Source organism: Tenrec ecaudatus, chromosome 11, assembly GCF_050624435.1.
Source record: "Tenrec ecaudatus isolate mTenEca1 chromosome 11, mTenEca1.hap1, whole genome shotgun sequence".
Taxonomy (NCBI): Eukaryota; Metazoa; Chordata; class Mammalia; order Afrosoricida; family Tenrecidae; genus Tenrec; species Tenrec ecaudatus.
In genome coordinates, this window is record NC_134540.1 from 95,798,568 (window position 1) to 95,942,746 (window position 144,179).

Below are 144,179 nucleotides of genomic sequence, written 5' to 3' on the forward strand. Positions count from 1 at the left end.
TGTATCCACTTATCTTCTCAATGATCTTCCTCTTTTTCATCCCCCCTCTATCTTGCCAAGCATGATGTCCTTTTTCCAGGGATGGGTCTTTCCTGATAAGGTGTCCAAAATATGTAAGACAAACTCTCATCATCCTCCCTTCTAAGATGCATTCTGGCTGTACTTCTTCCAAGAGAGATTGGCTTGTTCTTTTGGCAGTCCACAGTTCTTTCAATATTCTTGTCCAGCCCCATAATTCAAAAGCACATATTCTTTTTCAGGCTTCCTTATTCATTGTTCAACTTTTATACATATATGTGACGATGCCTTGGCTTGGGTCAGGCACACTTTAGTGAAATATCCCAGTGTGATAGTTTCCCTTCTCCTTTCTTGCTCCCTGGTGATTGGACCAGCATGCTGTTGCTTCAACTAGTTCTCTGCCTCAACCTGTGTGCTACCCTACCTATGGATAGCCAACCATGGGTCATATCGCTAGAGCTTGAGGTTCCTTAGAGATCTGCTTCACCATGCTGCTGGTGCTGGTGCGTGCATTGCTTGAGCTTTAAGGTGGTGGATCCATCCTGTGCCATGCTTGAGTTCGAGTTCCCATCAGGGCCTGCTTTGCTAAGCTCCTAAACTCCTGACTCTTGCTAACCCACCCTCTTGTCTGCTGCCTGTGGGCAGACCCAGCCTGCCTTGCCTGAGGGAAGACTCTGCTGCCTGCTTTCTTGACCTTGGACCCAAAAGCCCAAGTGAGTTGAAGGACTTCCAGTACATTAACTGTTCCATGAAAGTGAGGTGAACTGAGCCCTCTATACTGCAGTGTGCACTAAATAGCCATTATATTCCATCTGGTTGTATAAATCTATGTATCTATCTATGCAGCTATCTATCTATCTACCTATCTTATCTAATTATAAGTTCCCTGATTTTGTTTCTCTAGAGAACCCCACTTAACACATCTAGCTTTTCAATACTTCAAAGAGGTCTTGTTCAGCAGATTACCCATTGTGATGTATCTTTTCATCTTTTGACTGCCCCATGAGCATTGATTGTGAGCAAATAGTTAGAGAAGCTGATTTATATGAAAAAGATTTTAGTATTAGGATTAGAGGAAGACTGATTAACAGCCATTGATGTGCAGATAACACAACCCTTTTTCCTGAAATGAAGGAGGACTTGATGCACTTATGAATATCAGGTGATAAAGATCAGGTGGCCGACTTCATCAGCTGTTGAAACATCTCAGTTGGTATTCCATCAATTCCTGGAGTCTTTATTTTTTTTGTTTTTGCTAATCAGGCAGAGTGTGTTGACAAACTCCCTTCAAGCCCAAAACCAAACTCAATGCCATCTAGTCACTTGGACTTCTTCCTTCGGTACCATTGGTTTTTGATCATAAGCTACTTGTTGAAATGGTTGACTGCCACCCAGTTCTTTTCTGTACAGTGACTGTGTGTTCTTTCCACCTTCTTTGGATGCTTCCTGCATCACTCAGTAGAATCTTTCAATATTGAAACAACTCTAGGCTTGATTTTTTTCTTTAGTTCTTTCAGTTTAAAATAAGTTAAGCATTTTCTTCCCTTTTGGTTTTCTAACTCTAGGTCTTTGCACATTTAATTATGATATTTTTCTTTGTCTTCTCAGGCTACCATTTGAAATTTTCTGTTCAGCTCTTTATCATTTTTTTCCATTGGCTTTAGCTACTCTATGATGAATAACAATTTCAAAGTCTTTTTTGACTTGCACTTTGTTTTTATTCTTTCTTTTCTGTTTTTTTTGTTGACATTTTGCTTTCTTCATATATGATGTTCTTGATGTCATCCTACAGTTTATCAGGCCTCCTTTCATTAGTGTTCCATTTATCAAATTAGTTTTTAAGATATTCTCAAAATTCAGGTGGGATATATTCAATATAATATTTTGTCTCTTATGGGCTTATTATAATTTTTTTAGCTTCATCTTGAACTTACATATGAGCAATTTATGGTTTGTTCCACTGTCGGCCCCAGCCTCGTTTTAGCTGCTGGTGTTGAGCTTCTCCATTGTCTCTTTCCACAGATGCAATCGATTTGATTTCAGTGTATTTCATCTGAAGAAGTTTATGTGTATAGTTGCCATTTGTGTTGTATTTGCAATGTTCCAGTCATTGGTCTTCAAAATCCTATCATGTCATCTCCAGCTTTGTGGCTTTCACCAGAGTCGTATTCTCCAACTACTGTTCCTTCCTCTGTTTCCAGCTTGTGCATTCCAATCAACAGTCATTATCAATGCATCTTGGTTGCATGTGTGATCAATTTCAAACTGAAGAAGTTGGTGAAAGTCTTTAATTCAGCATTAGGTTTAGTGGTTGGTGTATAAATTTGAGCGAGTCGTATTACTTAAAGTTGTGTCTTGCATGTGGAAAGATAACGTCCTGTCACAGATATCACACACAACCTGTCATGTGGTTGGCCTGCTAACTACAAGGCCACAAAGTCAGCAGTGCGAAACCACCAGCCGCTCTTCGGAAGAAAGATGAGGCTTTCTGCTCCCATGAAGAGTTAGTCTCAGGAACCCACAGGGGCAGTTTGACTTTGCACGATAAGGGCACTCTAAGTTGGAATCACCTCAAAGGCCTGTGAGAGTTTTTTCAGTATCTGACAATATTCCACTGCTATCCATAAGGTTTTCCAGGACCCAGTTCCTCGGAAGCGGACAGCCTGTTCCTTCTTTGATAGTTGGTTCTTTATTTGGAAGCTTTGCTGACACTTATCCCCTTTGAGTCACCCTGCTGGTATTTAAAATAACAGTGACAGAACTTTCAACACCACACAAGCCATCCCAGCATAAGTAGCTAATAGACAAGTGGTGAGGGACTAATAATTTGGTGGTTGGTTATATAAATATGGACAGAACTAATAATTTGGTGGCTGGTTATATAAATTTGGACATTGTAGGGGAAATGGGAGCAGAAATGTATTTGGGGGCAGGCATCCACCTTCAGGTGTTATTCAGAACCATGAGCCTGGAAAAAAATGTTCTTAAGGAATGATGGTAAACAGAGGTGATAAGTAGGCCCAAGGTCAAAGGAGAATCCTTAAGCCTAGGAAGGAAGGTAAACAGAGGTGATAAGAAGGCTCAGTGTCAAAGAAGAATGCCTCTGAATAACCACTGAGGTGGGAGAGAGCATGGTGCCCTGAAACTGAGGGAGGGGGGCGGTTTTAGAAAGAAATGATCTTTTCTATCAAATCTGCTGAAAACTCATCCCAAACCCTCTACCACAGAATTAATTTTGACTTATAGCAACTATAGCGAACAAAGTTGAATTGCCCCTGTGGGTTGCTGAGTCTATAAATCTTTACAGGAGCAAAAAGCCTCATCTTTTCATAGCAGTATGACTGGTGAGTTCGAACTACTGACCCTGAGCTTAATAACCCAATGTGCAATGCACTATGACAACAAGGCTCCCCCGGAGTAAAAATCAAAATTAGACATTGCCATGGGGTTCCTAAAGCTGGAGATCATAGGCAAAACTGACAAAGGCTATTATTCTTCAGGGGTAGAGTTCACATTAAAAGAGTAGAAGACAGAATGGAGTGGGGGGGGGGGGAATAGCAACAGTGATTATAGACAGGTGTTTGGAGAAGTAGAACCAACTAGCTTCGCTATTTGGAGGTTGGCTTTGGGTTTGTTTTTTTTTATGGGAGCTACTTCATCATGTTTGTACACTGGTGGCATAACCAAAGATTAAAATATGGTGGGGGGGGGTGCAAGATAGATGGAAGAAGAGGAAAAAAATATAAGAGGATACAATATAGACCCAACTCAGAATTAGGCTTTGACTCAATTCTGCATAAAGCAACAACAGCCCCTGCCTTTCCAATCAGATCCATGTATCTATCTCTCTAGCCTTGGGCTAAGTCCACCTCATTCTAATTCTAGAAATCTGTGAACGTTTTGAAGTCTGACACAACAAGGGACATCTTGCTAACATTATTTTTAATCCTTATTCAAAAGTTTTGCCTTGAATATTTTAGCACATAATTTCTTTCCAGCTGACCCTAAGTTTAGTATCTTAGTTGAATTTCCTTTGAAGTGATAATACATTCATATTGTTCAAAATTTGACTGTTAAAAATGGCATACAAAGAAAAGTCTTCATTTTACGCATGTCCCCCATACCTTTATTTCCCCCCCATTTAACAAAAACAATGCTATTATTTCCAAAAGGTCTCACAACCCTGCAATAACAGCGACCCGTGAGTAGATGCCCACCACTCATGTGCAGGTTTGCCATACTGTGATGGCTTATGCCTTGCTGCCATGCTGGTAGCTATGCCACCAATGTTTTAAATGCCAGCACCTTCACCAATGGTGGACAAGTCTCACCAGAGTTTCCAGACTAAGTGCAAAGTAGGAAGAAGGAAGAGACTTTCCACTTCTGGGGGATCCACCACTGAAAACCTGATGAATAACAGCACATCATTGTCAGATATAGTGCCAAGAATGACCCCCTGGTGTTGATAAGCCCTTAAAATAGTCCTGAGGAAGAGCTGCCTCTTCCACATATACATGGATGCAGCACAACCCTTGAGACCCTCTTTGTCTGAGAGGCATGACCACAATGAGAAGACACATCTTACACATTAATACAGGAACATGGACTGTACAAAATATTATTCTAGAGAAATTGGACGTCATCAAAAATGAAATGGAACACATATAGATCAATATTCTACGCATTGGTGAACTGAAATGGACTGGTATTGGCCATTTTGAGCCAGACAATCATATGGTTTACTGAGTCAGGAATGACAAATTCAAGAGGAAAGGCAATGTTTTCATCATCAAAAAATTTTTTCAATATCCATTTTAAAATAAAATACTGTCAAGGATAGAATAAAAGCTATTTGCCTATAAAGATGGCTAGTCAATGCAATTATTATTCATGTGTACATGCCAACCACTAAAGCAAATGATGAAGACATTGTGGAATTCTACCAATTTTTCCAATCTGAAATCGATGAAACATGCAACCAAGATGCATTGCTAATTAATGGCTATTGAAATGCAAAAGTTGGAAACAGAAGAAACATTAGTAGTTGTAAAATGGGGCCGTGGTAATAGAAATAAAGCTGGAAACTGTACAATAGTATTTTGTGAGACCAAGGACCCCTTCACTGCACAGACATTCTTTTCAAAAGCATGAACAGCAAGTACACACACCCAGATGGAATCCACTGGGATCAAAATGATTACCTCTGTAGGAAGAGGTGAAGAAGAAGTTCAATATCAATAGCCAAATTAAGGCCAGGGGCTGACTTTACAACAGATCAATTGCTGAGTTGCTCATTGGAGCTGAAGAAAATTAAAACAAGTCCATGAGAGCCAGACTATTGCTTTCAATATATTCACTTGAATTTAAAAACATCTAATGAATATATTTGATGCATAGGACACTAACGACCAAAGACCCGACAAGTTGTAGGTGACATCACAAATATCATAAATGAAAAAAGCAAAATGTTATGAAAAAGACGGGAAAAGAAAAACCAACATGGATATCAGAAGAGACTCCGTACCTTGCTCTTGAATGTAGAGTAGCTAAAGCAAATGGAAGAAGCTTAACAGAAAGCTTAATTAAAAGAGCTTAACAGAAAATGTCAAAGGGCAGCTTGAGAAGACAAAGCAAAACATTATAAGGTGACATGAAAGACCTACAAGAGCATTCAACTGTGTGAATCATAACAAACTATGGAGAACACTGAGAAGAATGGGAATTCCAGAGCACTTCATTGTGTTCCTGTGGAACCCACACAGACCAACGGGCACTCCTTCTAAAAAACAAGGGAACCTTGCATAGTTCAGTCAGAAAAGTTATGTGCCAGGTCATAACTTTTCAGCATATTTATTCAGCCCACATGCTGGACTATAAGAAGCCAAATGTGGCACCAGGATTGGACAACCTGTGATCTGCAAATGACAAAATCTTGCTGAAAGTCAAGAAGCCTTGAGGCACTTGCTGAAGATCACAGGCTGCAGCCTTCCATATGAATGGCAACTCAATGTAAAGGGAAAAAAAGTCCTCATGACTGGACAAACAGACAACGTCATGATAAATAGCAACAAAAATAAGTTGTCAAAGACTTAATTTTCCCGGGAGCCACCACGCATGCTCATGACAGCAGCAGTCCAGAATTTCATGGCACATGACACTGAGCAGGGCTATTGCATGAGACCTCATGTTAAGGGGCAAAGTGGAGGACTAATCTCTGCCTGACCTCAGCCTTGGTATCTTCAGACAGCTCATGTGCATGTGGAAGCTGAACAATGAGTCAGCCAAACTGGTGAAAGCACCATAGTCTGCCACAGATTAAGATTTGAACAAAAAATCTGTCTCAGAAGAAGTACAGCTAGAATGGTCCTCAGAACTGAGGATGGCGAGTTTCCCGCAGGTGATCTATACATGTGAGCTGGAGAGACCAGCCCCTGGGAAAGGCCACCATACTTGATAAAGTCAAAGCTTAGTGAAAAAGAGGAAGACTCTCTAGGAAATATATCGACACACTGGCTACAGAAACTGGCCTCAACGAGCCTCAAATAGAACAAGGTGGTGAAGACGGGACAGGACGTTGTCCTGTTGGACCTGGGGCCATGATCAGTTGGCGCCTGCTCCAGGGCAGCTGACAGCACATGAAGAGACTGTGTCCACCACTCTTTAGGTCTGGAAATGCATCCACCCCCATGGCATCTTTCATGAGAGAAAGAAAAATTGAGATCATATGCTATGAAGACCCACTGCCATTGAGTCCGTTTGGACTCTCAGCAACCCATAGGACAGAAGACAACCGTTCCCAAAGGTTTCTGAGACTATAACTCTTCACGGGAGCAGTTGGTGGGTTAGAACCAAAGACATCTGGTGAGCAGCCCAGAACTCAACACTCTGTGCCACCAGGATCCTTTACTTCATCTCCTATATAAGTTAGAATTTCAGATAAACATTGAGGTTTTTTAAGTACAGCTAGGTCCCATGCAATAATGGAGATGTAATTTTTCATTGTGACAAAGTGTGTTAAGTGTTGAGCTGCTAAGGTAGACAGTTCAAACCCAACAGATGCACCGTAAAAGATAAGGCTGTCTATACCTGTAAAGATTTAAAGTCTCAGCAAAACTTAAGGAAGAATTCTACTCTGTCCTACCAGTCACTACCAGTCACTATGAGTTGGAATGTACTCTATGGCAATGATTTGGGCTTTGATGCTTTATTATTGTTTTGCTGAAATTGAAATTTAACAGGGTATTCTGTGTTTTCTCTGGGTAAGCCTATATGCATTTAAATGTCTGGAATAGTCAAGAAACCATGGATCAAAACACAACCTTGATATATTTTAGCTTAATTTTAATTTAGCTATCATTTAGCAACAGTTCTTACTTTGGTGGGCAGGAGGAGGGGAAGGGAATTTTACTATGCATGGTACCACCCAAATCAAATTTGCAGCATCTAGCAATTTATTAAGGACAGTCTACAGAGCAGATTGTTTCTTCACCAGGCTTTCTTCATGGAACAGACATATCCCTATAAATAGTTCATCAAAGGCACCTCGAATATCTGCAAATCTGAGAGGGTATCCCCCCCGCACGCGTGCGCATGTGCGTACACACACACACACACACACACACACACACACACACACAAAGCAGAAAAAGCTCCGCTGGGTGAAGCTTTCGCAGTATGCATTTTTCCAACTCGCAGTATGCATTTTCGCCATTCACTCTGAGTTAGCACATCCAGTGTCATTGCCTTGGAAGGTTCTCTCTGGTCACAGTGAATTTTGTAAAAGCAGTTTTGCTCAAACCTCATTTTTTGTGATGGTCGATTTAGAAGAGCAGCATGTGGCTGTGAAATTTTCTTTCCTGCTCAGGAAAAATGCCATACAAACTGTTGTGATACTGGACACAGCTTACAAGGACAAGGCTATGGGAAAAACTCAAGTGTTTGAGTAGTTTCCTCATTTCAAAAAAGGTAAAATGTCGATTCATGGCAAACATTGTTCTGGACATCTGTCAACTTCCGCAATGGATGAAAATGTCAACTAAATTTGTGCACTGGTGCTTGAAGACCTACGATGGGCCATTGAAAAGGTGGAGAAGTGATCTGGACTATCTTGGAGCTCGGTTCAGCAAATTTTAACAGAAGATTTGGGAATGAGAAAGGTCGCTGTGAAATTTGTGCCTCGGGATCTGACTGATCAGGAAAAAGAGTGTGGAGTGGAAACATGCCAAGCTTTGAAAGAACAGCTCCAACGTAACCCAGACTATTTTTTCCAAGTTCATTACTGATGAGGAAACATGGTACTATTCTTATGACCCTGAAAGCAAACATCAATCAAGCCAGTGGAAGATGCCATAGTCACCTCACCCCCCAAAAAGCTCATCAAGTGAAATCAAATATCAAGACAGTTCTTCTTGGATGCCTATTTAGACAGAATTTCAAAATGTGAATTCTTTGGAAGGTGAGCAAACAAAAGCTATTTTCTTTGTGTGTGTGTGTGTGTGTGTATGTGTTTCAAAAAGTCCATGGTACAGTCCATTATCTTTTAATTCCATTTCCGTGCACTTTTTAAGTCCACTCATGTATATGCATAAATGTAATACTTTATTATTTGATCTCCCTTCTAACCCATTTTAAAGTTGTTTCAGAAAAAAAAAAAGAGGACCTGATGCAAAGGGCTTAAGTGGAGAGCAAATGCTTTGAGAATGATTGGGGCAGGTAATGTATGGATGTGCTTTATACAATTGATGTATGTATATGTATGGCTTGTGATAAGAGTTGTATGAGTCCCTAATAAAATGTAAAAAAAGAAAAGAGGAGGGAAAAAAAGAAAATGATTAGGGCAAAGAATGTATAGATGTGCTTTATACAACTGATGTATGTATATGTATGGACTGTGATAAGAGTTGTATGAGCCCCTAATAAATTGTTTTAAAAAATAAATAATTTTTTTAAAAAGTTGTGTCAGTTTTTAATATTTTCTGCTTTCTTTTTAATTGATGTCATTCTCTGCTTTGTTTTGTAATTGTTGTTGAGTTTATGTTTGCTTTCTGTATGTTTTTTTTTATTTTTGCTTTCTGTATGTTTTGTACAAGTTTCTGCATATGAAGTTCAGGATAGGTAAAGCTATAGTGAGGAGGAAAACGTTCTGAAATCATTGTGGTGATGAGCGCACAACTCTTCTTAATAGGATTGAACAATAAATTGTATGCCATGTGAATTATATGCCAATAAAACTTTTTAAAAGTGATCATTTAACAAAATTAAAAGGAAGAAAAGGGAAAGATGGTACATGTGTCTTCTTATTTGGATCATGGGTTACACTAATGTTGACTCTCAGTCTGCTCATGGTTTCTCACTTAGACAGGAATACCACTTTGAACTTGTGTGTGAATTAGCTCCACTTCCGTAATAGCTAGCATATATCCCTGGATTGAAAAGCCCCCTTTAAAGGGGCCACTCACCGGAGTGCTTGGGAGAGACAAGTAGAGAAGACCAAAGGCATAAATCTGACTTGAACAGTTAAGACTTCGTCCCGAGATCCCCCTATGAGTCATGCTGTACTTGATCTGGTTTCCAAAATGTTATTTATATTTGGTTTGTGTTGTTTCATTTTGTTTTTGGTTATTCATATTAGGATATATCTCAAGGTGTTATGTCATGGGAGGTCACCCTCTTGAAGTTGTGTTATATGATTTTCGTTTATCAGTATATGAAACCCAGGATTGATGAGCTTATAAAGAAAGCAAGTGGAAAGAGGGTACAGTGGTGGTGGTGGTGGGATAAAAGGGAGACGATGTCAAGGAGTCCAGATAGAAAAAGAATGTCTGGAAACTGATTGTGGTAGCAATTGCACAATTCTACTTGGCATGACTGAACTGTGGGATGATGTGATATATCTATTAAATCCAAATTAATAAAAAAGATACAGAAAAAATTTGTCAAAGAGAATTTCACACACACATACAAATCCCCTTGGTATGTGTTTCTCTGTAATAATATTTCTCAAAGAAAATGTGACTGGTTGTTATTATATGTAATAACATAACAAGACAAAGACCAGCAAGGCATCATGAAACCACAATAGTTTCCACCAGGTGTAAAACTTCAAGTTTTTTTTTCCCTTTTTCTTTTACTTTTTAATTATATAAAGTTTCAGATATGCAAAACAGCTTTAGAGGGACATAAGGAGCACCCATATATCTACTATTCAGATGCAATTCTTGTTAAAATCTTGCCATATTTGACTCATTCTGTTATAAAATCTGTAATTGCTCACTACAAAAGTCCATCATTAAACATAGCAAGTGCATAAATAAAAACCAAGGACATTGTTTTATATCATTATAATAATCACCTAACAAAATTTAAATTTTTTTCAGTATTATGCAGTATTCAATTAATATTTACATGTCCTCAACTATCCCCTAAGAGTCTGTGTTAGTCCAGGTTGACTAGAGAAACAAATCCAAGGACACTCATATGTGTGTCAGAGCTTTCTATTAGAGAGCAATTGTATATTGAAAAAACATCCCAGCCCAGTTCACATCAAGTCCTTAAGTCTGATAATAGTCCATATATCTGATTCTAGTACATTCTTTCCTCCTCAAGGTCATGCAGCATATGCAATGATGCTGAATGCAGGAAGATCACAGGCCAGTAGTTGGAAAGTCTCATGGATCAAATGCCTGTGGAAGCATCTCAGCACTGGCATGAGTCTCCACGTGACTTCTCCAGCTCTCAATTTGTGGTTCCTCCACAGGAAGGTTAAGTCTAGAGAGAGTGTGGCCCACCATCTCCAAGGAGAAAGAGAGAATGTTCCCAGACTCCTCATGAGAAGGCCACACCCACAAAGAGGCATCATCAGGCTGTGACCTGATTGACAGGCTGGACTCCTCCCCTTTACGCTATTAAGTTGACATGAAATTATGTAACTTATCTAGAAAAGTCTGTCTAAACTCTTTGTTGTTGTTGTTGTTATTGAACAGATAAAGTACAGAAGATGTTGGCTATAAGTAACCAGAGATCCATATTAGAATGCTTCAAACAATATATAAATGTACCCTCCTACATTATAAGAAACTAAGGGACAAGGGAGCCTACATGCTGGCAATTCGGTGACTTGGCAATATAATCAAATCAGTTTCTTTCTTTCTTCTCTGCCTTCTCCAGCATGTGAGCTTTTATATTCATGCTCAGCCTGTTCTAGATGGTTGCAAGATGGCTGCACTACTTCTAAGCATCATAACTTCCCAGTTAAAACATTGTAACAGCTCTTGCTTTATCCCTTTTTCAGTGTAAGCAAACTTTTCTCAGGCACCTCCTAGAATTCCTCTCACATTTCATTAGCCAATGTTTAGTCACATGCCCACTCCTTATCCAAATGTTGGCAAAATAAATAAAACACAATGATTGTCTTCCGCAGTTATTATTTACTTCTCTGGGGGTGGGGCACCAAAAGCAAACTCACTGCCTTTGACTGGATTCTGACTCAGAGCACCCCTGTAGGACAGGGTAGAACAGCCCCTGTGGGTTTCCATGACTGTCAGTCTTTATGGGAGTAGAGAGTCCGCCTTAAAGTCACTATCAAATATCAATGATCTGTGCCAAGAAAGTGAAACAGAAAACTCTGGAATAGGTGGTCAAATATATTGTTACATCTAATCTTGTCCACAAATCCTCGCATTTTTGTCAGTTCTGTATGCCATTTCGGTATTATTTTTGCCTCCAGATTTTAATATGAGCGTTATCATTGGAATATTGATAAGCATTGCAGAGCAAAAATGGAGAATAGAGGGCTCCAATTCCTATGCTACAGTGATCAAATGTTGCTTGCCTATATTGTGAGGACTGTATTGAAACTGTCCAATATAGGACTCTTTTGAATCATAGGCATAGATCTGCAAACAAACAAACAAAATATAGTCTTAAAGGCATAAAATAGAAATGAAAAGAGGGCACGCAAACCAAATGACATCGAATCATGTGAATGAACAAAATGAAGCCCCAAGACAAGGATCCAAGGGTAAATTGTTTCTTTAGAAGTAGCTGGTAGAAAAGTAGAAAAGCAAGAAAAAGCACTGACTAAGTAGTGTATTATCAAGCGTCCTATCAGTTTAATACTGCAGGGGAGACTCTGGTCAACATACCAAGGGACTATCCACGCCCCAAATTGAGGGAGTTGGAGTAAGGATAATTAAATTAAGGAAGGGCATGCTTGTAGAACAGAGAAATTCCCCCTGAGGGAGAGAGGGTGCATGCTAATGTGCAAAAGAAAAATTCAGAACTGGTTGGGTGAGTCTGGACAAGTGCAATGAGTCCAGACCATTGTTTGGTGTTACTGAGTTGGTTCCAATTTTCAGTGACCTTTGCACAACAGAATGAAGTACTGCCGTGTGCTGCACCATCCTCAGAGTCTGTGCTCTGTGTGAGTCCATTGTTTCAGCCACTGTGTCAATCCACCTCAGTGAGCTTTTTCCCTCTTCTCCACTGAACCTCCACTTTTCCCAAGCATGATATCCTTCTCGAGAAACTGTTCCTTCCTGATAATATGTCCAAAGTACATGAGAGGAAATCTCACCTTCTTCACTTATAAGGAATATTCTGTTTCTTCCTTTCTTTCCTTTTTAATTTGATTTTCAAAAATTTTTGTTTCCTCCTTTCAATGCATATTTGTTCATTGTTCTGGCTGCCCGTGGCATGTATAAAATTCTTAACAAACACCATAATTCAACGGCCTCCCTTCTTCAGTGTTGCTCATGCATTGCTCAGCTGAGTCTAGATTATGGAGATTACTTTATGTCAGATTGAAAAACTGAGATTCAAAGTGGTAGAAGTTCAGGCACTACTGATGGCTTTAAAAATGAGGAATGGTCTCTGGGGCATGGATACTGAGTGGGAAGGTGTACCAACAAGAGCCAAGAGTGGAATTCACCTTCTGAACCCAAGATTCCTGTGCAGTGAACCTCCTGGATCCAGCTGACAGCTACAACACCAGAGGAATAGCAGAGCAGCCAAGAGCCAGAGCACGGAACAGCGTGATGGACCTCCCAACTCACGTAGAATGGATGCTACTGTGCAAGAGACTGGCTTGCGGATTGGGGTGCCTCTAGGCACTCCGTTCCGGGAGCTGGGTTTCCTGGTCCCTGGAACTTGAGCTGAATGCCTTAACCTTGAGGCTGACAGCAGGGTGGAATGCCCCCTTGGGCATCTATTTGCAGATCAGAAGGAACTCTGTAACACGCCATGATAAACAACTGGCAACCCTGAGCATTCCTCACTGGCGTTACAACTTGCTACCAATAAAAAAATCATTGAATCATGAACACTGTCTATGAGTTCTGTGGCCATTATAATGGACGTGAGAACCCAGAAAAACAAAATAGCATTAATTAAGGCTACGCACCAGCCACAATACTCCATGCCGCAATCTGCCCGGGATTCTTGGGGGCACCAAGCCCCGCCCCAGGTTTCTAGCTCTTGGCTAATACTCTGAAGCTGTGTTGTAAGTGGTAGGGCAAGACCCCTAGGAGTCGATACGGGTCTGCTTTGGCTTGGTAGTATGCTTGCGTGTGGAAATGGGACATGGAATCGCACGTTTTACACCACCATTACAGGTAGAAAAGGAGCCTCGGTGGTGTAGTGGTTAGGAGGTGGGCTGTTAACCTCAAGGTCAGCTTTCGGAAACCTCCGGCCAGTCATTGGGAGAAAGACGAGCCTCTCAACTCCCCTGAAAAGTTAGTCTCAGAAACTCACAGGGCAGTTCCACCCTATTCTACAGGGCCGTCACGAGTTGGAATCCACTTTTTGGTCCTGAGTTTGGTTTTGAGTTTATTACAGGTAGAGGGAGAGACCAGGAAGAAAGAGACGCGTTTATATTTTGGTTCCTTTAACAGCACTGTGCTTTTCTCTTGCTTTTAAAGGAAGTATCATGTTTTCATTTTGCACTGAGCTCTGCAAATGATGTAGGCCTGTGCTGGACTGGACTGACCACTTACTGAGGCGTAACGGAGTGATGACACAAGACTGTTCCAAGTTTCCATGGCTGATGACGGGGGTGAGGATGGAAGATTCCAGCAAAATCCAAATGTTCTGGAGATAAGATAGATGTGGGCTCAAGAGTCAGGATACCTGGGCTCCAGTACCCCTCCTATTATTTAGCAGCTGAGTGTGACTTTCCTAGACAGAGGACCTTTACCTCGTGTCCCAGTTTCCTTTGCCTAAAATGGAGAAAAATCAAGGATAAGTGTTTCTCCTACAGTGCCACTGACTGGAGAGATTAGATATTCAGTGGGTTAAAGACCACTGCCACCCATAGTCCCCCCCCCCCAAACTAAATCCATTGTCATCTATTCAATTCCAATTTCCAAGTGAGCACATCTTTCACAGGGCAGATGCCTTCATCTCTCCCCCTTGGCGTAGCTGGTGTGGTTTAATTGCTGACCTTACAGTTAGCAGCCCAACACTTAACTCGCCAAACGACCAATTGTCAAGCACAAGCCATTTGCACTCCCCAGGTACCTTCTCTGCTACAAAGATCCATGGGAAATTCTGGGCTTAGTACCTGCCACTTGGTAGGTACTCGCGATGCCATCTCAACTAGCAACATCTGCCTCTGTATTTGGAGTCAAGTTCCCAATAGGTCTGATGTAGAGTTTTTTGGCAATATAGTTAACAGATTATATTTCTTTGATTAGGTCACACTCTCCTCTCCCTTTGCCCTTTCATATCCTGTTTTCTATTTTGAAAACTACATCAACTTTGCTTCAGATAATTCCTGACTTTAGGCCCTGGGCTATTAGCAGTGATGAAGATGCACTTGAGCAGGACCCTAAAGAGATATCTAAAAAAAAAAAAAATCAAAGAATATATAGGTTTGGCAGAGACTATTTGTACATGTGATTTTGCCTCTGAAAGGAGTCCTGGTGGCATAGTGGTTATGCATTGGGCTGCTAATTATAAGGTTAGCAGTTTGAAACCACCAGCCACTTCAACGGAGAAAAACAGGATTTTCTACTGCCATAAAGAGTTACAGTCTTGGAAACTCACAGGGGCAGGGCTACCTTGTCCTGTCCTACAGGTTCACTATGAGTAGGAATTGATTTAATGACAGTGAGTTTGGTTTTATTTGCCTTTAATGCAAATATATTCATGAATGTGACAGATCATTAAAAGGCTAATGTGGTAGTTACATAATCTGGGTTAATTTGAGACTATTAAGAGTGAAGGGGTGGAGTCTATCAATCAGGTCGCAGTTTGATGACCTCATCTGGAGGAGCTATGGAGATAAATAGCTTGCTGGAGGAGAGACACATAAACTCTCCCTGTGAGACTTTCCTGTTGATAAGCCACATGGGGCTACACTGATGGCAGTCGGAGCCTTGGAGCTGGAGGAGTCATGTGGAGATCCACTACAGTGCTAAGATGCTTCCACCGCCATTGGCTCCACAAGACTTTCCTCCCACCAACCTGTGATTTTCCTGCACCCAGCATCATTTCATGTGTTGCTTGAGTATGAAGAGTAATTTATAGACTGATATTGGACATATGGGCTAATATCCAACTTATAGCCTTGATCTGGACTGGTCTTGGATGTTTTCTTAATATACAATTACTCTTTTATATAAAGCTCTTTCTTATACACATAAGTGTCTATGTATTTCCTTCTCTAGTCTACCCGGACTATCACAGGTAAAGTTAAGATGATTTCTTAGATCTTACTAAGCATCTTGAGGGAATAAATGACTGGGCCTTGGGCCTCAGAGCCTTGAAGACTCCAAGGACAATTGGCATAGCATGATGTCCAAAGACAGTACACAGGAGCGCCCTTCATAGTAATTGGAAGAATCAGACTTGAAGGGTTGACATTAGATTAGTCCATGCTTCCTTCTGCCCTAGACCATCAACGAGACATAACGACTTCCTCTCTGATGTGTCAGCTCTTAAATGTAAACTAGAATCGCGAATATTTTGATTGGTGAGAGGCTAGGAACAGAGGATAAATTCAAAGTTCCGCAACGTGCACTCTGCACCTTTCATTTTACAATTGAGCCAAGTGAGGGCTGGAGGAAGTGCAGTACCTTCAGAACCAGACACCGAGAGCATCTTCCAACTAGAATTCAGTTCCCTTTCCCTTATAGGTTGTATAACTCACTGCCGTTGAGTCGATTCTGATTCATGGTGACCCAATAAGACACAGTAGGGGAGCGGTTCTCAACCTTTCTCATGCAGTGACCCTTTCATACAGTTCCTCATGTTGTGGTGACCCACCCCCCCAAAACATAAAATTACTTTTGTTGCTACTTCATAACTCTAATTTTGCTACTGTTATGAATCGGGCGGCCCCTGTGAAAGGGTCATTTTACCCCCAAAGGAGTTCCGACCCACAGGTTGAGAACGGCTGCAGTTGGAGAAAAGGGGGGGGGCGGGGAGAAAGACACAGTAGAACTGCCTGGTTGTGGGTCTCCAAGACTGTAACTCTTTAGGAGTAGAGAACTCCGTTTCTCCTGGGGAGTGGCCAATGGTTTTGATGGCTGACCTTGTGGTTAGCAGTGCAACGTGTAACCCACAACACTACCGGGTCTGGAAAATATGAATCTTGAAGGGACTGTGATTAGTCTTCTGCCTACCCACACATTCTTTTACACTTCTCCCACCAAGATGTGGATTGTACATCTACACCTGCTGAACCGGAGCTCACTTTGGACATGGAGGATGCTAACTTTGGTGATCAGCACATGGATGCAACACAGCTACCCACAGTGGGTAAGAAGAGGCTATCTGTAGCTTCTGGCACAATTTCTTGGGCCACTGGAGTTCCAAGCACCATGCAGCTGCCAATGAGGGAGCCAACATCACAGGAAGAGAGGCCACGAGTCCTTGAAACAACTGATATATCTGCGTGAGGGCCCAGTCAACAGCCACCACCAACTGCCAGACACAAGTGTAAGAATGCCTTTCCCCTGTCCGCCCCCTCATTTGCATCAAGCGCCTCATTCTTCTGTTGTCACGTTGTCCCAGTGAGGCCCCAGACACTAGGTAGCAGAGGCAAGTCATTGCCAAGGTGTCCTGTCAGAATTGACCCACAGAACCTTTGAACATGATAAAAGTGACTGTTTTATGCCACATAGCAAGAGGAACCGGAAAAATATTTGGTCCTGCAGCTGTTGAAAACAAAATAGACAAGAGCAAAAACAAACAAACAACTCCCCTCATTCTCATGTCCATTCTGACTCACAGTGACCTGATAGTACACAGGAGAGCTGTCCCTGTGGACCTCAAGGCTGTACCCCTTCACAGGAGCACAGACTCTCCCCTAGAGTGGCAGGTGGGAGCGGCAGCACAGCGGTACACCGCCAGGGCTCCTACAGATTGCGGGCAGGGTTAATGTGTGAAAAGTTATTCCTTATCCATTTCTTCTTTACCCGAGGTCAACTAAAGCTAAGATACTGTATTTGATTTGAGAAGAGAAATGAAGCCTAGTTCTGAATTTTAACCTTCTGCAGCACAAAATCTTTGACTAGCAAACATGACAATCCCGAGATGTTTTGCTTTAGGTTTTGTTTTTTTCCTTTTTGAGAATGTCACAAGCTTTTCAGGTGATACTACGTACTTGGTTAGTAGAGCAGTCCCAAGCAAATTATAAAGCGCAGGCAGTTTTCTATAGAAACAAATGGAAAGATACATCTGTACTTTAAGAGTTGTGGAAAAGAAAAGCAATCAAGAAAACGTGCAGCTCTGATGTTTTGTTAATATTCTTAAAACAGGTAAACAGCAAGGGTTTGTGTGGGTTTGATGTGTTCTCAGCAGTCACAGAACCTGCCTGCTCACAATTCACCAGGACGGAGCCACATTCAGAAGCACCCCAAACCAGAGGTCTTTCATTCAGGACCCTAAACAGAGATCAAATTAATAGGCTGCAGTGATGAGCAGGAGGGATCATTTGTAGGGCTAGGCCTTGTGCCATTTCTTTTATAAGCTGATTAAATACTGATGAACTGTGAAGCTGTGCTAACTTAAGGGGAACCGCTTGGCTGGGAGTGAAAGATCAGGACTGAAACTTATCTAGCCTGCTCCAGGCAACAAAGGCCTGGTGATCTACTCATTCAAAGACTCCCACCACGACCCAGTCAATTGCTACTCAGAGCACGCCTCTTCGGTTAGGCTTCTAAGACTGGAAGTCTTCGCAAGAGCAAACAGCCGCGTCTTTCTCCCCTGCATTTAAGCCACTCGCCAGTGCTGAGCGGCCGATTGCTAAGTCCACGGTACCATAAATACAAATGCACAATATGCTCATGTTCTACACACTGTTCTTTACCACTTTCTTTTTATCACTCAATAATCATAAATATGCTCTCATAAATATAAGCCTCTTGGCAGGTGGGTTTAAACCACACCTTTACGTTAGCAGCTGAGTCCTTAGCGACCTGCACCACCTGAGCTCCTTCGAGCGCATATATTCAGATTAATGCATGTATGTCTGTACTGTAGTATATTTGTGCATGTAACATAAATTACTTCTCTTTTAATATTTTGACTTTTCAATTATTAAGTGAGGTGTAGAACTTGTTGCCATGATTTTCCTCAGTTCGGTTTCTTGTCTGAATTGCTCGTTTGGAGCCTTTGCTCACTTTCTTCGTGTTGGCTTTTTCTCATTGGTTCGGAGGAGCTCCTGGTATACCAGAGGCATTAATGCTTTACCTGCTAAACATTGCAAATATCTTCCCTAGAGAGTTGTTTTTTATTTAGTAGTCCAGTATGTTACCCTATTCATTTATATCAGTGTTTTAAAAATGTCTAGTTGATGGAATACTATGATAGTTAGGAATTCTGCCAACTAGACACTCCTGGATGGGCATAGGAGTAGAGCCAACCTATCAATTGGGTGGCAGCCTGATGACACCTCCTGGGAGTCGTACGTAAGACTTTTTCTATGAGTCCCAACAGAGTCAAACTCTCTTTGATGCTTCATTTTCTGCCTGAGATGGATCCTGAGTCTGGTTCCTCTCTAGCTGGCTGCATTGCCTGTTGATTACAGAAGTCATGAGTGGACTACCAACAGTGGATTCATGTGGCAGACTGTGGACCTCAGTCTCCAACAGCCTGTGCACCCTGCTGTTTCCACTTTGTCATCCTGCTTCCTATTCAGCAGAAGTCTGATTTGAAACGGACTGGATTTATTGGTACTAGGTATGAATTTCTTGACACAAATTTCTTTCTATAGACAACACATGCCTCACTGATTTTGCTTCGCTAGAGAACCAGCCCAACACAATACAACTATGTGGGATGCTTGTCAAAATTGGAGAATCTGGTGTCCCAGCACTATATGAAATATGGCTGGAACATTTAAGATTCAATATCTTCAGGCTTTTTTACTGAATTCAATGAACAATTTTATGCATATGGATCTTCAGGGCTCTCTGCCCTCCGCAAGTAGTAATTTGCTTGCTTTGGAATGGGAATCGATATAGAACTTGTTGAAACATCTAGAAATTTTCCTTTCCTTGGTTAGGGAATGAGATTCTGTTTATCTAGGAACACTTCCCTGCCCAGACTTTACTATTTATATAACTCTTCTCAAGTTATTTAACCACTATGGACCTCAACATCCGTAATTCTAAAATGGGGATAATAGTAGTGCTCAATTCAGAGCACTGTAATAAAAATTAAGCAGCTAATACATTTAATAGTCATTATGAGTTGGACTAGACCAGTGAGTTTGGGTATAAGAAATGCCAAGCATTTAGCAGTGACTGACAAGCACATTGAACCCCATATTAAGCCTTACATCATTTATGAAAATCTACAGAACACAGTCTCTTCTATAAGTCAGTATTTTCTATAAGTCTCATAACCACTTTAAAAAGTATGTATAAGTCAAGGAGACTAGGCCCAGAGAAGCAATTGATCTGCAAGGTGTCTCTGAATCAAGTTACGGTTGTACAAGGAAGACCACTCTTAGCAAATAATGTTACCAATGGATTCATTTTTTTTAAATCACTGTCATCAAATAAATCCCGACTCATAGTGACCCAATAGGGTAAAGTAGACCTTTCCTTGTGGGTTCCTGAGTCTGTAAGTCTTTATTGGAGCCAACAGCCTCATCTTGAGGCCATGAAAAGGCTGGTGTGTTCCACTGCTGATCTTGTAGTTAGCAGTTCGGTGAGTAACCCACAATGCCACCAGGGCTTTGCAGCCAATTGATAACAAAGAATGATTTAGCTCGCATGCAAACATGGTCGATTCCTCCGTGAATTCTACCCAAACCCCAAAAGGTAATCATCCAAAATGGGGAGTCCCTGCTTACTGCATCTCAGGCTTCAGCCCGCGCACGCGGCCAGAGCTGAGCACGCCCGTAACCCCGCCCATTCCCTCCGACAACAATCGTCAGGGGGCGGGGCTCACGCGTCGGCACGTTCGCGCAAAGCATTGTGGGGAGAGCTACCGGCGCAGCCATAGCTGCCATTTTAGGGAAGTCTTGCGCTGCGGCCTTCTTTTTCGAGGTGGCCTTCGTGGCATTTGTCGAGCTCGGACAACGGTAAAAAGCCATCTGGCTGGTCGCTTCTCTCCCTCTGGTTTCGAGAGGGCGGTCGGTCCACGCTCGGGGGCTGAGGCGAGGGCAGCCGGGGGCCTTTGTAGAGCGAAGCCCGCGGCTGGGCACAGCATCGGCTGGAAGGATGGGCCGGTCTCGGAGCCGGAGTTCGTCCCGCTCCAAACACACCAAGAGCAGCAAACACAACAAGAAGCGCAGCCGGTCGCGGTCCCGAGACAAGGAACGAGTCCGGAAGCGTTCCAAATCCCGGGAAAGCAAACGGAACCGGCGGCGGGAGTCGCGGTCCCGCTCGCGCTCCACCAACACGGCCGTGTCTCGGCGCGAGCGGGACCGGGAGCGCGCGTCGTCGCCGCCCGACCGCATCGACATCTTCGGGCGCACGGTGAGCAAGCGGAGCAGTCTGGACGAGAAGCAGAAACGAGAGGAGGAGGAGAAGAAAGCGGAGTTTGAGCGGCAGCGAAAAATGTGAGTCCTCGCGCCGGCCGGGGGCGGGGAGCCGGCCTGGAGGGGGGCGCGGGGCCGAGCCGGGGCAGGTGGCGGGGTGCTGCGGGCTTGACCCGGTCCCGGGTTCGCTGGGGAGGGACGTGGTGAGCCTGGAGCGGGATGGCTGCCGGGCTAAGCGATTTTGGCGCGCGGGAGGAGAAGCGAGCAGGAAGTGCAAGGGGTGGAGCCGTGAGTGTGGTCGGAGCCTCGCGGGGGGGGGGGGGGGGGCCGGAATGGTAAAGGCAGGCCGGAGGCAGCCTCAACATGCGCTTTATGTGCGCTGGCAGGCCCGACTGGAAATAGGAATATTAGAAAGGACTTAAACGCTGGGAGTCCCGGGTGACCACCTGCATTCTTATACTGAAGTATACATTTGGGGCCGGGCTTCATTACTTTTGGGAGTGAAACATTACAATGTAACCTAACAGTTAACACACCCCAAAGAAAAGTATTAACATTTGTTCTTGGTGTCCTAAGGTGTGGAGGTTGCTCTTGAGCTTACCCGTTATCTCCCTAACATTTAAAATAAAAATGCACCTACATACAGTACGATGACCTTTGACACTTCGTGTCACACACACACACACACACACACACACAACCAGAAGGCCAATCAAAACGGAGCTCCTTACCACTTTTGCTTAATGTTTCTCCCTAGCAAATTTCTGTGCAATCCTGTTCTTTGTTTCTTCCTCTTAGAACTCTGACACTTGCTTGTCTTTTTTGGTTTTATGTAGGAAAATTAGGATTGCAGTAAGGCTCTGGTTTGGGTAAAAAAAAAAATCATTTATCTCTGGAGAAAAGTTAACTTTAAAGCATCTAGAAATCAGATGTAGGTGGTCCCAAACAGGTGAACTTTTGGTTTTGCAATAATGGGTTTTGTTGTGTACTTTTAACACGTTCATAACTCTTGCACCATAAACATCTATAGCCAACCAACACTTTCAGCCGCCTCAGGTCCTTGAGAGGCACAGTCCCACTTCCTGGTACTGCTTCATCCCAATCCTACACCAAAGGCCCTTTGGGACTCGCACACCATGTTAATGTATCAGACACCTATTTAAAACTCACACGGAGCCTTCCATTGTTTAAGAGGAGCCCTCTGCCTTTGGTAGTGAGCAGGTCAACAGTTGGAAACCAATGAGGGCTTCTACTCCAGTAGAGTTAGAAGTGTTGGAAACCCACAGGGTCAGGTCTACCCTGCCCTATATTCTTGCCATGAGTCAGATGCAGTGGTCCTGGGTTTTCTGTTGCTGAAAATACATGGTAACAATAATTCAAAACCATACATAATTATGTCATCAAAGGGTTAAAAACATGGTACCCCAGTGCTCTGGAGACTCATCTCCAAAAGGTGAGATTGAAAAGTAAAGTAAGGCAAATATGTTCGCTCTTCCAATTTAATCAGCCAAACTTGTTCATGTCCCTGTGTGTTTTTAGAAACTTCTTGAGACATGAAAGTTACAGATATTAGGGGTTTTCTCTAAACAAACTTAACATGTGTTGAATTTTCTAGAAGTTTACGTTTTTCTGCAATTGAATTTATATTATGTAGATGTCCAGCATACATTTAAAAGAAACGTAATTGGGATAGAGGACTAGAATAATACTAAAAAAATAAACTGGAGCTATTTTTTGTGCCTGACATTCCCAGGTTTTAAAATATTTGTAACTCTTTCATGTTTCTTGTATTTTTTGCAACTGTATATGAAAATAAGTACAATAAGCTTTGTTGTACCTAAAGATAAGCATTTGTAACAAATTGAAGGCTTGTAACAACTATTGGTCACCAGCTTTCCAACAGCATGTGGGAATTTCATGTCTCATGACATTTTGGTGATTCTCACATTTTGAACTTGCCCATAATATGATTGCACACGTAATAGACTACAGTGTAGTGCAAGCATAGCTTTTTTTATGCCTTGGAAAGAAGCATAAAAAAACTCAATGTGCCTCCATCATGGCAATCTTTGCTTTATTGTGGTTGTCTGACAGCCTACCTGAACGATCATCATTGTCAAGGTATGTCTCTGTAATTGTTTCACAGTAAACCTTGATTATAGAACCCAGCTTTTTGGTGCGGAACAAGACACTCAACTGTAAAAATGTAGCTTTCAAATAAATATCAACAGACATGCATTTTAAAATTACCTAACTTCTTGAGGAAGACCTTTGATAAGATGCATTGATAGAGTGGCTACCTTGGTGGGCGCAGACAGGGCCACAAGGAAGAGACGAGGCAGTCAGGGTGCAGTGTAGCACCGATGAAACACACAACCTTTCTCTAGTTCTTTTATTACCCTCCCACTACCATGACCCCAATGCTATCTTACAAATACATCTAGACCAGAACATGTACACTGGTACAGATAAGAGCCCGCAACACAGGGGATCCAGAGCAGATAAACCCCTCAGGACCAATAAGGGAGCAGTGAAGGGGAAGGGAGTAAGGGGAACCGATGGCAATGATTGACGTGTGGCCCCTTCCAGGGAGATGGACAGCAGAAAAGTGAGTGAAACGGGACAGCGGTTGGTGTAAGACATGAAAAAAATTCTTTGTCAATTACCAAGGGGACATTGGGGGAGAGGAGCTGGTGCCAGGGGCTCAGGTAGAAAGAAAATGTTTTGAAAAAAGATGATGACAATAGATGTACTTGACACAATGGATATATGTATGGATGGTTTGTGATAAGAGCTGTAAGAGCCTCCAATAAAATAAAATAAAAATTGTGAGGGTGGCCCTGGACTGGATAGTGTTTTGTTCTTTTGTGCATCGGGTGGCTTTGAGTCCGGCACCTAACTACAGTAACAGTTTATCTCTAAGATAACCGTTCCTAGTAAAAGCAGCAGATATATCCAACTCTACCTTTCACCGGGGAAGCCATGAACGGGGAAACTGGTAAGCAACGGACAATTAGAAGCATTTAGCACGTTACACATGGACTGCATGGAAGAAATCCAGGAAAGAAATGATGGGAACTAGAAAAACATACAGTTCCAATGTGAGAGAAGAGGCAAAATGCCATGAGCATTTATGTTTGGGAAAGAGCTAACAGCCACTTATAAACTGAATTCTTGTTACTGAACATTCCTCATTACTTATAATGCTTTGGATTAATTGGGAAGAGGAAAAGACTGGCTCTGGAGCCATGGAAATTGGGGAACAAAGTTGTTTGTTTTCTTATTGGTTCATTCACTTAAGTAGTATTGATAAAAATTAAGCCAATGAATATTAGTAAGCATTCAATAAGTGCAATGAAGGTGCTAGCTTGTGTTAACTAATAAACAGATATTTGGCCTCTTGGGTTGATTGGCATACCAAACAAAACTTGCTGACATAAGTCCATTACAACTCCTTGTAACCCTGTAGGAATAATGTAAAACTGCTTATTTGGGTTTCTTAGACCAGAAATCTTTATAGAAACACACTGGCTCAGCTTTCTCCCTCAAGAGTGACAGGCGTATGGGTTTGAACCTGTGATTAACAGCCTGACACTTACTCCAATGTGCCACAGTGCTTCTTATTGACTGGTTTGGCATAAATCCCAAACCGAACTCCCTGCCGTTGAGTCAATTCTGACTCTTAGGGCAGAACGAGTCCAAGACTGTAATTCTCTATGGGAGTAGAAAGCCCCATCTTTCTCTTGAGGAGTGACTGGTGGTTTTGATCTGCTGTCCTTGCGCTTAGTAGCCAATGTGTAACCTCTATGCTGCCAGGGCTCCATCATAAGACATAACCAGGTGGGCAATAACGCAGTGTCAAGTTCAGCATCAGTGATAAGTGATTATACAACTGGCTGGGAAAATGGCTTAGTGGTTCTAAGGAGTAAGTGGAGCTTATAAGAATATGAGACTGTCAGGCCAGGTGTCCGGCTGTTATTCAGTCTGTTCTGACTCAAGTCACCCAGTATAGAGAGGGTTTTGAAGCTGTAAATCTTTGAGGGTACAAACAGCGTCATTTTCTCCCGAGGAACCTATACTGTATTACCTAGAGGGGTTTGAACCCCCAACTTTGTGATTGGCAGTAGTCCAGTGCTTACTTGACAGCATCTCTAAGGCTCATTAGGCTAGATATAGGAGAATAGTTGTGAACTAATAACCTCTCCCCTTTAGCTATACCAGAATAAAGGTAAGGAGAGAAAGTAATGTTGAAGTGGTATGATCAGGTTGGCTGGCACATACAATTCTAAACTACAAAAGTTATACTGTGACTGGAGATGTAACTACAAACTGAAGGCTGCCTCAGCTTTCTCACATGGAATTGCTGGGTGGGTTTGATCCCTGACATTGCAGTTAGTAACCCAGTGCCTGATCCACAGTGCCGCCAGGGCTCTCTACTGTGCTGTACAGAGTAGGGAAGCAAGGAAACTAGTGAGGGTACTTGTGGAATTGGGGCGTGTGGTATTTGAGAAACATTGTATGTGGGCCATTAAGGCAAAGAAGGCTTTATTACTGACTCATACTTAGAGTGTGACTGTTAGTGTGGAATTCATAAGGATTCTACCACCTGGGAAACTACTCTGAAAGGCAGTGAATAGATGGGATCACTATGAATGATTCTTAGAAGAGTAGTAGTACTCAATGTGGGAAAAGAGAGCTTTTAGGAGCAGATTCAATACATGGAACTACATTACTTTTGTAGGTTTGTGTCTTGAGACAGAACTCTAGGACATACACTTTACATTATAATGAAAAAATATATAAATTTAAAAATAATTTTGTAGTTAAATCTTTTATCTCCTACATTTGTCCTGGAGAAGCAATTTCGGTTAATATAATGCTTAAGACCATTAGCTTTTGAAGTCTGCATAGTTTTAGAGTCAGCTCAGCAATATGTACTGAGCTTGAGCCAGTTTTCTCATTAAAATGAGTCCCATTACATGGGACTGTAGTGGGATTTTAAGCCGGGCATGATACAATCTTGGCACAGTATTTGATAATTGGTGGCATAGTAGGCTATGTGTTGTGTTGCTAACTACAAGGTCAATAGTTCAAAACCACTAATTGCTCTGCAGTTGAAAGATTTAGCCTTTCTAGTAAAGCCTTAACAGTTTCAGGAGCCTACAGGGGCTGTTCTACCCTGACCATAGAGTCGCTGCAAGTCAGAATCAACTTGATGGCAGGGAGAAAGGAAAAAGCCCTGTGCGAGAGCACGGATGAAGGCGCAATGATACAGCATATGACTTTGCACTGGAAGCCCAGTGGAGGGTTGGAACCCACCAGTGGCTTCATGGGAGAAAAGACCTGGCCCCCCAAAAGACCTGATTCTGCAGATCCTGCAAAAACTGTAGCCTCAGAAACCCTGTGGAACAAGTATACTGTGTTTTGTAGCATCTCTGTTGGGTGGAATATGAGCGCACACAGCAACAATACTATGTAATAAAGAGGTTTTTCAATATTGACAGTTGCTTCATACAGAGTCATAGTCTCACTTAGCAGTAGTGTAGTACTTCACCCTTGCAGTTTTGTTTTAGTAGTTAGTTTTTTAAGTTATTACTGCTATGTCACTAAAGATGCCCGCGAGTGTGGAGAAAATTACCTAGTGTTATATCAGAGTCTAGTATTAAACCATTTTCATCGAAAACGTGAAGATTTTCAATTAACCCTTTCAACACTTGTCAGATTCATGGCAGGGACTAGATTGCGCAAGGACAAGATTCAAGAAATAAAAGCATCCTGAGGGTGGCGCCTATTACAGTTTTAAAGACTGGAGAGCAAGCTGCATTGAGTGGTTTATCTTTTGTAAGAAAATAACGACCTGAAGATTTTATTTTTTTTAAGACTTCAGTGCATATTTCAGCAATATGCTTAACAGTTGCTTTGGTAGTGGTTATGCATTGGGCTGTAGTTAGCTGCAGCGCTTGTAGTTTGAAACCAACAACCACTCTGTTAGTCTGGGTAGACTAGAGAAACAAATCCAGAGACACCCGGGTATAAGAGAGAGTTTTATATAAAGGATAATTGAGCATTGAGAAAACAGCCCACTCCAGATTTCAAGTCCATAAGTCCGATATTAGCCCATATGTCTGATACCAATTTATAAAGTCCTCTTCAGACTCTCAAAACACATGCAATGATGCTGAATGTACATCACAGGCCAGTGGGTAGAAAGTCTTTGGATCCAGTGGCACTGGAAACATCTCAGCGCTGGGAGGGGTCTCTGCATGGCTTCTCCAGCTTCAGAAGTCTGGTTGCATCAGGGTGAGTCCATGTGTCTTGTCAGCTGCTATGTCTCCCAGGGTGTGAGCAGTCTCCTACCTCCAAGGAGGAAATACCAATTTTTTCCAGAATTCTCAGGAGAAGGCCATACCCCCACACAAGCCTCATTGGCTATGAGCCAACTGACAGACTAGACTCCACCTCTTCACTCATAATCCTCTCAAATTGACAATTATATAACTACCCCACACTCCAATGGAAAAAGGCTGCGCTTTCTAACTGTAGAGTTAGAGTTTTGGAAACTCCCAGGAACTGTTCTATGTTGTCTAACAGGGCAGCTATTAGTCTGCATTGACTCTGGCAGTGAGTTTGAGGTTTTTGGCAATAGATTATCGGTAAAGATGGACTCCAATTTCTCTTGGCCTTCAGAATATAAGTGCCTTTGGTCAGGAGGATGGCTTGCAGAGTGGGTTGTCCTTAGGGAACTTTTTAGCACTTGCTCTCCTGAGCAGGGTGGCGCGTGGGGCTGCACATGCAAGAGGCTTGAGAGGCATGCCTGTTACATGGTTGAAAAGCACTGCAGGTCTGTACCGTTAGTGTTTTCTGACCCTGACTTACTGTGATGTTTGCATCCCCAATACTCAACTGCTGCAGAGTTAATTCCAAGTCATTTTTAACACTGTAGGACTGAGTAGAACTGCCCTATGGTATTCTTTTTTTCCCCCCAAATCAAAAATAGTGTTATTAATTCTGGTGTCTCCGAAGCACGAGGAAAAAGAAGAAAGAAAAGACCAAAAAAGAAGAAATGAAACGACCCTCCCCACTTTTGGAAAGCCTAATCTTTGTCCCTCATAGCATCTAGGGATTTCAAATTGTTGACCTTGTGGTTAGCAACCCAACACATAACCACTGTGCCAGCAAGGTTCCTTAACTTCCCTTTTGAGATTATATAATCATGGGTATTGTCTGTGTGGTCATTGCTGTGTCATGAGAGGGGTGCCATTAGTGCCAGAACAGGTTAAAGAAGGTTGCAGGATGTCTGACCTTTCTGCTTCATAGGATCATCCTTGGGACAGGTAGAGTTTGATTCTCTATCTTATAGCCACAGAAGGGCATGCATGACCTCCACACCACTTTCGTACATTAAGTAAGCATGTGCTGATCAATTTGCTCAAAAAGAGTTGCCTTAAGCCTCCTGTTTATTAAAAACACTGTCTATGATTCACAGTGAAGTAGGCCTTTGGTACATGTCAACAAGACTGCATTGCAATTTGACTCCCCATGGCTCTTCTGGGAACAAAGGAAGATACATCACTTTCAGTGCAACACTACAAAGCCAGTTCTGATTGTTTTCATTTTTTAGTTGAGCCTGGAATTTTCCACCTGCCTCCATCCACTATGAAACTCAGGGCTTGTAGTTAGAATTGGTTCCATTGCCTATGCTACCGGTCATCTGAGCTCTTATGTTTCGGTGTTGATCTGTTGACCGTAAAGACACGGAGCTGATACCATGAGGATCTAGTTTTTGCTGTAAGTGATAAACTTTGGATTTATTTAGACTTGTGTCATTACTGACCAAATCATAGAGAAGTGTGGCCCTGCTAGTCATTATTGCTGTTGAAACAGCTTTTGAATGTAAAATGTTTTTGTACTAAAGTAGACTTCTAATATATCTTCGCATGCCATCAGCCAAACAGTCTGCATGTTTCATCAATTACATAACAGTTTTATATTTAAAATGTTCATTAGACCTGTAGTTTAATTTTCAGTGTAATTTCTGCTTGATTCTATTCTTGTTATTAAGGGTATCTGATCTCTTAACAGCTCCATAAGTAAAGGTTACTATAGATTAAAGACTTACTAAAGAGATTCTAGTACAATATTTGATTGGCAGTGTGGAGGCAAAGGGGCATAGAAGAAATTTAGGCTTTCATCCATTTTTCTTTTTAAATAAAAATGTTTGGGGGGGGGGCAATTGTTAAGAAACAGCCAATAGAATGGACACGGAAACTATCTAAGACCTGAAGAAAAACAGACTTGTTTTGAGTAGCAGTTCTAGAAATGTAGAAACTGAAGTGAATAAAAGGTTGACATGATCTTGTGGTTGACGTCTCTGAATCAGTAGCAGGAGTTGAGAGTAAAAGCACTTGTGGAAATTGGATCAGCTCCCTTAACACCCCCCCCCCCAAATAAATAAAAGAGTTGAACTGAAATGCATAGGGAGAGTGATGAGAGGTTACTTAAAAACCATACCAATATGTTACTTAATAACTATAACCAAACCCACTTCCCACAAGTCAATTGCAACCTGTTTTGCACCTGCTAGATATAATAGAACTGTTCCCTGGGGTTTACAGTCTTGAAATCTTCTGTCCTGTATGAATTGAAATGGACTTAATGGCAGTGGGTAGCTTTATTTTGTTTCCAATATGTACTAATAGCTATCAAAGGCATATACTATTACAAGGGTTTCCACTATACCATCAAAAATTTTCAGCACAGAATTTAATTTTGACTGTTGGTGTATAAGATTTATATATTACACTAATCAAGTTAAAACAATAGCACTACACTGAATTTTTAACAACATCTTCATCCAGTTTCTCAACCTGTAGGAGGTTTTAATTGAAAATCAATTGTGAAAAGGTCAAGTAGAGTAGAAGAGGTATAAAGTTCAAAACCTAAATGAGTTGGTATACATCTTAACCAAAAGCAGTCTGAATCTCTCCAAATCTATGCTTGCTCTGTGATTGCTTTAGAGGAAGAAGAAAACGGGATTTAGCCAGTCTGGATTGCTGTTATTTAATTATCCCTGATAGCGCTAAACTCAACCCTTGGATCGAGTGGATTGACAAATCAAGGCCATATATTTTTAATAGCCTGTCCTCTTATAAAATTTAAGAATTGAACTATTTGTGTATACCTTCTTTGGGAAGGGTTGCCATTTTTTATTGATCATTTTATTGGGGGGGCTCTTAACAGATGTTAAAACAATCCATAAATCAGTTACATCACGCGAACTTGTACAGATGCTGCCATCATTTTCAAGACATTCTTTCTACTTGAGCCCCTTGATATCAGTTCTTCTTTATTCCTCCCCCACCCTACCTCAATCATGAACCCTTAATGAAATATATATATTATATCTTAGACTATATGATGTGTCACTTCATCCACAGTCTCAGCCCCATTGAGGGGGGGATTATACATCCATTATTGTTATGAGTCCCCCCCCTTCCCGTACCCACATGGAATCATTACTCCCATTACTGTTTCTGAAGGGTATCCTGGATTCTGTATGTAAAGCTCTTATCTGTACCAATCAGTGTACCTAAGTTGGTCTAGCAGGATTTGTGAGGTTGCATTGGGACCATGAGAGTAGGGGATAGGGAGCATTAAAAAGCTAGAGGAATATTGTGTTTCGTAGGTGCTACATTGCACCCTGGACGAGTTGTCCCTTCCCTGTCCCTTTTGTGGGGAAGTTTCTAATTTTCAACAGATTGGCTTTGGGTCTCCATTCCACCACTTTCCTTCATAACAATATGATTATTTTTGATGTACTGAGACCCGATCCTGTCAACACTTCCTGATCACACAGGCTGGTGTGCTTCCATGTGGGCTTTGTTGCTTCCCTGCTAGATCAGTGTCTGCTTGTTTAACTTCAAGCCTTTAAGACCCCAGACGGTATATCTTTTTAATAACTGGGGACCATCAGCCTTTTTCACATTTGCTTATTATATCATTCTTTTAAAATATATATTTATACACCATTTTTGTTTTTCGAAATTGAGAGAAAAAAGGAACCATGATTTTATGTTCACTTGGATTTCTATGAGGAGCCCTGGTATCACCATGGGTTAAGTAGGCTGCTAACTACAAGGTCAGCAGTTCTAAACCACCAGGTGTTCCATCAGAGAAAAATGGGGTTACACCCATAAAGAGTTACTCTAGAAAACCTACAGGGGCAGGTCTGTCCTGCCTTATAACATTTCTATGAGTCAGAATCTACTAGGTGGTAATACGTTTGGTTTGGTGTGATACTGAATTTCTATGTTTGACTTGAATCACTATCTTGGTGGGACAGTGTTGGTATCTGTTCCTTAAAGTTACATAAAAATCAATTCTAGAATCACTTAAATAGATAAACAATGGTTTTGACAGGCTCAGTGATTTTATAAACTTAAAAGTAGTTATTTAAAATCTGAGATTTTGTACACTGTAACTAAGTTCTTTTTTTCAACTTTGTTTGCTAGTCGGCAGCAGGAAATCGAAGAAAAGCTCATCGAGGAAGAGACAGCACGAAGAGTGGAAGAATTGGTGGCTAAGAGGGTGGAGGAAGAACTAGAGAAAAGAAAGGATGAAATTGAGCGAGAAGTTCTCCGAAGGGTTGAGGAAGCAAAGCGCATCATGGAAAAGCAGTTGCTCGAAGAACTCGAGCGACAGAGACAAGCTGAGCTTGCAGCACAAAAAGCTAGAGAGGTAACGCTCGGTCGTTTGGAAAGTAGAGACAGTCCATGGCAAAACTTTCAGTGTCGGGTTGTGCCTCCTGCTCAGTTCAGAACGAGATGGAATACAGACTATCTAATTCCTTTCTCATCTAAACTTACATTGCTGCGAAAGTTAATTTTTTAGCCTATTCAGAAGTGCTGACTGATGCTTAAAAGTCATTTTCATAAAACATTCAAGGAACACTTTTTGATTTAATGGAACTGGCCTACATATTTTGAGAAGTGTTTGAAACTTTTGCCATGGCTGCAGGATTTACATATCTTTTTTGGGAGGGTGTGGGGAGACAGGGAGTGGTCAAGGGGAAAAGTTAAAAATCCACCTGTGGTTTTGTATTCTTTTCTGTTTATCACTCTTCTTACCTAGACTGTGAGAGGCTCTTTGCCTTCAGTCAGATTAAAAAGAGCAGGGCCTAACATTGAGTGACAGCACCTGCTTTTGACAAATAGGTTTTCTTCTTTTTTTTTTTTCTTTCATCCCTCATCTCCTTCCCTAAATCCTGCTTCAACACAATGGACTAATTCCAGCATTCTGACCATAAGGCCCTCTTATTTTTCTAACGTGTTTGCAAAAATCTTTTTAGGAAAAATGTCCAGATTATTCATCCACTTTTTAGTACCTACTAACAACTCCTTTTTTTCTCTAGAGAGTTATGAAGGAACAGGTTGTCCTTGTCTGGAGTCAAGCTAAACACATGATTGTTTTATCAGCAGCTGGAGCAGAAGTTGAAAATGTCTTTCTGTGAGACAGTAATTTGCTACTGAAGCATTCTGGCTTATTTGCACTGATTACTCCAGGATCCTAAAACTTTGCTGAAAGTCACTGAAACACTCAAGGCAAAGTATTTTACAGCATTGAGTGTCCCTCAGTATAGTTTGCATTAGTGAATATGAATTCTATTGGTGTGTGCCATAGGTAATCCTATAGTTACATGGTTTGAACCTAACTGCTTTGACAAAAAAAATATGACTCATTGTCATTTTTAATCTTGGCATTATTGTGGACAAGTTGACATAATGTTAAATCTCTTTGCTTTACAGTAAGCTTACTTTCTAAAATGCATTTTCTTTGTGCTGTCTTTAGCTTTACATGTGTATGTTTATAGTGAATTTCACAGGCTCTGTAAAATTGAACGTATGAAATTTTTATTTGTGTCAGTGCTTTTCAAAATGAAGATATTTTTGGAGTAACGGTGCTGTCTTGTAGCGAGTTATTAATCATAGTAAGATTTTTTTCTCTTCATTTGCTTTTTATTTCATATTAACAATTTTTTTTATTTTTACACGGACACAACCCTCTGACAGTCTTCCCAAATACTAAAATTATTTGAATATGTATGCTGTGATCTGAACACTGCCCAAACCATCAAGCAATCTTCATATAAGTTTGCATTATAAGACCTCATTAAATCCTCCAAGGAAAAAAAATACAGAAATTTATTTCCTGACCATGCGTCCCCTGGATTCCTGAATTTCAGTTCAGACTGTAGGTGACAATATAAGCTGCCTTAGAAATTGTCAACATCTGAATGTTAAGTCCATTTTCCCCATGGAATAAGCCCTTAGTTCCATGAAGTATGGATTACCATTTGTATTTTTCACTAACAGTAAATGTATTTTTCTTATTAATTGTTTGCCTTAGGAATGATGAATTACATTTTTTGTTCCTTCTTACCATAAACATCTGCATTCCTCAGCTCAGCCTTCCTTGTATGTTGTTTCTTTATAAATGGTTGAGCTGCTGATGCAGGTATTGCCAAGCTAACAGTACAAATCATTTTAAAGAGGAAGCTGGCGCGTATGGCAGCCGAGGAGCACACTCTGCAGGACACTGGACAAGACAGTAAATATTCAACTTTTAATGCTGATTAAAGGAGTATAGGTAAAGAATACGTAGGTATACATAATTGGTGAGACAAATATTCACTTTATTTATATTTTATGTATTTTTTTAATTTGGTAAATACTATCCAGTTTTGTAGTTGTCCTTGTTGATTTGTGTGATGTTAAAGTATTAGTAATAATTGCCAGGAAACTATCATTAGGGAGGGTTTAGTTGGTTGCTGTTTGGACTGGGAGGGGTGATTTAAATTTAGTGCTAGAAACCAATTTTAGTGGCTGCACAGTTTATCGTTTGTCAGACAGAGGTAGCTGTAAAGCTACCCTGTAAATCAGATCAAAAAAGCTCAGAGGAAGATTAGTAAATATGAATCAATAAAAATAAACATTTTGTTGTTCTAACATCTTAACATGTCCTCCCCTTTAGGAGGAAGAACGTGCAAAACGTGAGGAGCTAGAGCGAATACTGGAAGAGAATAACCGAAAAATTGCAGAAGCACAAGCCAAACTGGTAAGTTTAAAGTTAAAAAGGATGTTCTGCCTCCTAGTTTCTTTTTCATACTGATTTTGTTCTCTATCGTTTGACTTTCAGGGTACTGTAGGTTAGGTGTTGGGGTGTTAACTTGACATTGGTTCAAGCATATTAGGCTGTTGCTCAGAAAACGGTGAGGCAGTCTGCTCCCTCGGAGATGTGCAGTCGTTGAGTCCTAGATAGGGTCACTATCAATCGGAATGGACTAAACCCTGGCTGTAGGTTGTTTTGGCGGGGCTGGGGGCTGATTAGAGGGTTTCGGGGAGTGTAGAAGTAGTTGAGCTTGGGGGGGGGGGCCTGATACAGAGGGCTTAAGTGGAGAGCAAATGCTTTGAAAATGATGAGGGCAAAGAATGTACGGATGTGCTTTATGCCATTGATGTATGTATATGTATGGATTGTGATAAGAGTTGTATGAGCCCCTAATAAAATGTTAAAAAAAAACAAAACCCAAAAAAACGTTCCAGTCTCAGAAACGTACCAGGGGAGCTCTGCCCTGCCCTATTGGTTGACTGACTAGTGGCAGTGAGTTTGAGGATTGGTTGATTTAGCTGTAGGCAGCATTTCACATTAGCTACCTTGTTAGCAACCACAAAGTAGAAAAAGTACCGGTAACCACGAGATAGGAAAAAAATACTTTTTTTTTTTTGAAGCCCCAGTTCTTGAGAAGATGATTCTGACTTGTGCGTATTTGTGTGTGGTATGCTTTGTGGGTCTTTTGTTGGCTGGCTTTTGGAAATAAACCTTTCTTTTGAGACATAGCTTATTTTGGTAAAATGCAGAATGACTTGGAATGTTGGTGATAAGCCTGTAAATAAAATATAATATGGGGTAGAGTGATAGTTTATTATAAAATTTAAAATAACATGTCAGGGAAGAACAGTTCATTTTTAATAAGCTTTTTGTAGTATTAATAACTTCCTTTGAAAACACATGAAAAGTACACGTCCTAAGTCTTTAATATCTCTGTACATACATAATCAACTTTTAATTTAAAGTATTGGTAGTGGGAATGCCAAATGTTTCATACAGATCCTTTTTCTCCCCGGAAAGTCAAGGTGCCACCCTTTGTAGCCAAGCATGTAGTCGTTTGTTCCACACATGAACTTCCATTTCATCTTTTTAATGCTGAGATTGTTTTCTCCTAACTCTTGCAAAATAAGGGGGATTTGCAATGTTTGGCATGTACCTGTCAACAGTTTGAGGGCAAAATATTTTTAGAAAAGTTATTGTATAAGACAATGTGTACCACATTCTTAAGTTTAAAACAAACCAAACCTTCATTCTGCATTTGAGATAACTATTTTCATATCTTAGCTCTTTTCTGTTCTTTAAAAATAAATTTTAAAATACATTGTAGTAAACTGGAAAATGGACTCCAGAAAATAAGTCGGCCCTAGTTACTGTCATCGTGTCCATTCCGATTCGAGGATTCCATCGGACAGGATAAAATTGTACCTGTGGGTTTCTGAGACTGTTAGTCTTTACAGGAGCACAGTAGTGTTTTCAGACTGCTGATCTTGAGGCTAGCAGCCAATGTGTAACTCACTACACCACCAGGCATCTTTGTGCTACTATATATGAGTCTTTGATTTAATTAAGGATTTTGAGTTAGGGTGTTCTGGATTATCCTCCTGGCAATTTGACTTTGGTCCACTGGCTTCCGGAATAAATTTCTCTTGTTTTGAGTCATGCAGTTGTGCTGGTTTGTTAAAGTAGCCCCAGGAATCAGAGAAGACTTTGACATCAGGAAAAGGGTGCTACTTTGGCAAATTCAGTGAGAACTGGCTTTGGCATTCAGGAATGGGTAGGGCCTGAAAGAATTTTTTTTAATATTTAATATTTCATTTACTTACCATATATGTTCATATAAGCAGGATTTTTCAGCACAAAAAATGTGCTGAAAAACTGAGGTTCGGCTTATACACGGGTCAGTGGTACCACATCGAGGTGTAACATCTCGCTGGGACCCCCTGAGGTAACGGGATGAGTGCCATTATCTCACAGGTGATTGCCATTTTTCTGCTGTTCATTCAAAGCCCCGTTGACACTGCATGGCTTTGAATGTTTGTTTACTCACATCTAACCAATCAGAGTCATCCTATGACGTATATCTTTGAATTAGCCTTTTAAAGACCATGTGGGAAGGATGGGGCATGAATGGATGTCCTCTGGTCGAGCCCTTCTAACAAAAGGAGGACATCTCATGAAGACCTGACATAGAGTTAATAGCAAAATGGGTTCGAGATGCATGGGAAGACATTCCAGAAGACATGGTGTGAGGTGCCTTCCAGAAATGTAGTATTCGTTATTAGTAATGCTGTGGATGGCAGTGAAGACTGTGCTTTGTGTGAAAGTGACAGCAGTGATGGTGATGACAGCGTCTATGATGACCTCACACCAGCTGAAGCTCTGCATTGGGATACGGGTGAGGAATCCAGTTTTGAAGGATTTTAACTCTACATTTTAGCTTCGTTGCTGATTGAGTTCAGGGAATAGTACTCTTAAGGTATCATTGTTGATACCTTATTGTTTTTTTTTGAACCTATTTTCCACTTACTGTGCTGGTTTACTAGTGTTAAATGGCTAGTTGTCCTTTTATTTATGTTTTTATTTAAAATTAATATTTAAATACATTACTCCACTGATGTCTCAATTTTTAGTAATTTTATTTTCATTTGTTTTGATTATTGAGACTCACCAATAGCTTCTGCATTTTCCACCCTAGACTTACTCAAGTCAATCAGTTTTTCTGGTTTCCCAGGTAATAATTAGGTATCTTGGGTCGGCCTATATTCAAGTATATATGGTATATTTAAAATTTTAGGCTTCATTAATCCATAATTCACTGGGTTAGACATATTAAAAACTTGTGCAATCATCACCACAATTAATTTTACAATAGTTTCTTCTTTCTTGTACTCATTAGCTTCCCATTTCCCCAAGCCTGGTGCTAGAAACATTTTAAGACACATGATAAAAAATAACTTATATTTCTGCTATTATGAATGCTGAAGGTGTTTTCATCAAGTTCTCAGGAAAATAAATAGGCTGATGGACATTGGGGGAAAGTTTTATATTAGAAAACTTAACCAATGGTGTCTTGCAAGAGATTTTTAGGTGTTAAATATTTCATTTTGCTATTTATTATAAAATAGAGTGAAATGACAAATTGAGGAATACACTGTTAGATGAACAAAATGATCATTTGATAGGGGAAATGTCAGTCTCTCTAACCAAGATGGCTAACACTGGAAGGTTTCCTGCTATGAACGTTAGTTGGCTCTGTAAGAAAGACTGCTGAACAAACAGCTTTGACACAAGTGCTGATAGGCTGCACACATCACTCTAAGATTCCCTCTGCCAGCTCAACAAAAGCCAGGACTAAAGATGAGATTACCCAGGGAAGATTTTATCCAATGCTGTGAATTTCCATAACATCCCCCACTTGAGAGACCTATGAGGCTTTTGTGCCAGAAATACTGCCAGCTTGAACTAAAATGAACAGGACAAAAGGAAGGCTGGCGATTTTTTACACACACAGAAGTGGAGATAATGTAAATACAGTAAGGAGAAGGAGAGATACTGGCTTTGAAGGGTGGTGTGGCCATAGATAAACAGAAGAGAACTGGAGCCTACCAGAATCTGGAAGAGGCAAGGAACTGACTCTTCATGAAAACCTCCGGAGGGAATGCAACTCAATTAGAACTTTGATTTTGGCCAAGTGGTTCTGATTTGTGACTTTTGACTTTGAATGTGCTTACTAGGTATTTTAATTTGAAATGAAGTGATCGGAGAGGTTAAAGGTTTTCAGAAGTGTGATAGATTTGGTCCTAAGACTTCATGTGTATTCAGGGCAATGATTTAAAAAATTACTTTCTGGACCATCAGCAATTTGTGTAGGGTGGCTCAAAGGATGGAGACTAGAAGTGAGCCCGCCAAAAGATGATGACTTGAATTAGTAAGGCAGCATTAGAAAGAAAGGAAGAACTGATATAAACGAGATGAGCGATAGATGTGTGGAGGGAGGAAGAAGAGACTTCTCGTATGGAAGAAACTTTCATAACATAAACAGTCAGATGTCATCAACCATTTGAGTAACATTTTGACTGAAAAAGGAAACGAAGTAGAGTGAAACTGGTGAACATTGGCAACACAACAGGAGTCGTTTTTCCCTGGCCTCACACATTTTCTACCTTTGTCTTCACTATTCGTCTACTGCTTATTTTAGTAGTTAATATTTTCTATTGCTCCTTCAAATATTTAGAAAATAACTAAATTTTCCATCTCTAACCAGCCTTACACCTATTCCGGCTTTCACAGACTACTGTTTCCAACAGCACACTAAGAGGACTATTTACTGTAACCAGATAGTAGCACTTAGAGCAGGAATACAAGGGCAGTTCAACATAAGGAAATCAATGGAATACAAAAAGCAGAGAGGGGAGACAACTACAGTCATCTCTATTCCAGCACCCTTATCATTAAAACACTTTAAAAACTAGAGGTAGAAGGAAATTCCTCCTCAAGAGATAGATTAGCCAATTGCTCTTAACAGTGGTGCCAAGTACATTTAATGAAGGGAAGAATAGACTGCTAAGCCATTGGTCCTGGGACGGCTTGATCTCTACATGTGAAAGAGTAAATTTAGATCCCTACCCCACACTCATGTTGTTGGGTGCCATCAAGTTGGTTACAACTCATGTAACTGTTTACAACAGAACGAAAGACTTCCTCGTCCTGCACCAAATGCAAAATTATTCTTAGTTTGAGCCCATTGTGACCACTGTCAGTCCATCCTCCTTGAGGGCTTTCCTCTTTTTTCGTTGCCCACTTTACCAAGGAATGTTCTCTCCTGAGAGCATCTTAATTATGTGAGACAAAGTCTCACCCTCCTTGCTTCAGCAGAGCATTCTGGTTATATTTCTTCCAAGATGGTTTGGTTTGTTCTTTTGGCATCCATGGCACTTTAAATATCTTAGCCAGCACCATAATTCAAAACGAGGCCCCATTGAAGCTGAAGAAAATTTAAGTCCACAAAAGCCAAAACAGGACATTGAGTATATCCCCACTCATACCACACGAAAAAATAAAAACGGATCTGTGACTTAAAAAAGATTACTCATTCACTTTAGCTGCCATTGAGTCAATTGTGATAGGGTAGAATTGTCCCGTGGATTTCTGAGACTAACTTTAAGAGGTGAAATCATGAAACTTACACAAGTCGGTAAGTTTTTATGACATTGGATATGGCACGGGATTCTTAGACACAATAACAAAACATAAACGCAAAATGAAATGAATTGGAATTTATCACAGTTAGAAGCCTGTTATGTCAAAGGACAATATCAAGGAAATAAAAAGAATTTACAGCATGAGGGGAAACATTCGTTAATCATGTCTGATAAGGGTTTAATATTCAGAATACATTAAAACCAGAAAATTTTAAATGAGCGTAAGACCTAAATAAAGTCGCTAAAGAAAGAAGGCATACAAATGGGTATGGGTCTGAAATAGGGTAGGATCATCAACCATTAGTAAAGTACAAACCAAAATTACATTGAGATAGCACATCCCATTGTGGGTGGAATAGTAACAATTATTATGAAAGCATAAGTGAAAAATAACTAGGTCAGTATATGAAGAAATTGAAACTGGTGCATTGATTGTATGAGTATAAAGTAATGTAGCTGTTGAGGAATACTGTTGAACTTAAAAGCGTGAAGCATGTAGGTGCCGCATTGTTGGTAGCTCCCATCAAGGAGGACCCCCCTCCCCCCCCCCCGCTCATGCCTGCCCAATCAGATAAATGAAATATCCAGCTTTTATTTCACCTCCATAATTGAATAGGGAACAAAGCATTGTGCTCCTGAACATTAATGGACTCTTCTTGTTTTCAGAAGGAGGACTTTCTTCCTACTTAGTTCACCTTAATCTGCAACTGCTTCACGCTCGCCTTAAATTGAGCATACGGAGCATTCCTGGAATCAAATGTCTCAGCAGAAAGCAAAAATTCTGTCACTAAACTCATGAGATTGGTCATTTCATTCCTACATGATGCCCCAAATAAGTGAAAATTGACTTAGAGATCTAACCGTAATATACATGGCTATATGAAGAGATTTCCAGAAGTGCTTGGAAAAATGCGAGTGTCTTTTAATTTATTTTTTCCATGGTCTTTGTCAAGCTCTTCATTATTATTCACAGTAATTAAAAGGTAAAAACATTCCAAGTGCCTATCAACAGATAAATTTGATGCATACATATAGTGGAATATTACTCAACTGTGTAAAAGCATCAAGTTCTACAGACCTCAATATGGATGAACATTGAAAAGCTTAAGCCAGACAAGAACTCATATTGTGAGATTCTACTGAAATAAGATGCAACAAGCACATTCATAGGACAGAACAGATGAAAAGTGACCAAAGTCTGGATGGGGGAAGTAATGGGGAACAATGCAAACAATGTCTCTGAGATAATAGGAACACGTTGAAAGTGGTGGTAATTGCATGGCCTCTGTGAATGTAATTCGTACCATTCAAATTACACTTAAAATGGTTGGCTCAGATGGTAATATTTTTGTATTTTGCCACAATCAATTTGGGTGGTAGTGTTGAATACAAAACAAAAGAGCCAGGTTCTAAGTGAAAGAGAAATTTTAGGGCTTAGGAAGATTTTGAAAACCTTTTTTGAAATATGTAGTGTGGGATTTGCTTAGGTTTTAGACCATGAATGATAAAACCCTGAAGGTTTACATTCCTTTAGCATTACAGAGCAGTCTTTCCAAAGTTCTGGAAGGCAGTGGTTTTTGAACTGTGTAATACGGAATTTCAGGAGATACAAGTTTTAAGGCCATCTTGAAGATTATAACAGTAATAAAATAAACAGGTAGAGGAAAAATGTGTTGGGTGTAGAGCTTGTGGATATGTTCTGAATTCTCTATTTGGTAGCTAAAGATAACAGATAAGAAGTAACTAAGGGACAAAATAACGATGTATAAATTACCAAGGGCATATGAGGGAGGGGGGAATGGGGAAGGAGGGGGGAAAAAAAGAGGACCTGATGCAAGGGGCTTAAGTGGAGAGCAAATGCCTTGAGAATGATTGGGGCAGGGAATGTATGGATGTGCTTTATACAATTGATGTATGTATATGTATGGATTGTGGTAAGAGTTGTATGAGTCCCTAATAAAATGTAAAAGAAGAAAAGAGAAAAAAAATGATTAGGGCAAAGACTGTACAGATGTGCTTTATACAATTGATGTATGTATATGTATGAACTGTGAAAAGAATTGTATCAGCCCCAATAAATTGTTAAAATAAATAAATAAATTTAAAAAAATAAATAAATAAAGATAAAACAACAAAAAAAAGTAACTAAGGATGCGACAAAACAAATTGCCACAGGGAGTGGTAAAGATTTTATTTCATAATTTTTTAAACAATGTGCATGAAGAACTTAAAATTTCATTGATGCTGTTTGTTAAAGGTTGGGTCTACTTTTCTGTCATTTCTTTTTAAATACTTATTCATTGTTTTTCAAAAGTAGAAAATCATTATTTGAGTTACTAAGATGAGCCAAGGAGCTAAAATTACAAAAGTTAGTATTTGTCTCGCAAATTTAAAATTACATAAATCCAAATTTCTTCTCTTGGGTAGTTGTGTAGATTCCCTTTTTTTATTCCGGTCATTTTTATGACCGTTCCAAATGTCAGGTATTCCTATCACTGCGTAGTTTTGTAAAATTCAAGTGCATTCCAAATAGAGGGGATTAGTAGGTTTCAGTATTGTTACTAGCGAAAGGATCTGATGGTGTTGTGGCTTAAACATTGGACTAACCTGTAAAGTGGGTGGTTCAGACTTACCAGCCATTCCACAAGAAGTGATCTGCTCCTGTGAAGATGTGTGGTCTTGAAAAACCTTATGTAGGGTTGCCCTGAGTTGTAATCTACTCAGTAAATAGATTTTAAAGGAAGCAGCAGGTCTTCAAAAGGAGGCTAAGGTGTAGAAAAATACCTAGCAAGTAAAGACTGACTTGTGTTGGGCTAGTCTTTTGTTGATGTTTTCCCAAGATTTAATTACAGAATGTTTACACATGATTTAAAGCTGTATTGAAATATAAGGCTGTATTTCCATTTGCTCCGTTCATTTTTGTAAAGCAGCTCTTTGTTTACTATGTGTAGTGGGCGCTATGCAGGAAGCACTATGTTCAACACTATTGTGCATTAGTCTCAGAAAAATTACAGCTTCACTTCACAAATGAACACTTTGGTATTTTCTGTCCGTGATGGAAGTGCCCTCCTTTTGTAAGTCATGCTAGATGTGATAAACTTTAACCAGCTTTGTATTTTAAGACTGTTTTGGACTTTGGCACAAACATTTAAAGACAAAAGATATTAGGGTCTTCCAACAACTCATGGAAAAATGTACTTTCACTTTTTCCAAACTTTTTGGTGTGCCCTATGTGTAAGCAGTAGTGAGCACTAAATTTTGCTTTGGGCTCCCATCTCTTTCCTACTAATTAAGGGTTTAGGAAAAGGGAGTGAAGTTTGTCATTAAGTGGGTTTTTAATGTAAGCTTGCTCTACTACTAAAGGAGATGTTTCTTTTCCTGTGTATTTTAGGATATTTTTTTCCTGGAGCAGCCTTTTTCCTTTTCATACCCCCCTTCCCTTTCCTCTGAGCCTCAGTGCCCAATCTGGCTCCTTTTGTTTTTCTATAAACATGAATACCTTTAATAACCCCGGTGTCTTTTCTAAAATAGCCTTTCTGGGTTTGATTTGCAAGGATGGAAGGAGAGATAAAGGGAAGTGACCACCGCAGTTTTTTTTAACACAGCATTTTCTTGGGATACTCTATCTTTTAAAGAATTTTTCTTTTGTCTAGTGAAAACCTTATTTTTTAACCTTAAAAATACTGGTTTTATTCTTTGATATGGGGCTGGTTTTTTTTTTTTTTTAATAAAACAGTAACCTTTATTTTCCCGGTTTTAACCTCCATTTTAAAATATATTAAGTTAAGCTCTTTTGTTTGCTTTTCTCAGTTTTAAATACATATATATTTGGACAGGTATAGGTAATATATATCCTTAACTCTTCTTTATTTATACAGAATAGTAGGCATGATATTTGGCACTATGCTTTTGTTGTTTAACAGAATAACTTGGAGATTCCATTTCAGTATCTACAGAGTTTTTGATTGCTTTTGCCTTTTTTGGTTGTTTGTAATTTTCCTAGTTAGGTAGTATTCTCTTTTGTAAATAGTCCTAATTAAAAAAAAAACTATCTGATATTGGTAGTTACCCCCCCCCCCGTCTCGTTTATATAAATGCTGTGCAATAAATAGTGCTAAAATTATTATTTAGAAGAATTTTACTAATTTGCCATTCAACTAGCAATATATGAGTGTATCTTTCCTCTCAAACTTGTCAGGGCTTCTATCAGTCTGACAGATAAAAATAGTGTCTCTGTGATTTTTATTAGATTTATTTTAAGAACTAAAGTTATAAAGTTCTATTTTATAATAAGTCTTCCACGTTGTTCCCCAACGTTCGACTGAGTTAGAAATGTGACTTGGTTGTTTAAATTGCTAACAGCTTCCCGTCAAATGATTCCATACCAGTACATGTTAAGTCATTGTTATGTCTTCGCTTTGGTTGTTCATACTAAGCTTTTACCTCCCAAGCGTGTGATTGTTTTTAAAGACTGAAGTTGTTGAATACAAAGGAGCTCTATCAGGAGTTCTAGTGGCATGGAGTAGATTACATGTTGAGCTACCAACTGCACAGTTAGTGTTGCAACGAGGTTTTCTACTCCTGTAAAGATTTACAGCCCTGGGGACCACAGGGGCAGTTATATTTTGTCTTACAGGGTCACTATGATTCAGAATTGATTGATAGCAGTGAGTTAAAGCTTCTGACATAAATTAAAGATGATTAGAAGAAAACAATCCTTCCTGTTGTCGTTAGCCGTGTCTTAAGACGCGTTACAGTGGATTTTTGTATACAGTGTAGCAGTAGGTGGAAAGAATACTGTGAACAAAGGAATGAAAACACTGTGTTTGAGACTGGTCGTAACAAAACTAGCACCAGATTGTAGAATGTTATCAATAGCATGCTAAATTATGACATTAAGCTGTGCATTTTGAAAATGATAAACTTTTGAACATTTTGAGATCAGGAGAGAGCATTGTGTAGACAGGATTAGTTTAGTAGCGTTTTGTAGGATAGGCTAAAGGAAAAAAAGACTAAACAAGGAAACGGTTTCAGGCCTGCCAGAGTTGTATGGCTTTGAACTGGTATGTATGGTGGCAGTAGAAATGGAAAAGAAACTAGATCATGAGAACAAACAGAAAGGAAGAATTTTTAAAACTTGGAAACTGTTTGAAAAGGTGAGGGAGGAGAGGTATGTGGCAGCAAAGTTAAGCTCTGGAAGGTAGGTGGCAGGTAAAAGAACCACAGGTGAAACTGGGCTAGATGTTAGTTTTGATAACTGCAAGGTTGGCAGTATCACCAACTGCTTCTTGGGAGAAAGTAGAGAGCTGGCCTGCTCCTGGAAAAATATAGTCTTGGAAACCCCATGTAAGCTCCCTGAGTTGGGAATCTACTCAGTGGTTATGGGTAGGGAAGATAGGCAGGAGATACGGGACAGTCAGCTTCAATAGAGAAGACAACTTTGTAAAACCCTGTGGAGTAGTTAGTTACACTTGGTTCTAAAGGTTTGGTAGAAGATTGGAATCAATTCAAAGGCAAGGGAATTTTGTTATTTGTTTAGCTTTAAGGGCAAAACGAAAAAGGCCAATAGGTTGGAAGTATGAATACTGAACATCATACTGTCCGTAAGGAAGCAGACTGCATCTTTCTAATTTGGAACAGCTTTTGGCTTCAAACTTTAAACTTGGTCGATAGTTTAGTGTTTTAAGCCACCGTTCTACCAGGAATATATAGAGCCAAAATATCCAAATCTGACTCTTACCCTCCACACACACACCTTTTTTTTTTTTATCCCAGTCGTCCTTCAAATTCCCACTACTTTTAATTGTGATCTTAATTTTCTTTGACTCATTGATAATGGATTTGCCCCTTTACTTATTACCTTAAGCTTTTTAATCTAGCCCCCCCCCCCAATGATGTTTTAGAATTGTTTAGGGGGTATAAAAGAAACCTCAAAGATCATTAATATATGGAAAACATTTATTAAGTTTTAAACAGTACAAAGATAGATCCAGCAGATGAGGGGAACTGTTAGCAAGAGGTAACAATGGCAACCAAAGGTTTACAGAGACTCAAGACTGACATAAGACGCGGGAGGACAAAGGAACCTATCACAGGAGCTTGCTGGTGGCAGATCAAGTACATCATAATTGCAGCAGGATTACAGAAAAGGGAAATAGGACCGTGATTTGGGGCACAAGCCTTAGGCTAAACAGAACATCTCAAAGTAATCAGGGCATGGCTCTTGACATGCAACCCTAGTCTCCGTCCAGGACCCACCTAGGCAAGCAAGCTTGTGTGGAAAGAAGGACACTGCCCTCCCTGGGCTGGTTAGGGGGAGTGACAGTAGTCCTCTGTTTTCCAGTGCACTCTGCCTGAGTACGGACTGCTCACATTCCCAGGTAATAGTCAAAAGAAACAGTCACATCCCCCAATTTATGACACCCATTGCCAAATTGAGAATATGGGCATGATCTTTGGAAGATTCTAAGGGGAAAACAGATTTGAGAAGGGAAAGGATTAGCTCCTAAGAATGGCCTGACTATTCTAGTGTGTACCTGTAGTGAATGTATGGAGAGGAAGTTGGTTGGTTGCTTGAGGTTGAAATCGTGGAAGGTCCTGGAAAAGTTGATGGTATTGGCGGTCATTTGAAATAAATAGCATGCCAAAAATGCTTCCGAATTTTTCTATGCATTGGGAAAGAGGTTTCTAGTGTTGCTTGTTTATGCAAGGAGGCTCCAAAAGTTATTGGAAAGGGGGGGTTAGAAGATAATGGACTTTTTCCCATGAGCTTTTGAATCCATATATTGGCCTTAGTGTATTTCAGATCTTTATAATGTTGCTAGGCTTATGACTGACAGTGTGTTCTCTTGATAATACTCAAGTTACTAGATAAAAATAGATAATTGAACCAAGTTATACTGATAAAAAGATAAATTTTTAGATTTTCTGGTTTTGAAATCTATAAATCCTTTTACTCATTTTCATGAATAACCCAGTGAAAAGAAAGAAAGACCTAATGCAGGAAATGTGTAGGGCCTCTAAAAATAAATGCTTCTGGTCTAATTCCCTCAAATGGCTGTTTTTCTTCTGTTTACTTTTTAACCTTTGGCAAATTTTTAAAAAATGCTATATTGTATGTTCACATTTTGATTATAATAAATTACTACCTGATTTCCAAAATATTACTAGTCTAAAACAGAATTCATAGAAAGTTCTAATTTTTACTTTTATCTTTTAGGCTGAAGAACAGTTGAGAATTGTTGAAGAACAAAGAAAGATTCATGAGGAAAGGATGAAACTAGAACAAGAGCGACAACGTCAACAAAAGGAAGAACAAAAAATTATCCTGGGCAAGGGGAAGTCCAGGCCCAAACTGTCCTTCTCATTGAAAACCCAGGATTAAATTGAAAACTGAACTTTTTATGCCCACCCACTCCCCCCCCACACCCAAAAAAAACCCAGAAAAACTTTGTATGGTAGCTTCATGTTGAAGTGTTTTTTTTCCTTTTCTTTTTTTTTTGTTATTTTAATTTGGAAAATATGGAAAATTAGCTTGTTCTAATAGGGGCTATGCTCTGCAATTCCTTTTATTCCCTTTAACTTCCATTAAGTCAAATCCTTATCAGATCATTGACTTCTAAAAAGTGATATATTTTCACACTTTAGAGTCCTGTATTAGTGGTCTGAAGAACAGATCACTTTATATAAACTGGATGGTCTGATAAGGTTTACTGACTCACTGACTTCAGAGTTATACTCTGTTTATTACACCGTATGCTGGTTTTGCTGACTTTTTTTTTTTTAATATTTATTTTTTTAAAAAAGGAAAAGTTGGTAATTGTGATAGAAAATCCCCAGGGTACTACTGGACTTGTGTAGTCTATTGTTAAACCAGTGTCCTTATGATACTGTTGCTCTTGATGTTCCTGATACAGGTAAGGAAACAATTGGTCAACTCCAACACAGAATATATATGCAGTTCAGTATTGTCTCTGTTCAATTTGTTTTTATTTCATTTACAAATCAAACCAGCATTCCCCATTGTGTAAATAAATGATTTTGCTGAATAAAGTAAAGTCTTAAATTCATATGTTTTAAGCAATTTTTTTTAAGTTCTGTGAAGACTTAGGGGGTGGTTTATATTTTGATGATTAACAATTTAGAAATCTTTAGAATTATGCTAGAATTCCTCTTCTCGTTTATACTTTTAACATAGGGTTTATATGTACATTGACTATAAATGTGAATTAAAATTTAATGACTATTTTTACAAATACTGACTTTATGATGATAGAATAAATAAGACATCAGTATTACCTTCAAAATAGACTAAGAGCACCCAGGAAACAAGACAAAACATTTCAGTTCTCAAACCTGTGCCTCAGTTTTAGGATATAAGAATTAACATCTTCAATTATGTTTAAGAAAGACTGGGAAATTGCCTCTAAAATTATGTGGGTTTTAGGTTATTTTCAAACTGAGCCATAAGGTGGGGGGAACCTCGAACTCTTCAAAAGCTGAGAATAGTCAAATCACCATCAGTTTAGTGTACTTGCAAGTTCATTTTGGGGGCAGAATTGTTTAAAATTTTTACAAGGGTGTTTTTTTTTTTGCATGTGGTGTTTTATGGATGGATTTTTCTTCCATTTATACGCTAGAATCAGCTTAATTTATCCCTTTCATGTATCTAAAAATACTGGTATTAAAACATTATTTGAGAAAAGGATGTGGTTATAAAAGTACTACTTGAGATGTATCAATGTGTCTTCAAAGAAAATGTTACCCAATATTTTTGAGAAAGTTTGGGTGATGAGTCTTTAAGATTGCAAACAAGTTAATGAGATGACAATGGGTAGGTTTTTTGTGTGGATGCATGCGAAGAAGAATGCTATTGCTCTGGTTCTGAGCTCTCTGAGTCTTCACGTGGTGAGGAATAAAAACACTTAAGTATCTTTAAAGATAGAATTTTAAATAAGCATGAACTGTAGTGAGACTGACTTTTAGTAAACATGGTATCCTAAAACATTCATAATAATTTAGAGACTATATAGGTTGTTTCTAAGTTTTTAATTTTTAAATATGTTATCTCTATTCATATAGTTTTTTTCAATGTAACTTCTTTCAGTACTCACACATTGTTAAGTTCTATTTTCATGTTTTAGGAAATGTTTATTTTAATATTGTGTTGCTAAACGTATTTTCTAAACATTGTATCTAAAAAAAGTATCTTGGACTTTAAAAATACTGGAAATCAGTTTATGTGTGCCTTTTACTTAAAAAGATTTTTTTTTCCACATATGATGTGAAATCACAGTAAGTTGCTTAGTGACATTGTGGTAATCCTTGATGTTGAAGATTCTCATCAGATACTGAAATGTTCCTGTGCTTGCTGACCAAATACTAATCTCTGCCAGGTTACAGGAAAGAGGATGTAATTGTTAATGAAATAATATACACCTGGTCTTTTCTGTGCTGCAACAATGTAGTTATTTGTTCCATTTGTTTCCACTGCCTTTATGTACGTATTATAAAAGTTCAATTTATATCTCTATTTACCAGTTCAGCTGTTCCATAATTTATTAAATATGCCCTGAGTCATACTTTGTTTTCTTAGATTCTTAAATTCATTATAGAATTCTAATAACTGTTTATTTTTATTACAGTATTTAAAATATGTAGTCATTGCCATTTATATTGTGGAGTTTTCAGGATTATCAATTGTATAAACTAAACCTTTAAATTAGCTTGGTGTGAGGACTCGTTCATGCTTGCAACTATTAAGAAAGGTTGAGATTTATTACTTAATTTCATGAAGATGTTAAAAATAAAGCCCTCTCCTTAGTTAACTACTTAGCCATTTAGTTTTGTTACTATATGTCTATAGCTTTATGTTGCCACCTTTTGTAGAAATTCCTGTGGCAAATAAACAGAATTCTAAAGTCAAGCATATAATTCTGAATAAATGGACTACCTATAATTTCTGATGCCTCACTATTAAAGATTCAGTTGGTCACGTAACATTTTCAGAAGCTCTTAACTAGAGCTTCTACTTAGCTTGAGTAATTATCTTTACACCTAAAACCACTTGCCTGTTTCTGCTTTTACTGACCATGAAAAATTCTAAAGACCTGCTATCTTTGTCAGATTCGCAGTGTTCCCGCACCCACACGGGTCTTGTGTACCTAAGTACTAATGTGCTCTTTGTGGTCGCAAAGGGAAACCAAACCAGTTGGCACAGAGTCTGCTCCAGCTTGGGGTGACCACATGTTTTTCAAAGTTGACCTCCGTAGAGTTCTCAGGGGTCATCTTTTTGCAGGCCACCTGAGACATCTCTGGGTGAATTCCAGTGCTTACCCATTTGTGCCACCCAAAGGGTTCCAGTAAGCAGGCTTTCATCCAGAATTGGTCCTGAAGCCCAATCCATAAATGCCGCTTGTCATTTGTTGAAAAGGTGATTTGATTGCATTCCCTGCGAACACTAGCTAAAGGAGAGGTCGGCAACAAGACAGTACAGGACTGCAATGTAAATGTGACACTGTGTGAACTTGCTTGACCCTGGCCCGTTACTGTATTTTACAACGTAATCAGAGTGCTTGCTTGCTTTCCCCCTCTGCACCAAATTCAGTTATACCCTGTGTACGTACACATCGGATCTCTAAACATTTCACCAAAGGTCACGTTTGAACAGCTGATTGCTTTTACCAAACCACCAGTACAGATCAAGACATGGGGATTCTGCTTATATTTTGTTGTGGACCATAAATCCAGTGAATTAAAATGTAATGCCTTCTTCCATTGACCCAGTGGTTTCACAACCACTTGAGGGTGTATAGTGTAACTATATTTTCCAAATTGGTACACTTAGCAACCTGAGTTTTTATTGGGCAGAATAGAATGTGTTCTCTCTAAATTTGGGTGATAATCTTTTTTTCCAGACAATAAAGATAAAATAAAGAAACAAAGGTGTAGGTAATTGCAGTTGGTTCTCAGGAGGTGTAAATGGGTAGAAAGTGACTATAGACCCACCATATGAGATTGTTAACTTCCTTCACCACCATCTAGGGGATCCCTTTAAAGAATTTTTGTAGAACAGTTAGCACTCTTAGCTATTTTAATTTTCTTATTGATTTCATTTCTATCTCCTTTCCATAAAGTGAGAGTCGTGTTAGGTTACAGTATTAGAATTAATAAGATAAAAATCAAAATAATTGCGCACAAACCACTGTTGCGTTCTTTGCTTCTGACTCAAAGTACGCAACAGTGGTTTGTGTGCAATTATCTGTTAACCCACTATTAAACTAAAAAATGAATTAGTTGTCATGAGTAGACATCTACTCGGTGATCCTATACTAAAGTAAAAGTGTGCCTGTAAGTCTCTGAACCTGACCCTATTGCAGGCCCAGAAGGCTTCATTTTCCCTCTCTGATGGAGCAGCTCGTGGTTTTGAACTGTTGACCTTGCACTTAACCTGGGCGAATGCAAAATTCACTATGCCACCAGGCTTCCTTGTCCTGGAACGCTCAGGGCTAGGTACAGCACCATCCACAACAGTTATATATAGCCCATTGTTTTCACCGCCCCTCCACTTGATGTCCTCCAGGAACTGGTCTCTCCTGACAGCAAGCCCAAGTGGTTGAGACAAGGTTTGCCATCCTTGCTTCTAATGAGCCTTCTGGTTGTACTTCAAGATAGATTTGTTCTTTTAACAGTCCATGTCACTTTCAAATGCACCTATTTTTCTTTGGTCTTCCTTATTCAATGGCCACCTTTTGCACTTGAGGGGATATAAAATACCATGGCTTGTGTCGGATGTATCTTAGTCCTCAAAAGTCACATCCTTGCTTTCCAGTATTACAAAGGTCTTGTGCAGCAGATTTACTTCATACAACCTATCTTGGTCTCAACTGCTGCCACCATGAACAATGCAGATCCAAGCAAAACCAAATCCTCGACAACTTCAATCTTTTCTCCAATTATCATGTTACCCATTGATCTAGTTGTAAGGATTTTGACTTTATTGAGTTGTAATTCATACTGAAGAGTGCAGTCATTAATTTTCATGAACTAATGCTTCAAGTCCTCACTTTAACAAGCAAGATTGTGTATCTGCATATTGGAGGGTGTTAATAAGCCTTCCTCCCGCTCTGGCTCTGCCGCAGCCTTCATAGATCCCAGCTTCTCCGATTACACCACCAGGGCTCCTAAACAGTGCACTCGTCATTTTATCTCCACCCTCTCCATTATAACACAGAACGGGATGACAAATTTAATCTTGCAAAACCACTTGGTTTGCAAATAAGACAGCCATGTGCAATTGGACCTAGTGCTGCATTTCCACTATGTGACGCTTTTGCATCCAGTAATATAAAAAGTGTAAGATAGAGCTAGATTTAAATGACCAGTGGAAAATATGCTGTCCAAAAGGAAAAGAACGAATTGTCAACGAAACTTCTGTTACAAGAAAATAGATTCAGACCGCAAGCCTGATAGAACAAACCTTTTCTATCAAAATCTTACGTATTAGGCTCCAATGGAAGATATTTTGATGTATAACCTGAATTTTAAAGCAGATAAATGATGAAGGGGTGTTGCAAAGTTGATTTTAAGAAAAGGCTTTATTTTACTTTTGGTTGAAAGGTTTTCCCTTTAGAAATAAGTTGGGCAAAATGTTATTTACCAAAGAGTTCTAACTTCTGTGATTTCCATTAAATCATTACAAGTTTGGGAAGCAGAAGGACACAATAGTAGAAAAGACAGCCACATAGAAGATGTATCTGACAACAATCATGAAATTGCAGTAGTCTTCAATTTACATGATTTTTTACGACCAACATAGAATGTTTCTGTGTTCAAGAAGTGTATAAGAAACTATTAACTATAAATTCCAAAGACCAAAACATGCTTAGGATTCCAAAGGGAGTAGAATAATCTAGGTGCATTTCCTTGGACAAAATTCATTGCCCTGTTTTTAAAAACGAATTGCCCAATTATTTATATTCACTACCCCATTGTAACCATATCTTTTGTAATCAATGACACCTGAAATTCCCAATCTTTTTATTTGACATTTAGAAATTTGTTCTTAACAGTAAACAAAATTTCTGCTGAAATAAAATCGTTTTTAGTGGGCTGAAATCGGTCCTGGTAAAATGACAGATTTTCAAAAACAAGTTTCTCCTAGACTTTTGCATTTAAAGTCCACATTCAGGAAGTATTAAGTGGATGTGACTGCTGCTTCCTCTGGGGGCTGCTTCAAAGCATGTGCTTTAAATAGACTGCATTGCCAATAAATGTATGCAACAACTGGCATAATATATGTAGACTAATGCCTTTCGTTATCCAAACTAATACCAAAACAGCAGTGGAAATTTAAGTTGGTTGATAATGCTTCTCACATAGTCCTTATGTTTAGTTGGTCTGTCATTCCCTATTTATTGAATGTAATCATATTCACACACTAAATTGTGCAATAGGAAATTAGGATTCGTCTGGGTCAAATACACTTTTTTAAAGGAAGCGATTTTAAAAATGTACACTTAAAATTTTTTCTCAAGGTATAATGTTTTGGATGTGAGGATATCTAATTTAGAGAGAACGATCATTTTGGAAGCCACTGCTATTTTGAGACAATGCAAATTTCCTTTATTTCCTCTACTTGAAGGAGGATGTAGCGAACTAAAAGGTCACAAGTTACACAAAATACATTAGCTAAATGGGAGATTCTGGTTGTATTGAGATATTCAGTTTTAGTTCCTTCAAAAGATCATTAAAGCAAGTTAGATTTCAAACGAATTCCTTAAATATATTTTTAAGCTTATTCAAAATGACTTTTTTCTATTTAAATAACCTCCCGCCCTTCCTGGCTTTTTAGAAGTTTTTTCTGACTGTGAAGCAGCATATAGTCTGAGCCTTTTTTTTTTCATTCTTCAAATTGAAAGCTGCTCTGAAATGGTGATTATGGAAAAAATAAAGTTTTCTCTTAAAGGTGTATTTGGAAAAATATGAGTATATGCCTTAAGTACCTTAAATAGTGTTTTCAAATTTAACACCACAGTCTATATTTTTAAACTTGAAATCTGCATTATGTCCAAAATACGAATACTTAAAAAACAACCTGAAAGCTTTAAAGATTATTTTTTAAAAAAATAAGTCGAAAGATAACAAGTATCTTAACGAGATGTTTCGCCATATGTACTTACCCTTTTAAATTTAGTTTAATCAATAATTTGGTTGACTAACGAAGAAATGCAATTGGTAAGAATCCCGTCCGGTTTGTTGTGTTTGAAACAGGAATCCTGGCGTGGGCTGCTGGATTTTTACAAAGCAGGTTGAGGGAGTACCAACACATTTTCTTCTGTTTACTTTTTTTCAGGCTGTGAATTTACAGTTTCACTGTGCTTATTTCAACCATATTCTCCCTACTGTAGGCTTTTTTTTTTTTTAAGTACCATTTGTACTTTCTGATCTGATTAGATACCACAATCCTCCTTCCGGGTATTGTGCTCTCAAGATACAGAGAAGTACTATTGGTCGCTAGTGGGCGCTGTGGATCCGTAGAAAAATCATTGCTTTGAGGTTCGTCAAGCAGTTTGCTGAACAGAATCAAAGTAATAAAGAATTTCCTGCTTCCTCTTCATTTGTGTCTTTTAGGAATTAGAAATAAGGCTATGCATCGACCTCTATATCCCACATGTGTCTGTATCACTTTCTAAATTCCCGGTCACCTTTAGGTACGCGTGAGCTTCCCATGGAAGCTAATTATGGAGAAAGCCTAGACTACACGTGCTTGCTCAGTGGGGTTTTCTCTGGGCGGGGGGAAGTGTGTGGAATGTGGAACGGATGGGGGAAAAAAGCGCCCACCAGGAAAGTGTGGAGAGGAGAAAGTGGCACGAAATCTGACAGTAGGAATGGTGACGATATTCACACACAAGTTGAGAGCCCCTAATTATCTGCTGCAAATTGCGTCGCCTAGTCCTTTTGAAGTCGCTTTGCATTTCCAGGCCCTATTGACTTAGGTAGGCTCCCCGAGCTGATTGTTTTGTAACAAAATACATTTTGAAACCCATCATTAAGAGGCATCGTGAGAAACAGCAAAGGGAGCCAAGGAACTTGTTGGGTGTGGATGCGTGTGGGAGGGGCGAGGAAGGGTGTGTAAAAGTCTTGAACACAGAATGACCATAAACAAACAAAAAAAAACCAATCGTCAAGAAAATGAAAGAGTAAACCCACTGCAAACGTTGCAAGTCTCGCCCTCTAACTTGTGTGGAGTGCTGACGTCAGAACTTTCGCCGGGGGTTAAGAACCGAGGGACGCAATGTGGGGAGGGGCCCTCGCTGAGAGCAAGGGAGCGCTGCGGAACGGCTGGAGAGGGATCGCCTGGCCTTTCATTGTCCTTTCCTACGCCCCACTCCGAGTCGCTCCTCTGCCGAAACGCCTTCCCCAGCAGCGTCTCCAAGATGACGGAGCAGAAGACAATTCTCCGCCGCTCTGGGTGAGCCCTTGTTAGTGAGTTGGTGCCCAGAGAATACACACAGTACGGAGACTTTCCTGCACTGCGCTCAGCACTACCAAGTCCGGTTCCCGGGACTCGGCGCTGGGGGGCGGGGACTTACCTGTCAGACGGCCGCCCCGCCTCGCCGCGATCGAATGTCGGCGGCGGGAGGCGGCTGACGGACAGGCCGGTCTGCCAACCAGAGCGCGGTTTCCGCCAGGGTGGCCAATGGGCTGGGCGTCGAGGGGCGGGGACATACGTTTATATCGCTCTGACAGCGCGCCGGCGGCGCTGACTTTCCTTGCTCGGAGACGCGAGGCGGCGCCGGGAGCCGGCCGGAGCGGAGCCTGTGGTGCGCCCAGCCCCTCGGGTCGGGGCGCACACTCCCCGCACACACAAAGACACGCACACGCGTCCCGGCGGCCCCGCAGCCAGCAGCCCGGAAAGTGGCGGCAGCATCCAGCCCACGTCGGAGAGCAGGGACCCGAGCTTCGCTTCCCCCCCCCCCCGGTATTCGTGGGCTGAGAGCGAGGGGCGCAGGTTCCTGAGGAGCAGCAAGAATTAAAGAAGATTCCTACGCGCTCCCCCTCAGCGCCGGCGCCTCCTTCCTGAGGACTGGAAGATGGCATCGCGCCGACGCGGCTCCCGTGGACTCGGGGTGCTGCCCGCCCCTCTGGATCTATAGTCCGACGCTACCCTTCTCCGGGGCGGAACGCCCGCCCAGCCGAAGCCGCGTCCCGCGCCGCCGGCCACCCTCTTCGCCTCCCACCGGGCTCGTGCGTCCTCCTCTTGCCTTTTGTTTTTAAACCCCAGCGCGCCTTCTCCTCCGCTCGCCCGCCAGCGCGCCCGCCGTGGATACGTCCGGCACCCTGGATTCGTACGAGAGTCCGGCGACCGCCTTGCTTGCGGCGCGGCGATCGGGAGCCCGGAGCCCGCCGCGACGCCGCGCACCGAGCCTCGGCCTCGCGCCTTGAGAAGCCCCGGGAGGGCGAGCGCGTCGCAAGGATCCAGTGAGCTCTTGGAAGCAGGCTGGGCACGCCGATCGCACTCCCCGTCGCTCCGGATTCTTGGGGTTTTGCTCCCTCTTTTTTTGCCGGGGAGGATTGGGGATCCCGGGCCCACGCACCGCCCCTCCGAGGTCCGGAGGTCGCGCGGAGCTGGGAGTGGTGTGACCATGGCCGTGAGGAGGGACTCCGTGTGGAAGTACTGCTGGGGAGTTTTGATGGTTTTATGCAGAACTGCGATCTCCAGATCGATAGTTTTAGAACCTATCTATTGGAATTCCTCCAACTCCAAGTAAGTTGCGTCCGCGATCCGCCCCCCAAACCCGGCCGAGCTCCCTCGGTCCCCTCGCGTCCCAGCCCCGGCTGCGGCGCGCCGCTGGGAGGGAAGCGGAGCAGCGGGGCGCGCCTGCCCGCCGCGGGCTGCGCGCAGCCGAAAAAGGTTTGGGGTGATTTTGTGTGGTCGGGGGCTCGGCCCGTTCCCCGCACCACCCACCCCCGCAGCTCGCCGCCACATTTCACTAGGTGGAGACACCTCGCTTAGCTTTGGAACCCGAGCGCCGGCCAGAAAGGGTGTTCTCCCCCCCCCCCCCCCAGCACTCCTCAGCGCTAAAAGCCTCTGGTGGATCGGGTGTCGCGTCCCGGAAGGTCTCCGGTGGCGATACCTGACCCTCGGGGGATAGGGGGGGTGGGTTCCGAGGGCGAAAAGCAGGGGCGCAAATGGGCCGAGCCAGAGCGGAGGGGCTGGCGGGCCCTGGCGCTGGGGTGGGCGGGTAAGAAAGGCGGAGGTGTTGCCATTTGGAGAAACGCACGCGACCGCGCGGTCCCCGGGCGTCGCGGGGCGGGTGGCGGGAGTGGCGAGGGGGCCGTCTCCCCGGGCTGCCGCGCGGGCAGCGCCCGGTCCCCCGTGCGTCCGGTACCCCAGCGCGGCGCCGCCTGCCGAGGGCGCACCGGCAGCCGGCCGTCGAGAGAGAACGGGGGCGGCCTGCCCTCGCCTCGCCCTCCTGCATCCCCTGCCCCGGAGGCGCGCGGAGGAGGGCGCTTTCTCCGAGACAGACCCCTGGCGCGATGACCTTTTCTTCCTTCACGTCTAAGCCAGTGGTTCCCGATCTCGTTGGGTGGAGATTGCAGGCTTGGTGTCAAGGACGCACTGCTAACGCTTTGAGTACTATCCAGTAAACAAGGGCTCCCGAAGCCTTAGCCTTGGGGGAAACTGGGCAGGAATTCGACTAGTGGGATCCAACGTTGTATTTATTAAAGCCGGAAGAAAGGCTAGTCTGGCGGAGAGTAACTTTCCGTTTGGGCCAAGAAAGGAAATTCAGAATGCAGACAATGCTATACGCCCCTTAATATAAAGAGATCATACTCGTAATTTATCATCTGTGCAGGTAGGGCTAGATGTTACCTCATTCTCAGAATTCGCGTCGAATTACATTTCAAAAGAGCTGGCGTGTTAGCCGCAGGAAACTTGGGCAAAGTATGGCGGCATCGGCTGCTCCTGGAAGCGCATTTGATACTAGAAGCAAGACCAATGGCCTTAGTGAATGAAGTTGGGTATGGATTTGGGAGCAGAGGTGGCGGGTTGCTTTAGAAGCCACCCTCTATGGTAGACACTCCTTTTGAAAGTGGAGATTGAAAACTCGCCAAATTATTAGCCCAGAAGTCCCCATCAAAAAGGCGAGCCACAGTCAAAGTAGTCAACCTGAGTAAACAATTTCTCGCACGTTGCCTCAGATGGCGCTTCCACACACAGTCCTTAGAAGTTACTTAATGCAACCTCCTTCTAAGCAGCAAGAGCAGTGTGGGGTTTTTTGTTTGTTTGTTTGTTTGCTTGTTTGTTTTCTTTTAAGTCAGATGTTATGTTTGCTGAGCGTGGTTACCAAATTGTGAGTCACCTAGTGCCAGGCACCAAGCTCTGGCCCTGCACGCCAGAGCGGGCCCCGCCATACGGTGTGCAGGAGACACAGACGGGGAGCCAGGACCTGGATGCGGAGCGAGGCCCAGGCCAGTGCGCTCTTTATTCCTACAGAGGTCACTCTTCCATGCGCTGTGTTCGCGCCGCCAAACTTCCCCTTCCTTCTCCCCCGCCCTCCACCTCCTTTACCTTCCCGTCTTAGGCTTCCCTGTTTGCTCTACTTTTCACTTTCACTGGTGGGGGGGGCTCTCTCGGGGCGCTTTTTATCTTTCAAGATTCGATATTTATATTTAACACGAATGAAAAGGAATTCTCATTAACCCTTTCGTATCATTAAGACTCCAGTCTCCGTGTTTCTGGAGAATTAGAAATACTGACTTCTGAGGGGGAAAGGTTAGAGCAACGTTGATTTCAGCTTATTATTTAGAAGTCACTCGTTTTGTACTTGTTTTTCTTGAGGGGTGCGATGAAAGCTGATGTTTACTTGCCATCCTAATTATTAAAATTAGGGGTTCTCTCCCCCTCCATCCCCTTCCCTGGTGCTGTGGCCCTGGACGGATAGACCTACTAGAGGCCTGTGTTTGGGAGACACCTTACTCCCTGCACCGCTGCTGCTGCTGGTGTGATTGCTCCAGCCCGCAAGAGTAGAATTTATTTTTAAAATCTCACTCTAATGGCTTTGCCTGGAGGACTCTGGATAATTTGTCCCTGGAAAAGGTCTGTTTCACGAAGTATGTAGCTGCATGTACCTTGAGAAATGAGAAATTGTCTTCCTGGAGGAATGATATGAAAGAGCCTTTTTCTAAGTTTGGTGCCAGGGGGCTGATTGATTTGTGGAAGTTGCTTACTTATGGACCAGGGGAAAGTTTCCCTCAGTCAAGATGATGTTGCAGGAAGGTTACCAAATGCACTGAAGTTTCATGTCAGGTCGGAGGAGCCGGAGAACAATTCATTTGTAATGAAGCAACCCCCAGTAATTAGATTTGTTTCTTTTGGAGCTCAGCTTTTTTAGCAGGTGGTCCACATAGGGAGCTGGTTGAATACAGGGTTCAGAAAAGCCTTTGTAAATTCACCAGCTCCACAAAGACTTTAATCACACTGTCTTCTGCTTCCATCCCTGAGAGTTTATGGAATAATCAAAAGGCTTCTATACTAAGACATTAGCAACTGTCCTCCTAGATTATTCACCTGGCATCCATAGTGTCACGGGAGTTAAGTCCGTTATAGCCATTAGATTAGTTAAGCTTTGTCTTTTCTTGTTGTCGTTAATTCAGGACAGACTAGCAAACTCTCGCTTCTGTTTCTAAACATTTCAGTAGAATATTTTTCCTCCCCAGGCATGATTTTTTTAAAAGTCTAAATATTTGGCCCTTAGTTTTATATTAATCTCACCCAAAGTGAGTAAACCCATATCGAGATGGGTTTCTCAGATGAATGATACAGATTTTATTGAAAATTTCAGTGAGGGGTTAATTTTCTTAGATAGGGAAGGCTGCATTTCCCTACACATCACACACTAGTTAGTTAACAAAGCATTTTCCCTTCCCCATTTAATTTTCCCCTCCATAATACTGAGTTCCTGCTATTGATTGATCCAAAAGAATGGCTGAGTAATATCCAGATAACCTATCATACAGGGGCTGCACAACCGACAGGCTCTGAATAAATACGGACCTGTCGCGAGATTGATAAAATAAACTACAATGGATAGCCCTGTTTAAACAGTCCATTCAATAACGTATATAAGCCAGCCTGCCTGCCATTGTGTCTGAAATTCTTATTTTTGTAGGTAAACAAATGCACATTCACCACTGATTGAATAGCCCCTTGAACTCTGCTCCACAGTTTGCGTTTGGGTTAATCTTGTCGGTTTTCATAGAGAGAGAGAAAAGGAACAAAGCGCCAGGGGTGGGCTTGCTAGTGCTCTCACATCCACATTCCTCACGTTTTGTCAGGATGATAAACTGTAGGTAATGCACTGCCGTCCTTTCACAGGACAACTGAGCCAGCCAGAGCACAAAGAGGGAACCCAAGGGGTAGGTATCTCTCCACAGACTCAGTAGCCTTCTTGGAGACTGGAATTGATTTGGGAACCAGGTGTCATGTAGGGGCTGCACTTTTCAGCCTCTCCAATCACTGCTGCGGGCCTCAGAAGCTGGGAGCTAGAGGTTAAGACTATTTGTTAAGCACTTGGTTCTGAATCTTTTGACAAAGCAGAGCTGTTGACACTTGTCGGGCTGGTGGGGAGAAATGCAAATGAGTCTAGCCATCCCAAACGTTTCTGACTCCTTGGCTCTATTTAGGACGAGGACAGGTGAGTGAGCCTCATTTAGGCCCCAGACCAGCTGTGAAAGCTGCACGCTGGAAGAGCCCACTGAAGAATCATTGGTATGTTATTTTAGGGTAGTTATTTCTAAACCTCTTATCTGTGAACTTTAATGAGGTACATCCTCTGCTTTGTGGATCAGTATGATAAGTACCCTCAGAGCAACATAGCAGCAGAAGGCCCCCCCATTCCTCCACCTTGCCCTACACAGACGCTGCCAGCGCTTCAGGGTGACGCATGGCTTAGAGTGCCATCTCCCAGGAAGTGCCCGCGGTCACCTAGTGGGAGACTATTTGAGGTCCTCGCATCACTGCAGTGATGCGTCATACAAATGGGAGTGGCACGGAGAAGGGAATACAGAATGTGGCCCCTGATCCCACTTTAAAAAAAAAAGGCTCTGGCTCTTCCATTACCATTTTATGAAAACTTTAGTCTTTAAAATATTTAATTGCAAATTAGGAAAAGGAGACGCGTTCTTCTAAGAAAAATAGTGATTAAAATGGTACTCATGTCTGCCTAATCTCTGCCTGCCTTTGCACTGACATAAAGAACCTGTTTTTCAGGTCACTTATCATACATCTACATAGATTTGCTTATGAGCTCACCCTTTGTGTAGCGGAGTGGAGTCTTAAATAGGAGTGTTCAACTGTTTAAAATATTTTGATTAAAATATGCAGGACCCATAGAACTATAAGCTGCTAGTCAGGAATTAGCTCTCTCAGGGCCCCCTTTTCAGCCCCTCCCCCCCTTTCCAGGAGTGAATTAGAATGGGCTTGGAGGAGGACTATAAGAAAAGCAAAGAAGGAAGGATGGCAAATGGGACAGTGTTCGAACAGCTTGGAAAAACTCCTGTGGCTTCATTGTCTCCCTAAAGCCAAAGACTACAAAGACATAAGCAATTCACCCCTTCTCCCATGATGGAAAATGTAAACCGTTGACGTGGCTCCCCTGTTTAACTTGTTTAATTCTCATTTTAAATTCAGTACTATACTAGCCGTGTGAACTCTGAAGATTTCTTTAGTAATCCATTTTGTAGTTCCGAATCAAAAACAAAGTGAAAGGGGCTGACACAATTTGCTTTTATTTTTAGGCAAATCAACCCTGGTCATAGTTAATAAGGGGATTACAACCCAGACTAGGTCTTTACAGATGTAATGTAAATCAAGGGCAGAGTATAAAGAAACTGATCCCTTTTGATTGAAGTATGGTAAAAAGGCATAGAGAAACTAGCAGCAGTAATCTGATTGTATGGCAATAAAACCACCATTTTCTGTCTTTCAGATAAAAATAATGTGGTAAATCCATGCAGTTCATAAGATGTAAAGGCAGATAAAGACTGGAGCCATGGCAACATATAGATTAGCTTGATGTTAGAAATGACACGTCTCTGAAAGGGTGCAGGAATGGAGGCCCTTGCTCCAGGCTGTTGGGTATTATGTGAGAACCACACAGACTTGGAAACTAGGATGAGAAAGTATGAAAGGCTTACTTGTGGCCTGGGAGGTTAAAGCAGTAAAGAAAAGCTGCTCAGTTCTTGCTCATTGGTGGTGGATAATATGGCCAAGGTAGATTTCATTGACAGCCTTTTATATAGATAGATATATATCTTGAGATTGGGCCTGATTAAACTTCAGATCAGTGCAGTTGTTAGGGCCTGGAAGGTTTTCCTTTTTAACCCCTGGCCTAACAGCGGCAGCCATTCTGTAGGATTAACTGCATTTCTAGTCGTAGCCTTAATCTATTTGGGCTTCAGGCAGGGACGTGCTGGGAAGGAACAGAGACCAGAGGGGTAGGTAGGGCCGAGGTTATCTGAAAAGAAAACAGAGACCTTTTGATTTCAGCCATCTTTCAGACTCAGCTCAGTCTCTCCCTGCATGAGAGACTGGAAGATAAACATGACACATTGTCCCTCTCCTTCAGCCAGATAACTCTTGTGTGAGTTTTGCCTTTCCCACCCTGGAAAAACAAAGTAATAAGATCAATAAAGAGGAAAATTTAGTTACAATTTCAAATTCGTAGTAATCTAATTACTACGTAAACCAGTGGGCTTAATCTAGATGGCAGTGTACTGGTAAGTGCCTCTTTTTAACCTTTGTGTTGAACTGGAGGGGCTGCCTTCTTGGGAATTACTAGGGTGGTTGTGCTCCACAGCTATAAACCTATCAGAAAATAAAGAAATCCAGCATCCTGTTGAATCTGACTGCCTTCTGTCCTGAACAACCTTGTAAATAAGTTGGACTTTTGTTTTGCCTTTCACACTTTCCATTTTAGCCCTTAAACAAAGTAAGTCATTCAATCCATGATTGGGTTCCATGCAGCCTTGCATCCGCAGTTGGTCAAGCCAGAAAGGAAATATTTGCTTTATTGCCTCCTATTTGCCGTTACAGAAAGGTCTCAGCGTTTCTTTGGGGGGAGGCTGAACTCTTGAGACGTTGAAAATACGGAAGCCTACAAACACTGAGTCTTTCTTGATGGAGTGGATCTTGGATGTGCTTTACAAAGGGGGATTCTTAATAGCCACATGGGCGCTTTCTGGATTGCCACATTTCCTTACTGCTTTATAGGTTAAACACCTCTTAAAATGATTGCACGTAGCCTAGCCATATGCGGGGCCTGATGGCTTTCCCTCCCATCAGTAAACTCGATCAAAAGATGCATTTCGTTTGTCTAGATTCATCGGAGAGAAGGGACACCCCTCATTTATAAGCTGGTCACATCCAGGCACCTTGCATTCTACATTTGACAATGATTGCTAATGGCCCATTCAACTAAAGTATTTGCTTGTTAACAGGGAACAGAGCATGATAAATGTCCAGCAAGCTTGCGGCCTCCTTCAGCTTTTCAAATGCAGACTGGTGCATATTTATAGCAGGCAAATGACAAAAGGAGAAGCTGAATTGCCCTGGCCTCCAGCTTTCTATTAGAACTAGGGTTAAAGTGATTAAAGAAGTAATGCTAGAAATCCATGCCATTTGTTGACTATCCATCCCCTGATGTACAGCTTTCTTTCTACCTGTGTTAACTTACTCCCCAGGGTGACCGGTAGGATGGCGGGCCCAGCACACCAGTAAGAGGAGTAGGGGATCAATCAGGAAATGTTTTCCAGGCACACTGAATGCCAGGTGGACCCATTTCAGTTGCTCCTGCAGAGAATCAGCGGTGGCTCTAAACTATTAAAACACTTCCCTTTTTAATGTATAAATTCACATATGCACTTTGAGTCCCAAAGCATTTTGTGGTTGGTGAATGCATACTAGCTGATTAAAAAAAAAAACAACTTTTGAGAAAGCTGTGTATTATAGAAAAACAAGTTGCTTTTCATAATTCTCTAAACAAAATATGAAGGAGAAATGGGCAGCAGTGAATTATTAATCGCTTGCTCTTTCCATTCTCGAAAGCATGAATAGGTAAAATTCCAGTGCAGGACACACATTCAGAATGCTGTGAATCATCAGGTGGGTGCAGGGGGTCCAGACCACACTGGGTTACAGACACTTTTTTGGGGGGTGGGGAGGACACCAGAAAGTCTATAAAATGTTTGTGCAGTATTTCAGTAGAAATAGATTATTTCCTTTAAAAAAAACAATTTATCAGAGCAAAACCACTGCCACCAGGTTGATTCCGACTCTATGGCCCCCTCTGTAGGGGTTCTGAGGTGAAAAATCTTCATGGAAACAGACAACCTCATCTCTCTCCCAAGGAGCTGTGGGTGGTTTTGAACGGCTGACCTTGATGTTAGCACCCACTACTCCACAAGAGCTCCGTAAACTCAGCTAACATGCATCAGTATACTTACTGGGCTCAAATTCTATGCTGATTTACTTTTTGAACTTTGTAATTCACTCTGGTCAGGGCTGTCCTAACCCACTTACAGTGATCATTTGAATCACTGTGTTTTATCTCATCACTCTATCAATCATGTTTTTGTTTTCCTTGCTTTGGGTGGGTGTTTTTATAGCTGCTGATTCTGTCAAGATTCTTGATGATATTGCTGTAAGGTTGTGGTAATCAATATTGGTGAACCTATATCAATACCTTTTTTTCATTGAGAATACGATAGTAATTAAAAGAAAAACTAAAATAAGAAATGACCTCACCGTTACCATAATGGTCTACTTCAATGTAAAAAGCACTTTTGAAACAACTTTGTCCTTAGTATCACCTGATAACGAAGATCTTAAGCAATTTACAATTCTGTTTAGCACATAGTCTATGTCTGAAATTCAACATGAACCGTTCTAAGGGTGCTCTATAGTCTGACATAGGAGCAGGGCCATGGTGCGGCGGGGGGCAGGTTTTTACTGTGTGAAGTTCACAGTCCTGAGTAATACCAACCCTAGTGACAAGAATGTTTTGAGGGAAGAGTTGGTATTCTCCTGTACTTTGAAAACGTCACTGTTTCCGGGACTATACCTTTGCCCCATGTCCTGTATGTAGCACGTTTGAAAATCCAGCCTATCTCTTGAATTGCTTGCATTCAGTTTTAAGTTATTTATATTACTCTTACTATACTTGCTAACTTCCAGCCCCAATTGCCCTTGACGTCATGACCTCCATCTCATGCATACCTTTTCTTCCCACCCCAAAATAGTTGAGTGCTACCCAACTGTTTGCAGCCAGTAGGTTCATTATGATTGTGTTACAGAAAAGGAAGTGATTGCCGTTCATTGTCAACCTTTAGCTTGTGTCGCAGTGGTATGTTTGTGGTTTGGGTGCAGCTTTCTATGATCCTGCCCATTTTCCTGTTGTTCCTCGGTCTGCGATCCCTGCCAAATTAATGCCTCACTTTTTGTGCATATCATAGACTCTCTGACCAGACTCCAGAACCAGAGAATTCTTTAACATGTCCCCTTGCAACTTCTGCGAGAGAGAGCCGAGGAGCTCCTTCGGAATTTCACCAGCTGTGAACTTTCCACTAGCTAACCTGGCTTACTGTGGCCTGAAAACTTTTGTCCTGAATCGGAATTGCCTAAAGGTGGGTGAGTGGGGGTGGGGCCATTATGTCCAAGGCCAGCTGAGATTATTTCTTAACAGTGGAACAAGTTAGAAAATGTAATTCCCCACGTAACTACCAGAACTTTACCTTTCAGGTAAAAAATAAATGTCGTAGGTTGTGAGGTCACCTTTTTCTATAGGAAAATGAATCATGTAAGGGAGCAAACCAGACTCACTGCCATCAAATCAGTTCCGATTCCTGCCAACCCTGCAGGAGAGGGCAGGACTGCTCCTTGTGAGCTTCCAAGACGGTAAATCTCCACAGGAATAGAACGCCTCATCTTTCTGCCATGGTCGGGACCTCTTGCCAATAAAGGTCACCACTTTCTCTAAGTGAACTCCCTCTCTTTATAATGTAGATTGAATGCGTTTTCTTTAAATCCTTCCTCTCTAATCCCAAAGCACTTTGTAGTTAGGTACCTTGTGTATTGAAAGAGTATTTTACACTACACTGCCATGATTCATATGCAAGTGTTAATCCATACATCACTCTCCTATCCTTAGAAGGCAAGGGCAGGGCTTGTATTTGATTTTAGCATGCCCTGGGTAGTAGTGGGGCTATAGGGTCTCTGTGAATCAGGATTGACTCTGTGGAAACGAGCTTGTTTTTGGCACTTACATCCAATGAGTATTATTGAATGAACAGACCAGACTTGTGTTTATGGCTGTTTATGTTGTCTTACTGCACCACCTGATGGTATCCTCTCTTGATTGGTGGGCCTTTAACTTTACGGCATGGGCAGAATCACCGGAGAGCTTGTTTATAAAGATCATTGCGGAACTCTGCCCCACTGAGGTTCTGAGTGCTGAGGGCTAAGGTGGGACTTCCACATTTACATCTCCAAGAAGCTCCTGCTCTTAGTGTTGATACACAACAACACTCCCCCCTCCCCACTACTATCACCACCACCTCCAAATCAATTCATTGCCATCCAGTAGACTCCTAGGCAAAGTAGTACGGGCTCGGTTGATTTTTAAGACTTTTACTTTTTACAGGAGTAGAAAGTCTCATATTTCTCCCATGGGGTGGGCTGGTAGTGTCAAACTGCTTACCTTGTAGGTAGCAACCCAAAGTATAACCCAATGGGAACCCAACAGGGTTCCTATAACGACCCTGTAGGACAGTTAAAGGTCCAGTTTCCGAAACTTGATTTAACTTCCCAGGAGCAGATAACCTGTTTTTCTCCCACGGAGCAACTGATAGGTTCAAACCACTGACCAGATGGTTAGCAATTCAATGCATAGCTTATCACACCCCCAGAGCTCCTTGTTGATAAAAAATAGAGTTCACTGCTGGCACCCATTCTGGCTCATAGTAACTGCAGGGCAGAGGAGAACTGCCTCTGGGGTTCCGAGACTGTAACTCTTTACAGAAGTAGAAAGCCTCATCTTTCTCTCACAGAGTGGCTAATGGTTTTGAACCAGTGACCTCTGGAGGTTAGCAGCCCACCATGTTACACACTACATACAGCCCAGGGTGCTTCTGGTCATAAACTGCACTTTGAGAACCATTGCCCTCGACCAGTTGTTCTTGAAAACAACTTAATGTCTGACCATTATATGTTTAGAAGCAGTTTTGTGGCCTTTGGCAACATTTTTGGCACTTTGCTTGTTGCTCCCTTTCCACATTTCTTCCCCTTTTTTGTGAACCAAGGGATTATTCCAAAACCAGACCAAACATACTACTACCAAATCCATTCTGACGTGTAGCAACCCTGCAAGATGGATAAAAACTGCTCCCTGGGGTTTCCGAGGCTGTCAATCTCTAGAGGAGCAGCTTCACGCTTAACTTACTCTGCCACCAGGACATCTCAGAGAAGCATTAATGGTCAGTAATTCATCGATTCCTTCAGCCACCATTTTTCAGCTTTTAGGCCAACTTCGGAGATCTGAGAATACAAAAAAAAAGAATCTCTACACTCGAGAGACTCACCCTCTGAGGTTAAGTAGCCAGTGGAAGCCACCCCTGTTGGTCTCAAACAGATTTAGTGCCACGGCGCTGTGGTGTGGCAGCAGTAGGCGCACAGAGAAAGGAATGACATTCATTCTGGGTCCTGGGGGTGGAAGGGCAGTTAAGAAAGCACCTAAAAAGATCAGAAATTTGAATCTTGAACAGGATAGGGTGGGGCAGAAGATGAGGGTCAACTTTAAGTAATGTCATAGTGAATAACTGCAATTGGAAAAAAGAGTAAGCAAGTCCGTGTAAATGTATTTCCGTAGCAAGTGCCTACAAAGTGCTTTATCAACATACTACATTCTGTCACACAGCTGAACATGTGCATTCAGGACCGTAGGACTTTGGAGAGAAGCAGCCGAGGAGCAGTGTCTCTGTGATAAGCGAATAACTACCTGTACTATGTCACTCATGTGAGAATTATCCCTGAGTTGGGACCTACTCCATGGCGGTGGGGCTTACAGTGTTGCTATGCATCAGACTAGACTGGGCAGCAATGGATGTTTTTGGATTGGCTTTCAAATGAAGGGAAGAGTGAGTGGCAAAGCAGGTCAATATACTGGTGGGAGTGCCACCTTAATGACCTTAGAAGCAAAGTCCTTGGAATTTATCCGACCTCAATCCCAGACTAGCCATTTCTTAGCTATTTAATTTTGAAATTGGTATCCTTTGTCTCTCAGTTGTCTCATCTCACAAAGGGGGACAATAATAGTAATAAAATAGTCATCAAGATTAAATATGTTTGAAGAGCTTAGCTCTCTGGCACAAAGAAGCAATATGTGTGGGCTGTTAGGAATAAAGATTAATTACTTACTGTGTACTGGCTAGGGTTCCATCTGACCTCCGCATATAAGTATAGAATAAATGAAAATCCTCGGTCAACAATTATAACAGGACATTTTCACCTTTTAAATTCTCTGATGTTGCATTTTATCTTCTCTACTTGCCAAACCTATTCATTCTTCAGGATTTGATGCAAGCCTTATCTGATCTACACTTTAGAATTTTCCATTTACTACCAAAAATTAAGTCCTCTTTCCTTTGCTTCTATAATTGCTACTTTCATTTGAACACTTATTATCCTGAATACCTTCATTCAAATATGGACTGAGAGCTGGTTGTGTCTTACCCATTTTGTACTCATATATTCTGGGCCCCGATACAATCCGAGAGATTGAACCATTGAACGGATACACAAATTCAGTGCGTAGGGATGAACAACATAAAACATTTCTTTAATAGTCATATACAGCATTTCTATGAGACAGCTGTTCTAAGGGCTCTATAAATACTGACTCGTTGAGTCTTATAAATCACAACCATATTAATCAGATCGTTTTATTATTCTCATAATACCACTGGGGGAAACTGAGGTACAAAGGAGTTAATTAGGTTGCCCATGGTCACAGAGCTAAGAAGTGATGCACACTGGAGGTGACTCCATGTGTTCTGGGACGAGTCATCTTCGCGTTTCCCGGTGAGCTAGCATTGACTCTGTGGCCAAGAGGTTTGCTTGTTCTGGTTCTGGGGGCTCCGTTGTTTACTACTGGGCTTTGGGACCACCAACTGCTCCTTGGGACAAAGATGTGCCAGTTCGCTTTTGTAATGACAGCCTTTGAAACCCTGGGGGACAGCCCTACTCTGTTCGAAGGAGTCACTGTGCAGTACAGTCAACCTGATGGCAAAGGGCTCTTGTTGCTTGTTCCATTCTGGTTCTGGAGCTCCCCGCTCCTTTCTGATGCTGTTGTGTGGAGTACTCCTCAGGTGCTGTGGGGTCAGTTCTGACTCATCGCGGCACTATGCACAGCAGAGGGACACGCTGTCCAGTCCTGTACCAGCCTCACAATCATTCCTGTGTTCAACTAAGCATGTTCTTATTCAAAGGTTAATAAGGAGACATTTTTGGTTATGATTCTTCAATTGTCCATTTTAATTTACAGGCATATTTATAGTCATATGATAGACATCCAATTCTAAAGGGATCCATTGAATCTTTGATATAACAATGAAAACAATACTTTTAGTCCCAATAAAGCATAATTAGATAGCTCTTACACCATGTAATATTGATGCATTTATTTTGTACTATTTCTTTGCTAATTCACTTTTTTTACCCCCCTTACTCAGAAAAAAATTTATTCCTTGTTGGGAGAAAAAGGGTTGGATCTTTGAAAAGAGATACATTTGGTTGGCTACTGAGTGTGTGTGTCAAGCTGAATAGATAGTATGACATCTTTTTTAGAGTCTAGTCACAATGAAATGCCATTTTATTTTGGATTTGGGATCTGTGCCAGCTTCCAGCGTGTCAGAGCTGAGAAGACTCAAATCAAGCCCAGGCCTATTTCTTCAGCAAACTGGGATTCTGGCTTTTTGCCTGTGGATTCATTCAGTACAGCCCATCTGGCTTTTGATGTTCTGCAGGTTTGGGGAATTTGTTTAAGGAAGCTATGTGGCGAGTACTGGTGGGCCTCTTCGTGTGCACCCATCTCTTGAGTGGGAGCGAGATGAAGCTGCTCGCTCCCATCAAGAGTTAAGACTCAAAACGAAACTCACTGCCATCAAGTTGATGCCAACTCATAGCAACCCCGTAGGATGGGACGGGCCTTGTGAGTTTCTGAGACTAACTCTGGACCAGAGTAGAAAGCCCCATCTTCCATGGAGGGCCGGTGGTTTGGGACCGCTGACCCGGCAGCTAGCAGCCCAGTGTGAAATCACCATGCCGCCAGGGCTACTTCAGAGTGAGTTAAAAATCCAGAAACACTATTCGAGTCGGTATGTGCTTGATGGTTTCCGTGTGGGTTTGGGTTTCGCTCCACGGTGGGGTGCCTCTGGTGTATGTGTTTTCACCATCACTAGCCTTCCACTGACCCATAGACCAAGCAGCTGGTAGATTCTAACCACTAAATCTTGCTTCCTTTTACCTCTCAGGACCCCATGCAGCCTCTGTTTCATGTCCAGTTTAGCTCAGTAGCAGTCTGTTTAAGTAACTTCACAGGACTTAACCTTTGGTGTCACTTTGTGTCTAGTGACAAAATTTCAGGCTACACTTGGTGACTGAGGCAAAGAGAACATTTATACACACACAGAGTAACTGTGGAATATAGGTGTATATGTATATATTTCACACAGTTACAATATAGTACAGTTCACATTTTCAAAAGATACACAGCTTTGCCATTCTCTGTATGGAAGTCAGTAACCCAATCACAATAAGCACTCCTTTATCTTCTCAGTGTTGGCAGTGCAGACCTGGCAGTGTTGTCACCTGCTTGGTTTCTCATCCCTCTTGTCTTGCCTTGCTCTGAAAAGTGCAGGAAAATGTTTCCTCTGTCATGTGCCTGCATCAAATCCACCCCTGACCCTTCTCTGGAGCCCAGGTAGAAGGAAGTGTCTAGGCGATAGTGTTCCTCCTGTCGAGTGTCTGGAGCAGCAAGGGCACACAGCCTCATGAATGATGTGTCTAGGCTTGGCAGCAAGGAGAAAAGAGTTTCTTCTCTCATTTTACTTAATTTATTCATTCTCCGGCCACACAAGCAACTGCTGCACACCACTACATGCCTGCAAGACCCGGTTCAAGGAGGTGCCAGGGATCCTGAAGTGAAATAAGACAGACGCCCTGACCTTGGATTCAAGGGGACATAGCTCCAAGAGCCAGGGGTGGGGTTCCCTGACTAATCTCTCTAACAGGAGCTGCTCAGGGCTCTGGCAAGGTAGCAGCTGCTCTAAAGGCTCGGCAAATACTGACTCGGGGCTATTTGCCTTACAAAGGGGAAGACTTTTTTTCCTTTCATTTTATTAAAACGTGGGTGAATTTGCTTAAATAGGGGAAATTCTTGGACATTAAAACTTTGAAAGTGTGATAATAGGTATGAGAGCGGAAGGAGAATAGCTATAAAAATCCATTCCAAAGTATAATATTGCTATGCCCTGTGATATAGGTTAGCCCCACTTCTTTGAGTTTTAAAATGGCAAGTCATGCTCTGTTGTGACTTACGTCTGTCTTTCATGTCTGCAATTTTGTTACTCAAGCGGTTGAGCAACTGAGTTGGAACACATATATCTAAAATAACAGAGAACCGAACCAGCTGGAAATGCCCTTCATGTTTCTTTCTAGATGGAAGCCACACAGAAGTGTGTGTGTGTGTGAGAGAGAGAGAGAGAGAGAGAGAGAGAGAGAGAGAGAGAGAGAGAGAGAGAGCCTCGCCTATAAGTAAAGAGAGTTCCACCTTCCTTTATAGACTCTTGCTAAAAGCCTGGCTTGAACAAGACTGTACAGGTGCAAACAAATTACAGTTGGGAAAGAAGATTGCAAACTCTCCTTGTCTCCAAGGGTTATGAAAGACGTATTTCAGTAATGGAGCTGGTGTGGCAGAGCCAGATGACAGGTTGGCATTAATGAGACCTCGTCCCATTTCACTCTCTCGCTGCACACCGGAGCAGCGCAGCGTTAATTTTTAAATATTTACATTTTGCCACACTTAGCTATGGAATTCCTGGAATGACTTATTTTGCAACGTTTTGAGGGTGAGGGTGCTTTCTGTTGTGAGGTAATGTTTTTGTTTTTTTTTGTTCTTAAATGTCATGACAGAGATCCACAAGCTACTAGTCCTTGCTAGCCAGCCTGTGGAAAGACCACAACGCCATTTGCATTTCACACTTAATTCATGATTCTTCCCTTTCATTATAGTTTTGGTGAATGTTTGCACAGTAGATAGGCTCCCATTTAAGAAATTTCTAAACATATTGTTCAGTGATTTTGGTTAACTTTTACACAGTTGGTCAGTGTTCTCCATATTGTGTTCAAGTTGTTCTGCTCCCATGAATCTAGCTTCCCCCTCCCCCCACCTCACCACACACTTAATTTTTTTTTCTTTTGGATGATAGATGATGAATGCACAAGTAGAAGGCACTTCTTTCAATATCAGCTGTGCACATGCGCCCCTCTCATGGCGTGGGGCTTTTCATGACTATGGAAATCATGTTACAGATGAAAATCTTTAAAACTTTGTTATTTTCTTTACAGATATTTAAGCGATGAGAATACTATGTCCGAGAGAGTTAAAACACACTAGCCATCAGCGTTTTGAGCATTGAATCACAACTGAGAGGAAAAAATAAGATTAACATCAAAAGGAGTCCGTTTTCATCCCATTGTGCTGCAGTGGAGACTGTGAAATGTAATACTATTTTGATTTGTACAGCACACCTACAATGACAGAGAGAAGTGGATTACCTTAAAATAAAGGTGTATGCGACAGCACACCACACGCAGACTTTGTCCACTGGGAGTTGAGGTCATTGGACTGTGAGAGCTAGGCCCTCCAGCTCTATCGCTGCAGATTAAAATTTTTAACATAAAAATTTCCTGTAGTCCGCATTCTCTTGCTTTTTGCAAATGTCAGCCTAGGCCTAGCAGAGACCCAAATGCTCCCAGGCTGCACCTTGAGGAGTTGCTAAACTGGTTTGTGGGCCTATAGGCTCACAGTGCATTTGAATCTGGGCCTCTCCTCTTTCCTTTCTTGCAAAGATTTTGGTTGTCATTGGTGTGAAGTTTGAAATGCACACCCCTCTACCTCCCCGTCCAGCTTAGCTGTTGGGTTTATAACCTTTAATGGTCCCCAAATTGTATAGCCTGCTTTTATGCTGCTTTCCTTGTCCGTGAATACATCAGGTTCATGTTGCAGATGATACTTGTTTTTTTACAAAAGTGTGAAAGAAGGGGCACCTGTGAAAACAGGCAATTGTTCCAACACACATACCCATTCGCATTAAAGCAGAAAATGCCCATTAAAGCCTCCAATTACTAGCTTCCTTCTTGGAGGGTTACAGCCAATGAGAAGATAGTGGGTGCACTTGCTTGAAGTTCTTAAGGTAATTACTTGTTACTCTACGCAGCAGTATCTGGTAACCGAATGCTGTCTAAACCTAATACTGAGAGTGACACTCTGCGGTCTCTCCAGTTTCTGAGCAAAGGCAGCCGGCGTGGAAGCCTGTTCTGATGTTAAAGTGCAAAAGGGGGCAGTAAAGTGCTATCCACCAAAAAGGGGGAAAATTTGTTCCTCAAGTATTTCCTGTGGTAGATGATGCCTGAGTCTTTCTTGGGTACTGCTTTTATTTATTCATTTTATAACAAAACTCTTCTGTTTGGGCATATAGGGAATATTTTATTAAGCTGTAGCAGCCATCTCGCATCAAACGGAAATAACGCAAGGCTGAATATCCTGCCTGTTTATGAAATGTGCCATCAAATTGGCATCATCATGAATTTAAATCATTCTTCAGTAGTATTTGTATTCCCGGGTACACAGAGCATTTCTGAAAGGAATCTGGCATCTGCGTGAACATGTAATTCCAGGGCTGCTGTGTTAAGGCTCCTCATCTCCATATGAACGCCTGTGCTCTGCTCATGCACCCCGCCTCCCTCGGAAGGCCAGGGGGCACTTGGGGGTTAGGGGTCAAGGATTTGGGCTTTGTTCTGAGCAGCATGCAGCGTTTGTCCGGAGGTAACTAGAAAGATCAACCCATTCTAACAAGGCTGCAGCATGCTTTTCTTATTCGGGAGTGCAGACAAACCAATTCACAAACTGGCTTCTTTCCTTCACGGCAGCCTTTGACGTTTAATTAAAATAAAAATAAAAGCATTTTATGGGTAAAAAAGTGCTTTAAAATCAGAAAGAAAAAAGGTTAAACTCGAGTTGTATTGAATACAGAACCCTGGCTTGGTTAGGGTAAACCTATTACATGAGTCTTAGCTTGCCAAGCGTGCTAGACCAAACCTGTTCCTAAAGCTGGGATTCCTGGAAATGTTAGCTAACTCACAGATCGGTGCAGAGTGAGATGGAGCGAGCATCAGCTGCGTCTCCTGCTCTTCACTTGTTTCGATATCTCTACACAGGCGCTCTGGCGGCACAGACATTACAGTGCCCAGCTGCTGACCAGAAAGCTTGCGGTTTGAACCCACCAGCAGAACCTCAGGGAGAAAGGGAGATGTGCCAGTCTGCTACTAGAGGTGCCACCAAGGTGGTTTGGCCCCATAGCTACCCGGTCCTGCGTCCCCCTCACAATGGTCCTTAAGTTTAAGCCCATCGATGCAGCCACTGTGTCAGTCCATCTTGTCGAGGGCCATTGCTGCTGGCCTCTCCTCTACCGAGCATGATGTCCTTCTGCAGGGACGAGTCTCTTCTGATCACATATCCTTGCCTCTAAGGAGCATTCTGGCCATGCTTCTTCCAAAACAGTTTTGTTTGTGCATTTGGCAGTCCATCGGAGGAGCCCTGGGGCAGAGTGGCTACAAGTTGGGCTGTGATCTGCAAGGTCAGCAGTTCAAAACCACCAAGTGCTCAGAGGGAGAGGGCTTTGCCTTCCAGTGAAGAGGTAAACAATCTGAGAAATTCACCGGGGCTCTTCCACCCTGCCCTGTAAGTGATCTCTGTGAGCTGGCATCCACTCAGTGGCAGTGAGTTTGTTTGTTTTTGGGAGTTCGGGGTAATTTCAATATTCTTTGCCAGCACCACAATTTAAAACATATCCATTTTTCTTCTGTCTTCCTATTAAATGTCCAATTTTCACATGCATATGAGGCAACTGAAAATACGATGGCTTGGATTGGGCGTACCTTGCTCCTCAGAGTAACCTCCTTGCTTGCTTTAAAGAGGTCCTGGGCACTCGATTTACCTAATACAACTTGTTGCGGGCACAGTCTCTTGACAGCTGCTTCCATGAACATTAATCGTGGATTCAGACAAGACAAAGTGCTTGGACAACTTCCATCTTTTCTCCATTGATCACGATGCTGCCCACTGATCCCTGCTCTCGCCTGTGGAGGTTGTTAGGGGTTGGAATCGAGTCAACAGCAATACATCGTGTGACTACACCTTTCTACATCTTTATTTTTGTAGACTTTTCTACAAAATGAACAGCTCTTATGGAGTCAAGCACAGGCCCTAATTTAAACTATAAGTACCCTATTGCATTGTTTTCTGAAGAATGTCATTAAAAAAATAAAAGTCTTAGATTTTAAATATTCAAGCACTTATTCTTTAACATAGAATAAGGAAGGCTAGTTCAAGAAAGTGACACAGTTTATCTTTGAAACTATACTTTAAAAAATTTAAATTTCAATATATTGAAAAAGCATTGGATGTTAACTTCTGAGAATTTTGGAAAACAAAATGCTAAAAATCACCCACAACCTGCAGTAACCTGAAATTGTCTCAAGCAAAGACCATGGATCTGACCATCAGTGTGTGTTTTGTCTTTGTCTCTGTAGAATTATTTATCGCATATTTTATGTGTGTGTATTTCTCAACTGAAATTCCAAATGTACTTATTAAGAATCCTAAAGATATAATTTGGAAAGGACAAAAAGCAATCCTCCATGGAAAAGTAATGTAGATTCCCTTGGGAGTTTTATTTTACATTGCAGTTTTAGATATTCAAAAGCAAGAATAGTAGGTGTCTCTCTCTTTCACACACATATACACACACAGTTACTTACTCTGTTTGCATATACAGGCATTTAAGGCATGGTTTCCATTGGTCCTTTTACCTGATACCAGCCAACGGTGTTGCCCATCAATCAGTTCTCAGCTCATTGTGACCCCAGGCTCGTTAGGATTTTCAATGGCTGCTTTTTCAGAATAGATCATTTTTATTCAAGGTACTTCTGGTGGACTCAGTTATTTACCTGGCCCAATCATATGTTCAGACATTAGAGCATAAAAATTGATCATCTCTCTCTGTATCTTCTTTTCTGATTACTTTTAGCCTATATCAGCCTGCTCATTTATATTCATATCTGATTATAAATGTATAATACTTTGTCTTATATAGGAGCTCTGGTGGTTTCCTGGTCACCAGTTGGGCTGCTAACCATAGGTCAGCCTTTCGAAACCACCAATGAGTCCTTGGGAGAAAGACACAACATTCTATTCCTCTGAAGAGTTACAATCTTGGAAACCCACCATGGCAATTTTACCCTATCCTGTAGGGCCACTGTGAGCTGGGCATCAACTCTATGGCAGTGAGTTAGGATTTGGGGTTTTTGCCTATTTGGTGGTAATAGCATATTTTTTATCACTTCCGTGTATTGCTGTCCCCTCATCTGTGTTGCATGGACATCTGCACCAAGTGCCTCACTCCACCACATCATTGCCCTCAGTAAGTTGAGCATTCTCTACGCATTCTACGTATTTTGGCCAACCCTGAATCAAAACAGAAGATGTCCTTGACAGGAGGTAACACAGGGTGGGTGGGGGAGAACAGGGAGAGCAGAGGAAATGGGTTGCCTGTGGGTAGAGGAGCAGAGTGCACCCTTTGTTCCATTGTACAGTTATCTCAACTATCTAAGCTATTGGCTTCCCCAGTGGATCCTCCTGTTACACTGAGTGAGGTCCAGAAATAGATCTGGCTTCCACTGCCTCCATCTGATTTCCCAGGCACCCTGCAAGACCTGGTAATGAAATACTTAACAGCAGAAAAAACCCAGACTTGCCATCACAGAGGCTTATAGAAGACATTATTGTCTCCAATGGAGAATGTGAATCACTGTTGACTGTGTTTATTTATTAATGCTTTAGATGAACCATCAGCAGACTTTTATTAAGTGGCTCCTCTAAGCACTTTTTTGTCTGGGGACTTTTAACAGGGGGGGAAATTGCACGTGGTGGCCCCCTGAGCCAGAATGTCTGTCCTCTGCTCTGAAAGTAGGATGCCAGTATTTTAAACAAAGCTTGCTTTTCCAGTTTGGATTAAAACTTTCTGCTGTCTTCTTTCTTCCTGCATTACGTTCCATCCTGCTAATATTACAGAATGGAGTGGCACACAGTGACTAAGAGAAGCTTCTACAATCACGAATAAGAAGTTAACGTGGCTGGTTCTGATGATTAAATATGAATGCCAAGTTTAAATAATTAGATTTATGCAATGTTCCATGTGAAAGTATTAAAGAGTCTAATTTGGGGAAATTTAAAAAAACAACAACAGGTTAAATCGTATCGATCTTTACAATCTAAAATTAGAGTCTCATATCAAATGAGTTCACTCCAGGCATGTGAACTTAGGAGTTATTTTAGGGCTTCCATTTCATTCTAGATCTTATTGTCTCAGTATCTGATTTAAAGACATGGTGCCTATTGTCTTGCTTTGCAATGAATGATGAATCATTGGGGAATACCCTAGGAGTTGCCTGTTTCTGCTGAGCATGAGGGGCCACTCTGTGAGTGAAGACCTTCCAGGGAAAGGACTCCCAGCAACAGCACCGTGGCCCGGGAAGAAGTCCTCTCTCCCTGCTCCCTGAGGCTCTGCTGATGGGAAGGGTGGAAGGTGCAGACTCCACGCCCCAGGAAGATCGAGGGGCTACTCTGACTCACAGTAGCCAGCTCACAGAGCAGCAACTGGGCTGGGCTGTGTTCTGTCTCTCCCCTCTAGAACATGAATCACTGTTGATCGTGTTCTAATTTTTATTTTGCATTAAAAACCAGAAGTCTTTATTAAATGGCTCCTCTGTGTCCTATTTGTTTGGGTTAAAGTTTTAACAAGAATGAGCTCATTCCTTTGTAGTTGTAACTGTGTATGGGCTTAACACACGGGGAAATAACTGTTATCTGACATCTACAATGGATGGGCAAAGGAGCCCGGGTGGTAAGCAGTTAATGACTGGAATCTAACCTAAGGATTGGTGAGTCATACCTGCTCAGCAGCACCTCCAAAGAACGGCCTGGCAATCTGCTTCCTTCCATAAAGATTACAGCCAAGGAAAGTCAGTGGTGCAGGTCTGCTCTGATGCATGGGGTCGCCAAGAGCAAACAGTGTAGATAGTTTAGTAACATTAAATTTAGCCAATTGTCACCATCATAATTACACTTAAAAAAAAACAACCCAAAACTCCCAAGGTCAACAGAGAAGAAATGAATTATTGAGCCTCAATGATAGATGTGCTGTGTAATCTGATTTATGAATGTCTCTAATAAGTCTTCAGGTAGCAGTCCAAATATAAATGACTGAACTTGAAAAATGGAGCTCTACTGTTTATCAAGGAGCCTTTGGTGACACCGCGCTGAAAAAGAACAAAACCTTTAGCTGCCTAAAGAAAAGGCGGCAATTCGAACCCCCCACCAGCCTTTCTGTGGGGAGAAGATGCATTCTTCCTTGTTTGTAAGCATTTACAGCCTTGGAACCCCCTGGGGCAATTCCACTCTGAGTTAGAGCCTCGCCATAAACTGGGATCAGCTTGATGGCAGTGGGCTGGGTTTGGCTTTTTAACGTTTTTTCACCTCTGTTATAACATATGGGATTCATGGTACATTCTTTAAAACACACAGACCGGGGACATGCTGCCATGCTCATACAGAAACAGAAAACCGTGTAGAGTCCATCCACAGGAACACAGTAAGAAGGTGCGTTCCGTTTTAGAGGGTCCCTTTCACCCTTTTGCTGTCTGGCCTCCCGAGGCCAGGTGGGATGCCAGGTGCAGCCTTGATGAGTTCTGGTCTCAGGTGGCTGCCTCAAAAGGCTTCCTGCGTTAGGAACAACTGTGGCTGACTTGACGGTGTGACACGCCTGAGACTTTCTGGCGTATTGCTTTTCTCTTCAAGCTTCTTTTACGTTCTGGATTATCCATGAGCAAGCTCACTTTAGGGGAAATACATTTTTTTTAAAGTTCACTGCTCTAACGCGATGCGGTGAGAACTGAGAAGTATGCACAGAAAGGGGGTCAGCCTGCGCTGTCTCATCTTTGGCACTGATGAGGTTCATCTGTTTCATTTGTTACTGACTGTGTCAAGGTTGAACCCACTGCTGCCACTGAGTCAAAGCTGACTCATAGTGACCCTAGAGGGTTTCCCAGACTCCAGCTCTTTAAGGAGCCTCGCCTTTCTCTTGCAGAGCTCCTGGTGGCTTTGAACTGTCAGACCTGACTGTTGAGAGTTCAGTGCCTAGCCCACAATGCCACCAGAGTCCCTTTGTGTAGTGGCTAAGTGAAAGTAATATGGTAGGTAAGGTGCTTTGAACAGTGCTTAGCAATGAATGAAGGCTCAAAACCAGCAGTTTGTTGTGTTTTTGTTTTAATTAGTGGCCTTTGATATTGTTCATTGCCTTGTGCGTTTTAACTAGGGAGGAATTGTACAAGGCTACAGATACTCGTGGAACCCAGGTGGTTTGTGGTTATTGGGCTGCTAACCTCAAGGCCACCAGTTCAAAACCGCCAGGCGCTCCGCTGGAGAAAGATGAGGTTTTCTACTCCCATAACAAGTTACAGTCTCAGAACCCCACAGGGGCAGTTCTACCCCACCCTGTAGGGTCTCTGGGAGGCAGACTCAGCTTGACAGCAGTGAGTGAGACCCACAATCATAAGTCCTCCAAGAAGGAAAGGATCAGAAGCACCCTGTTGCCCAGGATGATGCTGAGTCGTCTCCAAGCCCTATCCGTACTCTCAGTGTTTCCCAGTCCCAACTCGGAGTCGGTCTCCAGCATTATTACATGCCTGTGAACTGTGTATAGTGACATTGAATCCTACGCTTAGTTGTGCTTATTTTACCTCCCATTTGTTCATCTATGTTTTGTTTTCCCCCAACCAAACTAACAGAGTATTTATCAAGCATGTACTATAGACCTGTGTCACCTGGGGATTCAGTATTGAATCAAGCCGTCATGAAACCTTCCTGCCCTCTAAGGCACTAGTTTGAACATCTTTTTTTTTTTTTTAATTCTTGACCTTTAATTGTGACCTTTGACATTCCCGTCACTCTGCCTGGCCCCAAATCGGTTGCTCGGGCTATTGTAATACTATTACTCTAGTTTTCCCTATCTTCTCTCAGAAACTCTTACGGATTTTAGGAAGACAGAGGGACTTCTACGGTCACACTGCAGTGCATGAATTAAGACTGTGTGTGGTGGGAATGTGGTTTTCAGTCCTCTTCTGTAAAGATTACTGCCAGGAAAACCATACGGGATCTTCTACTTTGTTTTTGTGATGTTTTATTTGTGAGCAAAGATTTAATAAACAAAGGGCATTACAATCACAAAGCAGGGTCACCTCACAATTTGAGGAAGCTGACTAAAGGACCATTCTACTTCCTAATACACGGGGTTGTGGTGAAATTGGAATCAACTCGGTGGCAGTGGGTTTGGGTGGTGGTATTAGTGGTCATATATGCAAGACACCTGTGATGTGGACACTCAACTTTTCTGTTCATTTTGCCTACTAAAATGATACCTCATTAATTAAAGAGATTGGTCTGATATTGTGTGTGTTATCTACCAACTGATATTCCCTGGTTGGAGGTAGGGGTGGGGTAGGGATGGAGAGCACTCAGATACTCGGCGTTTTCCTTTTGTATTGATAAAAGTGAAGAAATATTAATTTTTAACAAACTAAGTAGTGACTATTTTCCAGTCCAAGGACTGTATTTTTGCCTCATTCCGATCACAGTGGCTTCTGAAAAGTGGACACATCCAGGAGCATCAGGAAGGGCGCTCTTTGCCGGGGCGGTTACTTGTTATGAGGTTACTTAGCATGTGCATTGGGATTTGAGATTCGTCTGCTTCCCCTGCATTTGCTAAGACATCCCATCCCTCCAGCTCCTCTGGCATCTATCAGTGCTCCAACAAATAAAGGTGGATCAATTCTGGATTGCACCACCAGAGTAAAAACGTTACACCAAGGCCTGTTTGGTTTGCAAAATGAGCGAAAGACTGGTGGGATTAGGCGGTGCGGGTCTTCTGAGTATATGTTTACAGTGCAAAGATCCTGGAGGCCAACACAGCCCATTTGCCACGTCTTGACCTCACCCCGTCAGTGCTGGCAAATGATTCGTAACTCTGATTTGGTGAGTGAGAGTCATGAGGAGTTACTTTCAAGAGTAGGGCGGGTTCTTCCGTGAGTCTTCAGTTAATCAGGAGTCCAGGTGGGCGGGAGATTTTCTACAGGAAACAGGAAATCAGGAACCTTTTGGATGAAGATAGAGCTGAGTGAGCCAGTCTTTAGACCTAGGGTTGTGAGTGTTGGGGGAATTCAATCAATGATGGATGTGCACCAAATGGACAAGATGTAAGCAGCATGTGAGGGCAGTGGGGTGGAAGATGAATTTCAGTAGAATTGGATGGATGGGCAAGAAAATGGGGACCTCTAGCTTGGTGATGGTCCTGGTTGCAAGCACTCAGGCAAAGTGGCAAATGGTGAAAATGAACTGAAGGTCAGTTCTTTGATCCAAGGGAGGTTACAGGCTACAGACTCCAGCTGTGATCTAGGGCTACTTCTAATAATAGCTAATACTTAGTGTGGCTTGTGCGCTGTGCCAGGTGGCAGAAGAGCAGATTTCGGGAGAGAAAATGGTTGGAAGGACATGTGGCCTGGGAAACTCCAGGCAAGCACGGGCCTCTGGTGCTTGTAGGCAGTGACGATTTCCTAAAAAGGTCAAGGACTCATAGAATAAGGATGTGTCGGGAAGGTGAGCAATTGAATGCAAGCTGGCCTTAATTTGTGCCGACTGCCATGCAGCCTGCCAGGTCTCAACCACCGCTACACCTCAGTCCGTGGGGTTTTCAAAAACAAATGCTAAAGCCTCCGCCATAACCAATTCTGATTCACAACCGATTCTCTGATGAGAAACTAGGGTGAGGGAGAAACCGGGGAGATGGGTACTTTGTGTCGGATGCACAGGCCCCAGGGAAGCCCTTCAGTTCCCTGGAGCTGAATTTAAGAAGCATCTCTTATGAAAAAAGCTGCAGGGATGGGCAGAAGGGTCACAGGGAGGCTGTTCCAAAGTCTGCGATTATCACCACTCTAGAGAATTTTTCAGGTGTTCACACACAACGGTTGTTTTAAACGTGCTATTGCAAAAACAAATATTCATTGTGAGTTCTGCTTCACGGGAGGATTTTATATTGGGGTTTCTTGTTCATTTGGTGGGGGCGGGGGGGAGTGCTGGGGATGCATATAAAGTGCCCTTGCTAAAAAATCTCAATAATGCAATGGGAACACCTCTTGCTGTGTTAATAAAATGACACATTTCCAAGAGAGAGTGAGTGACGTGCCACTATGTGGACCATTCATTTTTCCTGCCATAAAGAGTATTTTTTAAAATATGACTCCAGGATAGATGGAGCACCGTATGTTCTATGCTGTTTTATAGCCAGTTTAATGCCCTTTTTAGAAAATTAGTATCATTCATTGGCATAAACCACTAGCTGTTGCCTCAATATGGATTTGATATTGGGGTTTCCCATCCTTCTTTCTTGATCTCTGTTAGTGAATTATGACCCACTAATCGTCATGGCTGGTGGGCTTCTCTGGTGAAATAAAGAATTGGATTGGAAGGACTCAAAAACGCGAGGCTTTGTTCTCAGGCTTTAATATTTTAATGAGCCTGCAGGCTTGGCTGCTTACAGAACGAGCTGGGATTTCTAAGTGTGTTGTTAGTGTTAGCGCTTGTAGAAGGATGTTCATTAGGAAGCTCTTGTTTCAGTTTCCCAGAGAAACTCCCCATTAAGAAAGATCTTTCAGCAGCATGGCTTGCAAGAAAGCGAAGAGGGAGGGAGGGAAGCTTTTAGCTGTAAGCATTAGGGGGATATTGTATCAGTAGTCTTAGTTCTAAAGATTTGCTTCTAAGAATTAATTGGAGCAAATACATCTCAAGGGAGAGGGGGAAAAAGGGTTTGTAGAGCAAGGACAGTAGTTGTTGTCCTTCCAAATGGAGAACTCTTCACTTTGCAGCTGAATCAATACCACAACTAATTATTTCTGGTTATCTTTTATGGGTTTGTAAGACATTTCTTTTGTTCGGTGTAATAAAAAACCCATTGTTTGATCAGTGACTGACTAATGATGATAAGTAATTTGAAACATTCTTGATGAAACTTGTCTGTTAATTAACATCAACAGCAAATGGAAAATAACAAGACAACAAAGTGCCAGTGCGGCCACTGTTCCCTGAAATTGATGAAATCTCTGTGTGGCAGGCCCAATAAACTGAAGCTGCCAATGGTTAAAAAATAACAAACAGGTGGGAAGGCCTGACTCACCACCGAGGAAAAGTTATTGTAAAGTTACACAAAGGAGCACTGAAATATTACAAGCGAGGGGGTGGTAAAGGAATGTCAGCGGGTTGACTGGTCCTGCTGCTTAAAAGAGTAAAGAGCATGTTTCTTTTTCCTTTAGCTTAATTCCAAAATGCATTGCTCCAATGCTGATCTGAACCCATACCCTCTTAGTTAATAATGTAATGGATCCCAAAAGTTGTAGCAAGGAATTATTAATATTGTAATCATTCATTTTTTTACCAACTCAACGTTTTCTTTTGTTTTTAACGCTTTTAGATTTCTACCTGGACAAGGACTGGTACTATACCCACAAATAGGAGACAAATTGGATATTATTTGCCCAAAAGTGGACTCTAAAACTGTTGGTCAATATGAATATTATAAAGTTTATATGGTTGATAAAGACCAAGCAGACAGATGCACTATTAAGAAGGAAAATACTCCTCTCCTCAACTGTGCCAAACCAGACCAAGATGTAAAATTCACTATCAAGTTTCAAGAATTCAGCCCTAACCTCTGGGGTCTAGAATTTCAGAAGAACAAAGATTATTACATTATATGTAAGTATAACTCTATTCATTTATGTTACAGAAATTAGCTTAAGTTACATAGGTTTGTATTCAGTTTTGTTTCCTTAAAGTTAACCAAGGTGGCAGATAATTTGTTGAGAAGTCTTGCTGAGCAATTGTTTATCTGCACCCTCTGCCCCTTTATTTTTTCAAGGTAACCGTAATTGAATCTGTGCCCCTGTATTAGCAGTATTGGTTTAAGATAAGTACCCAAAGGGTAAAAAAACAAACTAACTGCTAGAGTATTTATTTGAAGTAAAATGATGTATACAAATATATATACTCCACATTCCTAGTGACGAAACAATTTTTATGGAGACCGGGTGAGATTTTGATAGGTAACTCTTGTGCAATGACTTTTCGATCCATCCATTTAACCATCCATCCCCTCATTCATTTCGTGTTTACTCTGTGCCACTAACAGTGCGTAAGTGCTAGGGCCCAGCAGTGACCAAGATCGTGATGGGGCCCTTATGAAGTTACCAATCTGTAGAATGAGGAGCTCCAAGTAGAGGAGGTACAGACTAACTGCAAGTGTACTTGGCCACAGTCATGTAAAAACCAGATTTAGAGAAGATAAACCTGGGTTTGCTCAATGAGGAATTTTTTTGGTTTTGTTTTAAATGTTTGAAAATTTCACTCAGTGTTTCTGAAACAAGTAACAGGCATCGAAGTATAGGTCAGAGCTACAATAAATGGGAGCTTGTATTGACTCCTGAAGCTGAGAAGTCAGTTGGTGCACAGGCGTGAGTGCAGCCCTCCTGTGCGCAGGGCGGGTTCTGGCACCAGGCAGAGAAAGCGTTGGAAGAGAGTTAGGATCACCTTTGGGGCCACAGGGTTAGTCAAAATGCTGACCGGGTGAATGGAGATTTAACTCTTCACATCATTGAAGGGATGAAAGCTTTTTAAGTATATATTATTTTTTAGTTTCACATCGTCCTCATTACTGGGTTCAGTGCTTCCTTCATTGCCACCACCGACTTCAGTTTGTTAGAGACCGTGAACTGCTGTCTGCTGGCTAGACGCCCACCATTTCTTGATGATTAGCTGCAAATGCTGGCTTTTCAACACACTAAGCTGCTTTTTAGAGCACGAAGTCAATAATTCACTGAATATTTATTTAGTACCCACCCAATAACATATTACTTTTAAAAACTGCACGAGCAATTAAAGCAAAGATAGTCAGAACCCTCACATTTTCATGTTGCTTTTTGCTGCACATTGGAGTTGTCAGAGGGACTGAAAGCCTCTTTCTAAGCCATGTTGATGCACAGAGAGGGATTTACTAAGAACAAGTAACAAAGACATAGAGAAAATGGTAAATTTTAGTTTTAAAGTAGCAATTCTGAAAACAGAAATGGTAAAGTGTATAAAAATAGTGTACTCTTGGAAACTATGAAATAGTTTCTAAGCTTAACTTAACATGGTGTATTTTTTAAGGACTTTTTGATATAAGATTGTGTATTTGGGATGCTAATATTTAGCATAACACAAGAAACAAAAATTAGCCTCAGATGAATTCATTAAGAAGGTGAACACTCCTGGGTGAAGTGGGAGAAAGAAGGTGGAGGCTTCTGAAGAGCACTTCCAATAAGGTCTCAAGTGTTTATGAAGTTAAATTTATTTATTAAAACCAGGGGTGCTGCCTGCATCACCAGACCCAAACAGATTATTTTCCTTTAGTTATTGGCTCAGGAAAGATGACTTTGTTTATTCTGTGTTCCACTGAGTGCAAGTGGGATTTCAGTAAAGATGTGTTTAGCTTTTAGACTGAAATAATACGCAAGGAATGCAAATCAAATGGCTTACCCACATCTTTTTGTTTATTTGGTGTCGTGAACATTTACTGCTACTTACTAGCAGGTGAAGGAGCCCTGTTGGCGTAGTGCTTACATGTTGGGTTGCTAACCCCGAGGACAGCAGTTTGAACCCACCAGCCACTCCGTGGGAGAAAGATGAGGCTTTCTAAGCAAGTAAAACAGATCAACAGTCTTGGAACTCTCAGCCCTGCTCTATAGAGTTACTGAGTCAAAATTGACTCAATGGGCAGTTTGGTTTTGGTTTAGTGACAGGTGATATATTTAAATTCAGAAGCACTATCTAATATGTATCTGTAATAGGAATCTGCACAGTAATGGCATCTCATTTTTCTATCTTAAAATACATTAACAGGTTCGTTAGCAAGTAGCTGAGCTGCTCTGACCTCTAGAAGTCTCCTTAGAGTTCTGACTTACAGTGCAAAAGTATGGCGTAGCCTAGGATAAAAGACTCTTTCTTACAATAGAGCCAAGGGTTTCAAGTTTGAAACAATGGGGGGCTGTTTGAACTTTGCTGTTTGGATGACTGTCACACAACTGGGTAAAGGGCCCTGGCCTCAGAAGTTGGCCGGGAAGTGTAGTGAGACTTTCAACAGAGAGTTGAAAGGCTTCCCCACGATATCACAGAAAGCAGAAGGCATTTCACATACTTGGGAAGATTTAGGAGTTAATTTTTGACCTAACCTATAGTAAAGCCCATTGAGATCCAGATTTCCCTCAAAAGGAAATAAATGAGAGATGGGAACAAATGTTAAAAGAGCTGTAAAGAAATTTTATGTTAACTTTCCATTGCTTCTTCAAGAATGTCAAGGCACCAAAACAAGTAATAGATATTTTAAAAGTCACTCCTTTCTGCACTAACAATCACATCACATCAACACATTTCATATCACGCAAAACACTCTTTTTTAAAAAATGGAAGTGGTTGAAGGTAGTTATCTTGATGTTGACAGATTCATAAGATAGTATACTATCTTATAGTGGGACAAGAGGAAAATAAAAGAAAATAGATGAAATAACTAGGAGGCAAAAGACATTTATAGAGGTCTAAATACAGGCATGTACATCTGTAAATATATTTATATATGACAATGGAAAAATAGATCTATGCACATATATTTGTAGGTACTAAGTATTAAGGTAGCAGATAGACATTAGGCCTCTACTCAAGTACTCCCTCAACACAAGAACACTTTGTTCTATTAACCTGGCATTCCATGATGCTCACCTTCCTGACAACAGAGCTGAAGACAAAGCGGGTGCATAAGCAAATGTGATCAAGAAAGCTAATGATGCATGGCTATCAAAAGACATAGCATCTGGGGTCTTCAAGGCTTGAAGATAAACACATAGTCATCTGGCTGAGAAGCAACAAAGCCCACATGGAAGAAGCACACCAGCCTGTGTGATCATGAGGTGTTGATAGGATCAGGAATCAGGCATCACAGAACAAAAAATCATATCATTGTAAATGAGAGGGAGTGCAGAGTGGAGACCCAAAGCCCATCTGTAGGCAACTGGACATCCCTTTACAGTGGGATTGTAGGGAGGGGTTGAGCCAGTCGGGGTGCAGGATAGCACTGATGAAAAATACAACTTTCCTGTAGTTCTTTAATGCGTCTTCTCTACCACTCTCATGTTCCCAATTCTGTCTTACAAATCCGGCTAGACCAGAGGATGTACGCTGGTACAGATAAGAACTGGAAACACAGGGAATCCAGGACAGATAAACCGCTTAGGACCAATAATGAGAGTAGCAATACCAGGAGGGTAAGGGAAAGGTGCAGGGAGAAAAGGCAAACCATTTACAAAGATCTACATATAACCTCCTCCCTGGGGGACGGACAACAGAAAAGTGGGTGAAGAGATATCGGACAGTGTAAGACATGACAAAATAATAATAATCTATAAATTATCAAGGGATTGTGAGTGAGGGGCAGGGGGGTGGGGGTGGGGAATGAAGGGCTAAAGTAGAAAGAAAATGTTTTGAGAATGATGGTGGCAGCAAATGTACAAATGTGCTTGACACCATAGATGGATGGATGAATTGTGATAAGAATTGTACAAGCCCCTAATAAAATGATTTTTTTAAAGATAGTAAACAGGACCAATGGTGAAAATGGCAATACCAGGAGGGTGGAGGGAAGGTGGGGAGAAAAGGGGAGTCAATTATAAGGATCTACATATAACCTCCTCCTGGGGGACAGACAACAGAAAAGTGGGTGAAGGGAGACATCGGGCAGTATAAGATATGAGAAAATAATAATTTATAAGTTATCAAGGATACGTGAGGGAGAGGGGAGTGAGGAGGAAGGGGAAAAATGAGCTGATACCAGGGCTCAAATAGAAAGCAAATGTTTTGAGCATGTTGATGGCAACAAATGTACAAATGTGCTTGACATACAATGGATGAATGTGTGGATTGTGGCAAGGGTTGTATGAGCCCCAATAAAATGATTATATAAAAAATATAATACTCTCTTAGGTAGCATGATAAATAGTATACAGATTTGCAAATATGTTTTTAATACTTCAAATGATTGGCTCACTCACAAGGAAGAGACGAGCCAGTCAGGGTGCAGTAAAACACCAATGAAACATACAATTTTCCTGTAGTGTCTAGTTCTTTAATACTTCTTCCCCCACTATCATGATCTCAGTTTTACCTTACACATCCAGGTAGACTAGAGCACATATACTGGTACAGATAAGAGTTTGTAACACTGGGAATCCAGGAGAGAAACCCTTCAGGACCAATGAGAATAGAGATACCGGGGGGGGAGGGGGGGGAAGGGGAAGGTGAGGGGAGGAAGGGGGAACCGATCACAGTGATCTACATATAACTCCCTACCAGGGGGATGGACAACAGAAAACTGGGAGAAGGAAGACAGCAGTTGATGTAAGACATGAATTTTATATATATATAAATTATCAAAGCTCCCTGAGGTGGGGGAAGGGGGAATGAGGAGTTTGATATCAAGGACTCAAGCAGAAAGAAAGTTTTGAAAATGATGTTGGCAACATATGTACAATTGTGCTTGACACTGTGGATGGATGGATGGATGGATTGTGGTAAGAGCCCCCAATAAAACAATTTAAAAAATAATAATTGACTCACTTTGAGGCAGTAAATATTAACATTTGAGTTTCTGCAATCTATATAACATTTAACTCCAACTCAAGGACTTCCCAAACAATTTATCCATTAGTAACATCATCACTACTGTGTGCTGGCTCCTTTCCATAGCGGGGAGGGTGGAGAGAAGGACCAGAGTGGAATAGTGGGGTGCTGCTCTGTGGGGGACAATCCGAACCGCCATGAACCCAGTGAAGTCGATGAGTCCCTTGATGAACAGCTCTTGAGCATCCCTAGGCTGAGTGTCCAGAAATCTGGATTCTAATCTTGCTGCCCAAGCTTAGTTAGAAAATCACTTCTTCCCAAGGCTTTGGACTGGTCCATTCTGGTTTGATGACCCCCTGCTAAGAATTCACATTGTCAACCCAGAGAGAATGAATCCGAATCGACATTTTTAACGTGATTCTTGCGGATGTGGATGTTCAGCTCCCCACTCTCAGTGCTTTAAACGTTGCTTTTCTTCTCTGGGAAATGCTTGTATGGTCCCCGTGTTTCTGGCTAATAGTTGAGGTGGGGTTTTTCTCCCCTCCAGCTCAAACTCGGTTTTCTCATTGTTCGGACTTAGGATCTCTCACTAGTGCCCGTTTTCTCCAGTTGAAATAGACAGGATCTGCAGTGAATTCCTTGGGGGCATATATTTTGACTTGTATCATAAGATTTAAACTAATAGTCACCGTATTTTTTGTGCTTTAAGAGTAAATATTAAATTTTAATTAAAACTTTATTTTTAAACCTAGCAAGAATCCTTTAAATTCCCTTAGGAAACTATATGGCAAAATGATATGCATCCTCGTTTAATTCATTTCATAGATGATTATTTGCTTTGACATGTGGCAAAATGTTATATATGGGTTTTCTTAGTGTCTAAAATTGACTTTTTCATGTGACCTATTTCAGTAATTAGCTCTAGGCCTAGTTTGCATAATAAAATATCCCCTGTTCTTCATTAAATTTCCGATCTTTAATTACTTTCTCAAAATAGAGTAAACATTTTAGGTAAACTATAGTTATTTTTAAGATACCATTTCAGAGAAAGTTCATAAAATATCCATTCTGAGGTGGCTCATTTTCAAGGAACGCTCAGTCTTAGATCTGGTCAGCAGTCCAGCTAATAATGGGAAGGCATGCTTAGCTGTGTTCTCGGCCTTCACTCATGTTTATATCACAAAGTTTCCATGAGTGCTTTACAATTTCTCTTTCGCGGTGACAAGCCAGAGCTGAATGTGCTCACAGCTTTAGAGTCTAGGTCCTTGGCAGCGTCCCCGTCATGAAGGTGTGATGGGTTGGCTACGCAACCTTACGAAAAAACAAAGCTTGGCAAAAACACCTACAAAGAGTTGTTCATCATACCACCAAAATGCTGTGAGTCAGAGATGGAAAACGACCTCTATTGTGTTGTTGCCCAGAGCTGTTAGAAAAAAAAGAAAGGTATTTTCTGCGAGCACCTCCCAATTTAGCATGATGTGGCTTTAATTTGTTTTGCTGCAAATTTGTGGTAGAGATAGCCAAGATTGAGTCCTGGAGCAATCTGAAAGTCTACCGTTTCCATAGCGTGATTGCTTTGGCAACCTGAGCCCCGTGGTGTGCACAGAGCCACCCTGCCTTGGTGACTGGTTTCTTGAGAATGGCTAGAGTTATTTCTTAGCACGCTCATTAGTTTGGTTTTCTGAAGGGAATCAAATCTGTTTGGAAGGGATCTGTATCATCTTTATTGTTTTAGGACTATACTACACTTCTGAGCAAAAAGGACCAGATAAATCAAAATATTTACAAAAATATACTGAAACAATATTCTTAAAGACTCAAAATGGAGGGGGAAAAAGGAGCTGATATCACGGGCTCAAGTAGAAAGCAAATGTTTTGAGAATGATGATGGCAACAAACGTACAAATGTGCTTGACACAATGGATGGATGGATGGATTGTGATAAGAGTTGTATGATCCCCCCCGTAAAATGATTTTTTTTTAAAAAGACACAAACTGGAATGGGCGGTGTAGTCTATGGTGCATGTACACCTTTATCTTCCTCTGGAGTTGCTTTTACTTCCCTGGCGTCTATCTGGCAAGTGGCGCTGGAATATACTGAATGTGGAATAATCACTTTCCCCAGCAGTATTGCTCTGGGAGCTTGCAGATGGCCTTTACAGGTAGGTTTCTTTAGAATATAAGTTACCAAGCTTGACCTAAAGCCCCTTTGCAACAAACACGACTCCGCGCCCTCCAGTTAATTGAAAACATTTGTACCTTACCTCATAATCTAGGAGGAAGTATAAGCATCTGGTTTTGCTGCCCCCTTGGATTATTCACGTGCCGCCCAGGGAGTGATGTCACACACTTATGGAAACACTGCTTTAGACTACAGAGGAGTAGAAGCCCCCCTGTGAAATGATTCATATGCTTAATGTGTGGAGTGAGTTTTGTATGATTAATACAGAAAAGGCTACATTACCATCAATAAAGAGAATACTCAAGTGTAGTGATATGGCAACATCAGGATATCATTTATGTCCTCTTACTTAGGTAATGAAGACATATGTGTGTAACATTTGTATAATTGCTGAACTCAAGGATTATAATACTTTGTTTTAAAAATGAAGGTGTGACCCTTACCTTTGTCACAGAGCCTTTGTTGGAAGGATGGATGCACACACAGGTGCTCACACACACACTCTGCCTGGAGCGACAGATTCACTTCATAGTTTATGGGTTCTCACCCACTTGGCTCCCCCAATCTTTTTGCGGTATCCTTTGCCCAGTCTCTGCCTCAGCTTCTTCCGCTGTAACATGAGATGTGAGCAGCGCCTGCTGAGTTTAAATGGGACGCTGTACAGGAAGTGCTTGCTTGGTAGGTTGGGACAAGGTACAGCTAAGAGTTAACTTTAGAGCAGCGAAGGAGGTGTGAGTCAGGGACTAAAGGCAAACCCATGCTTTACTGCGAGCTGGAGGCCTAAGGAAAACGGGCTCAAAAAGTATAATTTATTTGAAAACCATCCATAAAACAAAACTCCAGAGAATTTACAAGTTTCAGTAATGCAGCAGAACTTAATTATATGATTGTCCTTCTTTGTCTTCTTCGGGTGTTAACAAAAGTTCTTTTGTCCTTGGGCTTCCCTTACCCAGAAACAGACGTTTATGTAGCTTTGGGTTCCTGGAATTGCCCAAGCTTGTTAGCAGACCCTTTTTTTGTAAGGCTCAGGAGAGACAGACAGGGGAGGAGTCGTCAGATACGTATAATCATTTTTCCTACTTTCTGTCGAACCAATCTTGCCAGGATTCACTCTCAGTTCTTTGTTACCCAAAGACAGTGAGCTGCATCTTTATGGAGAAATCTCAGCAGCAGCCTAATGTAGTATGAATATTCTTCTAGAGAAGAGGAAAAGCATTGTGGTGTGTTGTGTTTGTTTCTCCTTCTTCAGGATGACCTTGTCGCTGTGACTAGTTGGGAAAGCATATCATTCCATTAACCTGATCAGCAGAAGCATTGCTCCTTTTTTTTAATACAGAAGATGAGCTTCTCAACTCACATTCTGCCTATATCAAAGGCTTTCCCAGATCATACCAGTGAAATTGTGCCTTGATGAATGTAGTACAAATAAAGCTAAGCTCTTGCTCTGAGGATTAGAGTCTCGATTCCTACTCAATTGGAGGTTGTGCTGGCTCACAGGCCTAATGGAGCGAGGCCATTGAGACACTGATCCCAGAGGCCTCAGCATTACAGATGCAAAGAGGACTCGGCTCTTTTCGATGGAGACTCTTTATGCCAAGCCAGTGCCGTCACCCAGCCAGTCTCATTTACAGCTACATAGCGGTAGTCCTTGGAGTCCCACTTCCTTACACCCAGATTAATAAGATGATTTTGATGACTCAACTGATGGGGAGTTAGTGAAAGAGCAGGGAAGACCGAGGAAATGGACAAAGTGGAATGTTTGCAAGAGCACGTGGGACATGAGAGAGATTGCTTCAAACATCAACAAGGCTCGAGGAGTTTCTCAGAGTAAAATTTTATTTCATATTTCATAAACATTGCGTTGACATATCTGGAATCTAGAGCTTTATGGGTTTCATTCACTTCGATTTACAAATAACTGAACAACACTAAAGACCCCCTAGGAGCCCTAGTGGTTAAGTGTTCAGCTGCTAGCCCCAAAAGTCAGTGGTTCAAATGCACCTGCTACTCAGTAGGAGAATGTTAATGCCGCCTGCTTCTGTAATGATTTGCCATCCCAGAAGCTGCCTTGGGAAGTTCTGCTCTGTTCTACCGGGTTGCTGTGAGTCAGAACCTATTCTACTGCAATGGGTGAGAGAACCTAGCACAAGCATTAAAAAAAAACGTTCCTGTTGAAATATCCTTTATATAGTCATCATGAAGATTAAAATTTAAAGTGAAACCCCTAAAAAAGAAAAACAGCCAAAGGTATTGGCAAACTTTAAAAGACTCTAGGAAACATAAGTGTATACTTCTTAGAAGTTAGACATTTGTTCCTAAAATTTCAAAATCTCAGCCTGGATGTTTGGATCATGTATAGAGTCGGTAAGACTGTAACATAAAGATAGGAACTTGCTCTGCTTTCTTGGAAACACCAGTAATCGAGGTATCCTTAATGCCGTGAGAGAGAATAACCCTCAGCCATGAACTGTCTGAGCCAGAACTCCATCCAGAGCTGCTGGAGACAGTCCCGTCACCAGCGTGTGAGACCGTGTCCTCTGTGACCAGACACATAGGTGTCCCTAGCAACAGCAGAGAAGCTCAAAAGGCAGTAGCACCTCACGAACTTCGTTTGTGCTTGTATCAAGTGTGGTGGGGTGAATGCCGTGCCAGATTCCAGAAACAGTAATAAACTTACACTCAAAAGTAAACTAAAGAAATCCTGGACACTAGTAGGAGAGGCGGGAGAAAGATGAGACTTTCTAGTCCCCTAAAGAGTTATAGTCTTCAAGAAAATGAAGAGCCCACACTTGACCAGAGGTGAAGGGGAAAGAGTTGTTGCATACGGAGCATTGAGTTTGCTTCAATGGGGGCACAATACTTTGGAAAAGGATATCAATGCTGGTTGTCCAACACGAAGAGTGTAATCAATGGTGTTGAATTATACAAGTAGAGGTTGTGGCCTTGGAGAGTGTTCTGTTGTTGTGCATGTGTTTGCCGCACTTGGGGGTAGGGGGTGAGGAGGGAATTTCATGAATAACAATGACCACAAGGAAAAGGAAAATGTTCTAGAATTGGAAGTGGTGACAGTTGCACAACTGTTCTTGATATGATTGAAGTATTGAATTGTGTGACATGTGGGTGAAGTGTTAATAAAACTGTTAAAAAATAAATAAAAGGGTTATAGTCTTGGAAATCCACAGGGGCAGCTCTACCCTGTCCTATCCGGTCACTGTGAGTTGGAATCATCTCAGTGGCAGTGAGTTTGGTTTTTTAGTAGAAGAGGGGGGCCCGGGGGGGGGGAGTGGTTAGAATAGCCATTTTAAGGTAGAATAGCAATGACAACAAAACCCAAACCCGTTGTGCTCTGGAATCCATTCCAACTCCTGTTCGCATCAGCTCCATGTTACATCTGCACAAAAGCTGCCCTGCTGGACTTTGCGTCTGTGGATCTTCTGGGTGGGTTTGGACCAGCCAGCTGTAGGTTGGCATTTGCTGATGGACCAGAAGCTCCTTGTACTCCTAAGGGACTCCTTTTTCAGAAGATATCCCGTTCAGGGGAGACGATGCATGCTCCAGGGGTCATAGCAGTGTCCCACGTTGGCTCCCATGGAAGAGTGCCCTCCCTCAGCTAAGTTAACATCCAGCACAGTAAAACTGAGATATGGGCAAGTAGGAGTCAGGAGTCCTGGCATGATGGATAACACCTTGGGCTGCTGACGACAGAGTCAGCAGTTCAAACCCGGTAGCCAGTCCCAGGAGACAGATGATGAGGCATTATGCTCCTGTAAAGATCTCATCTTGGAATCCCAAAGGGACAGTTCTGCCTTGTCCTGTAAGGTCACAGTGAGGTGGCATCAGCTGCACGGTCACAAGAATTTAGCAAGCCTCAATTGCTCCAAAAAGACTATGTGCTACTTTATGTTTGTAACACATTATCAAGAACTTTGAGCACTTCAATAGAAAGTAGCAAAATAGTGAAATCATGAAAAGTCCAAACACATTTAAAATATAGGTGCAAATATTCAATTGTAGGCAATAAGAAGAAACCTTTTTTTGTTCTAGTCAAGTGCAAGTTCTGCAGTTTTGTTTTTATTTATTTGCTCGCTTGATTGGTTGATTGGCAAAACCCCTGGCAGAAGCATAATTGATCAAATTACAGAAGAGCCAGGTTATATGTTTGCTGAAAGAGCTACATAAATGGCTTTTTCTTTCTTTCTTTTTTTTTTTTTTGCATTACCGGTGCTTCCTAGTTTTGTTGTGCCTGATATTAACTCCGGGGAGATGAAGGTATTCTTTTATTGAAGCAAACATGGAAAATTGCGCTGGACCCTTGGAGCATGGAACATCTCCCCTGGAAGGAGTGAAGTTCACGTGCAGGGCAAATTCAGACTTTATTGGGGTTACTGCCAGCCTCTCGATGGTCAAAGCAGAAACTGTCGTGTACATCTAAACTGCTCTGCCCTGAGAAGGGCACGTGGTTGCATCTGCAGGGCTCCATTCAGAACGGTCAGCAGGCATTCATGCCGTCGCTGATGAATCCTCCCACCTCGAGGCGAACTCCGCCCCAGATTGATGTTTTCCACTTCACTGCCACTCGGCTCGCAATTACTGGGTCATTAATATCATTGCATGCAATTAGTGACAGGAGAATGAGCAAAAGCTGGTGGGTTGAGCCCACCTCTGCATAGGAAGGTTTTACCCTCACCCGTTCTTCTCTAGACGAATTCCATATCAGTACAAAGATATTTTAATGATTAAAGCTGTTAAACAAACAAACAAAAATCTTCAGGTGGGGGCCCAGGAATCACATTATATACTAGAAAGAATTCATTCACGTTTTTGTTAAAAACGATCCCACCCTCTTAAAGAGAGCTGCTTTTGTCTTGAAACTATATCATTATTTTTCATTTCATTTTTTATGGTAGGTTTCAGTCGGTACTGTTGCAGTGGTCATCTGACCACCCATTTTTAAAACACAATTCCTCTTTCTTAGTTATTAAGACTGAGTCACATGCAAAGGTAATTTTTCTTTTTCTGTACTGTCATATTCACACTGTATTAACTCTGTCTGGATTGTGGTGGCAATAAGAAAAATGCCCTTAAAGCCTTCTAGATGAAAAACTTACTTATGAAATCATGGTGAAAAATTTTTTTCTACCTAATGAGAGCGTCTACCATTATAAATCATCGTAACTTTTAGCAATAAATTCTTAGATTTATAAAGGGGTGTTTTTCTTCAACGGAATTCATTAAAAATGAGGACACCACAGTGTTGCAGGCAATATTTTGAGAGGAAATAAAGTAAACCACTCCATAAATAATCTCATATATTTAAGCATGTTTGTAGTGGGAATCGAGACAGGTAATTTATTGCCAGCTCTGTTGTTTGATCTTTCTCAGGAAAATGCCAGTGTACTGAATTGAGCCTGGAGAGGGTATGCCTTTCCTGCCGATATACTCCCCACACAGGCAAGTGGGAGTATATGAGTCACGTGTGCGTGTACGAGTGCACGTCTGTGCACACACCGCACTTCTACAGTTGGATGCACCACTCCCTCCCTCTCCCATTGTTTTGACTGGTTTTGCATAAAAACAAACCAAAATAAAAAACCCCAAATTTGATGCCCCACAGTCAAATTCTGACTCATGGCCACCCCATAGTTACATGGAATGATTCAAGGGGTTTTCCTGGCTGTATGTTGTCAGAAGCAGGCCTTTCTTCTGCTGCTTGATGGGTTCAAACTGTATACTAGTGGTCCAGTACAAGCAGCCTGCTCCACCCAGGGGCCTCTCTGCTTGTATGTAATCAGTCACTTTTCTCAATGATTACTGTAGCTCTTAGCATCTCTATTGGTCATCACTTAATCTTGATAACCAATATTGTTTTCAAGGTTTCAACATTTATATACATAAGCTATGAAAAGGCTCTTACATTGCAGATGTCATATGTTACGTAAGTATGTTACTTTATACTGTTAGGATATATTCTCTCTATGGATTGACCTCCTTCAATGCCCAAGTCTCATCTGTTATGTTGCTACATTCTAACCTGTTCTACGTAGCATCCTCCTTCTCTTGCCAAGTGAAAGTGGCAAAGTAGTAAATGCCATCAAATTCTTTGACAAACAAACAGAATTAGCTTACTGAACTGCTTCAGGGTTGGGACATTTAAAAACAAAAATAAAGAAAAAAAGCACGCAACTCATCTTCTCATCTCTGATGAAATTGAAGGAATAAGATCATAGCACTTTGTTCAGGAGCCTTCATTTTTAATTGATACAGTGACATTTTAAAAAATAATTTTATTGAGGGCTCATACAACTCATCATAATCCATACATACATCATTGTGTCAAGCTCATTTGTACATTCATTGCCATCATCATTCTTAAAACATTTGCTTTCTGCTTGAGCCCTTGGTATCAATCAGCTCCTCATTTGTTCTCCCTCCCTCCCTGCTGCCCCCTCCCTCCTGAACCCTTAATAACTTATAAATTATTATTATTTTGTCATTTCTTACCCATTCCCTTCACCCACTTTTCTGTTGTCCATCCCCCAGGGAGGAGGTTATATGTAGATCCTTGTAATCGGTTCCCCCTTTCTACTCCACCTTCCCTCTACCCTCCCGGTATCACCATTTTCACCACTGGTCCTGAGGGGTTAATCTGTCCTGGATTCCCTATGTTTACTGTTCCTATCTGTACCAGTGTACATTCCCTAGTCTAGCCAGATTTGAAAGGTAGAATTGGGATCATGATAGTGGGGGGAGGGGAGCATTTAGGAACTAGAGGAAAGTTGTATGTTTCATTGTTACTACACTGTACCCTGACTGCCTTGTCTCTTCCCCATGACCCTCTGTATGGGGGTGTCCAGTTGCCTATAGATGGGCTTTGGGTCCCCAATCAGCACTCCTCCTTATTCACAATGATTTTATTTTTGTTTTTTGTTTACTGGTACTTGATCCCTTTGACACCTCATGATCACACAGGCTAGTGGGCTTTGTTGCTTCTGAGCTAGATGGCCGCTTGTTTACCTTCAAGGCTTTAAGACCCCAGACGCTAGACTTTTTGATAGCTGGGCACCATCAGCTTTCTCAACCGCATTTGCTTATGCACCCATTTGTCTTGAGTGATTGTATTGGGAAGGTGAACACACAATGATATGATTTTTGTTTTTTGATGCCTGATAACTGATCCCTTTGGCACCTCATGATCACACAGGCTGGTGTGCTTCCTCCATGTGGGCTTTGTTGCTTCTGAGCTAGATGGCCGCTTGTTTACCTTCAAGTCTTTAAGACCTTCCTCTATATCTTTTGATAGCCGGGCTCCATTAGCTTTCTTCACCACATTTGCTTATGTACCTGCTTTGTCTTCAATGATTGTATCAGGAAGGTGAGCATCATAGAATGCCAGTTTAATAGAGCAAAGTATAAGATTTTAGTGCTAGAAAAAAGAAGGATGGACTAAATTGTAGCTCTTTTTTTGGAATTCACCCTACCCCCCAAAAAAAATCAATCTGTATAGTAAAGAAGCTAATTAATTGGGTTGCAAATAAGTCAGTGAAGCTATGCCAGTTACTACTTCTCATTGAATGATCTACTGCTTTAAACCTCCCCAATGCAATCATAGCAAGTTGGTTTTATTCAAGATAATTTTGACATCATTCCCGACCACTGTTTCCTTTGCATGTGAAATTCACTCATCCTGTATCACAGTTATTCTTTATTTAGTGTTTTAGAGGAGAGCATAATTTATTCCCTACCCCACCCCCAAAAGTATAAGTTGTCAGTGAAGGCAAGCTCATCAAGTTGAGTGATTATTTTTTTAAAGGGGGGGGTGCGGTGTTTGATGGGTATATATTTCCTTTTCAAAATAATATTCTTTGTATTCAAATGGGTCCTTTTAAAGAATTATTTGAGAACATTTTGGCTCTGGAGTCAGGCAGATTGTGAGACTGTGTGATGAAATTCTATGTAAATTAAAGTAAAGTGTGACCTTTTGTGATATATTGGAGCCAAACAAACATAGCCAGGCCCTTAAAAAGTCACAAGGAGGTATAGTCCTCATCTTTCACTATAAATCCACAGAGAAAAACACATAAAAAGAAATTGAAGGAACTGATTTTTTTCCTCCTTGTTTCTTTTGGCACATTTTATCAGTGTTTCTGTTTCACAAGTATTTATTAATCAGCTCTAAAGCAAAAGGTATTCATATTTGGCACACATTGGACATTAGCATTTATGAGCTTAGAACTTTTCTCCTGTTAGTGTCTTGAAGATAACCATGATATCCAGTTCATTTACTCTACATTAATTTGAGTTCTGGAAATTGGATCCATGTTTTTGTAGTACGCACTTGGAGTTTGCATCATATATTTTGCATTTCAGTCGATGTCAGGGAGTTAAGTAGCTTGATCTTGGCTCCCGGGACCCTCTCTGTTCACATTAATTACATTTTCATCAGCCTACTTGCTTTTAATAACTTACATACCTTATTTCATTTTTCCCTTTCTTTTTGAGAAGAAAGGGAACACCCCAAAATTTGATAGCTCTTGTAATGGAAAACTGTAACCTAGTTTTGTGGTTCCTAGTTATTTTAATGTCATGCATTAATTGCTTAGGTTTTCTCTTGATTGTGTGTACTGCCCCCTCCCCCCCAAATTCCTCAGTTTGCGAGAAAACAGGGTTCTAGTGCTGGATTTGTTTTTCTCTTTGCTGGGTAGGAAGGCAGGGTGGAAGCACAGATTGGCAGAGCTAACATATAATAATCCCGGTGAAAGAATAACACATGCAGAAGATGATGTTGATAGAGAAGCATATTAAAATGTCATTTGCTTCACAATCAAATACAAGTGAATTATGTCAAGTATAGCTCTCTATTCTTAACGAGAAAAGTTTTTATTCTTACTAGGAAACTGAACTCTATGCCTCTTCTGACTCTGGGTGCTTGCTATCTTCGTGTTGGACGTGCTTTGAAGGAGTGGAAGTAACTGCTTCCAGCCCCCTCACCAGTGTGCTCACCCCATCCTGGCCCCGTCCCAGTTAGTTGAGATGTCTAAGTCTTGTGGCACATCCTCCACAGTACGAGCATGCCTTGAATGCCCCATTCTTGCCTCCCAAACCTCACACATCTTCATAGAGCTCCTCATTGTCCATAGCACATTTTCAGTGCTGCCCTTATTCCTGATCTCTGTGAATGAGACCCATATGTCGGCACAAACCCAGCAACTTAATTCTCCCTCTGATTAGCACAACGTTACCAATGTGAGGAAGGCGAAATAGCCAAGATCCAACGCAAGCACTTTAGCCACCCAGGGAGCAGAGTAATAACAATCAAATGAAGACATGTTAAAATGGAATATTACTTCCTCTCCATGGGGACTGTGGAAAGCACAGAGCCCAGAAACATTCTTGTCCCCTCTGTGTCTTTTACTCAGTGATCTCTCTCTCTCTCTCTCCTCTCTTCTCTCTCTCTTTCTCTCTCCCCTTACTGTGATAACCAGTATACTCTTCCCAGTGAGTAAAGGAGACCTGCTGAGAAGTTTGAACACAAATAGATGAAAAACCTCAGCTGTTGGCTGTGTAGTTTTCGGCTGTGCTAAAGAACTTTGAGGCGATGTGAATACAGGGTTGGTTGTTTTCCTCTATTTTGCTGAGCAATGATCTCCACTCCCTGGAAATCAGGCCCTGTGGGAGGGGACATAACAGTGATTTCAGTCTGCTCAGTACATGCAATTAGATCCCGAAGCAAAAGCTTTTAAAAGCAGGCTATAAAATGCCCATGTATCTCTATTAAACCTATTTTCCAACTAGAGGGAGAAACTTTTCTAGTAATTTTTAATTTTATTAAGTCTATTTTTCTCCAGGCCAAGAGAGGAAAAATCTCAGGGCACTAAAAGCTTACGTATAACAATGTTATACATATACTTTTTCCCCCTTCTCTCTCTAAATGATTAAATGCAATTTCATCCGTTCAGCAATACTAGGCTGGTGGCTGCATTAGATAATGCTGCTAGAGAGGTACAAAGAAGAAGCCAAGAATAATGAGGTACCAATTTAGTTTCATTCTTTTTCGACGTTCAAAATTCTTAATACATTCTAACACAACAATAAAAATAATAATTGCAAGATTGTCTCCTGGAAAGGAAGTAGATTTTATTCCCAAGCATTAGCCATGTCTTATTGTTCAAAATCCGCTGCTAAGCCTGAGGTGGTGGCTGTTGCTGCAGGAATCCGAATGTTAATCTTGGGGTTTCCTGGGGGAGCTCACCGCCAGGGAGGTGGCACTCCCCCAACCCTCACTTCCCCGGAAGAGCACTTTGACTGTGCAAAAAATTGCTCCTGGCTGGAGGGGCCTCTGGACTAAGAATGACACCCCCTGATGAGTGTGTAGTAGCACGAGAGACATCAGAGTGACTGTAATTTTCTCCATGGGACCAAGTATAAACCTGAGTTGAAAGCATTCAGAATTATTTTATACTCGCTGTAAAGTTCACCGCCTGAAGCTTCCAGTGAGACAGATTCCTTAAAATGGGATGTTCTGTGGCAACTCCAGTCGTTCCTAATTTAAGACAGACCTGGTAGTTCATGTGAACAGTATTTTATTTTTAAATCATCTTATTGGGAGCTCATACAGCTCTTACCACAATCCATCCATCCATTGTGTCAAGCACATTTTGTACATTTGTCGCCATAATCATTTTAAAAACATTTTCTTTCTATGTGAGCCCTTAGTATCAGTGTCTTGGTTTTTTTTCCCCCTCCCAACCCCTGTCCTCCCTCCCTCCCTCATGAAGCCTTGATAATTTTTATATGTTTTATTAGGAGCTCATATAACTCTTATCACCATCCATCCATACATAAATTGTGTAAAGCACATTTGTACATCCATTGCCCTCATTGTTCTCAAAACATTTGCTCCCCACCTAAGCCCTTGGCTTCAGCTCCTCATTTCTCCCTCCCTCCCCATTTCCCACTACCTTATGAACCCAGATAATTTATAATTTATCATTTTGTCATATCTTACCCTGTCCAACGTCTCCCCTCACCCACTCTTCTGTTGTCCGTCCCCTGGGGAGGAGGTCACATGTAGCTCCTCGTAATTGGTTCCCCCTTTCCAACCCACCCTCCCAATATTGCCACTCACATCGAACCCTTGATAATTTATATTTAAAAATTTTTCATATCTTAAATTGACAAATGTCTCCCTCATGTGAACAGTATTTTTTAAAGGGTAGCCCCTTTAAACAGCCAGCCGAGTGGCGGGATACTTTGTTAACAAAATGTAGTAATTCATTTTCTGCCCCTGGGTAGTCTTCATAAGTTACTCTTTGAGTTAAGGGAGAGAAAGCAAGACTAGAAAGTAGCAAAAGTAAACAAAAACTGCTACTCAACTTGCTGCCTCCTCCTACCCCCATTCATCAGCCCTCTCCTCTAAACGAGCAATGCCCTGGACTTCACAAGAACTCCAGAAACTGCATCATCTAGAGATGTCCCTTTATGCAACTCCAGTGCTTGAAGACTCGCCTTACCAAGGAATAAAACAAGTTTCCACTGTTAACAGATGCAAACCAGTATTTCTGGCAACTCTCCCTTCTACTGTGTCCTGGACTGCAGTTGTTAAATTGTAGATTGCAACTTAATCTGAGCATTTCAGAGTTCTTTATATTTGGGGATTGCTCTGGCCTCATTTTGGGCAAACCTTGGGGGTGGGGTGGGGTCCGCACACAGGTGTTGATAGAAAAGGAAATTGACCTGTAAATTGTAAAGATTTTTTTTTTAAGTCACTGAAATGATGTGCCCTCTTGGGATACCTGGAATGACCAAGTAGCAGTGGTGCTGCCAGTAATCTCAAGCCAGAATCGTTGATTTTGTTTTCCCTCCAAGATAAACAAATCTCTATGCTGCATTTTCTTTCTGTACATCATTCTGTACAGAACTTAGTTTTTATCCTTTATCTGCTTTACATTAAGTTTGTAGCAGGGCAAAGTCAGAAATTTAACTTGGAGTTTTGGAGCAATTATGCATGGGGGGGCATTATGTGTCTGTGAACTTGAAAACATCGCGGATCAAGTTAACTAAATACGTGAAACCATCAGCTGAATAAAGACATGTGTTTTACACATTTTCTATACAAAGAAATACTAGTTTAAAGGGAAGATTGAATTTAAAATCTCAAAACAATCATTAAAGATTATAGCACCGCTCTGAAATTGTTGCGAAAGAGGATCGTCTCTGAGGAACCAATACTGAGGGAAGGATACTCTAGAATTTAGGCAGATCTTTCGAGGGAAATAAAAATGAGGAGATGGGAAAATTAATTTAGAGTCACAGAAACATGCTATGTTTGTAGGAATGTATTTTGTCTGCCAATCAGGCTATAACAGTGTGTAATTGGGCCCGGTCTACTTTTTACCATGTGTGTGTGTGTGTGTGTGTGTGTATAGACATATATATGCATATGTGTATATGAGTACTATATAGCCATATCCACACACACAGAGGAGCTTTAAAAGTAATGAAAATTTTCTACAAGCTTATTGAAGCTCATACGTGTGTGTGTGCGCGCGCGCACATGGCAACGTAGATAAAATTTGCCTGACTTCACTTTGTGGAGCCCTGGTGACACAGGGGTTACAGTGGTTGGCTGTTAACCAAAAGGTTGGACCCACAAGCCACTCTGGAGAAAGATGGGGCAGCTCAGTGGGGCAGTTCTAGTCTTGTAGGTTCCCTGAGTCAGACTCAACTCTACAAGAGTGGGTTTGGTTTCATTTGGTCACTCACTCTTCCCTCTAGCTTTAAAAGCAAACTTTGTGATGTCCCTGGAGCCACTGGCAAGTATCCTTTCCACTCCCACATGTACAATAATAATAGTAATAATAATAATATGTAAGGTTTTAGCCCCCACATTTCAGAATTACATGGAAGGGACTTGATACTTAGAATGGGTTAAGTTTTCAATAATGTGCTTCCCGGTTCCAGTTTCCCCAGAGAAACTTGGTGTCCGCAGTTGTGAAAGAATGAGATATGATTGTGAAGTTCAAGCAAGCACTCAGATAAGCAGGGAAATATTTATGCCCACAAGGGACAGGCATTGTTTTTAAGGGAAACCGTGAAAGTAAAAGTCAATAATTCAAGAACACAAAGACAGGTAAATAAATGCCTTACTTTCTAGTTAATGTAATTATCCATGACGTGCATATTTCTATTGCAAGCACATATAGAGTTTGTGTGCTGACCCGTCACATGGAAAACAGACTGTTCCATGAAAGGAATGTCTCTCTAATGTATTCGACCACAAAGGCTCTCTTGCCCATTCGCTCTAAAAGTGCAAGGTGAATAGACAATACAATAGTACTTTGATAATTGAAGTAAAAAATGATTTGAATTGCAGAAGAATATATGAAACACTTCTGTTTCTTGCCCCTTGAACTTTAGAAGAATGAAAACGTCTAGCTCTCTTCACCTTCCCCCCTCCCTGAACTTGAACTGTAGCTTACATCCTGTTCCTTAGCAAACTGTCTGCCAGCCTAGCTTTTGAAAGCTTTCGTTGCAAAACTACTCCAGGGATTCTCAGTGCTAAACAGACACAATGAGGCTTTTGATAGCTGTTCATTATCAAAAAATACTGAAAATGACAAAAAATGGTTTTGCCCTTCCATCTGCCCCTTCCTGCTGAGGAAGAAAGAGAATTGGGTTGGTAATTATGAGACCGATCACTGCCATTGAGTCCTTTCTGACTCATAGAGACCTGTAGGAGAGCAGAGCTGCCCTTGGGAGTTTCCAAGGCTATAAACCTTCAGAGGAGCAGAAACCCTCATCTTTGTCCAGTGGAACAGCTGGTAGGTTCAAACTGCTGACCTTGCCGTTAGCAGCCCAACACATAACTCCCTACACCGCCAAGGTGCCTGTGGTCCCCAAGCCACATGGCTTATGAGACAGATGGTTGCTCAAGGCCCTTACCTTCTCTCCAGGGTGGCCACCTACCACGCAGTGGGCATGTGCAGGTGGCCATTCTCTCTCTCCAGAGTTTTCTACCCAGGGTAGATTGGTTGAGGCAATCTGAGTAATGATAACACACTCATCCTTTCTTCCCTGCAAAGAGATGGAGCAAGTTCAAATTGTGAAGGCCTGAGCTCGACCAAGGGATGGCCTGATAGTCACGCTATGCAGGACTAAGGCTGAGCAATAAGCCAAGGGAGCATGGACTCCTCCTTCACTGTTTACAGAACTTGGATGCTTGACAGAGAGCATCAAGCTAATTGTTCTTGAAACAGGAAATCTGTATTAGAGAAAGCAGGTGTTGTGTGGTGATAGCACTTTTTAAAATTACTGTATTAACTACTGTGCTCTTTTAAGCTTGACCTAAAATAGTCCATTGGTTTTTTTTGTTGGAGGGTGGGGGGCGGCGGGCGGGGGGGGAGGAGATGCTGCTCTTTTTATCTGTAGGGTAATCCTGCCTCCGTGGTTTGGGAGGGAAGGAGAGGCGAGCGTGCATCAGTGAGGTTGGAGCCAGAGGGCAGACATGCTGCACGTTGATAGTATCCATTTTTCTTTATTTCTTCCTTTCTTTTTTATTTTCGGCTTTCAGCATTCCATACGTTCAGAAACCTTGTGACTAGGGGTGAATTCTTATTTTTCTAATTGTTTTCAGACATTTCATGTTCATGTAAACTTGGCTTATTGATTTCCTGATTTTTTCTTTATTTTTTTGTTTTGTCCATTTTATTTTTAATCAGCTACATCAAATGGGTCTTTGGAGGGCCTGGATAACCAGGAGGGAGGGGTGTGCCAGACAAGAGCCATGAAGATCCTCATGAAAGTTGGACAAGGTAAAGACCACCTGCTGCCTCATGAAGCCACTGTGATCCGGTCTAGCCCCCCCAGATAGTGTGGAGCCAGTGTTGCTAAAATTCACCTTCATTCACCCTTCTCTTTAGTTTTGAAAGCAAACCCTTCAATGCACCTTGAGTCACTAGCAGATTTCTCTCAAGTCAAGGTCATAAACTTCTTTTTATTGGAGATCTCTCTCAAAGTAAAGGTCAGACAGGTAGATTGTCTATTGCCATATATTTATATTTATATATATATATATTTGGTCTTAAAAGGCAAAATATCTCTTTGGTTCAAAACTAACTAAAAGACCCAGATTGAAAGCTAAGTCTCTACCATTTTGTTCATTTCCAAATCTCAACTGCAGAAGAGTTCACTGTGTCTGTTCCCATGTAGACATCCTATTGTGCAGGAAGAATTATTCTTCTAATTAGAAATTGGCGTAGTAGTCAATCAACTTGCTCCGTTAAATTGAAATGTCATCTGCAATGCTTTGCCTGCCAAACGCAAGAATCCCTATAGTTTCCACAGATGGGCCTCCGAATCTAAACCTCTGAAGAAACTAGTATAACCATTTTGCTTTAAAAGGGAAATGATATCCGTGTATTTCACAGTACTTTGCATAAAGAAGCTTATGTTCATTGCTATTCGTGCCTCTTGAGATAGAGATCCAGCTCATAGAGTTAAAATCTCATCAGATGTCTGTGCTGTAATTAATCATTTCTTTTTCGTATAGATGTGAGTTCCGCTGGGTCAGCCAGGAATCATGATCCAACAAGACGGCCAGAACTGGAAGCTGGTACAAATGGAAGAAGCTCAACCACAAGTCCCTTTGTAAAGCCCAATCCAGGTATAGCAACACGGCCGGCCTGGGAGTTTGTAGGCCTGCATGCAAAGCGGTTTCTTAAGAGGTGGAACAAAGTCAAAGCGTTTTTCCAGCAGTAGGATTACCAGGTAGTTACAGAAGTACCGGTGGGTAATTTTGGCTCTCAGCTAGTTGTTATTAATCACACCCAGTAAGAACAAAATGAGTCATTCCCACGAAAGCCTTTGGTGGAATTCATCAGATGTAAGTGCCAATTGTTAGCACCACTCTCCCAGACGAAAGTTATTTTCTGTCCTTCTTTGCTTGACTGATGCTCTATCACACTGCTTCTCAGCAGCAGCTTAAAGCTGATGTTAATGTATATATAATTAATGTTCTAATCTCTCATCTAATTATAACTAATCCACAAAGAGCCTAATTGATCCTCTCCTAAGTTTTAGATAGTAACATTTTAAAATATTGCATAATGGTTTAATGGCATTTTTTCCATGTGGTTTTCACCAATTTTTTTCATATTGTCAATGGAAGATAAAATATTAAAGTGATCTTTGACAGTTTAGAAGCCGTGTAAAATTGGCTGTCATTTAACTTCATTTTCTTAACAATCTTTGAACAAACAGCTTTGTAGTTGTTGCATGCTAATGAATTTTTTATGTAGTAGTTGTGGAGAGCAGACGTCAGCAGTTTTGTATTGGGGATCTGTATGCCTGGTTGGTCGTCTTGTGAATTTAGCATCTGTAGCAATATTCCATCTCTTTCCAAGCGTCAAGGAGGGAAGTTGTTATTTCTAACTTTCAGTGACAAGATGTGTCAAATACTTGTGACAAACTGATAAATGGATAATATAATGATGCCAGGCAATTTTTCAGTGCTTAACATTTGGGTTGGCAGTCTGTTCAGTGTGAGAGTTTCTGCTGTCTTCCAAATATATTTTAAGTGTAAATCAAATAATACAAAGGAGTTATGAGTTGAACATGTTCCCAGGTCCCCATCTCTCCTTTTACGTTCTTGGGCTGTTCTGCCAGGAGGCAGGGCTTTTCTGTAGAAGGCAGGCCGTTTGAAGCTTCGGGCGAAACCACCCGTTCTAAGGCAAAGCACGGGAGCAGGGCGGCGGGACCGTTCTGGAAAGGCTGCCCCTGAGGACTGGCCACTTCTTTTTGGTCTCTCTGTGTTTCCCTCAGGCTAGTGAACAAGGGGGAAGCGATGAGGCGAGATCCCAGCCTGGCTGTCACAGGGAGTCTGTGCTGTTATGGATGATGGTGTAGAAAAAGGAAACGATGTGGCTTGGGAGCCCCATAAAAGTCAGACCTCGCAGAGCCAACATCTCGTTTCATCTGAATTGCTGACTGCCGCTGTTTGCACTTAGCGATTAAAGAGGGTATTAAGGGTTGTCAAAGTTTAGCTGCCAGTCAAATCTCTGATCCTGCTTAGTTTTCACATTCTTACAGGTCCTAGAAATAAGCCTGTCAGCACTCGGGACAACGCTGATTTTTCTCTGGTTCTGTTCCTCTTGACTCTGCAGGTTCTAGCACGGACGGCAACAGTGCCGGACATTCTGGTAACAATATCCTTGGTTCCGAAGTGGCCTTATTCGCAGGGATTGCTTCAGGATGCATCATCTTCATCGTCATCATCATCACTCTGGTAGTTCTTCTCTTGAAGTACCGGAGAAGACACCGGAAGCACTCGCCGCAGCACACGACCATGCTGTCGCTCAGCACGTTAGCCACGCCGAAGCGCAGTGGCAACAACAACGGCTCTGAGCCCAGTGACATTATCATCCCATTAAGGACTGCAGACAGTGTCTTCTGCCCCCACTATGAGAAAGTCAGCGGGGATTATGGGCACCCCGTGTACATCGTCCAAGAGATGCCCCCTCAGAGCCCAGCAAACATTTACTACAAGGTCTGAAAGGACCCTGGCCGTACCTTCGCTTTCCCCGAGGGGACTTCCTGTGCCGATGCTTCCAGTTGGGGCTTGATGACACCTTGTGCTCTGGAAGTGACTGAAGCACAGTGGGCGAGAGGGAGCGCTCCTTCTCGGAAGAGCCTTGTTGAGTTGGACAGTTTACCTAGTCTGTAGAATTCCAGCCTTGGTGGGTGGAGCTGCTCACCGAACGCTGGGAGACTGTGTGTAGAGAAGATACCCATTCGGATCGCTGTACTCTTGTTACGTGTCTCCTCCTCTAAGCCATGTGCTGCAGTAATTTCAGGCATACCCAAAGCCAAGGGAAGACAGAGTGGTTTGTGGCCAGGAGCGCTGAGAGCATCCTGGGAAAGGCGCCCCAGGAGGCCACACTTGGAAATGCAGTCTTCGGCCGCCTCCGTGCCTCTCTCGGTGCATACTGGACTTGTCACCCAGACCTCTGGCTAAGTAAGGCTTTCAAGATCTCTAGCTTTTAGTCCATCACTGTTACACTCCTTCAGTTACCCAGGGCTCTGCCGTCCTCCACGTGAGATTCCCTTTCACTCTCCATCCCGCCTCACTAATGGAACATTAATGCGTGGCGTGCTCTACTCTATCCATTTGCAACCTGAATGGTAGTCCATTTACAGAGATTGTGTTTGCTAATAAGGAGCCTTCCAGCCAGAAGCTAGGCTGTCAGCCGAGAAAGACGAGGCGTTCGTGGATGGGGGTGGGCGGGGGAAAGGGCTGACTCCAAGGGCAGTTTACCCACTGCTGCCTCTGAAACGGAAAAGTTGGCGAGAAGGAAACAGAAACCCTTAGGTAGTGCAGCACTTTGGTTTGGCTGAGATCAAAGAGGCAGGGAGGGGAGACACAGCAACACATGCAGTGGACTGAGGTGCATTGAAGGAATTCACCATATCAAATAGCAGTGGCGGAGAAACAATAGTACCTCTTGGTTGGTCTGGGAGAACAAAAGGGGTATTGTTGGTCCAGGAACAGGCTTGGAGGGAAGAGAGACAGTAGGCCGCTGGTGATCAATTGGGGCAGGACTGTTGTGGTACTGGCAATAAGAGCTACAGCCCTGACGCTGTAGGAAAGTCAGTCTGCTTTGGAGGATGTTTTAAGCAGACTCAGCTGCTATACTTATCACATGTTATTAAACACAGGGAAAGCATTTAGGAGACTAGCAGAGAGCCAAATCTGACCTAGGAGTTGAAAAGCCAAAGGTCAAACAGGCTGTAATTCCATCATCATTGACGTGATTAAAGATTTCTCATATATAAAAGGTAGGTCTGATTCCCCCCCCCAGCCCCCTCAACACACCCCCCCTAACTCCCTGAGCCTCCCCTATGGAGCCTTTATGACACTTTGGTTTATGGCGGTGCTGCCCGGGTTGGGAGGGGTGCGGGATCGGTACTGTGCCTGAGGCCGCAGCTCCCTGGTGCTCTGTTCAAAGTAAAGCACATATGGCAAACCTCTTAGAGTCCTTAAGACTGAAATGAACGATGATGTGGAGGGGGAGAAGGAAGATAGGACGTATTTATAATAGGTAGCTAGAACACAAGGGATATCAAATGAAAGATTTTTTACTAATATATATTTGAAGATTGCACAGAGTACACACCAGAAGATGTGAAAGTCATTTGTGGCGATGAAGCATCCCTACTGTCAGTGCTTAAAAAGAAAAGGAAAAAAACTGGACAGCTACTTCTGGGAAAAACAACATGACTCCAAAAGTAACAATCATGAGAGCAAATTCAGAAAACAACAGTCCTCGGAAGGCATCGCACATAACCGCAGACTAGGAAAGACAAGCCCCCAAATCCCAGGAAATCAATGTTACTGCACCACGTGTTCAACAACGACAAGATGTCCCAGCGTTTATTGTCCGTGTTGTGTTGTCCCTTGCCTTAGGGGCTGAAGGGGTCAGTAGAATCCAGCAGGTGACAGCGGGGAGGTTTCGCTTGGAAGTTTAGTTTTCGCTCCCTCCTCCTTTCTCCTCCCCTCTCACTCCCTCTTTTCTGGAAAAAAAAAAAAAAAAAAGAAAAAAACCCACAGGAAACCTACTTTTTATGTGCTATGCAAAATAGACATCTTTAACATAGTCCTGTTACTATGGTAACACTTTGCTTTCTGAATTGGGAGAGGGAAAAAAAAGTTGCAACAGCATTTTCAGGTTCTCAGACCTCCAGTGAGTACCTGCAAAAACGAGTTGTCACAGAAATGATTATTCTCCATTTCCTGAACCTGAAAATGATGTTGGTCCAAAGTGTGTGCACGCGTGCGTATGAGTGGGTGTGTGGTATGCATGTGTACATATATGTATAATATATATCTCCAATATATATTATATATATATCCCATTTCTGTGGAGAGTTGCCATGGTAACCTGCCACCGTACGTATGTAATTCTTTCCATCACCCGAACCTCTCCTTTATGTACATTCATACAAGAGTTGCTTGTAAGCCATCCTACATTTAGGATGGGGCGAGGGGCGAGAAGGGGGAAACGTGGGAACGAGCTGAGTCTGATTTTAATGAATCAAATGTATGTATCATCGGTTGGCTACATTTTGGTTATATACTAAACTGTGAAAACTCAGATGAATTGATAAAGAGTTACCTGCAACCAATTGAGAAGTGTACTGTGTGTCTGTTTTGTGTCTGGTGCAGAATATGACAATCTACCAACTGTCCCTTTGTTTGAAGTTGGTTCAGCTTTAGAAAGTTACTGTAAATGCCTTGCTTGTGTTATCATCCCTGGTCACCTGACTTTGGAATTTGCACCATCGTGTTCAAGTGAAGATGCTGTAAATAGGTTCAGATTTTACTGTATATGGATTTGGGGTGTTACAGTAGCCTTATTCACCTTTTTAATAAAAAACACACATGAAAACAAGACAGAAATGGCTTTTCTTACCCAGATTGTGTACATAGAGCAATGTTGGTTTTTTATAAAGTCTAAGCGAGATGTTTTGTATAAAATCTGAATTTTGCAATGTATTTAGCTACAGCTTGTGTAAAGACAGTGCCATTCCCCTTTGCACTGTAATGAGGAAACAAAATGGTATAAAAGGTTGCCAAATCGCTGCATATTTGTGCCGTAATTATGTACCAGGAATATTTATTTAAAATTTCTTTGTCCAATTTGTAAGTAACACAGTATTACGCTTGAGTTATAAATATTTTTTCTTTCTTTGTTTTATTTTGATAGCCTGTCATAGGTTTTAAATCTGCTTTAGTTCCACATTGCAGTTAGCCCCCTCCCCCCAAATGAAATTCGTGAAGTCACATTCCACGTCTGTTTCAAACTGAATTTGTTCTTAAAAAAATAAAATATTTTTTTCCTATGGAAAAAGTTGCCTTCCAAGTATTTTCCTTTCTACCTTTTTTTCCTTTGCACTTTTCTTTTTCTTTTCTTTTTCTTTTGTTATTTTGATTTGTCCTCTGCTCTCGCTCCATACTTGCGTTGCCCAGAGACTTCTGTCCAGAGATATTTGTGCGCACACATTTTTTAAAATTAGAACATGCACAAATGTGAATATTTGTTCTGGTAAGAGACACTGACCCATTAAAAACCCATTACCGTCCAGTCGATTCGGCTCCACTATCGATTCTGTAGGATAGAGTAAAGCAGACCCGAGGGGCTTCCCAAGGCGGGGCGGACTGCTGCAGCCTTCTGCGGAGCCGCTGACCAGGCCGAAGCCCCGCCCTGCCAGTCAGCAGCCTTGTACTTAAACACCGTACCATCCGCGGTCCTGTATGAATCCATTAAAAAAACAAACTCACTGCCATCGCATCAACTCATCGTGACCCTGTAGGACGGTAGAACTGCCCCTCTGAGTTTCTGAGACTGACTCTTTACTCTGAGAGCCGCTGGTGGTTTTGAACCACTGACTTTGCAGTCAGCCCAATGTGTAACCACTACACCATCAGGACTCCTTATGAAACTATGGGCACCCTCATAAAATGGAATCACAGTGCTCCATACTTTACAATCAAGTTTTATAAAATCTTAATCATCCCGAAAGGGGAAATGTGTCCATTTCCACCTGCACTGACCAGCGACGAAGTAGACTGTGACAGGAGAAAAGAAAACAGCCTTTTGCTTTTTTCAACAATCCCAAATTGATGTACTTTCTATTCAAGCAAAACTTCCCGGAGAAATGGGGGCGGGGTGGGGGGGGGGAGGTCAAGGTTCTTTGTAAAAAAATTTTTTTTAATATTGATGAAAGCACATTTTTGCAGTACTAGATTAATAAAACCAGCCAAAGGGCCACAGTGAGTTTGGCCACGTTCCCTGCTCTGATTCCAGGAAAGACCACCACACTCGGGGAGGGTGCTTCATCCTGACATCCAGTGTCTTAGCTGCCTCCCCGAGCCTTTGTGGTGTGAAGTCAGTCGGCATTCCTGAGAGAGCTGGGTAGACAGCAGCGAGAGCCTCTTCCACTTGCCCAAAGGCCACGCCTTTAGGAAATGGAAGAATATTTCAAAATGCCCTGGAGATGCTGATGAATAATGGCTGCTTTATCAAGCAAAGATTTTTAAAAAATAAATGTGTAACTAATACTCTTTCTCAAAAACGCATACAACTTCTCCAGAGGCTCACAATTTTAGTTGTTGCGAGAATCTTGATTTCTTCTATTCCAATAATTGACTTCACTGCCCTGCAGTTGCACATCAAGTTCAGGGGGACGATTTATAACCAAACAAGCCCTTTCATTACCAAGATCACTTCTGATTAGTCTTTGTAAAAGAAAAGAACAACAGCTAAGTATTATATTGTTCATTTAAAGATTTTTTTTCTCTTCTGGCCTCAATCATAATTTCAGTTGATCATCAACCAAATTGTTGCTCTTGGCTAAGCATTAACTGCTAACAGCATGGTTGGTGGTTCAAGCCCATTCACGTCTCCAAGTGAGAAAGACGAGACTCAGAAAACCTATGTAGGGTTGCTATCAGTTGGTGTGGACTTGATGGCAGTGGATTTTGTTTCTGCTTCCTTTGGGTCCAGCCTCAAGGTTGGTTCCCGCGGATCCGAGGTGTTTCAGAAGGCACAGCTGGTGATCTGCTTTGAAAAGTCACATCTTTGAAGAGCCTCTGAGGCAGTGGTGCTCTGTCCACATGGGTTGCCACGAGGTGGAATTGACTTCATAGCCACTGACAGAATCACTGCTGTCCATAACCAGATACATCATGTCAGTAGTTCTACTTGTTGTTGAAACCAACTCTTCCAAAACTGACTAAGCCAAGTTCGCGTAAGAGAATAAGCAATGTGTCAGTGTATTCTAATTTTCACCTGGCAGATGGAATCTCAGGAACAGAGTTTTCTCACCGAGGTGGTGTAGCAAAATGCTGGCGGTTGTGTCTGAGAGGTAAACCTGCTGCTGCAGTATCCCCACAGCATCGACCCAGGGCTTGCCAGCCAGCTGCCGGCCAATTTGCGTTTTTCACAACAGCTCTCGCAATGGTCGGTTCCCTTTTTGGCCAAACAATTGCCCCCTCAAAGAACGTGGTTAAAAGTGTACAACAACAATGAGAAAATGATCAGATCCGTAAAACCGCGCCAGCTAGATAACTAACTACTTGTCAGTCTCTGAGCCCATCCCAGAGAAGAGGCAAGAAAATAACAACTGAAGTGGGAAGCACCCCTTGCAAAGCTCTGGAAAAAGGATGGCGTTGGGAGGCTTTGGGTGGTAGGGACTGCTAAAATCAGGGTTGGAAATTTGAGTCTACCCAGACACGCCTGGGAAAAATACCTGGTGATTTATTTTGGAGAAAATCCAGCCACGGAGAGCCCTTTGGGACACAGTGATTCAGTTCTTTTTTGTTGGGTAACAAGAAGCCGGTCAGGTGCCTCACTGCACTGTAACGTGCTGTTTTCATCTCAGGAGCACTCACCCCAGCACCCTGCTTTTGCTTTCAGTGGGTTTGAGGTTCTATTTACACTATGACTTACTTTACACTATAGACTGACTTACTTATTTTCATGGTTGTAGTAGACAAAACTATTCCCTACCCACTCTTCTTACACGGGCGTTGGTAAACTTTTGAGATGGAAGAGCTGATCCTGTCCACCACAATTTTTTAAAAATTATTTGGGAGCTGTAAATATATCTTTACAAACGAAATCACTGTGATCTGCATAGCTTTTTTTAAAAATTTCGACTTTGCTACAGAGCCACATATGGCTCAAGACTGTCAAGAGCCAGTTTGCTGACCCCTGTTGCCCATCCGTCAATGGCCGCCCAAGTATGGGGAATCCTGTTGAAATACAGATGGTCCCTGGTTCTGAATGCCAAACTTACAAATGACTCCTCTTCTCCGCGAACCTGTAGATTGACCCTCACTTTGAAACCAATCAGACCAGCCCTGAACCGACCCAGCTGCTGCTGTTTGTGCTTCCAGTGCCTTTTAGTCCCTCCCAGCCATAGAGACCACGCCACAACACCAGGGACACTGCTCGGTCCGCCGCCGCACCCGCGCTCCTATGCTGCGGAATTCCCAAGCGCCACGGCTTGCTGCATTAAATCATGGAAAAGGCTTTAAGCCCCTTCTTGCCCTAAACTAAAGCTTTAAACGAACCATATGTACATATACTGACTCACCTACAAATTTCACAAGAGACAAAAATTGATTGGTTCCTAACCCCGGAACGACCTGTACTAACATTTATTAGTTGTATTTATTGGTAATCGATTTCTTAGTGGTCAAACTGTGCTCCCAAAGCTAATGGTACACGCAACTCACATTTTTTATGTAGTGATAAATGGCTTAATGAAGTGCTTAAAATAATTCTTATGGAGGCAATTATGCTTTGAAAACCAACCAACTCCTTGAGGGGTGGGGTGGAGGGTGGGGGAAGAAGGTGTATGTAATTAAGCACATGGCAGCAGGAGAATGATAGTAAATATGCCCACATAGTTGATCATAAGTAGTTAATATCTTCAATGAATAAATGGGGAGATCTGGCTTCTTGCTTCATTTTTATTATTGGCTTGCTCTGCAACCTTTTCAGAAAAATCCCTTTATTTCCTTTGTACCCCAATGGTCCCACCTGAAAAATAAATAGGGTTCTACATCAAGACAGCAGAGGTTGCTTTGGGCTTTTACAGGATCTGAAAGCAAAGCTTTCTGTATTTTCCGCTGGGCAGAGCTAGCGCCGTTCCAACTTCCCTTTGTCCTGGCTCCCACAGGCAAAGCTCTAATAAGGACCCCTACAGGGTCACAGTCGGTCCTGCTCCTCTTTCCGAATCCGGCCCTCCACCCAGCGCCTCTGCCAACAGTCCACTTCAGGGCCTCAGAGCGCTGCTGCTTCTGTCCTTGCTAGAAGGAAAGCTCCGAAGGACCTCATGAGTCATAATTGATATGTATCCATTCCACAGGGAGCAGTACTCTGGTGTTTCGGCTTTAGATCTCTAATTGATAAGTAAATCTTTTTATTTAAAAACATTTTTCAGACTAGAGCAAGCAGATCCCAAACACCATCTTTTACTTAAATATTGCATAGCGGTACACCAGGGGTCAGGCACTGTGGTACGTGCTCTCCTGAGTGCCAGTCAACCAACCGAGCTTCAACTTCCTCATGGACTTGAGATTTGCTAACTTGATTTTTAATTCTTTGCACCCCGGTATTTGGAGCACCTTTAATCACTTTGATTATTTATTCTTTTAGTTGGGTAGTTTGTAACATCAACAACTGCAATGTATACTTTTTTGTTTATTTTAATCGTTTTATTAGGGCTCATACAACTCATCACAATCCATACATACATTAATTGTGTAAGCACATCTGTACATTCATTGACCTCATAATTCTCAAATCATTTGCTCTCCACCTAAGCCCCTGGCATCAAGACCTGATTTTTTGCCCTCCCTCCCCGCTCCCCCCTCCCTCATGAGTCCTTAATAATTTATTATTTTGCCATATCTTGCCCTGTCCGACATCTCCCTTCACCCACTTTTCTGTTGTCCGTCCCCCAGGGAGGACGTCCATGTAGATCCTTGTCATTGGTTCCCTCTTTCCAACCCCCTTTCCCACTACCCTCCCAGTATCGCCACTCATACCATTGGTCCTGAAGGGATCATCTGCCCGGGATTCCCTGTGTTTCCAGTTCCAATCTGTACCAGTGTATATCCTCTGGTCTAGCCAGACTTGCAAGGTAGAATTCATATCTTGATAGTGGGGGGTGAGGGGGGAGGAAGCATTTAGGAACTAGAGGAAAGTTGTATTTTTCATCGGTGCTATATCGCACCTTGATTGGCTCGTCTCCTCCCCTAGACTCCTTTGCAAGGGGATCTCCAGTGGCCGACAAATGGGCTTTGGGTCTCCACTCTGCACTTTCCCCCTCATTCACTATGGTAAGATTTCTTTTTTCTGATGATGCCTTATACCTGATCCCTTCGACACCTCGTGATCACACAAGCTGATGTGCTTCTTCCATGTGGGCTTTGTTGCTTCTGAGCTAGATGGCCGCTTGTTTACCTTCAAGCCTTTAAGATTCCAGAAGCTATACCTTTTGATAGCTGGGCACCATCAGTTTTCTTCACCACATTTGCTTATTCACCGGCTTTGTCTTCAGCGGTTGTGTCAGGAAGGTGTGCATCATAGAATGCCAATTTAATAGAAGAAAGTGTTCTTGCATTGAGGGAGTACTTGAGTGGAGGCCCAATATCTTTCTGCTACCTTAATACTAAAACTATAAATATAGGCACATAGATCGATTTCCCCATCCCCTTATATAAATATATTTGTATATGTACATATCTTTATCTAGACCTTTATAAATGCCCTTTGCCTCCCAGCTCTTTCCCTTGACTTTCCTCCTATCCCACTATCATGCTCAATCCCCACCAGGATTTCAGCAATTCCTCTTGGTTACATTACCCTTGATCATGCCCTACAAGGCCTCCCAAACCCACCTCACCACAAATTTGGATCACTTGATGTCCCTTGTCCCTGGGTTTATTAACACCACTTCCTTTCCCCTCAACTCCCCCTATGCCATGTTCACCCGGAACTGTTGGTCCCATTGTTTTCTCCTCCAGATTGTTCATCCAGCCTATCTTATTTAGACAGACCTGCGGAGATAAAAACATGCACAAAAAGAAGACAGAGCAAAACTAAGCAACAATATACAACAAAACAACAACAAACCACTGACAAAGAATAAAACAAAACACAGCAAGAAAGAGAAGCTTGTAGTTAGTTCAAGGATCATTTGTTGGCCTTTAGGACTATATTCTATTCCAGTCTGTTGGGGTACCGCGCCCTGGCCCCAAAGTCCACCTTCAGCATTCCCTGAGGACCTTGCCACTCCATTCCCTTGCTCTTCCGCTGCACTCCCCCAGTGCCTTGCCTCGGTGTGGCGGGATCAGATCAAGCGCAATTCCCACACTGTGTCTCCAGTGCGGTGCCCCTCAGTGCCATGGGTCAGTGAGGGGCGTCATGTCTCATGGTGGAGTTGGCCATGTGGTTCTCTCTGTGGACTGGCTGCTCTTTAGTTGGTAATGAAGCTACATTTTCCTAGCTAACTCCTGTTCATGCTTAATAAAGTGCTAAGCGTTTTTGTGTCTGTCTTTGTGTGCATGTGTATGGCTCGTAAAGTCCTGGCGACTTTTGATCTGGAAACGTCCAAAAATAGTTAGGGGAGTTCAACGTGTACCAGGAGAAGCAAATGGCTTTAAGTCAGCTGAAATCTTAAACCTCTCACGGCCATTTTCCTCTTCACGTGTATCATTTCTGTGCAATGGCATCATTCATGCAGCATTAACAGAAGGCGGGGGGGAGGGGGGGTAGTGAATATTATGCATCAGTCCCTTAAAGGGAGAAAGGAGGCCGCGCTGCAGATGAGCACCCAGCTCTGCTGCATCATCCCTACTCTGGTCTATGAATTGTCTCCTAGTTCTTTCTCAACTGGGTGCTTTTGCACATTACTCCAAGTGCCCAGACAGACGAGCGTGGTGGTGCTTATTAGGTGTCCTTGAGTCAATTCCGACTCATAGCGACCCTACGTACAGCAGGGTGAAACAGGGCCCAGTCCTACACCATCCTCACAAGAGTTCTGTGTGAGCCCATCGTGGCAGCCACTGGTGTCGATCCATATCACCGAGGTCTTCCTCTTTGTTGTTGCTCCATTGCATTACCAAGCACTATGCCCTTGCCCAGGCCCTGGTGTCTCTCTCCTTACGACATGTCCAAACTACTTAAGACAAAGTCTCGCCATTCTTGCCTCCAAGGAGCGTTCTGGTTGTACTTCTTCCAAGACAGATTTGTTCGTTCTTTAAATATAACACCAAATTACTTTGTTGTACATAATCAAGATAGCTTGGACCTACTCTTAAAGAAGTACAGTTTATGAGAAAAGATAACACTTATTGAATCTGCACTTGCATCTAGACTTTTCTTTGAGCTCAAGCAAACCACACAGGTGGCGTATGGATTCTTTGAGGTACTCAGAGAGACTTCCTAAAGTATCACTCCGTGCACGTATCTAATTTGGAACTGTGGCTTATAAACATGACAAAACCAAAACATAATTTTAGCTCACCAGCACAGAATGCATATAGCAAAGAGTAATAATATCTAAGCCAATATAGCATGGGTTTTATCAGCGTTCTCAGTCTTTTTATTAGTCCGGTCCAAGATACTAATACAGCCATCCTTCGCAGACTAACATTCATGTGCAAGTCTACGACATTCTGCACCGTGAGCCTGTACACACACAGATTTATTCAAACTGGCACTCTATCCGGGGCCCTGATTGGGTACTGGTTCTATGTCGGCTGTGATGTGAAAGTCAAGCAGTACGAAACCACCAGCCTCTCCAAGGGAGAAAGATGGGATTTCTACTCCAATAAATACTTCCAATCTTGGAAACGCACATGGGCAGTTGTGCCCTGTCCTAGAGGATCGCTAGGAGTCGGCATCCACTCGATGGCAGTGAATTTGGTTTGACTTGAGTTTTGTTGTTGTTGTTGTTTTGGTTGTTATACACCAGGAAAAGAAGCCCTGATGGTGCAGTGGTTACACATAACCACAAGGTCACAACCACCAATCGCTGCCACGAGAGAAAGATGAGGCTCTCTGCTGGTAGAGATGGACAACACTAGAGGCCCCTCAGGACAATGCTACTTCGTCCTGTCGAGTTGTTGTGAGTCCCAATTGACTGGCTGGTTGTGGGACAAAGCAGATAAAGCATCCTGGTGGCACTAGCAGTTTACATATGGGATTGCTAACTGCAAGGTCAGCAGTTCAAAACCAACATCTACTTCTTGGGAAAAGGGGGAGGCTCACTGCTCCTATGAAAGATTCATAGCCTCAAATTCCTCTAAGTTGCAATCAACTTGACGGTGGAAGGTTTGATTATCTAGATAAGGAGTCCCAGGAGTACCGTGGGTTAGGCATTGAAGGACTAAGCTCACGGCCAGCAGTTCTAATCCACCAGCTGCTCCATAGGAGAATGATAAGTCTACCTGCTCCATTGAAGATTTACAGTCTTGGAAGGCCCACATAGGATCACTATGTGACAGTCAGAATAAATTAAATGACAGTGAGATTATGTGGTTTTTTTTTTAATATAGAGCAGGTATTGACTTGATGTCAGTGGGTGGCGATAGTAAACACCAGTTAGTGTAAACCCTTAGCTGTTAACTGAATGGTTGTAAGTTCAAATCTATCCAGAGGCACCTCAGAAGAAAGTCCTGGCAATCACCTTCTGAACTATGAGCCAGCTCTGTGAGACTCAGTTCTTCGTGACCCACGTGAGGTCATTACGAGTCAGAGTGGACAAACACTGGTTTCTGTGGTGAGCCCTGGCGAGCACAGAATGAAAGACAGGGTTTCCTTCTTCCAGGGATTTCACAGTCCCGGCGGTCAGTGAGCGACTCCCACGAATGGCCGTCGGCATCTTCTTCGCTGCATGTGTGAAAGGAAGCAGTAATGGTTAGAGCCACTGTATGTTTGTATCTTTTATTTTAAATTTTATGTGTCTTGTTAGTAGCCTTCTCTTCATCCATCCTCGTCGTCTGGTACGCTGGGCTGCTTTCTTGCCTCTTAAAACTTTCATTGTGTCTATGCCAACTAGCTGGTTAGGGTGCTGAATTTAGTAGAATGGTTCTGTTCTTCAGAATGTCTTAGGAGTTGGTCTTAAGTGCCTGCCTCTGGCCTTAAAGGGCAAATCAAAAAGTTTCCAATTGGTTTCCAGCCCACATTACAATGTGTATGTGTATTTGAAAGACTGTTTCTTGGCTATAATTGGTAGTTTTCTTGTAGCTGGTTCTGAGGAAAGAACTGCAGAGAGCTTGATGTCTGCTAACAGTCAGTAGTTAGCACTGAGCTGAAAAACAGCAGGGGGAAAACGGAGTCTGGGCATCTGGGATGTTTGCCAATGTGACCTACAGGCTATGTGCAGCCGGAGATTTCAGACCCAGTAAGCGCAGGCTGCTCTGCAGAAACCCAGGCCCCTTCCTTTCAATTCCCCTCCTTGTCAGAGGAAGGGAAAAGATAAGGTCTCCCGCCACCTCCCTCAAATATTTCAGATAAAAATGATGATTGTGCTCATCACACTTTAACATACACACGTACTTTTATCCCTCCACTTGGCTGGGAGCCAGGAAAAGCCAAGTCCACACCATTTTCCAGAACGCCTGGGTGAGAAGTTCATGCCGTGCGTAGCAGTCACACACAGGTCTGTGAAAAATGCCTCCTGGACATGGTCTCAGCACGGTTCACCATTTCCAAAGAGGAAGCTCCGGGTACTTTGTTAACTTCTGCTAAATTTACCTCGGGAGGTTGTTTCCCTCACACTGGCTCCCTCCCACACCTCAGCCACATGGTTTCCCCTGCAGAGAACCGTCCAGTGTGGGAAACATTAGCATTTGTGTCTAACACAATAAGCAGGGCTCATAAACCTTTTGGGTGCGCGATCATTAACAGCACCGGGAGAGGCAGCTGCGGGCTGGAAGGGCGGCATACCTGGCCTGGGAAAGAATGGCCTGCAGGGACATACTTTCTCCTTGAGTCACTGCCACCTCAGGGGCAGTGGCAAGAGAGGGGATTAAAGTCAGATGGCTTTTTGTCCCCCTGTGCATCGCTTTTTAAGAGTCTCATGTGTGCTGACGTTAAGAATAGATTCCAGAAGTGTTTGAAATATGGCGACTGAGTTTTTTAAACTGCGTTGCCAGCCAAGCAGGTACGGTGATTAGGACAGTGATTAAGTAGTTTAAAGAGTCTGGCGACACTTAATATGGCTGCCCTGGTTTTTTATAGTCACAGACAGAAATGCTTTTGGAGAACTCTTTCCACTGTAGACTATCCATAACACTTTTCTGTGGTTTAAAACACACACACACACGACTTGCTATCCGATTTCTGATATTATAATATGGCTACATCTAATCGCTACTTACATCAGCCTTGAGTAGAAAGATTGGAGATCTATGAAGTACTCTGTTCTCAAACACATATAAGTCAAATATACAGAAGAATCGAAAGAGCCTAATACTGAGCCCCTACACATCTTCAATGCAGCGCCAACACTTGTTAGTAGTGTACCGCGTCTCTGCACGCTGTGTGCGTAATAAGCAGATATTGTTGCCAGTTGCCATTGAGTGGATTCCATAGGATTTTCAATGCTGTGATCTTTCAGAAGCAGGCTGTCTTTGGAGGCACTTTGAGTGGTTTCCAGCTGATGATGTTTAGGCTAGTAGCTGAGCCGTTAACCAGTTATTCCCTCCAGGGACGATCATAAATATATATACATATGAGGGTAGGTCAAAAGGAATTCCTACCAAATCATAGCAACATTTATTAAACAAAATATTAACACATGACGCTATTGTGCCTGGACACAGGCTCCGTCTAGGTCCACACACTTTGCAAGGTGGTATTTTCCATTTCTTTGACCCATCTCAACAACTTGAGGCATATGTCAGGAGAGCCCCTTCTCAGGAGAGGACTAGCGTGCTTGCTAAGTGGAAGGACAGAGAAAAAGACAAAGGCGGCCTTTGACAAGATGGATCGACACAGTGCCTGCAACCAGGGGCTCAAACTTAAGAGCAATCGTGAGAACGATGCAGGCAGGACTGGTCAGTGTTTCAGTCTGCTCTTTGACGTACACATCAAAATGGCAACCCGTGAGGGACGCCAATCCTGTTCCCCTGATATGTTCTGTGAGCTTGCGGAGCAAGAAGGAGTCTGTCGGGGGCAAGATCAAGATCAGGGCTGGAGGGAAGGTGGGCTAAGCATTCAAAAGTAGCTACAGGAAAAAAAAAGTAGCTGCAGATCTGACGACACTTCCCCCTCCCATCTCAACATTATTACTCTTGAGAAAATCAACAATACTTCCATACTGTCATCAACCCCCAGTCCATCAAATTTCTCTTTTTTAATTAAAATAATTTTTTAGGTCAACATGATTGTACACTTGCATTTGATACCATGTTCAAACATTAAACTCCCCTTTCCTTTCCCTCCTCAAGACCAGACCTGGAAGTAGCTATTCTACACAGAGTTTTGTGTCTTTGTTCAACATAATATTTTATGTGTCAACTTGCACATCTTGCTTTATTTTTCTCCCGAATTCTGAAACCTCCAGACTTGTATTCCGATGAGCAGGCCTCGGTATCCCATCGCTGCACCTACCTCAAAGCTTGCTTTGACCTGGCTCACACCCACGGACGCCCCATGGTTTGAATCAAGGTTCATCCACCCCACATTTCAATGCTCTCATCTGATGAACAGTTTCTAAAGGTGAAGGCCTTGCTCAGGAAACACATGGTTTATTTAACTCGGGCATTCTGAAGACAATGCCCTGTTTTTCTTGTTTTGCCCAATAACACATCACATAATAGCACGTAATGCAGGAATATTTTTTTGGCAGGGAAAACTCTTCTGCAACATTCAACCTCTGCTGTCACTATCCAGATGTGGAATTGGCTTTGTGTTAGCTCTCAAGCACAGTCAGAGTAAGCATGGTTTGTTTTCCTTTCCTCCCTTCCTGTTTTATACTCCATGAACATTCTCCATTGTTCTTGTTCTTATAGGGATTGAGAAACAAGCTGAGGCTCTTCATTATTTCAGCCAACACACATAATCAATACCTAATAGTGATAACCAACAAGAGAGAAAACGGGTTCCATTTATTTTCTCCTGAGATTTCCCCCTTTCTTTTTGCCGATTTCCACATGTAGAGAGATGGCTCTCCTCGCCTGTGCTCTGTGGATCCAAGCTACAGGACGCTTCAACAGAGCATTAGAAAAACACATTAGAGCAAGATCAGATTGCAAGGAAGAGCAGGGTTGACTGGCCAGTGAAATCTCCCCCTGTGCCAGGAATCCAACAGTCCAATGGTAAGTAACTCATTGTAATTCTGCTCATAATTATCTCTTTCCCATATCCTGGACTGTTTAAAATCTGTAAGGGTTGGCCTTTTGGGTCATTTCCAATTATCCTGGCACTTAATATGCAATGAGAATCTTTTTAAAAAAAATATGGTGTCGTCGTGAAAGATGAAATCCCTGTCACTGAGTTGTGCGTGGAGGCATTGTTGAGGTGACAGATGTCCTGTTACGTATATGTTCACCGCAAGAAACATTTTACTACCAGTGTCATCCTTGTCCTGGAACTCTGCAGCAAGAAGGGGGATCCCAGTCCTGCTGCTTATCAGCTAGTGAGTTTTTAAAGAAGCTACTTAACCTACGGAACCCCAATTTCTTCATCAATGTGAAGAGATTGATTCAGACCCACGTTGAAGGACTTTTGGTGAAGAGCAGTGGAAATCGCATCAGGAAGACAATAGGTCCTCAAATGATGATCTTAACAGGGTTTCAAATAGCTGACTTCCGACTTGGCTTTATGATGGGGTTTACTCTTGACCACAAATGAGCTGATATTGCTGAATTTTTAAAAGCTGTACCTCTTCTAATGGAGAAGCAAAGCATTAATATTGACAACATTACATGATGTGTACCGTACTTTTATATATCTCAAAATGGAGGGAAAGCCCAGGAGCTATGTCTTCCAGAGCAAGGACAGAACAAGGCTCCTTTGCACACAATTCTTCTCCTTTTGTCACGGAAGCCAATGCTAAAAGTAAAGGTCACGTCACGCTAGTAATGCAAACCTACAGTGCGTATGGATGGACGACTACCATCGTGCCAATGCCGACTCTTAGTGTGGAACTGCCTCCGTAAACATGAAGGGAGCAGCTGATGGGTTTGAACCGCCTACTTTGCCATTAGTAGTTCACTTCATAAACAGTCCAATGTATGACCCACCGGGCCATAGGATGGAGGAGTGCACACATTCTCCTCTTCCAAATATCTAGCCTGATTTATGGTGCCACAGAAAGATCCCTAGAATCCTTCCTACCAGTTGTACTTAACTTATGAGCCCTACATAAGGGAAAATGAGAGCTTCAGTGGAAAATCAAGCACTGTTTGGAGTAGAAGCTGATAAACTTTTTCTGTCAAGAACCAGATAACCAAGATCTGAGGCATTGCCAGTCACGAGATCGCTGTCCTTCACTTCAGTCCTGCTGCTGTCCTGTGAAATCAGCCAGAGATGATGAGGAAACAAATGGGATGGCTATGTTTCAATAGATGTAGCACTGGTGGTGTAGTGGCTACATGTGGTGCAGTGATCCCCATGGTTGTCAGTTCAAAACCACCAGCACCTCCACAGAAGAAAGACTGGGATTTCCACTCCCATGAACAGTGACAGTCTTGGAAAATGACATGGGGTTGCTATGAGTCAGCACTGACTTGATGGCAGTGAGTATGTTCCTATAGAGAAGAGCCCTGGTAACACAGTGGCTTATTCTTTGGGATCCTGACCACCAGGTCCACAGGTTGAACCCACCAATCACTCTGCAGAAGGAAGACAAAGCTCTCTAGTGCTGTAAAGATCTTCAGTCTCAGAAACCCACAGAGGCAGTTCTATGCTGACCTATCGTGTTGCTGTGCGTCAGAATTGACTCAGTGGCAATGAGACTGAACAGGACTGTCTTCCAATAAAATTGAGAAATGCAGGCAGGAAATAGTTAGCCCATGAGCATTATGCAGAATCTACAGGGCAAAGTCCAGAGCACACCTTTTTAGGTTACCTGACTCATAACTTTTACTGCTTTTGGAAACACTTTTTAATAACTCTATATATTTTTATAAAATAAAATACACTAAAATCGATGCAAAATATCCTTTAATAACCAGGCACCTTGGGGGAATGAACCAATGGAACTAGAGGCTCAGGACCATAATCTTAAGGGATACAAAGGTCAATTGATATATAACACTCCACAAAATCGACATAATTCTTTTGGTTTTTTAATAGTCCTATTGGCACACAATCCACATATCATGCAATTCAATAGTTCAGTTACATAAAGAAGAGCTGTACATTCGGGATCATAATTTTAGAATATTTTCTTCTTTTTTGCAATCATTGTTATGAGCTCTCCATTTCCCCAAACCTCCAGGGCCATAACCCCAAGAAACCATGAATCCAGTTACTTTCTCTATAGATTTGCCAATCCTGGATTTCACATACAGAAAAGCACACGCAAAACAAACAACCACTATAACAGCAATAACAATAAAAACCCTAACAACAATAACAAAGTAAAACAGAGAAACGTCTCAACCAAAAAGAAGGCTGACAAAGTTAGAAATGAGGACAGCTTAAAAATGGATCAAAAGGGAGATTGACTGATAAGGTGTGACCTTTAACCTCACTACATCGACAATAATCCATTTTCCGATGCCCTCTGTATAATAACAAGGCGATTCACATTCCTTGTGTCTGATCAGAAGAGCTTCACGTGAGGCTCAATCAATACTTTCCCCTCCCCCACTGAGCCAACTTTTAAATGGGTCAAACAAAAGAGCAAATCATATATTACATTTTAACCTAACTAACTACCAAAGTTGACTTTGCAATGCTCTCTGTCTGCTAACAAGGTCATTCACATACCTTGGCTGTGGTCAGAGGGAATTCACCAGAGTCTTTATCTATGTGTGGACCTTACCTATGGATTTTGGCTTTCCACTGTAGTCCATAGCTGTGTGCAAAGCAGTGTCACAATTTAAGCTCTGGTACCAGTCCCTCCTTCGGATTTGAAATATGTTATTTACAATCCTTGGATCGTTTAGGCTGCTGTGCTTCTTCCACGTGGGCTTAGTTGACGCCTCTCTTAGATGACTGCTTGTTCCAAGACAAGCCTTTAAGACCAGAGAGGCTATTCTTTCTGATAGTTGGGCACTATCCAGTTTCTTCACCACATTTTTCTGCAGTACCTGTATCTTTCATGATCTCCTCATGAGGCTGCATGTCAAGCAGAGCCATGACATCCTTCTTTGATAAGTACTGACTGGGGTCTTACAACTTGTGAGCAGCCTTCCAAGGTGCTATTGGTCTCTCCCGTCTGGAGGAAAGAATAGTGATGAAAATCTAACACACTCTGGTTTGACCCGAGGATGTACACAGATGCAGACAGGAACTGGAAACACAGGGAATCCAGGGCAGATGATCCCTTCAGGACCAGTGGTGTGAGTGGCATTACTAGGAGGGTAGAGGGAGAGTGGGTTGGAAAGAGGAAAAGGATTACAAAGATCTACATGTGACCTCCTCCCAAGAGGACGGACAACAGAAAGGGGGGTGAAGGGAGATGTCAGACAGGGCAAGATATGACAAAATAATTATAAATTATCAAGGGCTCATGAGGGAGGGGGGAGCAGGGAGGGAGGAGAAAAAATGAGGAGCTGATGCCAGGGGCTTAGGTGGAGAGCAAATATTTTGAGAATGATGAGGGCAATGAATGTACAAATGTGCTTTAGACATACCCAATTGATGTATGTATGGATTGTGATAAGAGTTGTATGAGCCCCCAATAAAATGATTAAAAAAGAAAAGAAAATCTAACACACATGAAAACAATTAGTGCAGTGCACAAATAGACCCCAAGATCAGCAGTATCGATGACCCTGAGATGGTGCTCCACACCGCCCCCAACTGTTCTGAAAAGGAGCGCATTAAGACGCAGAGGTTATAGAACAAAACCCAGAATCATGACGAAGGGGAGGCTTGCTGATTGGATAGAGTGGAAGCCCTGCGGTCCTGGCCTCGCTTCAAGTTTGGAACTGAACTCAACCCTGTGGTTTAATTTTCTACCAAACAATGGACTTGTCTAAAAAGGGAATAAGAACACTATTGATGTGCATACTTAACATAATAAATCAAGGGGGAAACATTTTTCCAAGGATGAAATTCAGAAGGGTTCAGAAAGGAGAATGGGGACAGGAAATACAAGGAGGAAGTGGGATGGGTGATGTTACACTGAGGGGATTGCAATTAATGAGAGGAAACAATGTAAATGTAAAATTGATGATCTGCTCTGTTAGCATTTACCCAATCCACAATAAAACGTTTAGAAAATAATAAAATGTTAAGTGAAAAATATATCATCCTGTGAATTACTTTAAAGAGCCATTCTATCCCTGCAACTCTTACCAAATGGTTAGGTGGGATCATGCAGGAGAGGTTTGTGACTCACCATGGGATTAGATAGCTGGATAATAGTGTAAGCAATGTGTGTGGCACCCTTGTGGGAGGGGACCATGCAAATAAGGTGTATGGAATTATAATGAGTGGATTCATTGGCTTTTTTCTGTCCCATTAGATTTAAAATAGGCCATTCAAGAGGCCGAAAAGGAGATTTCATCACCACCAAAAAAGAACGGCCATGAGTGAAGTGTGTCCTTTGGACTTAGGATCCTGTGCTGATAACCTCCTAGACCTAGGATTGAGGAGAGAGAGAGAAAGGGGGAGAAAGAGAGAGAGAGAGAGAGAGAGAGAGAGAGAGAGAGAGAGAGAGAGAGAGAGAGAGAGCACAAACGAGCTATAGCACTTTCTATTTTTCAGTAAAACTAGAAAGAAGCAAAGAGAGAAAAACAGTGGTAGTAGAGACAACGGAATCAGGAGTCATCATGGCCACCATCCTAGTCTACAGAGCTAGAAAGCCAAGTGTCTGTGGGCAGGAGGCTTGCTGGAAGAGCAGGGCTCTCCAGCACTTATTGGTGGAGCTAAAGAGCTTTCTTGCTCTTCCTTGATCAGGGTAGAGGTTAAGAGGCTATGGAACCAAGAAGTCATGCCCTGGAGGCATGACTGAGATGAGGCTGTCCCAGTGGAAGGACTCTATCCTGAGTTGTTTCTGATAATGCATCCTGATCTTTTATTTCCCTAATTGTGGAGGGATCGGTTCTCTACAGAAGCAACTCCCGTAGGAGAGAGTGGAACTTCCCCTGTGGGTTTCCAAGCCTGTCACTCTTCACTGGCGTAGGTGGCTTTGTCTTTCTCCCGCAGATGGTTGGAGCTGCTGACTTTGTGGTTCTCAGCCCAGAGCATAACCACTGTCCAACCAGTGTCACAGCCACAGAGAACTCACAGACCGTAGTCAAGGATATGAAATGTATTAGTGTGCTAGTTATGTTTTCTGGCTTAGCCTGGATTTCAAGTGATAGTTTGCATAATTATCAGTTATTTGGAATTCTACTGAATCCCTCTTCTTTAGAGAACGAAGGTTACTTGCATTTTGTAAAACTTGCGTGGCAGTGGCATCTGAACCCTACCTTCACAATGCTGGGGAGAGAATCGCCATCAGCGTCATCACAAGGTGGACTTCTATGAAGCAGAAATGTCTATCAAGGAAATGACTTTCACATTATAGAGTGATGAAGTGTAGTCTGGTTCAAGTCCATGGGCCAGATGTTAAGCTAGAGGCCTTTCCTGACTCACGTAGCCTCCACGTTTCGAGAACAGGAGCTCTTCTACTCTGTCCTATATGGTCTCTGTGAGTCAGAATTGACTTGATGGTAGTGAATTTTTGTTTATTGCAATGAGAGTTGGAACATAAGTGGAAGCAGAGAGTGCCATTGGAAAGACAGTGGTTATCAGAATTGGGAAAACAGGTGAGCGAGAGAAGGAGGGTCTGACCCCTGCTCCACAGGAAGTAGCCCTGTGCTGATGCTGACGGCGGTCTCTCCCCTCTTTCTGGAGTTGGAGGAGGTCAGTTGCCCCCCACCCAATGCAGTCTTTACAAAATGTAAGTAACCTTTGTTCTTGAAAAGGTAGGGATTCAATGGAATTCTGAAAAACTGATCATGATGCAAAATACCACTTGAAAAGGCAAATCACCTCTGCCCTCTAGAGAATGAGGGTTCCACTAGTTTTTCTTTTCTACTCAAAGAGCATGCTTTGACCTTTTCTGCACATTCGTTTAATATTCCCGATCTAAGTTTGACTCTGATTTTTGTTTGTTTGTGTGAAACTTGTTGCTATTTTAACCAATTCCATCCTGAACGAGTTAAATGAAATCCTTCACTTGTGACCTTCTTTACCTATGTGGCTGTTGTGTGTGTCTTTGGGTTGATTTCTACTCAGAGCCACCCCATGTGACAGAGTAGAACTGCCCTGTAGAACTGTGTGGGCTGTACTCCTGATGAGAGAGCACGTTACTAGATCTTTCTCCTAGAGAGTCTCTGGGTGGGTTGAACTACCAACCTCTTGCTTAACAGTCTGGTGCTTAACCATTGCTGTACCAGGGTTGTGTATATCTATGTAAGAGTCATAGGAGGCCTGGTAGGGATTGATCAATGGCAATGTAACCAAGAGGAATTACTGAAACCCAAATGAAGACTGAACCTGATAGTAGGACAAGAGGAAAGTAAAAGGAAATAGAGGAAAGAACTAGGAGACAAAGGGCATTTATAGAGTTCTAAATTCAGGCATGTACATATGTAAATATATTTATATATGATGGGAAAATAGATCTATGTGCATTATAGGTTTAGTATTAATGTAGCAGATGTACATTGGGCCTCTACTCAAGTACTCCCGCAATGCAAGAACACTTTGTTCTATTAACCTGGCATTCCATGATGCTCATCTACCCGACACGATCACTGAAGACAAATGTGTGCATAAGCAAATGTGGTGAAGAAAGCTGATGGTACGCAGCTATCAAAAGATAGCATCTGGGGTCTTATAGACTTAAAGATAAACAAGCGGCCATCTAGCTCAGAAGCAACAAAGCTGACATGGAAGAAGCACACCAGCCTATGTGATCATGAGGTGTCAATAGAATCAGGTATCAGGCATCAAAGAACAAAAAAACTTATTATTCTGAATGAGGGGAGTATGGAGCGGAGACCCAAAGCCCATGTGTAGGCAAGTGGACATCTCCTTACAGAAGAGTCTTGGGGAGGAGACGAGCCAGTCAGGGTCCAATATAATACCAGTGAAACATACAACTTTTCTCGAATTCCTTCATGTTTCCTCCCCCACCACTGTCATGATCCCAATTCTTCCTTATAAATCTGGCTAGACCAGAGCATGTACATGGGTACAGATAAGAACTAGCAACACATAGTGGGACAGGAGGAAAGTCAAGGGAAATAGAGGAAAGAGCTGGGAGACAAAGGGCATTTATAAAGGTCTAGATAAAGACATGTACATATGCACAGATATTTATATATGAGGATGGGGAAATCGATCTATGTGCCTATATTTATAGGTTTAGTATTAAGGTATCAGAAGGACATTGGGCTTCCACTCAAGTACTCCCTCAATGCAAGAATACTTTCTTCTATTAAATTGGCATTCTATGTTGCTTACCCTCCCAACACAACCGCTAAAGACAAAGCGGGTAAATAATCAAATGTGGTGAAGAAAGCTGATGTTGCCCGGCTATCAAAAGATGTAGTGTCTGGGGTCTTAAAAGCTTGAGGGCAAACAAGCGGCCATCTAGCTCAGAAGCAACAAAGCCCACATAGAAGAAGCACATCAGCCTGTGTGATCATGAGGTGTCAAAGGAATCAGATATAAGGCATCATCAGAAAAAAAAATCTTATCATAGAGAATGGGTGGGGGGGAGTGCAGAGTAAAGACCCAAAGCCTATTTGTTGGCCACTGGAGATCCCCTTGCAGAGGGGTCTAGGGGAGGAGACGAGCCAGTCAAGGTGTGATGTAGCAACAATGAAAAATACAACTTTCCTCTAGCTTCTAAATGCTTCCACCCCCCCCCCCCACCCCACCCCACTGCAACTATCAAGATCCGAATTCTACCTTGCAAGTCAGGCTAGATCAGAGGATGTACACTGGTGCACATAGGAGCTGGAAACACAAGGAATCCAGGGCGGATGATTCCTTCAGGATCAGGGGTATGAGTGGCGATACTGGGAGGGTAGAGGGAGAATAGGTTGGAAAGAGGAAACCGATTGCAAGCATCTACATGTGACCTCCTCCCTGGGGGATGGACAACAGAAAAGTGGGTGAAGGGAGACATCGGACAGGGCAAGATATGACAAAATAATAATTTATAAATTATCAAGGGCTCATGAGGGAGTGGGGGAGCGGGCAGGGAGGGGGAAAATGAGGACCTGAAGCCAGGGGCTTAAATGGAGAGCAAAAGTTTTGAGAATGATAAGGACAATGAATGTACAGATGTGCTTTAAACAATTGATGTATATATGGATTGTGATAGGAGTTGTATGTGGCCCTAATATAATGATTAAAAAAATAAGAAGAAGAACTGGAAACATGGAATCCAGGACAGACAAACCCATCAGGTCCAATAATGAGAGTAGCGATACCAGGAGGTGAAGGGGAAAGTGGATGAGAAAAGGGGAACCAATCACAATGATCTACATATAACACCCTCCCTGGGGGACGGACAACAGAAAAGTGGGTGAAGGGAGACATCAGACAGTGTAAGACATGAAAAAATAATAATAATTCATAAATTATCAAGGGTTCATGAGGGAGGGGAGAAATGAGGAGCGGATACCAAGGGCTCAAGTAGAAAGCATATGTTTTGAGAATGATGATGGCAACACATTTACAAATGTGCTTGACACAATGGATGGACATATGGATTGTGATAAGAGTTGTATGAGCCCCCAATAAAATGATTTTTAAAAAAGAGAGAGAAAATTAATCATTTACCTTTATTTGTTTTATACTTATGTGATTTTTTTTTTTAAAGAAAATTGTCTTTGAACACTGAGTCAAGGGAATCTAGTATGTGGGTAGAGCAGGCCATTAGTCATCTTGGCACACAAAAGTGCTAATAAGACCCAGAGCAGCAGTAAGTTTATTTGCGGCTGGACACTAACCTTCTCGTATTACCGATCATCCCTATAGGTCAGTGGGGAGCGTGGGTGCTCACCTGGAGCCGGGCAAGGTCTTGAAGTGACCAGACCTTGGTTTGCTTTCCAGGCCCACAGCTGAAAGTTTGTGACAGTTGACATCTCACATTAAGCTCCTATGTGCTTTTGTCATTGTTGTTCTTGTTGTTTTTCCCACTGCAAAATGGGAAAATAGGAGAGCCATCTCCTGAGATGCTTTAGGAATTAAGTAAGACAACTCCTGCAAAATATCTGCCTCACTGTCTGGCATCGTGGAAGAATGTGATAAAGCAACATTGTGCTAGATAAATGCTGTGGTGTGTTGGTGAGTCAGTTCTGACTCACGCTGACCCTCTCTGACCCAGACAGGATAATACCACCATCCAATTTCTTAAGGTTCCAGCCACCTGAAGAGTCTCAAGAGAAATGTGGCATATTAAGGCAAATACGCGCCCCTCCCACCTCCTTCCTTTTGCCGGTGTGGCAGCATTATGAGGTGCCTCTCTGAGAGCCCCCTGCCTGGGCTGTGCCATAGCCATCAGGAGAATGACCCTCTCATCTCCCCAACCTGGCAGCGGCCAGCTCTTTCCTTCTGAAATTTCTGCCCATGCTTCAGGGTTCCCATGTTCCTGTGCGCTCCTGGAGCCCTGGTTCCACGGTGGTAACCCGTCAGCAGCTGCCAACCACCAGTCGCTCCCTGGTAGAACGGCTGGGCATTTTCTTCTCATGAAGAGTTACTGTCTTGGAAGCTCACAGAAGCAGTTAGTTGTACCCTGCCCTACAGCCTGCTTTCATTCAGAATGGACTCGCTGTCCGTGACTTTGGTTTGGTTTTGGAGAATGGATGACAAGCACACATCCTAACGAAGCAACTCCTACAAAGGCTTAGGGGTGGGAGACAACGGTGTGCTGCTGTCATGTGGAGCAGAACCCGGGAAGTTTGTGACTCCAGAATGGAATAAGGGTCCGATTACAACATTTAAAAGCCAGAAGTTTTGTTTTCTTAAGGTTTGCTGTTTTTCATTCTTGCTTTATAGAGTTATTCTGAAAGCATCGGGTCCCCCAATGTGTCGTGCATCATATACTTATTCTTAAGCATCTGTTTGAAGAAATTGTTAAATACGCTCACTTTTAAAGAGGTCTGTTCAAATTACGTTCCAAAGTGTTTGTACACACCTTAAGAAAGCCTTTTACATCGAATACTGGATCTGAAACTGTGCTGGTTCCTCCTATGCCAGGAGCACGGAACGATGAAGCTGGCAGTCAATCACCGGGAGACTTTTGAACTTTGAGGAGCAAGTAAGGATGCCCCTAAGTACAACCTAGGGAAAGGTCAGGGAGAGCCTCAGTTAGGGCGACTGCTCCCGGTGCAACGTCCCCCAGGAAACTATTCTCATAGAGACCCTGACTCAAGCTCTGCGGTTGGAACCACCCATGGTGTGGCTAACAGGCCCCTGCTTAACCCTCTCTGCCACCAGGGCTGCCGGTTGCTAGGCAAGGGAAAGTCATCCTCACTCCAGGCAAAATGCCTGCAGGTTGGTCAGGAGCAGTGATTTGTGGCAGGAGGACAAAGAAGCGCAGTTGTCATCATCCTTTTGTGGTTCTCATCACAAGAGAATCCAGCTGCGTGTGTGCGTGGCTCCGTTTCTGAAGGTCTGTGTTTAACTCCCTATGAAGATAACATGCATTTGGAGGTCTCACAATGAAAGAAGAGCAGATAGCTGCCATTGTGCCCGAGACAAAGTACTAGGATAACTCAGATAAGGATAAGGGACACGGTAAGACTCCTCTGACCGGGTCCAGTTAACTCAGCAAGGGCCCTCATGTGCACATTCCTACCCCTGGGCCAAACACAAGCTGTGAGCAGTGCTTCCAAAGTCGTTATGACTGCAAATCAATGTGTTACGTGACTATCTAAAGTACACACAGACCCACACAGCAAACGACGGGAGAAAAGTTTCAGGAAATACCGATCATTGCTATATGCACTATAGTCTGATATTTCTAGAATTAAAAAAATTATTTTATTATAGTTTTTAGGAGCCCTGGGTACAGGGGTTATGAGCTGGTCTGTGATCCATAAGGTTGGCAGTTTGAAACCACCAGCCGCTCCAAGGCAGAAGGACTGGGGTTTTTATTCCCCTAGTTACTGTCTAGGAAACTCAGAGGCAGTTCTACCTGGCCTGTAGGGTCACTACGAGTTGGCATGAACTTGATGGCAGTCAGCAGGGAGTGAGCTTTTCAAAAGTCTGACGCATTCAATTCATTTAGTAAAATTTTGCAATTTCCTATGGGTCAAAACCCACAGCACTGATAGAGGAGACTTATTATTTTTTAAAGGGATTCATCGTAATGGGAGCATTAAGCTGAACAGATCATTGAAGCCTTTAACAAGAGAGAATATTCCTGTTTCCTCATGGTTATATTTCTTAAAATCTTGCTGCATAATGCTTCAGATCCTCATCTGTAAAAATGAGTGAATTAGTAGTATCCCAGCGCCCTGGTGGCATAGTGGTTATGTGCTGCAAACTTGGAGGCCAGCAGTTCAAACCCACCAGGCACTCCATGGCAAAAAGATGAGGCTTCCTACTCCCGTAAAGAGTTACAGTCTCAGAAGTGCACAGGGACAGTTCTACCCTGCCCTATAGGATCACCATGAATACACATGCTGAATGGCAGTGAGTTTGGTTTTGGGTTTGAGTAGTCTCAATCTCACAGGGCTGTCACCAAGCTTCGATCTGTTACATGGGGAGTATTTTCACAATTACCATCTCATAGCAAGGTTGTTCACTGTTGTTCACATTATTGTCATCGAAGTTCAATACAGCAGGTTTAGTGCATGGATAAACATTCACATCTGTTTAACGATTTAAGGCAAAATTGATGGGAGAATCCTTTTGTCCCCTTCACTTCTCCTTTCAGGGCATCCATTAAACATTTGAGTCACAACGATTAAGAGGAAATTAGCAGCTCCCATGGGTATTGCCTTAAGCTTCAACTACCACGTTACAATTCCCATTCTTTTCAAGTAACTTTTTATTAGCACAAGATGGCAGTAAAAGGAATCTTGGCAAGTCTGCGCTTTGTAGAAATGACAGGTTCCATTTCTATCTTGAAGATTTCCTGAAGAAGATTGCCCTCATGGGCTGTGAGTACCCAAGAGAGACCGTGGGCTCTCAAGATGAGAAGCTCGGCCATCTTCCTCAGCAGCCCCCGCAGTAGTGCCTTGGCAAGGGTGGCGGTGGCGGTGGCCAGGGTGAGGGGAGACTTCCGTGAACAGTGACTGAACTGCAGTGACGGAACATTGCATTATACCTAGCCTGTCTGCCAGAGGGAACAAAACTCAAATCTGTTGTCATGGACTTGATCGCATCTCCTAGCGACGCTATGGGACGCAGTAGACCGGCCCCAGCGGGTTTCCTGGACTGTCAATCTTTACAAAGGTAGGCCGCCACAGCTTCCAACAGGCAACCTGGTCATCCACTGAGTGTGTAGCCCCTGCACTGCAAGGATCTTCTTTTGCAACCCAGAGGACTAATTTGTTGAACATTGATTAGACGGTGCCAGAGAACACCTATGCTTCCTGAGGGGCATGTAAAACAGCTTAAACACCAGAGAGGCCTGCTAGCAGAAGACTGTGCTGGGAGTGCCGTCGGGAACCAGTGTGAGCTGGGAACAGGTGTGGCTGCTGCCATCACTCTGTGCCGGGGTCATTCAGGGGTGCATGGCTCAAGTACACTGCTCAGCACGAAAGGCAAGCCAGTGACTCCCTTCTGGTCCACAGCCATCCTCCACAGGGTTTCTGAAGGTGCTGCTCCTTCTGGGCAGGCAGTCTCGTCCGTCTCCCTCGGAGGGGTGGCTGGGGGCTTTGAACGGCTAACCTGTGGTTAGCAGTCTGATGCCTAGTCCACAGTGCCACAAGGGCTTTATGGCCACTCGCTTTTCATTGATCATTTGATATATCCTTCAGTTATGACTTTACTTATTGCCTTCATGATCTGCTCTTTATTTCATCTCAAAATTTCCTCTTCATGATTGACCCGATTCACCACGCCTTTCTGCCTTATTAGGGTGCCAGGAAGCAGGGAGATAAGGCAGGTCTCCCCGGTCCGGCAGGCCAGTTCTAGAGAGATGCCTTAGTCAGAGAGCAAGCCGGAAAGAGGAGCTCTGGCACCCAAAGAATCAGGCCCAGGGAAATGAGTCAAGGATCAACCCCCCCAGATCAGAAAACCAAGAATAAAGGGTGAGGGAGGCAGACCGCATCTGGGAAACCAGGAGTCAGAATAGATAAGAACCAGACCAGGAATGGAGCCTGGTTTCTACCAAGTGGCCCAGCTCCTCACAGTGCTGATTACCTCGGCCTTGGGCAGAGCTGACTCACAGTGGGTGGGGCTGAGCTTTCAGGTGAAACTTAACTGATTGGAAAACCAGATCCTTCCTGCCTCCACCTTCCCCTACTTCTAAAGTTCACCTCAGGTACCCTGGTGGTACCACAGCTGAGCCGCTTCTATCATAAAAGGCTGGTGGTTTGAACCTACAAGCCACGCTGTGGGAGGAAATGTGGCAATCTGCTTCTTTAAAAATTACTAATCCACATTCATTGCCATCCATTAGACTCTGACTCACGGTACATCTTTAGGACAAAGTAGAACTGCCCCCTGGGTTCCCAAGGCTACAATCTTTATGAACTTAGCCTTCCCTCGTGGTGGGTGAGAACGGCAGGCTGGCACTTTAGCCGCCCTACCACCAGGGGACCTTCCATAAAGCCGGCAGCCTTGGAAACCCCATGGGGCAGTTATACCCTCTCCCAGCAGAGCACTCTGCGTTGCCTAGGTTGGACAGTAGTGGGTTTGCTGTGGGGTTTGCAAAGAGTGACCCCCCCACCCCACCCCACCCCCCCACACACAAAATGGACTCTTCTTACTGAAGTGAAAGTGAGCCTTCCATTGTCGCTAAAGTCCGGTCTTCATTGAGGAGAAAAGAGAGAGGATGTTAAAATGTCATCATCATCTTTGTGCCAAGCACCCCCTTAGCAGCTGGTGAAGCCCATGCACCCCTTTTAAGAAACACATTTCTATAATTTGTAACATCAATGCAAAGACCCCAAGGCAGTCCATGATGCCAAAGAAGAGCTGTCAAAGGAAGCCAGGAATCTGGAAGGACAGGCTCATCCTCACCTAAGTGTTGTTGTAACAATAGACACCACAGGGAGTGGCTTGAAAGAATAGTTGGGTTTTTTTTTTTAATGATCCACGTGGATTCCTTCTGTGAGCTAGTACCTTAGCTTCTGGTGCCTGCAGGGCAGCTTTGGCTTTCCTTTGCATAGCTGGGCATTCTGGACTTATTTCTTTTTGGGTAATGACTGAGGTATGATCAGCTTTAGAATCTACATACTCTCATATGGCCTTCGCAAGATAACAAAGTTGAAATCACTCCCCAACCAGTTTAGCCATCTGCAGTGCAGTAAATTCCACAGCTTGCCCAATAGAGCCTACCCTTAGGATACGATCTGTTGAAATACTCACTTCCTCACACATTACGGGCCATGAACCTGTACTTGCCTTCCAGGTAATCAATCTCTTTGGAGCCCTTTCCTCTCTGGAAAATATCCCACCGTAAGTGGTTAAAGCCTTATCTGCCCGTTGAATACATGCAGAAAAAACAGTCGCCACCTTCAGGTGACCCTGGAAAAAAACATTGGTGAAGGAACAAACGGTTGCCCCAAAAAGACGTCACCAGATCAACCTTCACCAACTTTCAAAAGTGAAAGATCTGATAAGCCATTTCCTGGTCACGAATCATAACCCCACCCTAAAGCAGATAAATGACCAGTTCTCGGAAATCAGCCACATACTCACAATCCTCTCAATCCACTTTTTCGTATGTGCATACAAAACTGTAAATGCCCCCTTTCCAGGAGCTTGCCCTAGTGACTCTTGGCCCCAGCTTGCTCTTTGCTCGATCCATCAAAGTAAAGCTTTCTCCTTTTGTTAGGTTTTTCAGGTGGGAAATGACTCCTTTCTACTAGGCTTCTCACTAGAAAGAATTCCACACCTGGGTTGTGATCCAAATGGGTTTTTATAAAGGACGGAAGAAGTTTCAGGTGTTACAGTCTCAAAAGGGTACACGCTATGTCAGGTGACCAGCCGTCCGGCTTTTGAACAATTTTTCCCGAGTTCCGCGGCGTTTTAAAAAAGTCTCGATTTTTGGAAAGAATGCACGACAAGCTAGGGTATACGGTTTTCGGCTGCCATGTGGCTATTTCGCCAGGATATGAGCTTTATCAATGATGTCCCGCTGGTGTCCCGCTTTACCAATGTTAAAATCCAGCCATATTAGGAAGCGTGCCAAACCCCATGTAAACTGCGCCGGGCTCACCCCCAAACACGGGCAACCTCATGGGACTGCACACCCACGTGTGGTGGCCTGAGGCCGGAGAGACCTCGGCACAGCAAGCGGGCACAGGACAGGAGCCGAAGGGTGAAGAAGGGGCCAGCGGTCATGCGGTCAAGGTATGTGAGGCCTCTGGCTGGGAGGCATGGTTGAAGGAACTTGTTGACCCCCTGGCTGAATTAAGCCCACCTGGGCCTAGTTTGGGCTGCCCAGGTGTACCGCCCACCTGGCTTGGGCTAGAATGGGCGCATGCCCAGTAGTCTTTAGGGCTGGCTAAGGGCTCCCCTGATTCTCTTCCAACCTCCTGTAGGGGGCCTTCAGGCCTGCAGAGGGACTACCCTCCTGTCCCTGTCTCTTCCTACCTAACACTTTCATTGTCATTAGGTCTCTGTGTCTCTCCGCCGCACCTAATGAGATTGGTACGAAATAAATTCCTTTTTTTCCAAACAGATTCATATTTATAGGCACAGAGGTGAGGATACGAGTCTGTAATTTGCGGAGGGAGCACCGTTCAATTCATAACAGATAATTATCAAAATATTCAAACGTAATCCCCAATGAGATCCAGTGATACCATGGCTCCAACGCGGGGACTTCTGTGGAGACGGCCCAGGCTGGGTAGTGTTGAGCCCTGTTGCACCCACGCTTGCTGGGAGTGAGGACGGAATGAGGGGTAGCCAGCAGCAACCAGGACACTTGGGATGTAGAAGGAGTAAGGAGGGGCGGTGGCATTTCTAGGTCCTTGCCACACTTCAACGACGGCGAAAGTCTACAATGCCTATCACGAGTTGATATTCTACATTCCCTTTCAGAAAGAACGGTGTGAATGCAAGACTTCACCTAGATGTGTAGTAAGATGCTTATGCAGCGAGAGTTTCTTAAAAAGAATGATGCCGCTGAGGTGCTTGCTAGGGTCAGACATTCTGTCTTTCAGATGAGAAACTAAGACGAGGGAGAAGCTACTGTGTGGCCGTATCGCAGGTGCTTAGAGCACATTGTCTGGGTAAGGGGCGGGGCTTTGGCATCAGGCTGCTGTAATCCTATAGCTGGGCCATCCTCCCTCTGTGATCAGTAAGTCCCTTTCCTTTAGCAGCCTCGACTTCCTCACGTGCCATAGCGGCGTCCTGAGAGCCGTATTCTGAGGCTTACTGCTGAACACAGGCCGTGCACGCACCCTGTCTTGGTCATTTCATTGCATTGCTATTCTGGGCTTAATAGGCAAGAGGCACATCAGGGACATTTAATGTGTTCATCAACTCTTCTGTGGGCATTATATATAAGTGGACTTAAGCAAAATGCACATGAGAATGTTAGTGAACAGGGTCTTCAGGGAAAAAACAAAACACAAAACCCTCCCAAACTCGTGGCAGTTTAGGGATTTCAGAGACCATAACTCCTTACTGGAATAGAAAAACTCATCTTTCTCCGCTGGAGCGGCTGGTGGTATTGAACTGCTAACCTCGTGGTTAGCAGCCCAACACATAACCACTCTGCTATCAGGCTGCTTTTTAGGAACTAGACAGGGAAGTGTCAAGACAAAAAAATGATTATGGTTGAGCTATTGAATTGTGTGATATGCCTGTGGGGCTTGTTTGCCGGGATCCCAAGAGAGTGCTTTAGGCCAGAACATAGCCTGACTAGCCAAGACACTGCTGTGTTCCACTGTTTGGGAGGACAGGGAGGATGAGACATTTTATTTTTCATCGAAAATATTTTCTCTAGAAATAGAAAAGAGGATGCTAGTAAAGATAATGTGTTAACCATTTCCCCCTTTTCTTCATTTTAACAGAGAGTCAAAGCACAAAGTGTTTTCATTTGAACTTTCTTTAAAACAATTTAGAAAACTACAAAGAAATTTGGAATAAACAATAGGGATTAAAATAAATAGGTGTTCCTAGCGTTTCAATGCTTTTGCTTTTTGATGTTTGTAAGCCTGAGCCATTAAAAAATATATAAAAGAGACTAATCTGGGTGAAAAGTGGTGGGGATTTTTAAATTGTTTTTCTTCCTATTTTGGTACTTATCAATAATGTATTTGAATCTAAATGAACTAGTCATTCTAGGAGGAACTATATAAAAATACTTTCAAAAATTGAACTTGTCTTTCTTCTTAAATTACTCTTTGTGAAAATTACCCTATTTATATCAGGGGTTCTAATATTGCTGTTGAGAAACCATGTGGTATAGTGGTTATGCACTGGGATGCTAACTGCAAGGTCAGCAGTTCAAAATCACCAGCCTCCCCGAGGGAGAAAGATGAGGCTTTCTACTCCTGTAAAGAGTTACAGTCTCAGAAACTTACAGGGACACTTCTACCCTGTCCTACAGGGTTGCTGAGTTGGAATCAACTCGATGGTAGTGAGTTTAGACTTTAATATTGTTTTAGTCATCCAAGCTTAAAACTATTGTCAAAGAAACAACAGCACAAAGACACAACACACACACACACACACACACACAAATTCAACGTGGAATGCCTCTACAAGCTAACTACTTTGCCTACAAGTCAATGGACTGAGCAAAGGACACAAAGGAAGATGTGGGCAGATGACTCTAGGTGAAATGTGATTTAAAGACATAACAACCAAATATAATGCACCTGGATTCTGCTTGGAGCAAACTAACTGTAAAAGAATATTATGGACTGAATTGTGTACTCACCCCTGCAAAAGATAAAAGGATGTGAAGTCATAGCATTTGGATAAGACCTACGAATAAGACTTTGTTTGGAAATAGGGCCTTTGGAGACATTATCATGAGATCTTCTGGAGTAGGGTGGGACCTAACCCGATCTTTGTGCGGTACTTATAAAGAGGAGGAGAGGAGGACAGCGCTGAAGCTACAACTCAGGGAGAGGGGCGCATCTGATCAGAGCACACAGGAGCAAAGGAAGAGGGAAGAAGAGAGAGTGGGGCACACCCTGGCCCACCAAGTCCCGAGGATGATATTGCTGCTCAGAGCAGCCAATGTACAGAGAGGTCCATAAGGATGGCCTCACCACAAGACAATCTCTCACTGACTCATGTCTCTATGAGGGACAACACAGGAGGCATAGTGCAGGAATTGTGCCCAACCTGATCCCACCACACCAGGGCCAAAAGCTAAGGGTGTGCAACAGAGCAGCAAGGGGAGCAAATCAATGACGTCCCCGGGAATACCAAAAATAGACTTTGGGGCCAGGGAGTTCAAGCACCCCATCAGACTCAACCAGAAAACACTCCTAAAAGTCAACAAACAGACCTAGAGCTATTTACAGGCCTTTTTTCTTTTGTCATTGTTTTTGTTGTTGGTTGGGTTTTTTTGTTGTTTGTTTGTTTGTTTTCTTGTTTTGCTCTGCCTTGGTTTTGTGCTTATTATTGTCTCTGCAGGTCTACCTAGATAAGATAACAACAGGACCTATGGTTCTGGGGGGGACATGGGAGAGGGAAAGGGGGGGGGAGGAAGTGGGTGTTAACAAACCCAGGGACAAGGAAACAACAAGTGATCCAAAACTGATGGCGAGGAGGGTGTAGGATGCCTGGTGGGGCTTCGTCAAGGGCAATGTAACTGAGAGGAATTAGTGAAACCCGAATGAAGGCCAAACATGATAGTGGAACAAGAGGAAAGAACTAGGAGGCATATAGCCATGGGCATATGTAAATATATTTATATTATGACAATAGGGAAATAGTTCTATGTACATATATTTATATGTTAAGTATCAAGTTACAGATGGACATTGGGCCTCTACTCAAGTACTCCCTCAATGCAAGAACATTTTGTTCTAATAACCTGGGATTCCATGATGCTCAGCTTCCTGACAAGATCGCTGAAGACAAAATGGGTGCTTAGAAAATGTGGTGAAGAGAACTGATGGTGCCCGGCTATCAAAAGATATAGTGCCTGGGATCTTAAATGCTAAATAAGTGGCCATCTAGCTGAGCAGCAACAAAGCCCACATGGATGAAGCACATCAGCCTGTATGATCACGAGGTGTAGATAGGATCAGGTATCAGGCATCAAAGAACAAAAAATCTTATCATTGTGAATGGGGTGGGGTATGGAGTGGAGACCCAAAGCCCATCTGTAGGCAACTGGACATCCCCTTACAGAAGGGTCTCGGGGAGAAGACGAGCCAGTCAGGGTGCAGAATAGCATCAATGAAACATACAACTTTCCTCTAGCTCTTTGTTTCCTCCCTCTCACTGTTATGATCCAGAGTCTACCTTACAAATTGGCTAGACCAGAGTATGTACATGGGTACACATAAGAGCTAGAAACAGAGGGAATCCAGGACAGATAAGCCCCTCAGGACCAATAATGAGAGTACCAATGACAACAGGGTCAGGGAAAGGTGGGTGAGAAAAGGGGAACCAATCACAGTGATCTACATAGAACCCCTTCCCTGGGGGATGGACAACATAAAAGTGGGTGAAGGGAGACATCAGAGAGTGTAAGACTTGGCAAAATAATAATAATTTATAAATTATCAAGGGTTCTTGAGGGAGGAAGGGTCAGGGAGGGAGAGAAAATATGAGGAGCTGATACCAAGGGCTGAAGTAGAGAGCAAATGTTTTGAGATATGATGATGGCAACAAATGTACAAATGTGCTTGACACAATGACTGTATGTGTGCATTGTGATAAGAGCTGTATGAGCCCCCAGTAAAATAAAAAAAGAAAGAAAGAAAAAGAAAACAGAGAGACACAGAGGGAAGACAAGGGTGAAAGTTCAAGTCCTGCTAATACAAGCTAAGGCATTAAGGAGTGTCAGGGAGAGAGATCGCGGGCTGGCTCTCCCTTTGGTTCCTCAGAAGGAATAGCATGGCTGAGGACTGACTTCCAGCATCCGGTGCTATTAGAAAGTACATGTCTACTTTTTGAGGTCGCCCAGTTTGTCCTACTTGCTCACACCACTGTCTGGAGAAACTAAAATGGACATATTTTGCTGGAATTAGGGAACAGTGGTCATTGACCGGGTCTGAAATGAGCCAAGTGACTATGCTTAATTTTGCTGCTAATAGTCATATTCCCCAAACCAAACTCACTTCCATTGACTTGATGCTGACTTACAGTGACTCAGACGCGTAGGACAGCTCTCCGGTGACGCCATAGAGCTGTCCCTGTGTGCTTCGGAGACTGCAAATTTCTACAGGTCTAGAAAGCTTCATCTTTTCCCTGTGGAGCTGCTAGTAGTTTCAAACAGCAGACCTTTTGGTTAGCAGCCCAGTGAGCACCCCATGATGTTATTAGGACTCTTAATGATAAGAGTTATGCAGAAAACAAAACGCAAACACGAAAAATGCCATCTATTTCAGATGTACAAGTGAGATTTCATACCATTTGAGATCTCCTATAAAATATTAAGCACAGAGA

General features: G+C 42.4%; 2 protein-coding genes across 3 annotated transcripts; both read left to right on the forward strand.

Annotated features, from left to right (window-relative positions):
* The first annotated feature begins 20,431 nt into the window (after positions 1 to 20,431).
* Positions 20,432 to 48,916, forward strand: ARGLU1 (arginine and glutamate rich 1). 2 transcript variants are annotated; one of them, XM_075563436.1, is made up of 4 exons: positions 20,436 to 21,031; positions 31,462 to 31,687; positions 33,980 to 34,063; positions 46,538 to 48,916. In XM_075563436.1, the coding sequence occupies exons 1-4, from the start codon at positions 20,691 to 20,693 to the stop codon at positions 46,700 to 46,702; spliced, it is 816 nt and encodes a 271-aa protein (XP_075419551.1). In that variant the 5' UTR covers positions 20,436 to 20,690; the 3' UTR covers positions 46,703 to 48,916. The 2 variants fall into 2 exon arrangements, 1 of the variants encoding a protein (XP_075419551.1); XR_012786900.1 differs by lacking the exon at positions 46,538 to 48,916 and having other exon boundaries at positions 20,432 to 21,031; positions 31,462 to 33,556.
* Positions 48,917 to 55,480: 6,564 nt separating this feature from the next.
* On the forward strand, positions 55,481 to 111,596 carry EFNB2 (ephrin B2). The gene is made up of 5 exons (XM_075563437.1): positions 55,481 to 56,086; positions 83,296 to 83,579; positions 105,426 to 105,518; positions 106,256 to 106,369; positions 107,868 to 111,596. Exons 1-5 carry the CDS (start codon positions 55,965 to 55,967, stop codon positions 108,254 to 108,256), a joined length of 1,002 nt encoding a protein of 333 aa, XP_075419552.1. The 5' UTR covers positions 55,481 to 55,964; the 3' UTR covers positions 108,257 to 111,596.
* The last annotated feature ends 32,583 nt before the right edge of the window (positions 111,597 to 144,179 follow it).

Excerpts from the sequence above, each read along its gene's own strand:
- ARGLU1 (XM_075563436.1), top strand. The coding sequence starts at position 20,691 with ATGGGCCGGTCTCGGAGCCGGAGTTCGTCCCGCTCCAAACACACCAAG. Across the intron at positions 21,032-31,461 it reads TTTGAGCGGCAGCGAAAAAT|TCGGCAGCAGGAAATCGAAG; the intron begins GTGAGTCCTCGC and ends TTTGTTTGCTAG. Across the intron at positions 31,688-33,979 it reads CAGCACAAAAAGCTAGAGAG|GAGGAAGAACGTGCAAAACG; the intron begins GTAACGCTCGGT and ends CCTCCCCTTTAG.
- EFNB2 (XM_075563437.1), top strand. The coding sequence starts at position 55,965 with ATGGCCGTGAGGAGGGACTCCGTGTGGAAGTACTGCTGGGGAGTTTTG. Across the intron at positions 56,087-83,295 it reads TGGAATTCCTCCAACTCCAA|ATTTCTACCTGGACAAGGAC; the intron begins GTAAGTTGCGTC and ends TAACGCTTTTAG. Across the intron at positions 83,580-105,425 it reads CAAAGATTATTACATTATAT|CTACATCAAATGGGTCTTTG; the intron begins GTAAGTATAACT and ends ATTTTTAATCAG.